Source organism: Capra hircus, chromosome 1, assembly GCF_001704415.2.
Source record: "Capra hircus breed San Clemente chromosome 1, ASM170441v1, whole genome shotgun sequence".
NCBI lineage: Eukaryota > Metazoa > Chordata > Mammalia > Artiodactyla > Bovidae > Capra > Capra hircus.
This window is the reverse complement of record NC_030808.1, coordinates 15,062,444-15,206,622: the sequence shown is the minus strand read 5'-3', so window position 1 is coordinate 15,206,622 and position 144,179 is coordinate 15,062,444.

The window sequence follows — 144,179 nt, the reverse complement described above, 5'->3', positions numbered from 1 at the left end:
TATTATTTTGCATTTCCTTTAGTTATCCAGTGAGTGAAGTCTTTGCAAGTCTTATCAACAACCATTTTGAAATACCACTGGTAAATTTTACTTTTAGTGAGTGATCACAATGCAGCTGAATTTTCATAAGATTGTTACTAGGTAGCCATCCAGGGATGGGATTTCTCATCATCTATCTTCATATTCTTTCTCTTTACAAACCACATGTTACTCTGAGCCAAAGCTGTTCTAGAAAATTGAATTTGTTTACTAACACCAAAAGAGAGTTTTGTTTTGTTTTTTTTCCTGGTTCTTGACACTAAATACATGGTGTTTTTTCTAGCACCACTTATTTAATTTTCTAAACCCAGTGTGTTCAATAATTCAGATCAATTCTGACACTCTCTACATGGAGTTAGCATCAGACCTCACAAGATAAGGAGCTCAGCCCAAGACTGCCTCAGTTCCAGATACCAATCAGGAGTCGTGGGCCATTCATACTTCTGACCCAGCGACTGTATATGAGGTTCAACCTCCTCAGGTTCACAAAACTCAGGAAAACATTTTACTTGCATTTTACAGTGTTATTAAGGATAGACCTCAGAAGTAGCCAAAACGAAAGTGATTCAAAGGGAAAGTTAGGGAAAGAGGGGTCATGAGGCTTCTGTGCCCTCTCCAAGGACATCATCCTTTTGGTCCCTCAGTGTGTTCATGAACCTGGAGGCTTTCAAACCCTATCATTTAGATATTTTTATGAAGGTATCATTGGCTGTTGGTGATTATCTCAGTCTCTAGCTTCTTCTCCTTTCCACCAGTTTGGAGGTGGTGTTGAAAACCTCAAGCTTCCAATCAAGACATGATCTTTCTGGCAACCAGCCCCCTACCTGAAGCTACCTAGAGGCCCAGTTACCAAGGGTTGCCTTGTTAGAATAAAAGGGCAGGTTGTCCAGTGGATAATACTTGGGCTCCCAATGCAGGCGGTATGGGTTTGATCCCTGATCAAGAGTTTAGATACCACATGTCTTGGAGTCAAAAAACTGAAACATAACAAAGAAAAATATATATATTGTAGTAAATTCAATAAAGACTTAAAAAAGCCTCTATCATAGTTAGCACTCAGGAAATTCAGTTTTTTAGGAGCTCTGCTTTTAGGAGACAGGAAGGGAGAGACACAGATCAAATACCTTTTTATGATATCACAACTACATACCAAGCCATCAAATTAGTTTATCACAAACAAAGTGCAATACTCAGGCACAAATAAATGTACTTACACAAACACACACACACACACACACACACACACACACACACACACACACATAGCATACTGTTATAACTCCTGACCAAGTATTCACAATTGCCTATTTCTTCTCCTCTGCTTCGTCTTGACTAAACTTTATTCTGGCTTCTCTTTCACCACAGGTCCCTGAACTTTGACTTATCCTCCTCCCTGGGGAAAAGTCTAAGATGCAGAATATGCACCCCCCCTCATCAACTTATCCCTAGATCAGCAGGCCCAGCAGACACATTCCTGTCAAATCTCTCTATACAAAAAGGTTGTACAACCTCACTGTACATAGTTAAGGTGCATGTGCCCGGAATGATTTCAGTGAGCCTAGACTCTTACATGTTCCTGTACAAGAAAGGCACTAACTTCATTAAGTTGAGAGGTCAGGTTTCTTTAACTAACAGTAGTCATTTGATGTTCCAATCATCTGTTTGTTATGTTGTTGGGTTTTTTTTTTTTTTTTGGTTGTTGTTATTTATGCAAAAACTCCTGTGTATCCTGGCTCTTCACTTACATCTTTGGAACAGTCTCTCAGAACTGTCTGAGAGACTGTCTACTAGATTTAAAGCCTCAATCAGTTCAGTTCAGTCACTCAGTTGTGTCCGACTCTTTGCGACGCCATGAATTCCAGCATGCTAGGCCTCCCTGTCCATCACCAACTGCTGGAGTTCACTCAAACTCAAGTCCATCGAGTCGGTGATGCCATCCACCCATCTCATCCTCTGTCGTCCCCTCTTCCTCCTGCCCCAGTCCCTGCCAGCATCAGAGACTTTTCCAATGAGTCAGCTCTTCACATGAGGTGGCCAAAGTATTGGAGTTTCAGCTTTAGCATCAATTCCTTCCAAAGAACACCCAGGGCTAATCTCTTTTAGAATGGATTGATTGGATCTCCTTGCAGTCCAAGGGATTCTCAAGAGTCTTATCCAACACCACAGTTCAAAAGCATCAGTTCTTCAGCACTCAGCTTTCTTCAAAGTCCAACTCTCACATCCATACATGACTACTGGAAAAACCACAGCCTTGACTAGATGGACCTTTGTTGGCAAAGTAATGTCTCTGCTTTTGAATATGCCATCTAGGTTGGTCACAACTTTCCTTCCAAGGAGTAAGCATCTTTTAATTACACAGCTGTAATCACCATCTACAGTGATTTTGGAGCCCCCCAAAAATAAATCTGACACTGTTTCCACTCTTTCCCCATCCATTTGCCATGAAGTGATGGGACCAGATGCCATGATCTTAGTTTTCTGAATGTTGAGCTTTAAGCCAACTTTTCCACTCTCTTCTTTCACTTTCATCAAGAGAGGTTTTATTTATTTTTTAATTAATTAATTTATTTATTTTTAAAATATAAATTTATTTATTTTAATTGGAGGTTAATTACTTTACAATATTGTATTGGTTTTGCCATACATCAAGAGCTTTTTAGTTCCTCTTCGCTTTCTGCTGTAAGGGTTAACTCCTCAATATATCTGTGTAATAAATTATAATTCTCACCACCTTTTAGATTTTGCATTTTTTTAGGTTACCAAATCACATCTATTATAATGTTACCCACTCTTTGTCCAACTTCTTCTTAAAAGTTTATACTAAGCTCTGCTTACTTCTCTGAAAGAAAAAAATTTTTGTGTTTGATTTTGAGACACTTGCACATTTCTGAGCTCCTAGCTTTCTCCTATCTCATTAGTCTGTTTGAATAAGATCTCTCCTTATCTAATCCTGGATTTGTTTTTATTTGAAGTAGAGAATTTATAACACTACTATTATATCAGATGTCAGTATCCGAATGAAGCCTTCCCAGATAGAATGAAAAGAATTAAACAATTCTGTCATGAACTTGAGCAATGTAAAGTACATCATCTGGATAATTTAATGAATTATAAAAGTGAAAAAAAGTGCTTTTTTTTTAAAGGTGATTTTTATAAACTCAATTCTAATGTGAAGGAAAGGTAAAAACACATAATTTTAAAAGTAACACTTAACTACATACCAAGAAAAACATGTCTTAAATTTGTTTTACTTTATTTTTGTAAAACTACATTATTTTTATATAAGTTGTGTCTCATTTATTTAAGGGCTTCCCCTGTGGCTGAACTGGTAAAGAATCTGCCTGCAATAAAGAAGACCTGGCTTCAATCCCTGGGTTGGGAAGATCCCCTGGAGAAGGGAAAGGCTACCCACTCCAGTATTCTGGCCTGGGTAGCTCCTTTTCTGGCATTTGTTTAAACCTAACTAGGCACTATGCAGCTCAATCTTTAAGAAAAAATACTCAGCTACTTTTTTTGTCATTAGAATAAAAATATTAACACTTCACAAATTAGTCTGTCATCTTTGTTGAAGATCCTTTTAGTTTTATCTTTTTATTCCACTTTTACTCTTGCTAGTCTTCTCTAGTCTTCTCATTCTAATTTTACTCTATGCACTCCCAAAGCAAGCACCTTTTTTTCTTTCTTTCTTTTTTTTTTTAATATGAGCTATCTGAAATCAATATACCCTTTATTTAAAGGGCTATAGACCAAGGGAAGCTAGTGATTCTCCACTTAAAAATAATAGTTCTAAGCAATTTTCCCATACAGCCATAAGATTACAGAGATAACATTGCTTCTTTCATAAAAGATGTGATTTGACCCCTGAAGGTGTGTGTAATAAAGCAATATAGTAGAAAAGAATATTGACTTTTTAGATGAATTTAGTTGTGTAAAGAAATTTAACTATTTCATATGAAATAATATCCCTCTGCTTACTAAATTAGTATTAGTAAATTGATTGCTTAAACATTAAGTATGCCAGCTAAAGCAATATATTTTCTGATAATAAGTGTTTGTTGAAGGATAGTGAGAAACTTTAAATGAATCTTAAAAATGCAAAATCAGTAGAAAAAACTTACTTTTTTATTGTTTTGCTTTTGTCAGTTTTTTTCTTTAATTTCTGGCCAAACAAAAATGTTCCACTAGATTAGAAATCTATATTGTCACTTTTTGACTTTGTTAGGTCGTTATGGATTATTTGTATCAAACCAATTATTTCATAATACTAGAAAAACCTGAATGTTCATTGTCAATGAGCAAATAATTATAAAAACAGTATATTCATTCATGTGTCTTTAATCCCATTGATCTCATTGCCTAGATAAATAAGAAATATAAACAATGAACAGAAATTAAATGTTATAAAAGTTAAACGTTATCAGTTAATAAATTCGAGCATAAAACAAGTATGCCAAAAATCAACCTATGAGAAGGCCAATAATTTCCTCACTATTTCTAAAGTCTACTTTTTGTCATGTGGAACTTTTCCAGCTGATTTGCATTCATGATTTCAAGACTACTAATAATTCACATATTATTACTAAATCAAGTATTTATTTTATTTTAAAATTATGACCAGACATAAATTTAAGGTATAATAGCTGTCTTGTGTCTCTTTTCTTGTTTTTCAAAACAATACTAGATATGTGAAAAAGCAACTGAAGCTTTTTAGTTATGGTTTAGTCATGAAGTTATTTCCAACTCTAGTTAAATTGAGTGAAACTCTTCAAAAAATATTAGTGAGTCTGTGAATCATGAATCATTTATAGAAATTAGACACCTTGGTTTGACCTTCATTCTAAATTTATGACTTAGTTTAATAATAAGAGCAATTCTTCTGTGTGTGAAGTTATACTATTATCAACTATCTGCTATAAATAGTAAAATATGTAAAGATATATGCATAATTATTATCATTACAGCCTTATTTAGTAGCTAAGTTATGGAAGCAAACGTTGTGTTTATATGCTTTTATATATTTCTAGTTGTCTGAAATGAACATGTATTGCTTGTGAAATTAGGAAGAATATAGGAAATGTTATTAAAAATGACAAATATATATAAATAAAGAAATTGGGAGCCTGTGAGAAGCCACTAGAGAGACCCCTGGTAAATGAGGTAAAAATCTTCCAACTTCACTGTGCATTCTTGGACTGTGAGAAGGATGCTGTTTTTAAGAACCAGAGAAGTACCTTTAATAAAATGCCAAAGAATGCAAAAACTACCCCACTATTGCATTCATCTCACACGCTAGTACAGTAATGCTCAAAATTCTCCAAGCCAGGCTTCAGCAATATGTGAACCGTGAACTTCCAGATGTTCAAGCTGGTTTTAGAAAAGGCAGAGGAACCAGAGATCAAATTGAAAACATCTGCTGGATCATCGGAAAAACAAGAGAGTTCCAGAAAAACATATATTTCTACTATATTGACTATGCTAAAGCCTTTGACTGTGTGGATCACAATGAACTGTGGAAAATGCTAAAAGAGGTAGGAATACGAGACCACCTGATCTGCCTCCTGAGAAACCTGTATGCAGGTCAGGAAGCAACAGTTAGAACTGGACATGAAAAAACAGACTGTTTCCAAATAGGAAAAGGAGTATGTCAAGGCTGTATATTGTCACCCTGCTTATTTAACTTATATGCAGAGTAGGTTGTGAGAAGCTTTGGGCTGGAGGAAGCACAAGCTGGAATCAGGATTGCCAGGAGAAATATCAATAACCTCAGCTATGCAGATGACACCACCCTTATGGCAAAAAGTGAAGAGGAACTGAAGAGCCTCTTGATGAAAGTGAAAGAGGAGAGTGAAAAAGTTGGCTTAAAGCTCAACATTCAGAAAACTAAGATCATGGCATCTGGTCCCATCACTTCATGGCAAATAGATGGGGAAACAGTAGAAACAGTCAGATTTTACTTTTTAGGCTCCAAAATCACTGCAGATGTTGATTGCATCCATGAAATTAAAAGACACTTACTCCTTAGAAGGAAAGTTATGACCAACCTAGATAGCATATTTGGAGAAGGCAATGGCACCCCACTCCAGTACTCTTGCCTGGAAAATCCCATGGACGGAGGAGCCTGGTAGGCTGCAATCCATGGGGTCGCAAAGAGTCAGACATGACTGAGTGACTTCACTTTGACTTTACACTTTCATATATTGGAGAAGGAAATGGCAACTCACTCCAGTATTCTTGCCTGGAGAATCCCAGGGATGGGGGAGCCTGGTGGGCTGCCGTCTATGGGGTCGCACAGAGTTGGACACGACTGAAGCAACTTAGCAGCAGCAGCAGCAGATAGCATATTAAAAAGCAGAGACATTACTTTGTCAACAAAGGTCCCTCTAGTCAAGGCTATCGTTTTTCCAGTGGTCATGTATGGATGTGAGAGTTGGAATATAAAGAAAGCTGAGCACTGAAGAATTGATGCTTTTGAACTGTGATGTTGAAGAAGACTCTTGTGAGTCCCTTGGACTGCAAGGAGATCCAACCAGTCCATCCTGAAGGAGATCAGTCCTGTGTATTCATTAGAAGGATTGATGTTAGAGCTCAAACTCCAATACTTTGGCCACCTGATGAGAACAGCTGACTCATTTGAAAAGACCCTGATTCTGGGAGGGATTGAGGGCAGGAGGAGAAGGGGATGACAGAGGATGAGATGGTTGGCTGGCATCACCAACTCAATGGACATGGGTTTGGGTGAACTCTGGGAGTTGGTGATGGACAGGGAGGCCTGGTGTTCTGTGGTTCATGGGGTCGCAAAGAGTCGGACACAACTGAGTGACTGAACTGAACTGAAGTACACCCACCAGTACAAATTATAAACACCAGGTTAATATTCCTATTGACTCTGATCCACTAGCTGAACCTACAAAGTAGATAATATGTTTATTAATATTACTGAATGTTAAAGATAAGAAGACTGGAGATAGATTGATCTGTTTACATATCTAACTTTGATTGAAGTAAAAGTACAGATAGCCAAGTAATAATGTAAAAACAAAACTTCCAAATAAACCAACATGGGATCAACTTTGTAGCCTTATGACTTTCAGTATTCATTCCAAAATATTCATATGAGATAAAATGCACATTAAAATATGTTAAGATCACTAAATATTTCTGGATTTGGTTCTATGGCTCAGCCAGTAAAGAATCTACCTGCAATGTGGGAGACCTGGATTCAGTCCCTGGGCTGGGAAACTCCCTGGAGGAGGGCTTGGCAACCCACTCCAATGTTCTTGCCTAGTGAATCCCTGTGGACTGAGGAGTCTTGTGGGCTACAGTCCATGGAGTCTCAAAGAGTCAGACATGATTGAGTGACTAAGCACTCTAAAACTTAGTCTGAAGTAGTATTCACATAAATGAATCTCCAAAATGTAGAGAAACATGAAGGAATTTCCTTGTGGATATAGATATATTACACTCTCACTAATAAACTAAACAAAATGGTGTCTATTTTGTTCAGTTAATTCATTGTTAAGTGATCAATCAGTTATCCCCAGTTAATTCAGAGTCTTACAGAAACATACTATCTATCCTTCACTTTGCAGAGAAAGCTTGAGCTTAAACCAGCTTTCTGATTAGATCATTTAAAGTATAATAAAATATGGAGACAGATTTTTTTTTTTCATTTAACCTAAATTCTGGACTCAACAATGCTCTCTCATGTTGCTATAATGTCAGGATTAGCAATGAACCTGGTTTAACTAGGAATTGTTTTCAAGTAAAAGTTGGACTCTTGGTACTCAAAGATAGTCCATTAGCAAGAATGTCAGCAGCAGCTGGAACATTATTAAAAACTCAAAATTTTACATTGAAACTTATTAGAATTACTGTTCCCTGAAATTATGGACTTGGAATTCACATTTTAACAAGATCTTCATATCCTATGTTCACATATCAAAATTTGAGGAGCACCAGGTTATGTGACTCTCATAAGGGATGCTTTTAAAAGAATCCTGTTGTCAAATATGTAATTGAAAAGAATATGCTTTAAAGTCTTCCCCAATCCTAGACTCAATTGGATTTTCTGAAAAGATAAATGAAACAAATCTTAAAATTCCACCTCTCTTATCTGAGGGAAAATAAATTGTGCAACTTACTTGTTTTTCTTTGTTGGTATTTTGTCTAAAAAAATCAAATTAAAAAGTATAAAAGGAATTTTTCATTTTCTGTCACTTCCAAAGTGTAAATGAAATCTTCAGAAAAGGCAGCTAAAACCACTTGAAAAACATACAATCAGTTTAGGAAGATACACTTTGCCTTTAATATCAAAAATATAAACCAACCGCATTTTCTAACACGCAGTGCCTTTCAAAATTCAATGAATTTTTGTCAGTGTCGGCTCACGGTGAACACTCTCATGCCTCTTCCTGTTGTTCATTCCCCAAGCTATTATCCTTCTTCAAACCACAATCATTTATCATCTGAATTTCCACAGTATGTCCTAACTAGTTTCTGAATTTTTACCTTTGTTCCCTGGGATCCACTGTGGATATTGTAGCCATCATAAAATTTTTGAAGTAGAGAACAGATTGTTACCATTTCACTTAAAACCTTTACAGTGTTCCCAATTTTCAGAAGATGCTCAAACTTTTTGAAGCCTATAGTGACAATTCCTAGTCATTATAATCCAGTTCCACTTTAGCTGCCTTTCTGCATCCATCTCCTTGTGTACCGTATGCCAGGCATATTGATTTCTTGCCACTTTGCCAAGTAGCTTCTCAGCTTTGGCTTGGGGTAGTTAACACTTTCCTTACCTTAATCGATATATAACACACAGTTTCACTTCTTCTTATCCTAAGTGCCACTTCACTTAATTTGATGGGATGGGAAGCCAGCCCATCCAAATATCTCAGAAATACAGCTTCTGTGGATTCCATAGTGCCCTGTGCTTCTCTACCTCTGCACACATTAGAGTAAATCACTCGGTTACTTATAGCAGGTTTTAAAAATATTATTTCAAGTTTCTTACAGCAAATTACCTCTAAGAAATAAACTGATTTTTTTTTTGCTAAAAAGCAGTGTTTAATATAGATGATTATAAGACCAAAAACAAATAGAAATTAAATAAACTACATTGATAAAAAATGAATAGGAATTTGGAGGCTGGGTTAAACACCAAAAGAGGGGAAACTGCTAAAACGAAAATAACCTAAGAATCAAGGTCTGGAGCTAGAATTTATGTGGAAACTTGGTTTTGAAAAATATTTGATTTGCTGGGTGATTGAAATAATTGATACAGGACAATTATTAATAAAGAACAATGTTCCTTTAAGCAATAATAATAATAATAAGATTTAAAGTGTTCACTTATAAAGTGTGTGGTGCAAAAGATTTTTGCTGTTTCCAAACTTCTATTATATTTTATCTACTGATGAGAACTGTGTTTAACAACTGAATTGGCAAGGGACTAAGAAGTGAGATATAACAGTGGAAGCTTGCAAACAGAAATGAGAACAAGAACTTAAGAAAGAGGGAACTCTTACAATACTTGGAAAAATGTATGGAGTCTTTTATAAGACATATCTTAGGAAACATGAACAAATTTCATTAAATCTCAAAAGACAATTTAACCTCAGTTGATAATCTAATTTAGTAATAGTTGTATTCCTCAATAGATTTGTTTTCTATTGTAATTTTAGTTAACATTTAGTACCTTTCTTGGATTCAGAAAACTATACAGTGAAAACTGTAAAATAAATAAGTGATCACAGACACATTTAAAGAAAATTTGATTTTAAGAGAATGCTTTATTCCCAAACCCTATCATTACTAACATTGGTGACATCAAAACTTTCAGCTTTTAAAAAAATGTACCTAAATATTTTGCCCATGAAAAATGAAAATGCTTATTATATTTAGAAAAAATGTATCTAAGTTATTAATGGATTTTTGTTCTCATAGTTCTGATACTGTATGTTTCAGTGTTACCTGAAAGGTAGTAATGACAACCAGAAGTTAAGCTCCTACAGGAAAAGAATTTTATAACTTCTTCACTGCTATATTCTCTGTACCCAGAAGAATGCTAGGTAAAGTACAGTGAGTTATTTAAAATTATTAAATGAATGTATGAAAGAATTGAACTTCCTAGCTCAACAAGTTGTAGATTTCTTCACTAAATCACTAGGAGGAATGTGAAGAAATTTTAGAAAATCTAAAAGAACTGGGATGTTTTCAGATAGAAGAAAATAAAAATATAAAAATACAATGGAGAGTGTCTCTCACTTTCCCGTTTTTTATTATGGATTATATCACAGTAGTTGACATTGAGGTTTTTGAGAAAGCAAAAACACAGAGGAAATACTCAGAGTGTAAGTCCTGGCACTGCAAAGGGTAAAATTTTCAGTCAAAAACCAAACACAACATGAAATCTACATTACTGGAGAGGATATCTTGACTTGGGGGCTCCAAGTAGTTTAAAAAAAAAAATCCAATGAATGTATGTAATGTTAATGAGTGGACTTCTCTGGTGGCTCAGCAGTGAAAAAAAATCTGCCTGCCAATACAGCAGTCGCAGGTGTCAGATTTCATTCCTGGATTGGGAGGATCCCCTGGACAGGAAAATGGCAACTCACTCAAGTATACTTGCCTGGGAAATATCATGGACAGAGGAGCCTAATGGGCTACAGTCTATTGGATCACAAAATGTCGGACATGACTGAGAAGCTAAACAAGAACATTAATATTAATGAACATCTGCAAGGCTGTGATTTTCTAGAATTCTCAATATCTATGTGCAATCAATAGTATTAATTGGATTTTGATGTATTTAATTTTAATTAATGTTGAAAGAGTAAAGAGGAGAGTGCCAGCTGTCTATATTTTGATAGGTGGGAACTAAGCCATCTACATAATAGGTGGTGTCAAGTGCAGGCTTCTTTTCAAAATTGTTAGAAATTTCAGCACATCAACAGGAGTACATTAAACCAAGTATGGAGCTCTTGGACACACAAGCCTGTGACAATGGTCCTGGTTGGGAGTAATGCTAAGTGCAGTGGGATATGCTAAAATGGTGATTTGTGCTTTAGTATCTTTGGCACAGAAGCGATTTACATGAGAATCTAGACGAGTAATAGTCAGTGTTATATTTTGTCTTCACGTTAACTTCCTTCAATACTGAATTCAACTGCATCTTTTTCCTTTTGGAAATGGGAAAATTAGAGACAGTGGTAGACACTATTTCATAACTGATTCTCTGATTGAAATTACCTTGAACACCAAAATAATGAGGCAAAGATAATTAACATTTACTTACTAATGCTACAGCTACATAGACAAATTAATCATAAAGTAAAATCTTCATATATCATAAATTCATGTGTAATTAATGAAATAGTTAATAAAATGAAGTAACTTGTCAAAGGATCACATAATCAGTAGGTGACTAAGAATCAACACACATAATTTGTTTAATATGAGGAAGGAGATGCTTCTCTGGTTCTTTCTATATCAGATTAGTCTAGCCTCCTCTCTCTTGTTTTCCTATCAGCCCCCAAGAGAACAGAAGTTGTTAATATGATTGATTATAGCCTTGGGAATTAACTTTATATTAAAAAACTCAAAGCTCTATGATTCTCTCTCCCCATCTCTTTCTCTGTCTCAGTATTATATAAATTCAGACTCTGTGATATAGATTCATGTTGGGAGACCCCATTTACACTTTAAACATAAATCTCCTTGTACTGAGCTCTGCATTGGTATACTGACTTCTTGTGAAGTATTATTTGCTATTGTTATCTCAGCTGAGAGAATGGAATGATTGGCAGGGTAGTGTTTATGTCCTTGGGAATCTTTAGTCACAGCATCCAGTCTCAGCCTTTACTTCCAATATCTTAGAGGTACAGTAGCCAAATAACTTCTGAAGTTGGCATGATTTGTACTCAAATCAGGGTCTGAAACTTACTGGTGATGTCTGGCAAGTCGTCACTTAACCCCTCTATGTCTGTTATCATATTTATAAAGTGCCATCAATTCCATAGTTTTATATTCTGGATTAAATGAGGTAATGAATGTACAGTGCCTGAGTGTAAAGTTCACTCTGCTTGACACAGACAGTGACAACAGTAATATTTGGGAGATGTTCTGTATTAATCAGAGTTCTCCAGAGAAACAAAACCAAGAGGGTACATATATGTGTGTGTGTGTGTGTGTGTGTGTGTGTATATATATGTATATACACTTATATATTATAGGATATATATGTATTATAGGATATATATTTAATACTATATAGTATATGTTATATATAATTTTATGTGTTTATATAAATATATACAATGTGTATATATGTGTAAATATATGTATACAAAATAAATTTTTTTTGTCAAAGAATTGTTCGATATAAATCTACCACAATAGTAATTGAGAAGACACATGCATTATTTAGCTAATGATATTTTATTTTATAAAGAAATGAGATTTAAGAAAAATCTCCCATTAAGTACTTAGTATAAAGAAGATCAAAAAATATTCAAAAATGAAACCCTAATTTTATATTTGTCAAATGTTAGTAGATGCTCTTAAGTAGCCTCACCTAACTGACAAACTTATTTAGACAGTTAGGAGTACATTTACAGATAATTTATTTTGAAATACCCATCATGACTGACTTCTACTTGAAAGCAGATTTTCCCTACTATCTTGCTCCTATATAGACATAATGGCCAATTTATAACACCTGTTCTTATATAATTTTAGTTCCAGAGAGTCTGTCTAGGGTTTGTAGGGCTGAACTTTGAATCTCAAACTGCAAATGTCTAACTACTTAGCTAATTTCAAATTTATTTTTAGAGGCAAAAAATAATATATGTTGTATAACCTCATGTACTTCTGTGTTCTATGTACCTTTAAAAGGAACCAGCCATCTGTCTAAAGGAGAATTCAAGTCAAGGTCTTAAAATTTCAGGACTCCTTGTCAATAATACCACCTATATATGTCATCTAGAAAACACATCAGTTACCTTCATTTACCAAGGCAGAATAATGACATATGAAGCTTTTGTAAATAATTTAGCCATGAGTTAGTTGTGGCTTTGTATTTTCTAATGCTTGCTTGACACATTTAATATCGTAAAGAACTGTATTTCTTTCAGCCTTCATAGTTGTAGCCCTTAACAAAATTAGATTATTAAAAATCAGTGTACACTTATTATTTACTTTACTCTCCATAGAAACAAATTCATTGAGTGATGATTAATGTCACATTTTGAGCTTTTATAGAGAAAAAAGAAATTAGAATATTTGACATATTTTGTCATATCTGACAATAATAGCTTTTATGAATGCCGGGTTGATAAAATTCTTCCAGAAATGGTTTTTAATTGAAAAGGTTTAGCTTTTCTAATTTAACCGACTATGCTAATCAGGCAAGTCAAACTCTGAATTGGAGAACTTGTAGTATATACCCTTTTTAACAGGATTCTCAAAGCTAACTTTAATTATCATGCTATACAATTTTCAAATAATTTTTTCTAATTAGCTTTTTCTCCCCAAATATATATTTTTAATTAACTTCCCCTCACCTCCAAAAGAGGGTTTCCTGGTGGCTCAGTGTTAAAGAATCCACCTGCCATGCAGGAGACAGGGGTTTGATCCCTGAATCATGAAGATCCCCTGGAGAAGGAAATGACAACCCATTCCAATATTCTCTTCTGGGAAATACCACGGACAGAGGAGCCTGGTCAGGACTGACTAAACAACAACTTCTTCAAATATGTTTAAGCCTGAAATGGTTAATTTTATTGTCAATGTTGCTGGACGAAGAGATGTCCAGATATAGCTGGTAAACTATTTCTGGATGATTTCTGGCTATGTCTCTGAGGGTGTTTCTGGAAGAGATTAGCCTGCATTTCACTGTGTGAGTGAGTGTGTGCACATGCACTCAGTCACGTCCGACTCTTTGCCACCCCCTGAACTGCAGTCCACGAGGCTCAGAGTCCAGGGAATTTTCCAAACGAGAATACAGGAGTAGGTTGCCATTCCCTTCTCCAGGGCATCTTTCCAACCCAAGGATCGAAACCATGTCTTCTGCATAGCAGGCTGCATCTTTACCACGGAGCCACCTGAGAAGTCTTTTGATTAGTAGACTTGAGTAAAGGAATTCCCCCTCCCTTTTGTAAGCAGTATGATCCAAGCCTTTGAGGGTCAGAATAGAACAAAAGCTGATAAAAATGAGAATTCTCTCTCTTCCTACTTGAACTGGGAGGTCCATGTCTTCCTGCCCTCAGATGCCAGCTACCCTACTTCATAAGCCTTCAGACTCCCCCGGCTTTGGCCAGTGGCCCCTCGCTTTCCAGACCTTAGGACTTTGCGTGAGTTGCGCGTTAGCTTTGCTAGCTCTCAGCCTCCGGAGAGCAGACTTCTGGACCTTAATAACTGCATGAAATGATTCCTATAATAAAAAGAAAAAGTTTCCTTTCTTTGGTAAATTTATTTTCATGTATGGAGGGGTCTTTGGTTGGCAGAGTTGTTTTGTTTTTCTCACAATATTTTTCTCTATACTATATGTAAAAAGTCATTCTACAGTAAATGGAATTGCTGGTTGTATCCAGTGAATGTAGAGTAGAGGGAATTCCTGGAGTGTTTTGTTTTTCCCTTCTGGATATAATTGTGTCAACCCTACTAAATTTCTGTTCTTCCCAAGTTTAATCATAAGAATCACTAAATTTTCTAAGTTAACATTGAGGGTTTGCTACTTAGAATCAAAGACCTCAGACTAATTTACCATTAATTATGTTATTGTGTACCTACTGTGTGGAAAAAATAATACTAGGAAAGGAAAATAAAATACAAGGAAGGAAATTAATACAAGGAAAATGAAAACTTAATCCTACCCATGAAGAGTTTGATCAGGTATAGGAAGGAGAAAACAAATTCCCAATTAAAAGTAAATTTAGAAATACTTACAATTAAGGAATACACAAATTGCTATGGAATCACAGAGATTTCTGTGAAGATGGGTTTCCTGAGCTAATAAATTGTGTGCCATTCTTTTCAACTTCTTCAACTTTTAAAATCCAATATATTACCCTATTTTGTCCATTTCTTTCTATGTCCTGAGTCCTTCGAACTGTGTTTCATGGTCTTACCTTTCTTGAGGGTGTGGATTTTATAGTATTTAAGAGCATGAGCTCAGGAGTCAGATTGCTAGACTTCAAATCACATCTCTATCAACAGATGGTTTATTTGGGGACAGTAGTTTAAATTATCTGATTTAGCTTTCCTCATTACAAAAATATGATTAAAAAGAACAACTACTTCAAAAGTTAAGTCTAAGGAAAGAGCATCATGTAAACATCTACCAAAATAACCGGTATATAATAGGGGCATATAATAGAGGTTCAATTAGTATTAATTCTTTTCTATTATTGCTGCAGCGTTTTATTTCTTGTTTCATAGTCTTTGATTCCAATCCTATTTATCCTTTATTCATCAACCAGACTTGTTTTGATAAGTATAAATATGATCATTCTGTTTATCCACCTACAGCTCTTCTGGGACTCCCATTTGCTTTCAAGATGAAATCCTAATGTTTTTTAAGAGCCTGATAAGCATTTCATCATGAGGACTGAGTTGATATCTCTATTTTCATAACTTACTGCTAATGTACCAGCTCCCAATCATTGTCTTTGCTCTCTACCTTTCAAAGCCACTTCTGGTACTCAGATTCTGGGCAGAATGAGCAGACGTGCATTCAGTTCTTTACGTTAACAATGCTGTCTCTCATCTGACCCTTGTACTTGGTGAATTCACATTACTCCCTCCATTCTTTCTCACTCAACACCCTCCCTTCTCCTGGGAGCTGTAGGTGGATAAACGCAGTGTTATCTCCCCCAGTCACCTGTCCCAACTCAATTGCACACTTTCCTTCTCTCTGTTCTGTGTGAAACCTGAACTCCTCCCAAGTCATAACATAAAACTGAGGTATCTTAGGATTTCCAGTTTCCTGTCAGATGCTTCAGTTCACTTTGTGTTATTTAAAGTCAGAGTCCTTTTATTATTACATGTTAGACTTAATATGTGTATTAAGTCCTTAAAATTGTTTTAGTTTTTACTTAATGTGACCAGCTGGTGCTTTGAGCCCTGAGACAAAGTACTCCTGGTAAAAACAGAAAACAAAACTCAGGAGATCCAAGCAGCCAGACGTTTAATAAGCCTATGAAAATATAATACATGGGTCACCCCTTTCTTCTCCAAAATAGTGTTTCATATTCAAAAACCTCAGTAGATAGGCACACATTACTCTCGTTTTTTCATTTTGAAAAATCAAACCCTACAATTGAATTTTGGTAAGATATGTATTAACATTATTTGATTGTATAGAGGTGGGACATGGCATATTAAAATTAAGTCTGCAATCTAAGTGTGGTATATTTGATTGAGAATCTTGACATATTAATACAATGGACTGCCTATGTAACCTTGATATACTTGGTTTATCTGGTTACTGGTTTCCTCAATAGGGAAATGGCATTTTAAATTCTCAGCTCTCATAATCCCCAAATGACTTTCTTTTATGGGCTGAATTGTCTCTTCCCAAAATTCATATGTTGAATCCATAATCTTCGATATTTCAGAATGTGACTATATTTGAAGATAGGTCTTTAAAGATGTGATTGAGTTAGAATAAGGACTTTAGGGAGGATCCTAATCCAACTGGATCAGAGTTGTTCCAAGAAAAGGGAATTTGGTCACACACAGAGATACCAAAGATAAATGTACGCAGAGCAAAGATCACGCAGAGACACAGCAAGAAGGTATCCATCTGCAACCCAGGGAGAGAGGCCTTCGAGGAAACCAAGCCTGCTGACACCTCCATATTGGACTGGTAGTCTATAGAACTATGAGAAAAATACACTCTGATTGTTTAAGGCCCCTGGTCTTTGGTATTTAATGTCAGCCTTAGCAACAAATACACTGGATAAAATAATCAATGTCAGGAGTCTTGATAAACAGCACAACCTCTGCTTCCCTCGCAGTAGATGTCCGTACTCTACCTTGTAACCTATGAATAAGTTGCCTTATGTGGCAAAAGAGACTTTGTCGGTATGATTAGGGATGGGAGTGTCCTGGTTGACCCAGTCTATTAAATAATTTCAGGAATCTTTAAAATTAGAGAGCCTTTTCTGGCTTTGTCAGAGATGTCAGGAAAGAAGGGGAAATTTGATTTACAGGAGGGAACTGTGAAAATGGAAGAAGGCAGCTTCTGGAAGCTGTGAACAGACAGCTGACAGATAGCAAGGAAAAACTGATGTCCAGGAGCAAAAAAACTTTTCTGTGTACCCTTCTTCGATCCTCTGACTGGTCTAAAAATTATATTGTCCTGAGACAAATGAATAGGAGAAAATCAAATTTAGTTTCATACTACGGGAATCCCATATACATGAGAGTCGAAGACAGAAAGTAACATGAGAGATAGATGTCATCCAGTGATAAGGAATGGAATAGGAACGTAGGGCTCCCTAGAATAGGAAAGCCATTCACAAGGCAGTAAGAGGAAGAGCACCTGTTTAGTAATTAGACATTTGCCCTGCCATGCATAAGAGCATTAAATTTGAACTTAAGTTGCTAAGTTATGTCTCTCTGCAACCTCATGGAATGTAGTCCACCAGCCTCCTCTGTCCATGGGATTTCCCAGGCAAGAATACTGGAGTGGGTTGCCATTTCCTTTTCCAGTGGATATTACTGACCCAGGGATCAAACTCTGGTCTCCTGCATTAAAGGCAGATTCCTTTCTGACTGAGCCACCAGGGAAGGCCCATATAAGAGTATGGCTCCTAGATAAAAAGCATCTCTGGGAATAATTCTTTTTTCCTGGGAAAAAGTCATAATTTAACTTCTTCTAGTTAATTAAAAGAGTAGGAGTTTCACTTAAGCCTGCATGATCTTTATTGCCTTTAGCTCAAAAACAAAACAAAACAAAATAAAAACAAACCCACATGCCAAAGTGGACCCTCCTGGGGGAAGACTGTTCAGAACCTCTCTTACTGATCTCAGACCTACAATTGCAAGAAACTGAATCCGCATAAGGAGAAAGCTCCAGGAAGGAAAATCAGCCCTGACCACATCTTGATTTTAGTCCACTGAGACCTATGTCTGATCTACAGAACCATAGGATAATAAGTGCATCTTTTATTAAGCTACTATTTATGGTAAATTTGTTACAGAGGCAGTAGAAAACCTATGAATTGTTCTATTTCATCTGAAATCTTTGAAACAGAACTTCAGTGCATTTATTGCATGGACATGTCCTGAATGTCATGTGCATCCCTTAGGATTTTTTTTACTTTTTCAAATATCAGCCTTAACAGGCATCTTTTACAAACTACTCCATGTGCTTTTCACACAGCCTTTCATCCACAAATAGGCTATAATTCACCAGTATCTTGTTGACAAGGCTATGATTCGTTTCACACATCACTGTTCATTAAAATAATATGTACCTGTGCCTGGATTCCATCCCACTTCAGAATCCAACTGCTAACAAGTTTATGGTCAATTAATTTTAGTGGGTGAAGAGTCACTGAAAACTATACAGGCTTTTCATTTTTATAATTCTTTTATTTCATGAAATTTAGCAGCTATAAGCCAACTACAATATACTATTTTAAAGCTTTATTTTCTAATATTTACTTACATCAGTATTTAGACTTGTGTGCAAACAGAAAAGCATTTAATTATTTTTAAAGATGAGAATTGTATGTCTTTTAATTTACATACTTCAAATCTATACTTTGTTCTTTACTTTAATAGCTCATTTTAAGTACAAAGCACTTATATTACATGTTGACCTAATTGTCCCAGTTTTCAGTAATTTTCCAAATATGTTTTCTGAGTTTAAAGGGAAATTTTCCTACAAGTTATATAAAAATATTTGGTGTTATATATCAAATTACTGCACTGCTTATCTACTGTTGTTCAGAAATATTACTCACAGTTTTATTTGATAAAAAAGAGATTATATTTTGATGATATCAATCGTAGTTTGCTTTCATTCTTTAACTTAAAGCAGAATGAAAGCAATATTGATCCATGTTAAGAGGTGAAGGCACGATACTCACAGCACAGATTTCAATGCTATAAAATTTTAAACTTGAAATTCAACACTCAATAACACTGTTTAACAGTGTTCTAGTGGGGAATTTTAACTACCTCGACAGCTGGTGGGTGACAAATATAGCTAAAAATAGACCAAAAAGACTTCCTGGTTTCTGAGAGGTCAATTACATTGTCTAAACTAGAGAATTCAACAAGAAGAAATTATTCTAAATGTATGTTTCACAACCATGCAGGAATTGCTTGAAAGTGGAAAAGAATCAAAGAAATGAGATCATAGGTAAAAAAGATTTTAAATTTCATGGGTTTATGAAGTACAAAGCCATGTATTACATTTCAAGGAAATCCCCTTGGGGGGAAAAAAAAAGATAGGCAAAGGAGACTAGGGAGGAAGTATTCACTATAGTTTGAATAAAAGGCAAGATATCATAGGATATCAGCATATCAAAAGAATTAGAAGGATTTTTATTTAAAAGTAAAAACACAGCCTTTAAAACCATACTTGAACAGTAGAAATTTGCAACTAAAAAGAAAAGTCCTCAGAATGAACTTAAATCCTAGCAGGTGTCCATCTGTCCTCAGGAAGTTTCACTTTATGAACTAGTCAAAAGTTTCTGAAGAAAAGATTTTTTTACTTGAAATTCCCCTTAAAACACAAAATGTCTAATAAAAAGAGTTTTTTACTTTGTAGCCTACAATCTTGGTTTATCTTCTTTTCTCTTTTTAGAGACAAACACGGTAATCTTCTTTAGAGATCTTAGTAGCTTTTTAGATATAAAATATCCCCTAAAAATCTGTTAATGTGAAAAATAAAATGTATTTAGGTGGTACTAGTGATAAAGAATCCATCTGCCAATGAAGGAGACACCAGAGACACAGGTTTGATCCCTGGATCAGAAAGATCCCTTAGAGTAGGAAATGGCAACCCACTCCTGTGTTCATGCCTGGGAAACTCCATGGACAGAGAACCCTAGTGGGCTACAGTCTATCAGGTCTCAAAGAGTCTGACAGGATTGAGTATGCACGGGAAGGATTTGGGGGAATGGATATGTATCTTGTCACAGTAAATCAATATCAAAAGTTCAGAAATTACAGAAGTAAAACCAATGAATCACTGTGGTATTAATTCTTAAAAAGTTTATCATGAACACTCCAAAAAGACAATTTGCAAGCTAAGTGTACACAAACCAAAATGCAAATGGAGCTCGGGGATATACTGTTATATAGCAATCTAGCTTTTGGGAAGGTAATGACTTAATTTTTTTTCCTTACAGTAAATTTGATATAATATTATACTTTTCTTAAATGATAAAGAATTGGTTAGTCGGTGCCTCTCATATCAGTTTTGGAAAAAGTTTGAATTTTGCTTATAATTTCCAGAAGCGAGTCAAATTAGTTTTGCAAATTAAGTTATATTAAATTTGTATGCCAAACCTGATTTTGTCTGCTCAGAGAATTTTCAAGGCTGGTCTCTTTGTGTGTGTGTGTGTGTGTGTGTGTGTGTGTGTGTATCTATTTTTAAATTTTAATACCAATAATAGAATAGTAGACATGTATGTACATTTATATATATGTATGCATGTTATTGCATAATGAAGGGTGTTGCTAAACTACCAGTTCTACAAGAATTAAGTCATTGGTCACTGCAGTTGCTGACCAACAATGTACCCTGAGGGGAATTCAGTATGGAAAAAAAGCATGAAGCACAAGTGATTTGGAAAAACAGTTCCCTCAATTAGATGTATATTTCAGGAAGAATTTTAATGAACCTAGATTCTTATATCTTCCAATATACCTAAAAAAGCAGTAAAATCCATTAAATGAGATATCTGTTTCTAGTTACCAGCAGTAACCATTTGCCAGCAGGTATGTGGGTGCCTAGTCTATGCTTGTTACCAAATGCAAGTTTGAGTGCCTGATGTACAGTGAGGCCAAACAAACTGAAACAGAGTTTGGAACAGAGAAAAGTTTATTGCAGGGTTATGCAAAGAGAACAGCTGGATCATGCTCAAAAAAATCCAAACTCTTGAATTGTTTGGGGAAGTTTTTATAGGCAAAATTTGGGGTGAGGGCTTCAGGATGTGGGGTTTTCTTCTGATTATTGGTGGTGCAGTAACAGGGTGGTACTCCAGGGATATTGTGCTCAGCCTGAAGTTACCATCCTCCACCTGGGTGAGTGCCTTAGTTCCTGCAGAAGAACTCAAAGGTAGTGCTGTGTATATTACTTGAGGAGGAACCAGGACCTTACCCCCAAGATCGCACTGTTGTTTCTTGATTGTTCCTACCTCTTTTCTGCATTCTCTTTCTTCCCTGAATAGCAACTGTTTGAATCTGCCCTTTGGAACTCAAGGAAGATCTAAGAGTTGGAATAAAACCCTTTTCCTGCAAACAAGAAATGGTGAACTTGGAAAAGATTTATACCAAGGAGGGTTCTACAGGGTCCTGCTTCATTTTATGCTTGTTTGGGTGTATTCTCTTTGTTGTGTTGTTCAGTTGCTAAGTTGCATCCAACTCTGCAACTGTGTGAGGCACACCAGGCTCCCTTGTCCTTTACTATCTACTGGAGTTTGCTTAAATTTGTATGCATTGTGTCAATGAAGCCATCCAACAATCTTATCCTCTGTCACTGCCTTCTCCTTTTACCTTTGGTCTTTCCTGGCATCTTTTCCAGTGAGTGGGCTCTTCACATCAGGTGGCCAAAGTATTGAAGCTTCAGCTTCAGCAACAATCCTTCCAATGAGTATTCAGGATTGATTTCCTTTAGGATTGACTAGTATGGCCTCCTTATAGTTCAAGGGACTCTCGAGGATCTTTCACAGCATCACAGTTTGAAAGCAATAATTCAGAGTTCAGCCTTCTTTATAATCTACTATATTCTTCCAGTATAGTAAGTAAAAGTATAGTACACTTGCTGGACTGGACACTAGTCCAGTAAGACTACTTCTTTTCCAGTAGTCTCACATCCATACATGACTGTTGGAAAAACCATAGCTTTAACCATATGGACATTTATTGGCAAAGAAACTGCTCTACTTTTTAATGCACTGTCTAGGTTTGTCATATCTTTTCTTCCAAGGGGTAAGGTCTTTTTAATTTCATGACTGCAGTCACCATCCACATGTTCTCCCTAGGCAAAATTGTATGTATATTGGCTTCTCACCTATATTCTCTGAGCAGTTCTCTCAGAGCTACTCAGAGACTATTTCCAGTGCTACAGCCTTCAATAAGATCTTGAGTAAAACTTAGACTCCCAGCTCTTACATTGTGTGTTTTTCTTTATGTTGACATTATGGTATGAGAACAAATTCTGCAGTGACCAGGCATGGCACTTGATGTAATTACTGTTAAATATGCAATGTCTCCTACCTAACTAAGCCATGCCCGTGGGGCAAAACAAGATGGGCGGGTCATGGTGGAGAGGTCTGACAGAATGTGGTCCACTGGAGAAGGGAATGGCTAACCATTTCAGTATTCTTGCCTTGAGAACCCCATGAACAGTATGAAAAGGCAAAATGATAGGATACTGAAAGAGGAACTCCCCAGGTCTGTAGGTGCCCAACATGCTACTGGAGATCAGTGGAGAAACAACTCCAGAAAGAATGAAGGCATGGAGCCAAAGCAAAAACAATACCCAGCCATGGATGTGACTTGTGATAGAAGCAAGGTCTGATGCTGTAAAGAGCAATATTGCATAGGAACCTGGAATGTCACGTCCATGAATCAAGGCAAATTGGAAATGGACAAACAAATGATGGCAAGAGTGAACGTCGACATTTTAGGAATCAGCGACCTAAAATGGACTGGAATGGGTGAATTTAACGTAGATGACCATTATATCTACTACTGTGGGCAGGAATCCCTCAGAAGAAATGGAGTAGCCATCATGGTCAACAAAAGAGTCTGTAATGCAGTACTTGGAGGCAATCTCAAAAATGACAGAATGATCTCTGTTCATCTCCAAGGCAAACCATTCAATATCACAGTAATCCAAGTCTATGCCCCAACCAGTAATGCAGAAGAAGCTGAAGTTGAACGGTTTTATGAAGACCTACAAGATATTTTAGAACTAACACCCAAAAAAGATGTCCTTTTCATTATAGAGGACTGGAATGCAAAAGTAGGAAGTCAAGAAACACCTGGAGTAACAGGCAAATTTGGCCTTGGAATACGGAATGAAGCAGGGCAAAGGTAATAGAGTTTTGCCAAGAAAATGCACTGGTCATAGCAAACACCCTCTTCCAACAACACAAGAGAAGACTCTACACATGGACATCACCAGATGGTCAACACTGAAATCAGATTGATTATATTCTTTGCAGCCAAAGATAGAGAAGCTCTAAACAGTCAACAAAAACAAGACCAGGAGCTGACTGTGGCTCAGATCATGAACTCCTTATTAGCAAATTCAGACTTAAACTGAAGAAAGTATGGAAACCACTAGACCATTCAGGTATGACCTACATCAAATCCCTTATGATTATACAGTGGGAGTGAGAAATAGATTATCCCTTATGATTATACAGTGGAAGTGAAAAATAGATTTAAGGGCCTAGATCTGACAGATAGAGTGCCTGATGAACTATGGAATGAGATTCATGACATTGTACAGGAGACAGGGATCAAGACTATCCCCATGGAGAAGAAATGCAAAAAAGCAAAATGGCTGCTGGGGAGGCCTTATAAATAGCTGTGAAAAGAAGAGAGGCAAAAAGCAAAGGAGAAAAGGAAAGATATAAGCATCTGAATGCAGAGTTCCAAAGAATAGCAAGAAGGGATAAGAAAGCCTTCGTTCAGCAATCAGTGCAAAGAAATAGAGGAAAACAACAGAATGGGAAAGGCTAGAGATCTCTTCAATAAAATTAGTGATACCAAGGGGACATTTCATGCAAAGATGGGCTCGATAAAGGACAGAAATGGTATGGATCTAACAGAAGCAGAAGATATTAAGAAGAGGTGGCAAGAATACACAGAAGAACTGTACAAAAAAGATCTTCATGACTCAGATTATCACGATGGAGTGATCACTAATCTAGAGCCAGACATCCTGAAATGTGAAGTCAAGTGGGCCTTAGGAAGCATCACTATGAACAAAGCTAGTGGAGGTGATGGAATTCCAGTTGAGCTCTTTCAAATCCTAAAAGATGATGCTGTGAAAGTGCTGCACTTAATATGCCAGCAAATTTGGAAGACTCAGCAGTGGCCACAGGACTGGAAAAGGTCAGTTTTCATTCCAATTCCAAAGAAAGGCAGTACCAAAGAATGCTCAAACTACCACACAATTGCACTCATCTCACATGCTAGTAAAGTAATGCTCAAAATTCTCCAAGCCAGGCTTCAGCAATATGTGAACCGTGAACTTCCTGATGTTCATGCTGGATTTAGAAAAGTCAGAGGAATCAGAGATTAAATTGCCAACATCCGCTGGATCATGGAAAAAGCAAGAGAGTTCCAGAAAAACATCTATTTCTGCTTTATTGATTATGCCAAAGCCTTTGCCTGTGTGGATCACAATAAACTGTGGAAAATTCTGAGAGAGATAAGAATATCAGACCACCTGACCTGCCTCTTGAGAAATCTGTATGCAGGTCAGGAAGCAACAGTTAGAACTGGACATGGAACAACAGACTGGTTCCAAATAGGAAAAGGAGTACGTCAAGGCTGTATATTGTCACCCTGCTTATTTAACTTCTATCCAGAGCACATCATGAAAAACGCTGGACTGGAAGAAACACAAGCTGGAATCAAGATTGCTGGGAGAAATATCAATAACCTCAGATATGCAGATGACACCACCCTTATGGCAGAAAGTGAAGAGGGACTAAAAAGCCTCCTGATGAAAGTGAAAGAGGAGAGTGAAAATGTTGGCTTAAAGCTCAACATTCAGAAAACGAAGATCATGGCACCCGTCCCATCACTTCATGGCAGATAGATGGGGAAACAGTGGAAACAGTGTCAAACTTTATTTTGGGGGGGTCCAAAATCACTACAGATGGTGACTGCAGCCATGAAATTAAAAGACGCTTACTCCTTGGAAGGAAAGTTATGACCAACCTAGATAGCAGAATATCTGCTTTTGAATAAAAGCAGAGATATTACTTTGCTGATTAAGGTCCATCTATTCAAGGCTATGGTGTTTCCAGTAGTCATGTATGGATGTGAGAGTTGGACTGTGAAGAAGGCTGAGCGCCGAAGAATTGATGCGTTTGAACCGTGATGTTGGAGAAGACTCTTGAGAGTCCCTTGGACTGCAAGGAGATCCAACCAGTCTATTCTGAAGGAGATCAGGCCTGGGATTTCTTTGGAAGTAATGATGCTATAGCTGAAAGTCCAATACTTTGGCCACCTCATGGGGAGAGTTGACTCATTGGAAAAGACTCTGATGCTGGGAGGGATTGGGGGCAGGAGGAGAAGGGGACGACAGAGGATGAGATTGCTGGATGGCATCACTGACTCGATGGACATGGGTCTGAGTGAACTCCGTGAGTTGGTGATGGACAGGGAGGCCTGGCATGCTGCGATTCATGGGGTCACAAAGATTTGGACACGACTGAGCGACTGAACTGAAGTGAACTGAACTGAATTGTTAGAATTAGGGCCTATTTTGACTCTGTGAAATATGCATGAAATTACTTCTTCTTACAGTCTTTCTAAAATCCGCAGCTAACTTCAAACTTCTTGACTAAAATTTTAACTTATTTCATAAAAGAATATATCTTATTCTACTTTACTTTTTCATTTAATTCACATCCTTTAGTTTGTAGAAATACTCTACTTTTTTTTTTTTTTCAGAGCCCTGTCCCAGGTGGTAAAGAATCTGCCTGCAATGCAAGAGACTGGGGTTTGATCCAGGGAAGATCCCCTGGAGAAGGAAATGGCTACCCACTCCAGTATTGTTGCCTGGAGAATCCCATGGACAGAGGAACCTTGTGGGCTATGGTCCACAGGTTTGCAAAGAGTTGGACATGACTGAAGTGACTTAGCACTAGCACTCCCTGAAGTAGAGTATCAGTTGCACTACTGAGACAGGAGGGAAGAGGATGGTGTGCAATCTTTCAAGAATGATGCATACTTTGAGAAAAAAACTGGATACATAGAAATCTTGTTACATAAAACCAGTTAGACTCAAGCTGGCAGAAGATTCAACTTCCCTTCGAATAGACCTTGAGCCTCATTACATGCTCATTGTGATGTTAGCATGCTATTATAATGCACTCACAGGTGCCATGACAGTTCTGACAATGACCTTAAAAGGCCAAAAAATAGGCAATACTGCAATTCCTGGATATTTCTACCTTTACCCCCAAATAGTTGGAATAATCCTCCCATTTATTAGCTTATGAAATTACCCAGACCATGAAAGCTAACCACCCAATATTTGGGGCCTCTTGTGAGGAAAAGACATTGTTTTCCTTCTACCTTTTTAGGTTCTTGGCTAAGATACCCTCTTTAGTACACTAACAGGAGAAAAACAAAGAGAAAGTTTAATAACATGTATACCTCTGTATATGTGGGAAAGACCCAGGAAAACTAAAAAAGTCCCTGAAATGGCCAAAAGTACCACCTTAAATAACTTATCTAACAACAAAAACTATATGTTGAGGGGTGGGGCAAGAAGTTACTGGAGGTTAACCAGGAAAAACACAGGTGACAAGGGCAATGTTTGTTGAATTTAGGTCATTACCTTCTCTATTATGAGTTTCTAGAGATTTAGATCCACCCTTCTCTTTCTAGTACAGAGTTGGAGACACCCTTACAAATGGAGAGTTCTCTTGTAAATATTTCTTACAAAATAGGAACATACTTAGTTTTCAGATCTCCCCCCTCAACTGTGTCTCCAGTTTCCTTAAAATAATCACCATAATTTAATATTCATGCCAAAAAGATACATTTGAGGGTGACCTATTTTGTTTTCCTACAGTGTAAATCCTTTTCCATCACCCTCAGAGTTTGGCAACCACTGATCTTCCATTACTATAATTTTTATTTTTAAACATTTTACGGTATATTCTTTCTTGTCAATGGAAAAAGAAGATGAACTTTATTTAAGTTATGTGAATCATGCTAAGTCTTATATTTAATGAAAAATTTATGTACATTCTGCAGATATCACTATACTCACTAGGAACTTGTTTTGAGAAATTTTAAAAAAGTATGAAACTTACATCGTAAAAGGGAAATAGTTGTATTTTCAATGTAATTTGCTACTTAGTATTGTCACTGTCAAAGAATAAAATCATTCTAAAGTGTCACATGTTTCTCATTAAAATAAGACAGAATGAAATCTTAATTAGCTGGAATTTTTGTTACATTCCACTTGAACTACTTAAACAACTTTGTGGACTTGAAAAAAATGCACAGCCTTAGAGCTTAGAGTTGAGTTTGTTCAGTGTCTGGGATATAGCCTCTCAGCTCTGAAGAACTGTTTCAAATTGTTAGAGGAGGAAGCAGTATGTGTGTGATTTTGGGCAAAGGGATAATTTGTGTAATCAAGTATACTTCTCTCTGTAAGGTTACTGCTGATCATGAGGAACAGGTATCTCAGTTAATGATTTTACTGCTTTTCTAATTATGGAAAGATGCAAGAATTCTGGTTCATAAAAATTTTCCCTGAAAAATAACTGTCAGTCTGGTTTCCCAGGGCACAGAGTGCCTCCTCATTCCTGACCTTCACCCTTGAATTCCTTTCAGGGCATCTGCAGGTCAGAAACTGTACTGGTGAATGATTCTTTCTTGTGGAAGTGGATGGAGAGAACATTCTTTACTTTGTATCTCTTATGATACTGAAAGGAGAACATCTGACAAATTCTTAGTTTAATACAAAGGCATTTTACCTCTCAGAATTTTGTGAAAACATACCAGGAAATACTTCTCAGATCTTCCTTGTGACTCTCAGGGAAATGCCTGATAAACTGGCAGTGATAAAAATATTAGTGTGAAAGTATGGAGTCATGAGCAAAGGTCAATTCTTAATATTTTTTTATGGTCAAGTAGGGAACTTCACCCTAGAATCACAAGAGTATATTTTTAAAAAGTCAGATATAAGGTAGGTTTTGAAAATCATAAACAGCATTTCAAAATTGCATCTTAAAAACTAAATTTTTATTCTACATTAGATGAACAATTGTAATGAAAGAGGATTTATGTAAAAATAATGTGCTTAATAGAATGCTCACACTTATATTGGGAATAATCTATCAAAATTAAACATAATAAATACGTGTAATATGTCCTGAGTTTTTACCTTTTTTCAAATAGTTTTTAAAGCACTTTCCAGATATTAACATATTTGAATTTTGCACAAAAAGTACTAAGGGTAATAGCCTCAATTTGCATACGGTGATAATGAGGTACAAATATGGTAAACAAATTACCCATGATCAGGTTAGTAAATTGTATATATAGTGTAGGGCCTTCACTCTTAACTGAGATACAATATAAGAAATCTTCATTGTATCTTATACTATCAAAGATAATAAAGGTTATTTATAACAGAAGTAGAAAACAAGTCCTCAATACAAGTTTTCTGTGTATTATTTATTGTGATGAAGAGGCCAGTAGATTTTTATTAATATTCTCTTACCCTTTTCCATCTCAGATTGAATTACATCTGTAAGATGCATATTCTCTCTGAAAAAGCAGAGGCTTGTGTGAAAAATATTTTGTAATCATTATTTTTTGATAGATATTTGGAAAGTATCTTCAGAAATCTCCTTGTGGGCATAAAGATGAAACTTAGCCCTAGAAAAGGTTAGTAATTCTGACATGCATTGATGATTTAGTAGAGAGAGATGCTTGCTTTATCCAGGAAATAATTTGTTCACCATTAAAATGGCAATTTACATGTTTCTCAAGTTGTCCCACTAAGTAAATCTGAAATGAGAGGGGAGTGAAACTGTCCTTCTGAATGGCTGTGAACATCCTCTAATGCAGTGGTCCCCAAACATTTTGGCATCAGGGACTGATTTTGTTGAAGATAGTTTTTCTACAGACTTAGGTTGGGGAGGATGGTTTTGGGATGATTAAAAGACACTACATGTTTTGTGCACTTTATTTGCCATCCATAGAGTCTGCAAAGAGTCAGACACAACTGAGCAACTAACACACTTTCACTTCAGTTCAGTTCAGTCACTCAGTCATGTCCAAATCTTTGTGACCCAGTGAGGTACAGCACGCCAGACCTCCCTGTCCATCACCAACTCCCTGAGCCCACCCAAACTAATGTCCACTGAGTCGGTGATGCCATCCAAACATCTCATCCTCTTTGTCCCCTTTTCCTCTTGCCCTCAATCTTACCCAGCATCAGGGACTTTTCAAATGAGTCAGCTCTTTGCATCAGGTGGCCAAAGTATTGGAGTTTCAGCTTCAACATCAGTCCTACAAATGAACACCCAGGACTGATCTTTAGGATGGACTGGTTGGATCTCCTTGCAGTCCAACGGATTCTCAAGAGTCTTCTCCAACACCACAGTTCAAAAGCATCAATTCTTCTGTGCTCAGCTTTCTTTATAGTCCAACTCTCACATCCATACATGACCCCTGGAAAAACCATAGACTTGACTAGATGGACCTTTTTCTGCCAAGTAATGGCTCTGATTTTTAATATGCTGTCTAGGTTGGTCATAACTTTTCTTTCAAGGAGTAAGTGTCTTTTAATTTCATGGCTGCAATCAAAATCTGCAGTGATTTTGGAGCCCCCAAAAATAAAGTCTAACACTGTTTCCACTGTTTCCCCTAGTGATGGGACTGAATGCCATGATCTTAGTTTCCTGAATATTGAGCTTTAAGCCAACTTTTTTACTCTCCTCTTTCACTTTCATCAATAGGCTCTTTGCTTCCTCTTCACTTCTGCCATAAGGGGGGTGTCATCTGCATATCTGAGGTTATTGGTATTTCTCCTAGCAATCTTGATTCCAGCTTGTGCTTCCTCCAGCCCAAAGTTTCTCATGATGTACTCTGTATATAAGTTAAATAAACAGAGTGACAATATACAAACTTGGTGTACTCCTTTTCCTGAATGGAACCAGTCTGTAGTTCCATGTCCAGTTCTAACTGTTGCTTCCTGATCTGCATACAAATTTCTCAAGAGGCAGGTCAGGTGGTCTGATATTCCCATCTCTTTCAGAATTTTCCACAGTTTATTGTGACTCACACAGTCAAAGGCTTTGGCATAGTCAATAAAGCAGAAATAGATGTTTTCTGTAACTCTCTTGCTTTTTTGATGATCCAGAGGATGTTGACGATTTGATCTCTGGTTCCTCTGAATTTTCTAAAGCCAGCTTGAACATCTGGAATTTCCTGGTTCACATATTGCTGAAGCCCGGCTTGGAGAATTTTGAGCATTACTTTACTAGTGTGTGAAATGAGTACACTTTCACTTATTTTTATTATTATTATAATGCATCAGCTCCACCTCAGATCATCAGGCATTTGAACTTCGAGGTTGGGGACCTCTGCTCAAATGGGCTTATTACTGTTGTTGTTTAATAGGTGTCATGTCCAGATCTTTGCAGCCCCAATAACTGTAGCCCACTAGCCTTTAGCTATAAAGAATATGCCTGCAATGCAGGAGACCAGGGTTTGATCCATGGGTGGGGAAGATCCCTTAGAAAAAGAAACAGCTATCCACTCCTGTATTCTTGCCTGGGAAATCCTGTGGACAGAGAAGTCTGGTGGACTATAGTCCATGGGATTTTAAAAGTGAGGCATGACTTATTGAGTAGACAACAAGTACTGGAGTGAGTGAAAGTCACTCAGTTATGTGGGACTATTTGTGACTCCCTGAAAGCATCCCACCAGTCTCCTCTGTCCACAGAGGAATTCTCCAGCTGTGAATACTGGAGTCGGTTGACATTCCCTTCTCTAGGGGATTTTCCTGACCCAGGGATTGAGCCCGGGTCTCTGGCATTGCAGGCAAACTCTTTACCACCTGGAATCGGTTGCTATTTTCTCCTCCAGGGTATCTTCCAGACCCAGGGATCACATCCAAGTCCCCTGCATAGTTAGGCAGATTCTTTACCACTGAGCCTGGGAAAACCAGAACTACAATATGGCAATTTCTCACAAATATTTCCCTTTGATAAGAATTCTTAATAACAAATATAGAATATCTATGTTCCTGCAATGTACTTTGAAATAAATTTGAGATATCCAGTTAATTATTTTAAGTTATCATTTGGAAATGTCAATTTTATTAAACTGTGTGCCCTCTACACACTTTACCACACTCCATGCCCCTGCTAGTCTAGAATATGAGTATATCTACAATCAAGAAATGTGGACTTAGAATAATATATTGAAGTCTTTCTTCAATAATATGTTGAAGGCTTTCTGGTTTATTAAATGATTTTAAAAAATTAAGAGATAGCAAATTACTTGCATGCAAAATTTGCCCTCAGATTATTGAATATTTATGCAGGTATTTCAAATCAGCAAGAGTAAATTTGATATATCTCTTTAAAACATTTGTGGTGATACAATCGACCCATCATGAACTGCATCCATTTAAAATGTACAAGATGTAGGAAACAAATTGAAAGTTACAAGGGGGGTGGGGAAGTAGTAGTGACAGGAGGGATAAATAAGGAGATTGGGCTGGCATATATATATATATTATTATATTTAAAATAAATAACTAATAAATCCACTGTATTGCACAGGGAACTCTACTGAATACCCTCTAATGACCTGTATTGGAAAGAAGTCTAAAAAAGTGTGGGTATATGTGTATGTATAACTGATTTACTTTGCTGAACATTAAAAACTAACACAACATTTTAAGCCAACTATACGCTGATAATTATTTTTTAATGTACAAGTAAATGAATTCTAAGCAATGAACACATGTGTGCAATCTCAATTAGATTTAATATGCAAGACTTGTTTTTGTGTTTCCATATTCATGGCCTTTCAGTTCAGGTCAGTTCAGCTGCTCAGTCGTGTCCGACTCTTTGCGACCCCATGAATTGCAGCACGCCAGGCCTCCCTGCCCATCACCATCTCCTGGAGTTCACTCAGACTCACGTTCATCGAGTCAGTGATGCCATCCAGCCGTCTCATCCTCGGTCGTCCCCTTCTCCTCCTGCCCCCAATCCCTCCCAGCATCAGAGTCTTTTCCAATGAGTCAGCTCTTCACATGAGGTGGCCAAAGTACTGGAGTTTCAGCTTCAGCATCATTCCTTCCAAAGAAACCCCAGGGTTGATCTCCTTCAGAATGGACTGGTTGGATCTCCTTGCAGTCCAAGGGACTCTCAAGAGTCTTCTCCAACACCACAGTTCAAACGCATCAATTCTTCGGCGCTCAGCCTCTTCACAGTTCAAATCTCACATCCATAGATGACCACAGGAAAAACCATAGCCTTGAATAGACTGACCTTAGTTGGCAAAGTAATGTCTCTGCTTTTGAATAAACTGTCTAGGTTGGTCATAACTTTTCTTCCAAGGAGTAAGTGTCTTTTAATTTCATGGCTGCAGTCACCATCTGTAGTGATTTTGGAGCCCAAAAAAATAAAGTCTGACACTGTTTCTACTGTTTCCCCATCTATTTCCCATGAAGTGATGGGACCAGATGCCATGATCTTCGTTTTCTGAATGTTGAGCTTTAAGCCAACTTTTTCACTCTCCACTTTCACTTTCATCAAGAGGCTTTTTAGCTCCTCTTCACTTTCTGCCATAAGGGTGGTGTCATCGGCATATCTGAGGTTATTGATATTTCTCCAGGCAATCTTGATTCCAGCTTGTGTTTCTTCCAGTCCAGCATTTCTCATGATATACTCCACATAGAAGTTAAATAAGCAGGGTGACAATATACAGCCTTGACGTTCTCCTCTTCCTATTTGGAACCAGTCTGTTGTTCCATGTCCAGTTCTAACTATTGCTTCCTGACCTGCACACAGATTTCTCAAGAGGTAGGTTAGGTGGTCTGGTATTCCCATCTCTTTCAGAATTTTCCACAGTTTATTGTGATCCACACAGTCAAAGTCTTTGGCCTAGTCAATAAAGCATGGCCTTTAATCCCTTCTTTTACAGTCATTCCAGTGCTTCCTGTTTTGTGTCTGGCTTCTTTTCCTGAAGATAATTTTGAGAGTAGTCCATTGTGTTTCTTTTATCATAAGTTATTCCTTTTTATTGCTGAGCAGTCTGAGAGAGTCAATTCCTAGGCAGGTTGATTAGAAGTCTGGGGGTTCCCAAGGAGACAGGGATCTGGGGTTCTCAAGGAGGAGGAAAGAACAAATGTTTTATTTATTTATATTTCCTCTAGATTCCTAGGATTATATAACAATAACGCATCCTGCTTGAGGACAGCCTCTGGGGGGAAAAAAAAAAAAACTACTGGCTAATCCTGTTATCTTTAAATGTAAATTATGGAAGTGGACCTAGTCAAGTCTTTACAACCTCCAGACGTTCTTCTGATTCACTGTAATAACTAATTAAAATGTATATAACTCCATTGCTAACACTAATGAGGGGGTACTCTTTCTGCCCCCTTCTGATGTCTATGTTAGAAGCTTTCTCTATCTCTTTACACTTTAATAAAACTTTATTACATAAAAGCTCTGAGCAATCAAGCCTCCTCTCTGGTCCTGGATTGAATTCTCCTCCAGAAGCCAAGACTCCGGGCTTCTTTCATGGTTCAGCAACAACCTTTCAAGTCTTCCATTGATTCAATATACCATATAGAGTTACCCTTTCATCTTTTGGTGAACATGTGGGGTATTGCCAAGTATTAACGATTATGAATATAAGTATATGAGATTATATGTGGATATATATTGTCATTTGCCTTCAGTAAATTTCTGGGATTGAATTGGCTTGGTCATATGGTAAGTGTATATTAATTTTTAGGAAATTTCCAAACTATTTTTCAAAATAAATATACCATTTTAGACTCCCACCAGGGAGCATACTAGTTATGTATTTAATATGTTTTTAGATACTAGCCTAGATATTGAAAAACTAGATATTTAGGTTTTTTAAATAAATTGATCATTAGTGTATAGAATAGTATATCCTGGAATGAAATCAAGTGGACCTTAGGAAGCATCACTATAAACTAAGTGGAGGTGATGGAATTCCAGTTGAACTATATCAAATCTTAAAAGACGCTGCTGTGTTTTTCTTTCTGACTTACTTCATTCTGTATAATAGGCTCCAGTTTCATGCACCTCATTAGAGTTGATTCAAATGTATTCATATCATATATGAAACGAATCGCCAGTCCAGGTTTGCTGCATGATATTTGATGCTTGGGGCTGATGCACTTAGACGACCCAGAGGGATGGTATGGGGAGGGAGGAAGGAGGGGGGTTCAGGATGGGGAACAAGTGTATACTGGTGGCAGATTCATGTTTATATATGGCAAAACCAATACAATATTGTAAAGTAATTAACCTCCAATTAAAATAAATAAATTTATATTTTTAAAAACAAAAACAAAACAAAATGATGATGCTGTGAAAGTGATGCACTCAATAAGCCAGCAAATTTGGAAAAATCAGCAGTGGCCACAGGACTATAAAAGATCAGTTTTCATTCCAATCCCTAAGAAAGACAATGCCAAAGAATGCTCAAACTACTGCACAGTTGCACTCATTTCACACACTAGCAAAGCAATGCTCAAAATTCTCCAAGTCAGGCTTCAACAATACATGAACCCTGAAATTCCAGATAGATGTTCAAGCTGATTTTAGAAAAGGCAGAAAACCAGAGATCAAATTGCCAACATCCGCTGGATCATCAAAAAAGCAATAGAGTTCCAGAAAAACATCTATTTCTGCCTTGTTGACTATGCCAAAGCCATTGACTGTGTGGATCACAATAAACTGGAAAATTCTGAAAGAGATGGGAATACCAGACCACCTGACCTGCCTCTTGAGAACTTGTATGCAGGTCAGGAGGCAACAGTTATACCTGGACATGGAACAACACACTGGTTCCAAATACGAAAAAGAGTATGTCAAGGCGGTATATTGTCTCCCTGCTTATTTAACTTATATGCAGAGTACATGGTGAGCAACTTTGGGCTGGAGGAAGCACAAGCTGGAATCAAGATTTCTGGGAGAAATATCAATAACCTCAGCTATGCAGATGACACCACCCTTATGGCAGAAAGTGAAGAGGAACTGAAGAGCCTCTTGATGAAAGTGAAAGAGGAGAGCGAAAAAGTTGGCTTAAAACTCAACATTCAGAAAACAAAGATCATGACATCTGGTCCCATCACTTCATGGAAAATAGATGGGAAACAGTAGAAACAGTGGCAGACTTTATTTTTTGGACTCCAAAATCACTGCAGATTGTGACTGCAACCATGAAATAAAAAGTCACTTACTCATTAGAAGGAAAGTTATGACCAACCTAGATAGCATATTAAAAACTAGAGCCATTACTTTGCAGAAAAATGTCTGTCTATTCAAGGCTATGGTTTTTCCTGTGGTCATGTATGGATGTGAGAGTTGGACTATAAAGAAAGCTGAGCGCAGAAGAATTGATGCTTTTGAACTGTGGTGTTGGAGAAGACTCGAGAGTCCCTTGAACTGCAAGGAGATCCAACCAGTCCATTCTAAAGGATATCAGTCCTAGGTGTTCATTGGTAGGACTGATGTTGAAGCTGAAACTCCAATACTTTGGTCACTTGATATGAAGAGCTGACTCATTTGAAAAGTCCCTGATGCTGGGTAAGATTGAGGGCAAGAGGAGAAGGGGACAAAGAGGATGAAATGGTTGGATGGCATCACCGACTCAGTGGACATTAGTTTGGGTGGGCTCAGGGAGTTGGTGATTGACAGGGAGGCCTGGTGACCTTATGGAGTCGCAAAGAGTTGGCCATGATTGAGTGGCTGAACTGAACTGAACTGAGTGTATAGAGTAATTAGAGTCCGTTTTTAAATAGATACTTAAATGATCTGAATTCTGGACAACATAATTTTTATTTAATAAATGTTATCATATTAAATAAATAAGAACAATGCTCATTAAAATTGAAAATTAAAATTAGTTGTCTAACATACATTTTTATCAAAGTTTATTATATTTTCATATATACAAGTTATATTTCCTGTGTGTGTGTATAGAAACATAATCTGCACATTCCCATGTACACAAATATTATATGTATTACATTTCAATATATAAATATATGAACACTACATAGGGTGTATATATTTGCTGTGAACACTGTATATGACATATATATGAAAAATTCAAATTTTGTGTATGGAAGAACAGTATTAAAGCCCTTATGTTAAAGAAACTGTTTTTAGGTGAAACTCTTGTGTGCAGCTTACAAAACTACAGTGAAACTTTACAAAATATGGCTAAAAAGTTGGATGAATAATTATGTCAAATATGCAAGTTTTTAACTTATATAAATTCAAATAAGTAGATGCCTATACATATCCTGCTCATTCAAAGTAGTTTCAGTGTTAGCATCAGCAATGCAAATGTTCTTACAATTGTTCCTATCAAAAGGAGAGTGTGGTTATTATAATAGATTCTAGTGTCACATTGATCTACTTCTGCCAGTTATTTGCATATAATCTTGGGCACATTTCTTAATTTTTCAATTACTAAGTCTCTTCCATTTTCAAATGAGAATAGCTACCTATATCCCACAGTTCTGGCTGAAGAGGAAATGTGCAAATGTGCATGAAGTCCTTTGAACAGTGCCCTGCACCCAGGGTGAGCTAGCAGGAAATATATATTAACTGTATGTGTTCTCATGAATGTTTCCATAGCCTGCTTCCAACCTTGACACTGTTAGGAATAATAGAAAATACAATAAGGTATATGGGTAATTAAACTATTCCTAAAATTTACCATAAGAAAATCATTGAGCAAAAAAATAATAATAGTAATTTAGGCTAGCTTTTCCCAAGTATCAAATTTTTATCCATTGTTTTCCTTGTTTTTTTGTTCATAAGTTATTTTAGGATTTTAGGATGTTGTCAAGTGCTTGAGCAAAAGTTTATACACAAGATCCCTTTCTGAAGGAAAAAAAAAGTGGTCCCTTAGCATTTATATCAGTAGTTCATTATAGAAATGTGCTGAATGATGAACAGAGGAAGGCCTCATCCACTCCATAAATGCTGCTATCCTTTCATTCTTTCCTTTTCTTCTTTTTGTTGAAGTAAGGATGCTCCCTCTATTGCCGTGAGCATTGTACCAAATATTATGACTAACTAATCACTAATTCTTTGCACGTTTGTGTCCAACTCAAGACCCCATGGACTATACAGTCCATGGAATTCTCCAGGCCAGAATACTGGAGTGGGTAGCTATTCCCTGCTCCAGGGGATCTTCCCAACCCAGGGATCAAACCAAGGTCTCCTGCATTACAGGTGTATTCCTTACCAGCTGAACCACCAGGGAAGCCAAAATAGTATGAGGAGACTGCTAAGAATGATTAAAAGTAGAGGTAAGGGCAACTGCCAGTAAAAAAGCATTAAAGCACGATAATTAACATCATCAGTGAAATGTCATTAAGTCTCGTATGGGTCTTTAGATTAGCTCCTCCCAAAGAATGACTGAATTTGCAATTATAGTGGTATTTTGAAAAATACAGATTCAAACTGTCCAGGTCTACTGAAGATTTTTTTTTTTTCTTAATTAAATAGTCCTTTGAAACTACAGGATCCCTGGTTGATTGAGTCCTCAGCTGTAGAACTGTGTAGATGGAGGGCTGACGGGTAAAGTAATCCGTAGATTTTCAGCAGTGCAGTCAGCACACTCAACCCAGGTGTTTTTCAAGGGTCTACTTTAAATAGTATTTGGAGGTTAAAGGAAAAAAATGTAAAAGCTAATTAACATTTTATTTTTCTGTGTTGTTCTTGTTGTTCAGTTGGTAAGTTGTGTTAATGCTTTGTGACCCCATGGACTGCAGTGTGCCAGGCTTCTGTGTCCTTCACTATGTCCCAGAGTTTACTCAAACTCATGTCCATTGAAAGTTGTTTAATTAGGGGAACAAGTTGGCAGAGTAGGTGGACATGGAGTACATCTCTCTCCATGGATATATCAGGAATACACCTTCAGACATGGAAGTGCATGCATAATACCAGCTAAGAGCAGACAAGGGTACCTGACCAGTGGAAAATAATATATAGAACCATGCAAAACTCAGTAGGACAAAGGAACTAGGGGGAAAAACAGCAGTGTTATTAGGACTGGACTGGCCCTTGGCCAGTGGGGTAACTGAAGCAGGGGTCTGATCACGACAGCAGGGCAATTAGTCTGAGTCAGAAGAGAAACATTTAAGGTTGAGAGTGAAACAGCTGGTCTGTCGCAGCCTAAATGGAAGGAGAAGCATATACTTCTTGCTACAGCCATACATACCCCAACAGGGATGCAAGTCCCTTGGAAGGTGCAGCGGCTGGGAGCTGGGGTTTAGGAATTATGGAGCAATCCCAAGGTGAGGGCTGCTCTTGACTGCACAGAGACAGATTGAGGGGATGTGAGGGAGGAGATTGTGGTGGGAAATGCCTGTGAATGAAAGTTGGCAGCCATGGAAGCAAGGCAATACTGCTAAGTCATGCATAGGGGATGGAGCCATCAGTAAAGCCTCTCTCTCCCTACATGCCAGCACTGGCAGCTGAACAGTAGAGAGTCTGGCCCATCAAATGTCTGACTCACTGGACTACAGAGTAGCACCCGACCCAGGATGCTCCTTTAACTGACTGATGTGGAAAATCCCACGGACGGTGGAGCCTGGAAGGCTGCAGTCCATGGGGTCGCTGAGGGGTGGGACACGACTGAGCGACTTCACTTTCACTTTTCACTTTCATGCATTGGAGAAGGAAATGGCAACCCACTCCAGTGTTCTTGCCTGGAGAATCCCAGGGACGAGGGAGCCTGGTGGGCTGCCATCTATGGGGTTGCACAGAGTCAGACACGACTGAAGTGACTTACCCGCAGCAGCAGTAGCAGTGCCAAACTACAGAGTTAGACGCCACCAAGGGTGCCCCTTTAAGTGCCTGACAAGCTGATCTACAGAGTAGAACTCTAGCCAGGGGGCTTCTCTATTTGCCTGACATGCTGAACAACAGAGAAGGACCCAGGCAAGGGAGCATTCTAAATGCCTGGATGGGCAGAACTACAGAGAAAGACTGGCCAAAGAGGCCTTCTGATTGCCAGCTACAAGAGACTCAAAAAAAGACTCTGATAGGGCCGTAACCAGAGAAGGCCACGGCAACCCACTCCAGTACTCTTGCCTGGAAAATCTCATGGATGGAGAAGCCTGGTAGGCTGCAGTCCATGGGATCCCTAAGAGTCCGACACGACTGAGCGACTTCACTTTCACTTTTCGCTTTCATGCATTGGAGAAGGAAATGGTAACCCACTTCAGTCTTCTTGCCTGAAGAATCCTAGGGAAAGAGGAGCCTAGTGGGCTGCTGTCTATCGGGTCACACATAGTCAGACACGACTGAAACGACTTAGCAGCAGCAGCAGCAGGGCCATAACTCCTGCAGCAGAGACAGTCTGTGTTCCTGCACACTTGGCGCCCCAGAGTCCCCACAAGCCAAGCAGCTGGACCACCTTCATGCTCAACTCTCACTGGGGCAGAGCTGCCACAGGAAAAAAGTCTTGTGTCTATGCATGCAGGGTCATTTCGGTCATGTCTGCCTCTTTGCAACTCTGTAGACTGTGGCCTGCCAGGCTTCTTTGTCAAGGAGGGATGTTCACCAGGCAAGAATACTGGAGTGTATTGGCCAATACTGGTTGCCATACCCTTCTAGAGCACTATATTTCTTGCTGTCCTAGCTGCAACTCCCCTGAGTACCTGGTGCTGCCAGAAGCCCTGTGACCCAAGTACCACCTCTACACCTGGCCCTCCCAGGGGCAAATCTAGGTTGTCCAGAGCAGCCTCAGGAGCAAACCCCAGTGGATGCCCCACATGCAGAAGTGGAAATAAAACCACAGTTGAAATCTAGGGACAGTTCAGTTAAGGAAGAAGACCCAAAACCTTCCCACCAGCTGTACAAGCTGTGGATTAAATTCATACAATCAACGAGGTAGACTCTGTGTCTATGGAATATATAAAAGGTCGTTGAGAGCTCCCACAAAAGAAAATTCACTAGTTCTGATAGCTGTGGACATTTGAGGCAAGAACACACAGGAATAGGACCAGATTAGAATCTGAGCTGCCCCCACAGCTGGTCCAGAGATCAGCACAATGTTGGAGGCCATCCTAGGGAGGTGAGGTGGACTGTGACTCCCAGCATGGGAAAGGACTCTGACAGCAGTGACACATGAAAAACATTTATTATTTTTGTGTTTTGACTTGTTCTGTAGATTTTTTTGGATTTTGGTTTTCCTTTCTTTACCTCTTTCCCCCACTCTATTGTAGTTGTCAATTTTATTGGCACTATGAAATCTAATTAAGCTTTTGAGTGTTTTGTTTTCCTCAGTCACATATTTTACTGATATTATAAACCTCTGCCTCTACACTGGGCTTTTGCAGTGCTGTGGAGATTTCCTCTTTTTTGTTCTTTCTTCTTTTTTTGTTTTAACTTTAATTTTTAAACCTATTATTATTTTTTCTACATTTATTCCTTTGTTTGCTTTTCCTAATATTCTTTTCCCCTTGCAGTTAATCTTTAATGTATATAAATATATATCTACCTCTGTTTAACTTTGCATATCTATTCTTTCTTTCCTTTCCTCTCAACAGTTTTCTTAGTTTTGTTTTCATTGCTCTATTCTGCACTTGGCATCTTTTTAGTTTTGTTTTCCACTTTGTGCTTTAGTTAGTTTTGTTTAAAAACTAACTTTTTAGCATTAACATCTTTCTAAATTCCATATATATGCATTAATATTATGTATTGCTCTTTTTCTTTCTGACTTACTTCACTATGTATAACAGGCTCCAATTTCATCCACCTCAAATGCATTCTTTTTAATAGCTGAGTAATATTCCATTGTGTATATATACCACAGCTTTCTTATCCATTCATCTGCTGATGGACATCTAGGCTGCTTCCATGTCCTGGCTATTATAAATAGTGCTGCGATGAACATTGGGGTACACATGTCTCTTTCAATTCTGGCTTGGTGTGTATGCCCAGCAGTGGGATTGCTGGGTCATAAGACAGTTAAATTTCCAGTTTTTTAAGGAATTTCCACATGGTTCTCCATAGTGGCTGTACTAGTTTGCATTCCTACCAACAGTGTAAGAGGGTTCTTTTTTCTCCACACCCTCTCCAGCACTTATTGTTTGTAGACTTTTGGATAGCAGCCATTATGACCAGCGTGTGATGGTACCTCACTATGGTTTTGATTTGCATTTCTCTGATAATGAGTGATGTTGAGCATCTTTTCATGTGTTTGTTAACCATCTGTATGTCTTCTTTGGAGAAATGTCTGTTTAGTTCTTTGGCCCAATTTTTGATTGAGTCGCTTATTTTTCTGGAATTGGGCTGCAGGAGTTGCTTGTATATTTTTGAGATTAGTTGTTTGTCAGTTGCTTCATTTGCTATTATTCTCTCCCATTCTGACAGCTGTCTTTTCACCTTGATTATAGTTTCCTTGGTTGTGCAAAAGCTTTTAAGTTCAATTAGGTCCTATTTGTTTATTTTTGTTTTTATTTCCATTACCTTGGGAGGTGGGTCATAGAGGATCCTGCCATGATTTACATCAGAGAATTCATCTTTGATGTCTCCTTTTTGGGTATTTATTTTAATCTCACTTAATGCCATAACAAACCCCTTGTGGAATCTCCATTCCTGACCAGAGATTAAGCCCTGAGCCTCTGGAGTGGGAACACTGACTCCAAGACTATAGGCTACCTGAAAACTAACCCCAGGGAGTGTTAAATAGTGAGAACTCATACAAAGGAAACCACTTGAATACAAGACCTGGAACCACCCAACCGGATGCCTCATCTAAACAACAAATAAAACAAAAGTACAAACCAAAGTATCAGCAGACAGGATTACCACCTCATCCTGCCTTGCCAATCAGAAGAAAAACAAACAAAATCTCAGCACAAATCTCACCCTATAGAAAGCTTACACAAACCACTGGACAAACCTTAGTAGGGCAGAAACCAAAAAGAAGAAAGAATTTAACTGTGAATCCAGCAAAAAGGAGACCTCAAACAGAATAAGTTTTTAAAAAATGCAGAGAAGTACCACACAAATGAAGGAACAAACTAGAAACAGAGGAGTCCAAATAAATGAAGAGGAAATAGGCAAACTACCTGAAAAAGAATTCAGAATAATGATAGTAAAGATGATGAAAAACCTTGAAAACAAAATAGAGAAAATGCATGAATCAACTAACAAAGACCTAGAAGAATTAAAGGATAAACATACAGAGACAAGCAATGCAATTACTGAAATTAAAATTATTCTAGAAGGGATCAATAGCAGAATACCTGAAGCAGAACAAATCAGTGAACTGGAAGATAAAATGGTGGAAATAACTTCTGAAGAGCAGAATAAAATAAAAAGAATGAAAAGAACTGAGGATAGTCTCAGAGACCCCTGGGACAACATCAAACACACCAAAATTCAAATTATAGGGTTCCCAGGAGAAGAAGAGAAAAAGAAAGGGTATGAGAACATTTTTGAAGAGATCATTGTTGAAAATTTCACCAACATGGAAAAGGAAGTAGTCAATCAAGTCCAAGAGGCACAAAGACTCCCATACAAGATAAACTCAGGGAGAAATGTGCCAAAACAAATACTAATTAGCAAAGACTAAAGACTATATATATATATATATATATATATATATATATATAAAGCAACAAAGGAGAAGAAACACATAACATACAAGGGAAACCCAATTTTCTTAATAGCTGATCTTTAAGCATAAATGCTACAGGCCATAATGGAATGACAGTATATATTTAAAGTATTGAAGGGGAAAAATCTACAACCAAGATAACAGTACCTGGCAAGGATCTCATGCAAAACAGATGGAGAAATAAGAAGCTTTTCAACAAGCAAACTTAACAGATTTCAGTACCACCAAACCAGCTTTACAACAAATGTTAAAGGGACTTCTATAGGCAAGAAATACAAGAGAAGAAAAAAGATCTAGAAAATCAACCCCAAACAATTAAGATCATGGCAATAAGAGCATATATATCAATAATTACTTCAAATGTAAACAGGTTAAATGCTCCAACTGAAAGATGCAGACTGGCTGAGTAGATACAAAAATAAGACCCATATATATGTTGTCTGAAAGTAACCCACTTCAGACCTAAAGACGGTTATTGACTGAATATGAGAGGATGGAAAAATATATATCCTATATGTGTGATGAGATTTAGGCAGCAGAGGATTAAAATATCACTTGTGAGGATAACAGAAAGAGACTTTTATGCAGGGCAAAATGGACTTCCCATGTGGTGCTAGTGGTAAAGAAGCCACCTGACAACACAGGAGAAGTAAGAGATGCAGGTTTGATCCCTGGATCAGGAAGATCCCTTGGAGTGGGGGCATGGCAGCCCACTCCAGGATTCTTGCCTGGACAATCTCATGGATAGAGGAGCCTGGAGGGCTATGGTCCATGGGGTCAGAGTTGGATTGACTGAAGTAATTGAGCATACACTCAGGCAAAACCATATCACCATTTGGAAACATGGAATGTTATCTCCTATGGTACATTAATATCCATCAAAATGCCCGTGTATTATGTTTCTGATGAAAATATCTTGTATGTATGTTGGTATTCTTTCATCAGTCAAATCTTTATCTCTTTTTTTAAATCACATACTTCTGGAGTGTCCAAATATACATTCATTTTCTAGTCTCTTATACTGTGATATTTTAGAGTTTATCATGTGAGCTATTCTTTGCAATTCCTCTTTGAATTCCTTGCCTTCACTTACTTGTGGCAATTATATTTTTTCTATAAATGGTAATTGCCTTGAAGATACTTAGCTTCACAAAGAAACTTACATTCATCTGAAGGAGGCAGTTTCTTCATGATTCCCTTCAGTAGTTAAGCCAAGAGCACACTCTTCCAGGACAGCCTTCAATCAGTGTCTGAGCATGGTAGGTGTATTACAGCCTGGTCATGTTTGCTCAGTACAGACCACTCTGACTTTGCTCATGCTAAGTTGCTTCAGTCTTGGCTAACTCCTTATTACTCTATGAACTGTAGCCTGGAAGGCTTCTCTATCCATGGGATTCTCCAGGAAAATATACCAGAGTATGTTGCCATGCCCTCCTCTGAGGGATCTTCCATACCTCGGAATTGAACCATGATTTGGCTCTAGAGCTTCTTGTTGTATTGGCTGAAACACTGAAAGGTGTGTGATGTGTTCTGAGGCTATCTGCCTAGATCTGCTTTCAGCTCCATTTATCTTTACAGGCATTGTTACCCATGAAGTCACATCCACTCCTAACTCTATCTCAGTGTTGACTACCTACTGACACATTATATTACAATGGAAAGCAAGGCCTGCGGATGTGTTTTGTTATTCTCTATCATCAACATCATGCATTTCCATCAGTTTTCATTACCATTTCTCCAGTCTTACAGACTGGCTGAATGGATACAAAATAAGACCCATATATATGCTGTCTAAAAGTAACCCACTTCAGACCTAAAGACAGATAGAGACTGAATGTGAGAGGATGGAAAACATATATTGCATGCAAATGGGAAGCAGAAAAAGGAAGTACACTGCATAATGTTCAAGGGACAAATCGAACAGGAAGACATAACAAGTATAAATATCTATGCACCCAACATAGGAGCACCTCAAAACATAAGACAAGCATGAACAGACCTAAAAGGAGAAATTGACAGTAGCGCAATAATAATAGGAGACTTTAACACCACACTCACACCAATGGACAGATTATCAAAACAGAATACTAATAGGGAAGCACGTCTTAAATGATACATTAGATGAGATGGATCTCATTGATATATTTAGGACATTCCATCCAAATGCAGAAGAAAACACCTTCTTCTCAAATGCACATGGATCATTCTCCAGGATAAACCACATCTCGGGTCACAAAACAAGCCACAAAGATTTACCTCAAAAAATGGTAAACTTAAGAAAATTGAAATTATATCAAGCATCTTCTTGGTCCACAATATTATTAGACTAGATATTAATTACAAGAAAAAAAAAACTGTAAGAAATGCCAAAACATGGAGATTAAACAACACATTTCTAAATAACCAACAGGTTACTGAAAAAATCAAATGGGAAATCAAAAAATTTCTAGAAACAAATGACAATGAGAAAACAACAATTCAAAGCCTACAGAATGTAGGGAAAGCAGTCCTAAGAGGGAAGTTTATAGCAATACAATCCTACCTCAGGAAACAAGAAAAACATTGAATAGACCACCTAACTTTACACCTAAAACAACTGGACAAAGAAAAAGAAGAAGAAGAACAACAACAACCCAAAATTAGCAGAAGGAAAGAAATCATAAAGATGTGAGCAGAAATAAATTAAAAAGAAATGAAAGAAACAATATTAAAGATTAATAAAATTAAAAGCTCATTCTTTGAGAAGATAAACAAAATTGACAAGCTACTAGCCTCACTCATCAAAATTAAAAAAAAAAGAATCAAATCAACAGAATTAGAAATTAAAAGGCAGAGGTCACAACACACAATGAAAAAACACAAAGGATTTTTAAGACAGTCTTATGAACAACATTATGGCAATAAAATAGAAAACCTGGAAGAAATGGACATATTCTTAGAAAAGTTCAATCTTCCAAGACTGAACCAGGAAGAAACAGAAATTATGGACAACCCAACTACTAGCACTGAAATTGAAGCTGTGATCATAAATCTCCCTAAAAACAAAAGCCCACGACCAGATGGCTTCACAGGAAAATTTTATCAAACATTTAGAGAAAAGTAATGCCTATCCTTTTAAAACTCTTTCAAAATATTGTAGAGGAAGGAACACTTCCAAACTCATTCTATGACGCCACTGCCACCTTGATACCAAAACCAGAAAAAGACAACACAAAAAATGAAAACTATAGGCCAATATCACATAGATGCAAAAATCCTCAACAAAATTTTAGCAAACAGAATTCAACAACATATCAAGAAGCTCATATACCATGATCAAGTTAGATTTATTCTAGCAATGCAAGGATTCTTTATTATATGTAAATCAATCAATGTGATATACCATATTAAGAAATTGAAAGTTAAAAACTTATGATAATCTCAATAGATACAGAAAGAGCTTTTGAGAAAATTCAGCACCCATTTATGATTAAAACTCTCAAAAAAATGGGCATAGAAGAAACCTACCTCAACATAGTAAAGACCATATGTGATAAGCTTAGAGCAAACATTATTCTCAATGGTGAAAAACTGAAAACATTTCCCCTAAGATCAGGAACAAGACAAGAGTATCCAGTTTCACCACTATTATTTAATATAGTTCTGGAAGTCTTAGCTACAGCAATCAGAGAAGAAAAAGAAATAAAAGGAATTCAGTTCAGAAAAGAGGAACTAAAGCTCTCACTGTCTGCAGATGACCTGATACTGTACATGCGGCTAAGTCACTTCAGTCATGTCCGACTCTCTGTGACCCCATAGACAGCCCACCAGGCTCCCCGTCCCTGGGATTCTCCAGGCAAGAACACTGGAGTGGGTAGGAAACCCTAAAGAAGTATTAGAAAGTTCCTAGGGCTAATCAGTCAATTTAGCAAAGTTGTAGGAAACAAAATCAGTACACAGAAATCACTTTCATTTCCATATACTAGCAATGAAAAATCAGAAAGAGAAATTAAGAAATCAATTCCATCCAGCATTGCAACAGAAAGAATTAAATATCTAAGAATAAACTTACCTGAGGAGAAAAAAGAACTGTACACAGAAAATGAGAAGACACTATTGGAATAAATCAACGATAACAAACAGATGGAGAGATATTCCATGCTCCTGGATAGGAAGAATCAATATTGTGAAAATGATTATACTATCAAATGCAACCTACAGATTCAGTGTGATCCATATGAAATTACCAATTGCTTTCTTCACAGAACTAGAACAAAAAAATTACACAATCCATATGGAAACACAAAAGACCCCGAATAGCCAAAGCAGTCTTGAAAAAGAAGAATGGAGCTGGAGGAATCAACCTTCCTGACTTCAGATTATACCACAAAGATTCAGTCATCAATACAGTCTGGTACTGCACAAAAACAGAAATATAGACCAGTGGAACAAGATAGAAATTACAGAAATAAACCCATGCATCTGTGGGTACCTTATTTTAACAAAGGAGTCAAGAGTATACAGTGGGGCAACGACAGCTGGTGCTGGAAAAACTGGACAGCTACATGTAAATGAATGAAATTAGAACACTTCCTAACACCATACACAAAGATAAACTCAAAATGGATTAAAGACCTAGATGTAATACCAGAAACAATAAAACCCTTAGAGGGAAACCTAGGCAGAACACTCGATGACATAAATCAAAGCAAGATCCTCTAGGACCCACCTCCTAGAATAACAGAAATAAAAACAAACGTAAACCAGTGGGACCTGATGAAGTTTAAAAGTTTTTGCACAAAAAAGGAAACTATAAACAAGGTTAAAAGACAATCCTTAGAATGGGTGAAAATAATAGCAAATTAAACAACTGACAAAATATAATTTCCAAAATATAAAAGCAGCTCATGCAACTCAATGCAAGAGAAAAAGACAACCCAATCAAAAAGTGAAACAAGACCTAAGCAGACATTTCTCCAAAGAAGACATACAGATTTCTAAAAACCATGTTAAAAGGTGCTCAACATTGCTCATTATTACATGAAGGCAAGTCAAATCTGTAATGCGGTTTTAAACTACAATGACCTCACACCAAATGCTGAAGAGGGTGTAGAGAAAAGGGAATGCTCTTGTACTGCTGGTGGGAATGTAAATTGATACAGCCACTATGGAAGACAGTATGGAGATTCCTTAAAAAACTAGGAATAAAACCACCATATGACCCAGCAATCCCACTCCTACATATGTACCCTGAGGAAACCAAAATTGAAAAACACGCATGTATCCTATTGTTCACTGCAGCACTATTTATAATAATTAAAACATGGAAGCAACCTAGATGTCCTTTGACAGATGAATGGATAAAAAGTTGTGGTACATATACACAATAGAATATTACTCAGCCATAAAAAGGAACACATTTGAGCCAGTTCTGATGAGGTGGATAAACCTAGAATCTATTACACAGAGTGAAGTGAGTCAGAAAAAGTAATATTATATTCTAACCCAGATATATAAAGTCTGGAAGTATGGTGGTGAAGAATTTATTTACAGGATAGCAGTGGAGAAACAGACATAGAGAATAGACTCATGGACATGGGGAGAGGGGAAGAGAGAGTGAGATGTACGGAAAAAGTAACATGGAGACTTACATTACCATATGTAAAATAGATAGCCAAGAGGAATTTGCTGTATGGCTCAGGAAACACAAACAGGGGCTCTGTATTAACCTAGAGAGGTTGGATGGGGAGGGAGTTGGGAGGGAGGTTCAAAAGGGAGGGGATATATGTATACCTATGGCTGATTCATGTTGAGGTTTGACAGAAAATAACAAAATTCTGTAAAACAATTATCCTTCAATAAAAAATACATTAAAAATAAAAAAATAATTTGTTCAGTTAAAAAATCACAAATGAATGAATGCAAGGAGGAAATGTTTTATAATGGTTGTTATATAAAACACAGAAAAGAAAGATCTTGTCTCTCTGCTTGGAATATTCACTACCACTTTGAAATTCTGCTAACTTAATTTTAGAAGGATTTGCCAAATAGAAAACAATGTGTTTTAGTTCAGTTTTATGGTGACAGAGGGTTAAGTGGGTGTTTAGTTTTGACTTCACAGTGACAAGGAACAAGGTATCATTTGTTAAGAGAAATTTGCCACAACAAAAGTTCATACTATGTTGGTAGAATTTTTTTTACCTCCAGAAAATGCCCTAGGATATCAACTTTTCTCCATCTTTCTTACCATTGTCTTAAGCATGAAAGAAATCTAAATCTGCCTTTTATAAAAAAAGATTTAACTTGCCTTCTGTTTTCTCTCAAATACTGTTTGTCTCTAAGTATATCTGTTTGTATATATTGTTTCAGAATATTATATTGGCATTTACAAATGCCAAGTATATTCAGATACATTTCAGTCATAGCCGAGTTCCTAGTTGGTAGGGAGATTAGGGAAAGGCTAAATGGGAATTGATCATTTCTTTTCTTCACCCACAGCTCAGAAAAACAGCTGAGACCCTGTTTAAAGGGCAAGTGCTCCACCTGCCTATCTGTAATGAGATAATTGCCTACCTGTCAATTCATCCTTCTGTTTTCCTTCACTCAAAAATGGCTTTTAAAAATGTGAAAATCTTCGTATCTGTCTCTGAGTGCAAGGAGGAGGGCAGAATTTGAAGAGACTACTATTTACAGTTTCACCTTTTAAAAATACAGAATGCCCCCAAAGCAGGGATCACCTAGTTCTGTATGTTGTTTAGAGAGGTGCTTCTTCTGAGATCTCAGAGGTTTAAAAATCAAGACACCTAAGCTGTGGCTTAGATGGCAAACGTCTTTGAGAGAAAGAGGAGGAAGTGATTACAGTGATTGATCTAGCATTGTTCTTTAAGTTGTTCTTGCCAGTTCCTGGAATGACTTAACAGACAAAAGATGTTATAAAATATTACCTAGCTCTGTATTGAGAATGGTACCATGCATGAATTAAAATAAAGAAAAACTGGCAAAAGTGTTGTGTTAAATTTTCACATTCATGGGAAAATTAACTTGTTTGGCATTTTACATATATGGTGAATTCGCAGCAAAGGAACCACAGGAAACCAGATGTGGATGATGAAGAAAGATTATAATTAACCATTCATTGTATTCCCCACAGTATTTAAATATAGGATATATACTCTTAAGCTTAAATGATGTTGAAAGTTTATACTTCAATAGGAAAGCAGTTGTTCTTAAATAATGGATTCATATGCCCATGGAGATGGCAGAGTGCTTTGAATATAAGCAGGAGCTTCAGATAATCCTGCCAGGTTCCACTGGTCTTTATTTCCTAGCATAGGTTTGTGTTCATTCAGTATTGGGTTGCATTGGCACATGCTACCAGGACCATCACTCATAGGAGTTCCTAACTTTAAAAAATTCCAGGACTTTAAAGATCATAAAATCAATGAGAAATCATGAAGGGGTATAGATTTGAGAAAATTTATATAAATTTAAATATAGCAATATCTTAATTAATACTCATCTCTCTCCCTAAAAAGAGAGCTTTGGAAAAAGATTTAGAATGCCTTAGGGCTTCCCACAATGGCACCCCACTTCAATACTCTTGCCTGGAAAATCCAATGGATGGAGGAGCCTGGAAAGCTGCAGTCCATGGGGTCGCTAGGGTTGGACATGACTGAACGACTTCACTTTCACTTTTCACTTTCATGCATTGGGGAAGGACATGGTAACCCACTCCAGTGTTCTTGCCTGGAGAATCCTAGGGACAGAGGAGCCTGGTGGGCCTGTCTATGGGGTCGCACAGACTTGGACATGACTGAAGTGACTTAGCAGCAGCAGCAGCAGCAGGGCTTCCCAGGTGGTGCTAGTAATGAAGAACCTGCCTGCTAGTGCAGGAGACACATGGGATGTTGGGTTGATCCCTGGGTCGGAAAGATCCCTGGAGAAGGAAATGGCAACCCACTCCAGTGTTCTTGCCTGGAGAATCTTGCCATGGACATTCTTGTGCCTGGCAGGCTGCAGTTCATAGAGTCGAAAAGAGCTGGACATAACTGAACAACTTAGCACACAGTACAATGCTTTCTAAATGGGGTGTCAGTGATTCCACAACCACCAAATCTTATTTTTATCCTCCTTGCACTCAATCCACTGTATAATGCTACTTTCAACTTCTTTCTTCTTGAAAATCTTTATTTTTACAGGCAATACACATTTTTATTTTCCATCTCTCTCTCGTTGTTTTTATTATATTTTCACCAGTTTTTCATTATTCACTCATTCCTAAAATGTGGTACCTAAATTGATTTATTTCTCTCATTTCAAGTTAGTTTCTTTGTTAACATCCTCTACTGATGGACTTTCAAAAATTGCTTCCATATTGACAACTCTTAAATTGTCTTTTCTAGTTCAGACACTCCCCTCTTATTGTAGATACTTATTTCCAGATGTTAGTTTGTAGCTCTGTCTTAATACAGTGCCTGCTTTTGCTAGCCTGTCAAACAAAAATTTATCTGTCTTCCTGTCTTTGATAATATAGCCAACTTTTGAGTCTGCCGCTGTCTTAAAAAATATTATTTGTTCGTGCCAGATCTTAGTTGTGGCATGAGTGTTCTTCTGCCTTTGTTGCAGCCTACAGGATCTTTGGCTGCATGTGGGATCTCGTTCCCTGACCAGGGATTGAACCTAGTCCCCTACATTGAGAACATGGAGTCTTAACTACTAGACCACCAGGGAAATCCCTGCCTCTATCTTCTATTAAAAATCTTACCACATTTTTATACTCCTCTTTTATCTCTCTTCAAATATTGCAGCACAAAATCATCTCCTTACTTTAATCATTCTGGCACTGGCCCATGCCTGGAAAGGAAAGTGAAAATTGCTTAGTCGTGCCTGACTCTTTGTGGCCCCACGGACTAGAGAGTACATGGAATTCTCCAGGCCAGAATACTGAAGTCAGTAGCCGTTGCTTCCTCCAGGGGATCTTTCCAACCCAGGGATTGAACCCAGGCTCCCTCATTGCAGGTGGATTCTTTACCAGCTGAGCCATCAGGGAAGCCCATTCCTGAAATGTGAACTCAAATTTTTGTAATAAATTCATGAATGTTTTCTCTGACTCAGATTTTACATGTTCAATCCATTCTTTAACTGACACTACATTTTTTGTTTGTTTGTTTCTTCTAGTTCAAAGATCTACCCATCATATGCTGTGTAAATACCTTTGTATCCAGGTAAGTTTAACTTTTATTTTATGAAATTAGAATATATATAGTATTTGAGTATTATAGTCCACATAATATCTCCCACTTTTCTTTCCAGACAACATCCTTAATCCTAATTAAAACCAAGCAGAACACTTTGATGTTTTTTGACAGTATCATCCATGTTCAACCCATTCCTTGATCATGACCTAGAGACACAATCAAATTGGTCTAAACTTAGAAATACTCTCATAGGTCCTTGGAGAAGGCAATGGCACCCCACTCCAGTAATCTTGCCTGGAAAATCCCATGGATGGAGGAGCCTGGTAGGCTGAAGTCCACGGGGTCGCCAAGAGTCAGACACAACTGAGTGACTTCACTTTCACTTTTCACTTTCATGCACTGGAGAAGGAAATGGCAACCCACTCCAGTGTTCTTGCCTGGAGAATCCCAGGGACGGGGGAGCTTGGTGGGCTGCTGTCTATGGGGTCGCACAGAGTTGGACATGACTGAACTGACTTAGCAGCAGCAGCATAGGTCCTTTGACTAAATTTAATCATTTCCTCTCCAATGTTCCAAATGCAAATATTTAAACTTGTCTAATAGCATTTATCACATTCTGATATACATTAAGGAAAACCATGTTCAGTTCAGTGCAGTTCAGTCACTCAGTCGTGTCGAACTCTTTGCAATGCCATGAAATCGCAGCATGCCAGGCCTCCCTGTCCATCACCAACTGCCACAGTCTACTCAAACTCATGTCCATTGAGTCTGTAATGCCATACAGTCATCTCATCCTCTGTCGTCCCCTTCTCCTCCTGCCCCTAATGCCTCCCACCTTCAGGGTCTATTCCAATGAGTCAACTCTTCACATTACGTGGCCAAAGTATTGGACTTTCAGCTTTAGCATCAGTCTTTCCAATGAACACCCAGGACTGATCTCCTTTAGGATGACTGGTTGGACCTCCTTGCAGTCTAAGGGACTTTCAAGAGTCTTCTCCAACACCACAGTTCAATAGCACCAATTCTTTGGTGCTCAGCTTTCTTCACAGTCCAACTCTCACATCCATACATGACATTGGAAAAACCATAGCCTTGACTTGAAGGACCTTTGTTGACAAAGTAATGTCTCTGCTTTTTAATATTCTGTTTAGGTTGGTCATAACTTTCCTTCCAAGGAGTAAGCATCTTTTAATTTTATGGCTGCCGTCACCATCTGCAGTGATTTTGGAGCCCCCAAAAATAAATTCTGCCACTGTTTCCACTGTTTTCCCATCTATTTCCCATGGAGAGATGGGAACAGTTGCCATGATCTTTGTTTTCTGAATGTTGAGCTTTAAGCCAACTTTTTCACTCTCCACTTTCACTTTCATTAAGAGGCTTTTGAGTTCCTCTTCACTTTCTGCCATAAGGGTGATATCATCTGCATATCTGAGGTTATTGATATTTCTCCAGGCAATCTTGATTCCAGTTTGTGCTCCTTCCAGCCCAGCATTTCTCATGATGTAATCTGCATATAAGTTAAATAAGCAGGGTGACAATATACAGCCTTGATGTACTCCTTTTCCTATTTGGAACCAGTCTGTTGTTCCATGTCCAGTTCTAAATGTAGCTTCTTGGCCTGCATATAGGTATCTAAAGAGGCAGGTCAGGTGGTCTTGTATTCCCACCTCTTTCAGAATTTTCCAGTTTATTGTGATCCACACAGTCACAGGCTTTGGCATAGTCAGTATGACAGAAATAGATATTTTTCTGGAACTCTCTTGCTTTTTCGAAGATCCAGTGGATGTTGGCAATTTGGTCTCTGGTTCTTCTGCCATTCCTAAAACCAGCTTGAACATCTGGAATTTCACGGTTGACGTATTGCTGAAGCCTGGCTTGGAGAATATTGAGCATTACTTTACTAGCGTGTGAGATGGGTGCAATTCTGCGGTAATTTGAGCATTCTTTGGCATTGCCTTTCTTTGGGATTGGAATGAAAACTGATCTTATATTGTCCTGTGGCCACTGCTGAGTTTTCCAAATTTGCTGGCATATTGAGTGCAGCACTTTCACAGCATTATCTTTCATGATTTAAAATAGTTCCACTGGAATTCCATCATCTCCACTAGCTTTGTTCATAGTGATGCTTTCTAAGGCCCGCTTGACTTCACATTCCAGGATGTCTGGCTCTAGGTGAGTGATCATGCCATCATGATTATCTGAGTTGTGAAGATATTTTTTTTGTACAGTTCTTCTGTGTATTCTAGCCACCTCTTTTTAGTATCTTTTGCTTCTGTTAGGTCCCTACCATTTCTGTCCTTTATCGAGCCTATCTTTGTATGAAATATTCCCTTGGTATCTCTAATTTTTTGAAGAGATCTCTAGTCTTTCCCATTCTGTTGTTTTCCTCTATTTCTTTGCATTGATCACTGAGGAAGGCTTTCTTATCTCTCCTTGTTATTCTTTGAAACTCTGCATTCAAATGGGAATACCTTTCCTTTTCTCCTTTGCTTTTTGCTTCTCTTCTTTTCACAGCTATCTGTAAGGCCTCCCCAGACAGCCCTTTTGTTTTTTTGCATTTCTTTTTCTTGGGGATGGTCTTGATCCCTGTCTCATGTACAGTGTCAAGAACCTCCATCCATAGTTCATCAGGCACTCTATCTATCAGATCTAGTCCCTTAAATCTATTTCTCACTTCCACTGTAGAATCATAAAGGATATGATTTAGGTCATACTTGAATGGTCTCATGGTTTTCCCTACTTTCTTCAATTTAAGTCTGAATTTGGCAATAAGGGTTTCATGATCTGAGCCACAGTCAGCTCCCAGTGTTGTTTTTGCTGACTGTATAGAGCTTCTCCATCTTTGGCTGCAAAGAATATAACCAGTCTGATTTTGGTATTGACCATCTGGTGATATCCATGTGTAGAGACTTCTCTTATGTTGGTGGAAGAGGGTATTTACTATAACCAGTGTGTTCTTTTCACAAAACTCTATTAGCCTTTGCCCAGCTTCATTCTGTACACCAAGGTCAAATTTGCCTGTTACTCCAGGTGTTTCTTGACTTCATACTTTTGCATTCCATTCCCCTATAATGAAAAGGACATCTTTTTTGGGTGTTGTTCTAAAAGGTCTTGTAGGTCTTCATAGAACCATTCAACTTCAGCTTCTTCAGCATTACTAGTTGGGGCATAGGCTTGGATTACCGTGATACTGAGTGGTTTGCCTTGAAAACAAACCTAGATCATACTGTTGTTTTTGAGATTGCATCCAAGTACTGCATTTTGGACTCTTTTGTTGACCATGATGGCTACTCCATTTCTTCTAAGGGATCCCTGCCCACAGTAGTAGATATAATGGTCATCTGAGTTAAATTCACCCATTCCAGTCCATTTTAGTTCTCTGATTCCTAGAATGTCGACATTCACTCTTGCCATCTCCTGTTTGTCCACTTCCAATTTGCCTTGATTCATGGACCTAACATTTCAGGTTCCTATGCAATATTGCTCTTTATAGCATCGGACCTTGCTTCTATCACCAGTCACATCCACAACCCCGTATTGTTTTTGCTTTGGCTCCATCCCTTCATTCTTTCTGTAGTTATTTCTCCACTGATCTCCAGTAGCATATTGGGCACCTACTGACCTGGGGAGTTCCTCTTTCAGTATCCTATCATTTTGCCTTTTCATACTGTTCATGGGATTCTCAAGGCAAGAATACTGAAGTGGTTTGCCATTCCCTTCTCCAGTGGACCACGTTCTGTCCAGAGTGACATTTCAGACAAGTATCTCTTGCAAAGTTTGGCATACTATGGAATGATTTTGAGAAAGGTCTAAGGAAAGTAGGGGTTAGTTTTGGATGTCACTTTCCCTGAGGCCAGTTTAAGAGAACTGGAGATTAACTAGGCATTGGAGACTGTCAATAAAGTACATATTGCTTAGTATTTGTGTATCTCTAGCTATAAATGAAGAAGGCAAAGAAGGTGCTTGATAAGAAAGCAGTAGTCACTGAAAGAGGAGATTATTCTGGCATTTTGCTCTGCTCTGTGACATTGGGAGAGTCAATGCTTCCTATTAACTCAGCTGTCCTTTTCTGTGCATAGTCACCCCCTCTTCTCCAAGCCTAATAAATGAGAGAGACTTTTTTGTGTGTGTCTGTTTCAATCTAAACTGATTTTTTTTTCCATTTATAGACAGTGTTTCACATTCTCCCATAGGTATATAATATTGTCTCTGCTACTTAAGGAGAGAGACAGTATTTCTTCATCTTTTTTAGGAGACATTAATATAACTGGTCAGTCAAGAAGCAACTTTGGGATTGCATGGGTTCCATTCCTGTTTCTCATATTTGTAGCATTTTTATAATTGCATATGCTTGGCCTGTTTCCCTGGAAATAAAATGGGAATAATATTATAATATCTCATAATCTTGTACTGAATAATGAAGTCCTAATTCCTTTCAACTCTGTTACATAATGATTGGTCTTTATAATTCTTCAGTAAGCATTACATCATAGTCTGTAGTTTTCATACTGTTCCTTGTACAAATATCTATACATAACATACTCTTATAATCACCAAAAAATAAAATTAAGGGAAAAATATATCCCATTATAAAAACTCAAGGACAGCTCTTTTATTGTAATATAGTTACTTCTTATTTCCAATTTTCTGCTTTGTAAAATCCAGTTTTCAGATTTAGGGTCATTTCTTTTGGAGAGATTTTCTAAAATAGAATGGTTGTTTTGAAATCATGTATCTATAGGTTTAAGTCACATATAAATGTGTTATTAGGGATTATGTTTCTTTTTTATGAGCATAGTCAAAATTTATGAGGGAAGCAAACACACTAAGAGAAATATACAATGGAAAATTTCAGCCCTTTAAAGTAATTCCATAAATAAGCATTACTTTTATTATTTATATAAATAATCATTACCCAAGTAGATATACTAAACAACAACAATGAAGTAGATATAAATGTGTTTCTTACACTTGAACTCTGCCAAGAATATTAATTGGTGCAAGTTGATGCTCAATATTATTGAGATGAGTAATTGAAAAAAATTTACTACCTCATTCTTCCAAAACACAGTGAAAGTTAAAGTGGAATTTAATTTATCTCTATGTTCCAGCCCTCTGTAACAGGGGCTAGAGCACAGAGATAAAAATCATAGACCATATCTTCAAGAAGTTCATAATCTGGTTGATAAACCAAAGTATGAGACATAGTTTTATCACCTCGATTGTTTTAAAACCTTTCAAATTACTGAAATTAAATAATTTTCTTGCTCCCCACAAAATAAAAGGCAGAGAGAGAGAAAGAGAGAGAGAGCCAAGGTGAGAGAGATATCGAAAGGATGAGGAAAGAAAGAGAAAAGGAAACGTGCTTTGACATTTGGCAGCAACTAAGTGAAGGGCCTCATATTCTTGACTGATATTGTTTGCCAAATATATCTTAGCCGTGGACCATGTATTTTGTCTGACTTATTGATTCCCTTGCAGCAGGACATATCATTGGAGACAAGATTTAGTCCTCTCCTGTATTCATGTATCACAAGGAAATGAATGTTACAATGATCAATCTGCCTATCATTATTTGTTTGGCTATTTCAGAAGAGTTGTTTATTTATGCTGGATGATTAAAAGTCATTTACTTATTAAATCAAAATGTTGGGGAACATGGGAAACTAAAAATAATTAGAATTAATCATCTTGGAAAACATACAATACTTGCCTTGTTAGACGCTGTTTTGTGTTATATAGAAATAGTTTTAATTATTTCAGTGAAGTAGTACTTCAGATTAAGAGTTCTGGAGCAGAGCTGCCTGGGTTTGAATGGCTACCACTATGTTTATGTATTTTATCAAAAGTAATACATTTTTAAAATGTGAATCACTATTTTATATTTCATCCTCATAACACACACAGCAAAATTATACAGATAACTTATTGGATACCAATTATTAATATTTCAAGACACATCTTGATTTCAGAAATATTGCAATATGAACAAATGCGTGGTTGGAGCAGATGAAATTTGGCAATAGAGTGAACATGGGCAAATACTTCATCTAAATAAAACTAAACTTTTATTTTAAGAAAGATTATTAATAAAAGCACTGCCTATTGAAACTAGATGATTAAAGCATAGAGTTCACATAAATTTCTTAGATTACATGACATTCAGTTCAATTCAGTTCAGTCACTCAGTCGTGTCCGATTCTTTGCGACCCCATGAATCGCAGAACACACCACGGCTCCCTGTCCATCACCAGCTCTCAGAGTTCACTCAAACTCACGTCCATTGAGTCGGTGATGCCATCCAGCCATCTCATCGTCTGTCATCCCCTTCTCCTCCTGCCCCCAATCCCTCCCAGCATCAGAGTCTTTTCCAATGAGTCAACTCTTCACATTAGGTGGCCAAAGTATTGGACTTTCAGCTTTAGCATCAGTCCTTCCAGTGAACACCCAGGACTGATTTCCTTTAGAATGGACTGGTAGAATCTCCTTGAGGTCCAAGGGACTCTCAATAGTCTTCTCCAACACCACAGTTCAAAATCATCAATTCTTCAGTGCTCAGCTTTCTTCACAGTCCAACTCTCACATCCATACATGACCACTGGGAAAACCACAGCCTTTACTAGACAGACCTTTGTTGGCAAAGTTATGCCTCTGCTTTTGAATATGCTATCTAGGTTGGTCATAACTTTCCTTCCAAGGAGTAAGCGTCTTTTAATTTTATGGCTGCAGTCACCATCTGCAGTGATTTTGGAGCCCCCCAAAATAAACTCTGACACTGTTTCCTCATCTACAGCTAGTAAATGTTAAACTTACTAGCTTACATAAAATAATCAACTTCTTATATTTTTTAAAGTAATGTTATAACATTAAAAAAAAAGAGAGAGAAAACAACAAAGAAGCATACTTCTTTCACACGGCCATTTTCCTAGAAGCCGGGAACAAATAGCCTATGATAATCTGCACAGTGGTTCTTCAAGTCTGGTTCCATCAAGCAGGGCAAGAGGATATGGGGAAGGCCACAGTCCTATAGACCCAGGCCCCAAGTTGGCAGTGCTATTCACAGCATGGGAAATATTGAATCTCATAGATTATCTCTACCTGTAACATGGGGCTGAGAAATGAATTCTCTAGCTAGAAAGGCTCAAGCCTAGGAACAACCCTCTTGCTAGGTAAGGAAAGGAGAATGGATTCAGTGGAGAGCTAAAAATTCTACCATGGTACATGTTCAGTAAATGTTGTTGCTCAGTCACTAAATCATGTTTGCCACTTTGCAACCACGTGGACTGCAGCATGCCGGGATTCCCTGTCCCTCACCACCTCCCAGATTTGACCCAAGTTCATGAGTCCATTGAATTGGTGATGTAATCCAACCTTCTCATCCTATGATGCCCTGTTCTGCTTTTGCCTTCTCACCATCAGGGTCTTTTCCAGTGAGTTGATTATTTACATCAGGTGGCCAAAGTATTGAAGCTTCATCTTCATTATTAGTCCTTCCAGTGAGTATTCAGGGTTGATTTCCCTTAGATCTAAATGGCTAGATCTCTTTGTTGTCCAAGAGACTCTCAATAAATATTGACTATTATTTCATTATTAGCCAAAATCAAAAAAGTTTATGAAAGAGAAAAATAGTGCATTAGCTTAATAAGATCATAAAATGGTAAGAAATGCTTGTTCCTAAAACATGCAAAACTCAAAGTTTTATTTATTTGTGATATTTTCAGTATAACATGTTCTCAGTGTTTTCTCAATACATTTTGATGAAGGCACAACTGCATCTGGATCTTATTTTTCATGACTTGGGGATAAGGTCGAGGTATTTTTTCTCATGTTTATTGGTCATTTTCATAGTTATCTAGAAATGGTAAACTATGTCTGTGAAATTTTCCACAAAATTATTTGAAAATGAATAAGAAAAATTATAATGATGCTTTGTGATTAAAAGCATACTGCATGCATGCTGCAAACATGCCTGACTATTTGCGACTCTATGGACTATATCCTGCCAAGCTCCTCTGTCCGTGGGGATTCACTAGGGAAAAATACAGGAGTGGGTTGTCATGCCCTCCTTCAGGGGATCTTCCTTACCCAGGAATTGAACCCATGTCTCTTATGTCTTCTGCATTAGTAGGCAAGTTCTTTACCACTAGCACCATCTGGGAAGCCCTTAAAAACATACTATTTTGTACAAATATATGGTCCCAGTAATTCAAAAGTAATGGAATCAAGTCATGTCACTGTGAAGTCAAATAATGCTATCTTTGTTAAAAAAAAAAAAAAAAAAGAATCCCACTGCTGCAGGTTGAAGATTGTTGCTTTCTTTCAGACATCCCTGAAAATATGGAGCAGCTGCTTTTCCATGTTTTTGTAAAATAATCTTTGATAAACATAAAGAATTCCTTCCCTAGAATGTGCGACATTATCAAGAAAGTCTTTTTGTAATATTCTGTTTCCCTGCATTTGGTTTACATTTTTATTCATATGAGGTACCTATCACTAACCTATGTGCTAAGCTTTGGTCTCACTGTCATCCTAATTATTTTGCTGAACGTCACCATTTCCAATTCTCAAGCAGGCTCTGCTTGTAAATTCTCTTCAGCCACAATGTTGTTCAGTCACTAAGTCATGTCTAACTCTTTGTGGCCCCATGTACTGCAGCAGGCCACACTTTCCTGTACTCCACTATCCCCCAGATTTTGCTCAGACTCATGTCCACTGAATTGGTGATGCTATCTAACCATCTCATCCTCTACTACCCTCTTCTCCTTCAATGTATTATTTTGAATAAAAACAAATTGTGTAAAAAATACATAAAAAGTAAAATACTACTGGTGATAAAAAGGCACATTAAATATATCATATTAAAACAAAACACTGCTTCCTTGATAATCCCCACTTGTTCAATCACTTTTTCTTAAAATACAAGACTTGTTAGTTAAATGTATTCTGAATTTCTTAATACAGTGTGCTGAACCACAAGTCTTTAATGAAAGAATGAAGCCTACTAAAACATTCTCTATGCTCATCAATGTGTTTAAAACATAAGTTGTTTGTCATAGCTCATTAGCTCACTGAATGAATTTGTCCAAATCATGAAGGCAAAATGGTTTTAAACTCCCAGGGCACATCTTTTCTTCTTCTACTCATGTAATTTATACCTTCATCACTTGCTCTCAGAGCAGTCTTTTCACTAAGGACAGTATTTTGAAGTATTGCTCCAGTAAGATATAATGAGAACATACTGTGAGAGGCAGTTAAAGAGATACAGACAGAGAATAAGAAATTGCATGCTGAGAAAAAGAGTTATACAAACACTTAACCCAGACACTCTCTCTGGGCTTTGTGGTTTTGCTGTCTGATTCATGAAAAAGAATGTGAACAGATAAAGAATCATACCAGGGTTTAAGTTCATCTTTTAGTGAAGGAATATCCACATGTTTCTATGATTTAGAATCACAAAACTATTTTTGTATGGTTTCATTAGACTGCTGTGTATAGAATCAATTTACAGCAGGAACCAAAGATCAGGGAGTTTAAATGATTCTTTAAGAATGATCCCTATAACATGTAGCTGGGGAGGTGGCTATTAATGATGAAAAGAAATAGAGAGCACCAGCAGAATTGATATACAAAGAGAAAGATCTTTCTAAATAGATTTCTTAAAGCTAAAGTTATGTGAACTTTGTCCTTTCCCTATTTTGAAATTTGTATGTAAGATTGAAAGTATTATTACATAGTAATATATTCCATAGTGTATACACATGGAATTAATTCTGTGCAATTTCACATATATTTGCATATAAATCATATAGTTACTTATAGGAGAAATGTGTTATGGATGATAATATGAAAATAGATTTTACTTAAGGCCACATTAAAATTGAATTGAACATACTGGCCAACATGTAATGTGAATAGAGGAGTTATTTAAAATAAAATATTTAGAAGATCAAAAAAAAGGTGGTTTACTGTGAGCTCCAAATTATACTGAAATTAAAAAAATTGAATTCTAAATAAAGAAGAACTATTGACTATGATTATTATAAATGATGATTCTTAATTCTTGAGAATATAACAGGCTTAATCTGGAATAGCCATGTCTAGTGAGATTATATATACAGTTAAACCACAGTTAGAGAATGAACAAATAATGAACCATAAAATTGCCCTAAAATATACGTCAGAAAAGTAGTGTAATTTCTGTTATACAAAACAGCATTTTTCATATAATAAATCTGAAGGAAACAAGACAGATATTATATTTTTTTTTCCAAAAAGAGTTGAAAAACTGCCTTGGTAGAAAGAGTCTACATTCAAATATTTATCACAATATTTATGTTATCTGTGGAAAGATGTGCACTCAACTTATACTCTGCTGATGCTCTTATCTAGTTCATACCATTTGTGTTGCTAGGCAATATTTTTTCATAATAATTTGTTTCATGAGACCTTTCATCATCAATCATTAAATATTCTTTTTGCTTGACTGAATGATCTACAAGGTTAAACTCATACAACTAAATTCAAACACCTACATTTTTAAAAGGATTGTACCTCACCAGGCTCCTCTGTCCATGGGATTTCTCAGGCAAGAATACTGCAGTGTGTTGCCATTTCCTTCCCCAGGGGATCTTCCTGACCCAGGGATCAAACCTGAGTCTCCAGCATTGCAGGCAGATGCTTTACTGACTGAGCCACCAGGGAAGCCCATAAAAGGAACAAAGGTGCATATTAAATGCCAATACTTTTTTGGGTTTTAGAGTAGAATCTGTTCGACTTTACAGTTGCTAGAATACTGTGCTTATTGTGGTAACACTATGTTTCATAATCTTCCATCAAGACATTTTTTTAATAGCTCCAGATTTTTAAACCTAAATGCCATCCATTGCCATAAAATTTACCTGAAAGTAAAAAGTCAGTATTCTGACAAACTATAGAATGATTTTATACTTGAGCTTATTCTGCAACCAGCAATTAAACTCAAAATCTGAGAGTAGATTAAGGTTAGTAGAAATCTTTTAGTTTCCTTGCTACTTAAATTCTTGTTTTTCTTTGTGTTTACACTTTTGTTTCCCTTGATAAAATTAATAATATTTATGTATGATTTAGCAATGTACTCTGTTGCACTGTTTGAATTTTAAACTAAGAATAAATTAACACATTTTAGTATACTCTATGTTCACTAAAAAAATCCACTTGATCTTTAATAATAAAATTCTGACCACAGCGTTTTTGATCAATGCAGCAGAATTAGATTGATAGTCAAGTGGAAGTCAAATGTATTGAAATAAACTCAAATATTTGAAAGAAATTTTGAAACTTTGTTTTTTGCAATTTATAGTCTATATCCTATGGTATACTGTATAGTTTTATTGGCTTACAAGTACAAAAATTTCTCTGTTGCCAATAAAATAGTAAATGGATGCATGAATTATACCTGATATAAACATGATCTGGTTTTGAATATATGATATCTTTTGAAGTAATTGATGGACTGTTGGAAAAGACTCTTGAGAGTCCCTTGAACTGCAAGGAGGTCCATCCAGTCCATTCTAAAGGAGATCAACCCTGGGATTTCTTTGGAGGGAATGAGGCTGAAGCTGAAACTCCAGTACTTTGGCCACCTCATGCGAAGAGTTGACTACTTGGAAAAGACTCTGATGCTGGGAGGGATTGGGGGCAGGAGGAGAAGGGGAAGACAGAGGATGAGATGGCTGGATGGCATCACTGACTCGATGGACGTGAGTCTGAGTGAACTCCTGGAGTTGGTGATGGACAGGGAGGCCTGGCGTGCTGCGATTCATGGGGTCGCAAAGAGTCAGGCATGACTGAGCCACTGAACTGAACTGAATGGTCCCAGGGAAACTGTAATTGTTGATCATAAACTCCCCTTAGAGTGCTTGTTTATATTTGTCTTTACTTCAAATTAAATAAATAGCATACAGGGACTTTTGATAGTGAAAAAAGTACTGAAAAAATACATTGAAGATAATTTTATTTTATCAAACATTATTTTGATTTGAATACTTTAACATTGCTTTTTTCATGTCTCAATCCTTGTGTGATATCCATTGCAATTTACTCTATAAATGATTCTAAACAAAAGGATCATTACCACGAGAAGTTTTATATATATATATATATATATATATATATATAAGTTATATATATATTTGAAACAGATGGTCTAAATTTTTTGAACGCTATTTTTTTAAAATTTTTGAACTTTTGTTGGAAATATTTTGATGAAAATATGCAGTAAAATTTGCTCAAGTACAAGAAACTGGCTTTTTAAAACTTTGTTAACATTTATAAACTTTAGTACAAAACGTGTTTTATCATGGAAACTTTAAGTAACCTTTCTTATGATCTTAAGAAACCTCAGAGCCCCATTTCCTAAATCATTTTATATGACTTGAACTTCTTTGTTGTTGTTGTTGTTTAAACATATTTAGAAGAGCTTTTCACAGAAAAACAAGTTGATCTATTCAATTTCATCTTGGCATTCCAATTGTTATATATTTCAAATTGAGGAAATGCTGGAAGGGGAATGTAAAACTTTATCTAAATGTTGTAGCTCTTATTTTATTATTCTCCTTTTGACCAAGGAGAGCTATGCAACATAAGTGAAGTGACAGTAAAGGGCACACAACTGGTCATTTAACTCAAAGGAAACAAAGTTATATTATATCTCACTATTGGGAGCAAGGATTGTTCCAGTCTCCAAGGATAGGCTATAAAGTAGTCATGAATATGACAGTTGATTTTAAAAGATGATAGAATTAACATTCTTTTAACCCTACTCTTTCAATTAAAAAAATGTGTTAGGCTAAGATCATTTCTTGCCATCCTTTGTTTTTATATTGTTTTGTTTTATGTTTTTTGTTTTATGTTGTTTTGTATGGTGCTTTGTTTTTGCTCTTAGTTCTGCTATTGTTTGTGCTTTTTGTTCCTTGAACACTGCTAAGGTTGCAGTGAGACAAAAATTGATGAGGATGCTGGGAGTGTGTGACATTAACACGATAGTGGAATATACTTGCAACTGTTTCTGAAACTTTAACCTCCCATTTTGACTGGATTATAATTTTTAACTGAATCAAAATACAAAGGCAGCCAATATTGTACTTCAGGATTTATGTAATATATTTCATATATAAATGCTCATTTTCACTTTTATCTTTGAGCATTCTATCTACCCCATTCTCAGGATCCAGATAACATGTTATAATGCTGAAAGGATGAATAACATGTGTATGGACAGATAATATAGCAGCAGAGCCACAGGCCACTTCATTATGACTGAGACTGGACAGAATGTGTTCCCGTCTACAGCTCTTTGCTATGTCACAAATATACCAACGGACACACTGAAATACTTGGATATATTACTTGATCTGTAACATAGTTAATAGGCTGCACAGCATATTGTGATATTTTCTTTTCATCATTATATTCATTCATTCATTCTACACACATTAAGTAATTTAACATATGTAGATGTATGTAGAACAAACCATAATAATCATCAGAGAGCTTATAATTTAGGGAGGAGCAAAAATAAGTTCAAAAATGGCAGAAATAAATATGTAACTGAAAACTGGAAAAGGAAAAAATATTCACTGTTTAGAAATCATGGAAGAAGGGTGCTTGACCTACTCTGAGGAAAAAAGAAAGCTCTCTCCAGTGAGATCTGAAGAATGAGTATAATGAATTGATTAACTATGGACAAAGTGGAAGAATATTTGGATAAAGACAACCCCCTATGCTAGAGATAGGGAGGATCATGGCATGCTTGTCGAAATGAAGGCAAGCCAGTGTGCATGGAGCACAGAGAATGGAGAGTGGGTGGAAGGAGGGGATGATGGGAAGGGTAGTTGAGTGCAGATCATCCTAAACCATTCTTAGGGCATGGGGTTTACTACTGTTTATTTACTTGCAGTTTCCATTAAAGGAATTTCTGTTAAGCTTTCTTGATGACACCATGATTTCTTGTCCAGATTGACTGTAGTCTTACTTTTTTCACTCAGCAACTACCTATTGAGTGATTACTAGGGGATCAAATTATTCAGTGAACCTGAATTTTGTTACCCCAGGAAAGCAGATAACTTAGATTAGAAGAACTAGAATCGCTTTTCCTCTGAGGGTATTGAGTGTCCCATAGTATTTATAATGCATCGAAAGGTAATGATTCATAAAATATCAATGCTAATTGAGGAATACAGCAAAGTGAAGATTTATTCCATCTTAATTTCAAGTATTTGAAGGGACTGAATGTCAGATCATTTATAGTGCTTCTCTATGGTGACATTATTTTAATGATGTCATTTAAATCCATTTCCAGTGAAATATACTAATTCATACATGATAAATTGCATTATTAAATATTTCAATTGAGACATTGGTTAGAGGTAGAGGTCTAATTGTTTAATAAAGAGTTTAAAGATTTCCTTGTATCTTAAATTAAAATACTCCATTTAATTCATGATTTTAAACTGACAATTTCTTTCAGCTTGTCAGAAACATCATATATTGATTGTGAAACAGTTTTTATATAGTGTTTTTAAGATCCACTTAACTTGTAATTTTGAACAACCCTACAAAGAACATAATGCATGGAAAAAAAAAAGAAAAATGATGAGTTCACTCTTATAGCTATACACTTAGTCCCAAACCAATAAGTCTCTTGCCCTTTTTCTCATTTATCATATATTTGTAAGAGAGACTTGCCTTAAGGGGGGAAATGTTAAATAGGGAAGTTAATATTTGAAACACTTACCTCATCTTTCCCTTGTCACTTCTCTTTTTACAAGCAAAATGGTACCTAGAAGTAAATCATTTTGAGCAAATAGAACATAAGCACACACTAAATGTCTTGACCTTTTATTTATATTATATATGTTATTGTTCGACTGAGTGCATTGTGATCCAAGGGAAAGATGGACAGTGAACATTCCTGTTCAAGTAGAATATTCTAAAAGACTCCCAGCTGTCATTAGATGGAGTTCTGTTTAAGGAATCAGAATTGGGGACCCAGTGATTTCTGTGTGTATCCAAATTAATGTGTTCTGGGTCTCTTGCACAAAAGGACAAATCATCAGCACAAATATCAGATTTACTGGAACAGTATTTATTGCTAACACCTGCAGAGATGAAAAGTCACTGACAGACAAGCAGTTCCCATTGCCGTGTTGCATTCTGGAACAACTGATTGAGATCTTAAATGAGCTCACAGAACTTGAAGTGAGACTTAGAGAAACAGACTTGTTTCTCCCTTGGACGGTGGGGCTTTCAGAAAGAACCAAAAAGGTCCTCTGGTAGAAGCAGGGGCCAAAAGTAACATGATGGTTCAGAATCTCTAATCCAAGGAGCCCTACTGCCAACTCAGTGTAGGTGGGGGCTGAGGTTTGGATGGGAAATCTCCCTTTCCTGGGAGGATAGGTTTAGGATCTGTAGTATGTGGCAAAGTTTTTGTGGCATTACTGTTCATGGGTGAATTGAGACTGGGGTCCAAGATTTCAGGTCGACCTTAATTTTTCCTGTTAAACAGTGAATTTGGGGAGTCTCTAGGAGATCCTCACTAGGAGTCTCTTTCAGGAATACAGCTTTGGACAAGCTAACCCTTCTTATTTGCATGCATCAGGAATAATTTTACACAATTTGAAGAACCGATATTAAAGACCTATAATTATCACTGGAGTCCATTTTCCTCTTTAGATTCTAGTTGTGTATCTCTGTGGCAACTCATTCACATTCTCTGGAAAGATGCTCACTTCTGTTTCTTTAGAATCATTTGCAATTTGAAACCCTGCCATACAGATTCATTGGGAGTCATGAATTGGGATTAGAATGGTTTTTAAGTAAGATGTATGGCTTTCCTGGTGCTTCAGTGGTTAAGAATTGACTTCCAATGAAGTAAATGTGGGTTCAATCCCTGTATCAGGAAGATCCCCTGGAGAAGAAAATGGTAACCCAATCTAGTTTTCTTGCCTGGGAAATCCCATGGACAGAGGAGCCTAGTGAGCTACAGTCCATGGGGTTTCAAAGAGTGGGACACGGCTTAGCAACCAAACTAAACTTAATTAGCATATATGTGTTGATTTTGTAAGGAAATTAATGTAATGATCTTTTAATCCTTTGTTATAATTAAACACTTTTGTTCCTTCAAAAGCATGTTAAAATTACCTGATTAGTTTCAATTTTTTTCCATTTCATAAGGAAAAATAATTTTGTGAAATAATATATGTGTGCCTATATACACATACATAATTACGTGAGTTAGCATGTACACACAAATATTTTTATAAATGACATTAAGGCACAGTCAATTGCTTTAGCTGTGAGAAGTTTTATAAATATTTCTAGTATACAGGATTTATTTTCCCTTGCATTCACCTGCTGTTTGAACATTGTACAATAACATTAATATAAAAGATGCTCTTTTTGATCCCTTTTTTCACCTTCAGATATTTCTGTCATGTCTAACTGGTTTACTATATTCACATTGTCAACAGAACTTTGTGCTTTTCAACATTTAACACCTGTGAAGAACTATGACTTTAGTGCAAGCCAGGGACATAATTGGCTGCAAAATAAACTTTAACTAACTGGCAAGTATATAAAACTTACAACGAAAGTATTTCAAAGAACTCAGAACTTCTTTTACAGTGTTACTTTGTTCCAAATTTCTGTTTCAATGTGTTTCCTTTCAGATTCCTGGTAATCTCTGATTACTTTTGGATGCTATTTATTAAGCTGTCCACAGTATCCTCTGTAATTTTATTTCTCTGTATATTAGCAGTTTCTGTGAGTTTCTTTCCTCCGTAAAGATATTGTATTGCATGCTTATGTGATCGTCAAGTCTTTTTTTCAAAACCAGGGTCTCTTTCACACTTCTTGTGTAAGTGTGTGTATCTTTCAGTTCAGTTCAGTCACTCAGTCATGTCCGACTCTTTGCGACCCCATGAACCACAGCATGCCAAGCCTCCCTGTCCATCACCAACTCCTGGAGTCCACCCAAACCCATATCCATTGAGTCGGTGATGCCATCCAACCAGCTCATCCTCCGTCATCCCTTTTTCTTCCTGCCCTCAATCTTTCCAGAATCAGGGTCTTTTCAAATGAGTCAGCTCTTTGCATCAGGTGGCCATAGTATTGGAGTTTCAGTTTCAGCATCAGTCCTTCCAATGTGTAATTAGAACTGAGCTCCTTTAGGATTGACTGGTTGGGTATCTTTATTGGTCCATAAATTATCCCTTACCCAAGTTACTGTGTAAAAAGTCTATTTGTGGGCAGTCATATCCAACCACAGTCTTTACCACTGCCTTCATTTCACCACGTTTCTTTATTTTTCCTCCTCTCATCTACACATATATTTCCTGCTTTCTTTGCCCTTGCAGAAGTGGTCCTCATTAAAGCCTGGAGGTGGAGCTTACAGAAGAATATTCATTGATGAATAAAATTTTGACTCACCTAATTCAGAATAGACAGTTAGGAAGGTGTGAGAGCTTTCTTCTTTAAAAAAAAAATTCTTTTCTTCCTTTCTTGCTTCCTTCCTTCTTCCCTTTCTTTTCTTTCTTTCTCACCACTTAATGACTTCTCAAAAGCCAGATGTCATACAGTTTCTGTGTCCAAGTGTATATGTTTATATGTGTCTGTATGTCCTGTATGTGTGATGAGATTTAGGTAGCAGAGGATTAAAAAATCACTTGTGAGGATAACAGAAAGAGATTTTTAGGCAGGGCAAAATGGACTTCCCAGGTGGTGCTAGTGGTGAAAAAACTGCCTGCCAACACAGGAGATGTAAAATGTGCAGGTTTGAACCCTTCATGGGGAAGATCCCCTGGAGGGGGGGCATGGCAGCCCGCTCCAGTATTCTCACCTGGAGAATCTCATGGATAGAGGAGCCTGGTGGGCTACAGTTCATGGGGTCACAAAAAGTTGTATGTGACTGAAGTAGTTGAGCATACACTCAGGGAAAACCTTATCACCATCTGGAAACATAGAGTGTTATCTCCTATGGTACATTAATATCCCTCAAAATGCCCATGTATTATATTTCTGATGAAAATATCTTGTATGTATGTTGATATTCTTTCATCAGTCATATCTTTATCTCTTCATTAAACTACATACTTCTGGAGCGTCCAAATATTCACTTGTTTTCTTGTCTTTTATACTGTAATATTTTAGAGTTTATCATGTGAGCCATTCTTTGCAATTTCTCTTTGAATTCCTTGCCTTGACTTACTTGTGGCAATTTTCCTTTTCTACAAATGGTAGTAGCCTTGAAGACACTTTGCTCCCAAAAAGGACTTTCATTCTCTGAAGGAGGCAGTGTCTTCATAATTTCTTTCACTAGTCACGCCAAGAGCACACTCTCCCAGGGCGGCCTTCAATCCGTGTCTGAGCATGGTAGGTGTATTACAGCCTGGTCATGTTTGCTCAGTACAGACCACTCTGACTTTGCTCATGGTAAGTTGCTTCACTCGTGGCCAACTCTTTGGGACCCCATGAACTGCAGCCTGACAGGCTCCTCTCTCCATGGGATTCTCCAGGCAAAAATACCAGAGTGGGTTGCCATGCCCTCCTCTAGGGGATCTTTCTGACCCAGGGATTGAACCCATGACTTGGCTCTAGAGCTTACTTTTGTGTTGGCTGAAACACTGAAAGGTGTGTGATGTGTTCAGAGGCTCTGTCTGGTCCTGCTTTCTCCCCCATTTGTCTTTTACAGGTACTGTCACCCACAAAGTCACATCCACTCCTCACTCTGTTTCAGTGTTGGCTTCCTACTGACACATTAAATCACAAAGGAAAGCAAGGCCTGCAGATGTGTTTTGCTCTTCTCTATCATCAACATCATGCATTTCCATCAGTTTTCATCACCATTCCTCCAGTGTTGGATGTCGAGTTGGTTCTTTCACTAGAACAAAGAAAAAAAAGTGTCTACATTGACGTTGACTTCATCTCATTTCTTCTCCTCATGATCTTCTCTTTCTCCCACTTTTACATCTCCTTTTCCTTCTCTAGTGTGTCTCCCAATGCACACTTAGGAATCACAAGAACAGGCTTTGCTCTGTGAGTGTGGAGTGTGTCAGTGGTTTAAATTGCGAGTTCTGGAGATATACATTCATGTTCTAACTCCTGGAACTTATGAATATGATGCTATTTGAAGAAAAAAAAAAGGCTCTTTGCACATGTAATTAAGGATCTGAAGACAAGATCATCCTTGATTAGTGTGGACCCTAAATCCAAGTATACATCTTTATAAGAGAAGAACAGGAAATAAGACAGACTAACAATGAAAAAAGTCACGTAAAGATGGGGAAGAGATTTCTATGTGGCCACAAACCAAGGAATGCCTAGAGTTACAAGAAGCTGGAAGAGATAAGAAACAATTCTTCCCCAAATCATTCAAGGACATAGAGTACATAGAACTCCTTAATTACAGATTTATCCTCACCAAGATTGAGAGAATGCATTTCTGTTGTTCTAACCCACTGAGTTTGTAGTAATTTGTTACAACATCAGTTCAGTTCAGTTCAGTTCAGTCACTCAGTCATGTCCGACTCTTTGCGACCCCATGAATCGCAGCACGCCAGGCCTCCCTGTCCATCACCGTCTCCCGGAGTTCACTCAGACTCACGTCCATTGAGTCCATGATGCCATCCAGCCATCTCATCCTCGGTCTTCCCCTTCTCTTCCTGCCCCCAATCCCTCCCAGCATCAGAGTCTTTTCCAATGAGTCAACTCTCCCCATGAGGTGTCGGAAGTACTGGAGCTTCAGCTTTAGCATATTCCTTCCAAAGAAATCCCAGGGTTGATCTCCTTCAGAATGGACTGGTTGGATCTCCTTGCAGTCCAAGGGACTCTCAAGAGTCTTCTCCAACACCACAGTTCAAATGCATCAATTCTTTGACGTTCAGACTTCTTCACAGTCCAACTCTCACATCCATACATGACCACAGGAAAAACCATAGCCTTGACTAGAGACAGACCTTAGTCCCCAGGGAATTAATACAGGTTGGGAAGGAGAATGGGCAGGGTGGACTCTGGCTGATTCATTTACTCCTGAGTCAGTAAACAATGAATAGACTTTTCTGATGGGCACATATCTCCTCAGTTGTTTATTGGCTTTTCCAGAAAATGTTTCCTAACTCCAGTGGTGGGGCAGGTTTTATATACATGTGAGAGAGCATTCTAGAAACAGCTAGGAATGTTTATGGAAGGACATGGTCAGGGGTGGATAACAACATCCAGAGTGAAGATTTTTACTTAAGACGCTCCTGTTTTCTATCCATTTTCCCACCTTAACTGACCCTGTGCCAGATATCCTGGGATCTGGGATATTCGGGTTCAATATTTTTAGAGAATAAACTTCTGATTCCTTTAGGGTCCTAGAGGAGGTAAAGATATAGCTATTCATCTAGTCCTTCTAATTTCATCCCCTAGTCTTCCATCTACCCCTTATAGTTCCTTCAAACCCTGAATACTCAAAATATTCAAGCAAACTGGACCAGTTTTATTCCTGTTAGTATCCCTCTTCTCACTTAGGTTCCATCTTTCTGTGCTTGGCTAAAATATCTATCCTTTCCCCTTTAAAAATATTTGATGACATTGTTTCTGCAATTCTTTTTTTTTTTTTCTTCTCCTCTCCATTGTTCAGTTCTTGGGGACCTATATGACTCTTGTCATTTTAGCGGTGTTTTGAAATGCAACAAAGAAAAACTTGTTTAGTCTGAATGTTATACAGTGATTCCCCCCTTCCTTTTTATTTGATCTTATTTGCTGACAACACGTTCATAAAGTTACCACGGCTACAAAGCAGAAAGTAAATTCCAATTTGTTTCCTTTCCCTTGTCACCTCTAGAGCTCTGCCACAAAGGCAGGCATATTTGCTTCATAATCTTTTTAGTGGTAAGTATACTCACTAATCACTATCCTTAATATTGCCACTTTAATTAGACTTCTCATAATCTCTCAATTAAGTCCTGTGACCTGATCTTGGTCCTTTTAATAAAGCATCCTCAAACCCATCATCCACAGACCTGTCTCACATGCATAGCTGGCTGTGTCATTTTCTTTTGAAACCCTTCAACAACTGCTCTTATGGTGCTGGATCAAAGTGCATCTCCTTAGCACAAAACAAAACAGGACCTTCCTGGTACAATCTCTTGACATTATCTCATCCATAAATTTTCACTGCACCCAGGCTACTCTCCTAAAATAGGAGATATAATCTCTGTAGCTTTATCATTTTTTTCTAAGTAAAATGACTTTCTCAGTTTGTTTTTTTCTTTTCTGTCTCCTACTCATCTTTTAAAATAAATCAGATACTTTGTGTCATCTCTACTATGAAGCCTTCCTCGCCCACTGCCCCCCATCCAGTTCTACCAGGCTGGTTTAGTTGCTTATTATTTTCTTTTTGCTTGGACACTGCCTCTATTATTATCTTTCTTATATCATTAGCATGTAAAGATAATTATATCTTATATCACATTTATAATAATTATCTTTACATGCTCTCTTTTCTGCCTCTAAGAGGTGGGTGTTTTGAAATATCTGTCTTTCTGCCTGGAAAGTTTTTTTTTTTTCCCTACATTCTCCTGACTGAATACCCCAGCCTAGATCAGGCACCATGATTTTATTTTAAGCTCCCCATATAAGAAAGCCTTATTTGGATATGAATCTTCGGACATAATGGCATTCAGAACTTATTACTCCACTGTGCTGTACAGGTCAATTTCCCTGCATCATGATACCATCCATCACTCTAAACAGTAAAGAAGGATACCTCTAAGAATGTAAGAATGGAATTATGGTAAAATTGACTTGCAATAGTTGACCTAGCCTTGGGTAAAGTATACTATTTCCAAGCAATAATGCACAAATGGGTGATTGAACAATTTCCTCCAATAAAGAGGTCAGAATCTTGCTCCAGAAAAAGACTAACTATTTTGGTAGGTTCAAGTCTGTCACAGGGTCAATATCTAAGATGAAGAATGTTTCAATCAGGGGCAAATTTAGAGTAAAATACATGAGATTAAGACTAGGTGAATCTGTTAGTTTTCCACATTGAGTTTTCAGAGAATAAATTGACTGAGAATTATATTTTTCCCATCAAAATATGTAATATTCTCTCTCTCAGCTTCGGTCTATCTCTCTCTGATATATATTGGCACCACTGAGGAATTTGGGTTCTGTTTTCAGAACTTCTTTTCTCACTAGCCTGAGAGATAGACTCAATCTTTCCATCTAGATAGTCAAACATGCATTATTTGCTCAAGAATTTTATTAAGTGAGTGGGTGCATATACAATATTTTTAACACAAAAATATAATTGGTAGATTGATTATAAATCTATAAATTACACAACTTTATTCACTAAAATATAAGATCAGTTCAATTTTAACATTGTGATTTTATAAGACTTATGAGAAAATCTGTTGACAGTGAGATTGTTGACATTTTCTTTTACATTTTGCTCCACTTTCATTTTAACTGTTATTGTGCAGTCCAAAGTAACCGTTAGGTAGAAGCTGAGGCTGGAATAATGACATTATCAGTCCTCTATTTCCAAGTTGAAGCACATTGAACCAGTCCCTCATATTTAATACACCAAGAAATAAGTTTTCTGGAACTTTGAGAGCACCTTGTTATTCTTACCTCCTTTGTTTTGTTTGTTTGTTTGTTTTTTGGTGTGTAATAATCCTTGAAATATTATATTTCATAACATGTTGCATCAAACATGTCATGTCCCAGAAGGTCATGATTTAATGTTAAGCAGAGAAATAGTCTCAGATAATGAAATGAAAATCAAATCTAGCAGTTGCTAGGGAATTGTAGATGTCTACATAATTACCCAGTATAACAAGAATAAACTGTGTAATATATCTTTCCTACTTTTTTCTCTTCACTGGGTGGAGGGGAGTTTCATTTTCTCTTTGGAGGTCATCATTTTCATAAGTATATTATGTTCCAAGTGTGAATACATCTAGTAGCTGCAGTAAAAGATGGTGACATTATGAATACATTCCCTGCTCAGCCTTAGAATTCAATCCTATAGCACTCTATTCCATTATATTTGCACTGTTGTAAATAGAGAACAAATAAAATAGCCAGGATAAAAAATATAAATTGTTGAAGCCATCCCCCAAAAGTAAGTGCTCAAATATGATAAGGATATTTCCTTTGGGTTTCAGTGATGTGTTGGATGGTATTTCATATAGTTTATTTCAGTAAAAGAATAAAAGAAACACAAATAATGATATTCAGTTATTTTAAATAGGAGATGTATATACATATATCATTCTTTAAGAATTGTAAACAACTCTTTTTAGCTTATGGATCAGCACTGAGAAATAGCCATTTTGCATCACTCAGTTCAGTCGCTCAGTCGTGTCCGACTCTCTGCGACCCCATGAATCGCAGTAAGCCAGGGCTCCTTGTCCATCACCATCTCCCGGAGTTCACTCAAACTCATGTCCATTGAGTCAGTGATGCCATCCAGCCATCTCATCCTCTGTCATCCCCTTTTCCTCTTGCTCCTAATCCTTCTCAGCATCAGAATCTTTTCCAATGAGTCAACGCTTCCCATGAGGTGGCCAAAGAAATGGAGTTTCAGCTTTAGCATCAGTCCTTCCAAAGAACACCCAGGGCTGATCTCCTTTATAATGGACTGGTTGGATCTCGGTGCAGTCCAAGGGACTCTCAAGACTCTTCTCCAACACCACAGTTCAAAAGCATCAATTCTTTGGTGCTCAGGTTTCTTCACAGTGCAACCCTCACATATCTACATGACCACTGGAAAAGCGATAGTCTTGACTAGAAGGACCTTTGTTGGCAAGTAATGTCTCTGCTTTTCAATATGCTACAAGGGTGGTCATAACTTTTCTTCCAAGGAGTAAGCATCTTTTAATTTCATGGCTGCAATCACCATCTGCAGTGATTTTGGAGCCCCCTCAAAATAAAGTCTGACACTCTTTCCACTGTTTCCCCATCTATTTCCCATGAAGTGATGGGACCAGATGCCATTATCTTTGTTTTTTGAATGTTGAGTTTTAAGCCAACTTTTTCACTCTCCTCTTTCACTTTCATCTAGAGGCTTTTTAGTTCCTTTTCACTTTCTGCCATAAGGGTGGTGTCATCTGCATATCTAAGGTTATTGATATTTCTCCCGGCAATCTTGATTCCAGCTTGTGCTTCTTCCAGTCCAGTGTTTCTCATGATGTACTCTGCATAGAAGTTAAAAAAGCAGGGTGACAATATACAGCCTTGATGTACCCCTTTTCCTATTTGGAACCAGTCTGTTGTTCCATGTCCAGTTCTAACTGTTGCTTCCAAACCTGCATATAGCTTTCTCAAGAGGCAGGTCAGATGGTCTGGTATTCCCATCTCTTTCAGAATGTTCTAAAGTTTATTGTGATTGACACAGTCAAAGGCTTTGGCATAGTCAATAAAGCAGAAATAGATATTTTTCTGGAACTCTCTTGATTTTTCCATGATCCAGCGGATGTTGGCAATTTGATCTCTGGTTCCTCTGCCTTTTCTAAAACCAGCTTGAACATCTGGAAATTCACGGTTCACTTCAGGTACTGCTGAAGCCTGGCTTGGAGAATTTTGAGCATTACTTTACTAGCATGTGAGATGAGTGCAATTGTGTGCTGTTTTGTGCATTCTTTGGCATTGCTTTTCCTTAGGAGTTGAATGAAAATTGAACTTTTCCAGTCCTGTGTCCACTGCTGTTTTCCAAATTTGCTGGTATATGAGTGCAGCTCTTTCGCAGCATCATCTTTCAGGATTTGAAAACTCAACTGGAATTCAATCACCTCCACTAGCTTTATTCATAGTGATGCTTTCTATGGCCACTTGACTCCACATTCCAGGATGTCTGGCTCTAGGTGAGTGATCATACCATCATGATTATCTGAGTCATGAAGATCTTTTTTTGTACAGTTCTGTGTATTCTTGCCACCTCTTCTTAATATCTTCTGCTTCTGTTAGGTCCATACCATTTCTGTCCTTTATCAAGCCCATCTTTGCATGAAATGTTCCCTTGGTATCTCTAATTTTTTGAAGAGATCTCTAGTCTTTCCCATTCTGTTCTTTTCCTCTATTTATTTGCATTGATCACTGAGGAAGGCCTTCTTTTCTCTCCTTGCTTTTCTTTGGGACTCTGCATTCAAATGGGAATATCTTTCCTTTTCTCCTTTGCTTTTTGCCTCTCTTCTTTTCACAGATATTTGTAAGGCCTCCCAGACAGCCATTTTGCTTTTTTGCATTTATTTTCTATGGGGATGGTCTTGATCCCTGTCTCCTGTACAATGTCATGAATCTCATTCCATAGTTCATCAGGCACTCTATCTATCAGATCTAGTCCCTTAAATCTATTTCTCATTTCCACTGTAGAATGATAAGGGATTTGATTTAGGTCATACCTGAATGGTCTAGTGGTTTTCCCTACTTTCTTCAATTTAAGTCTGAATTTGACAATAAGGACTTCATGATCTGAGCCACAGTCAGCTCCCAGTCTTGTTTTGCTGACTGTATAGAGCTTCTCTATCTTTGGCTGCAAAGAATGTAATCAATCTGATTTTGGTGTTGACTATCTGGTGATGTCCATGTGTAGAGTCTTCTCTTGTGTTGTTGCAAGAGGGTGTTTGCTATTACCAGTACGTTCTCTTGGAAAAACTCTATTAGCCTTTGCCCTGCTTCTTTCCGTATTCCAAGGCCAAATTTGCCTGATACTCCAGGTGTTTCTTGACTTCCTACTTTTGTATTCCAGTCCCCTATAATGAAAAGGACATCTTTTTTTGGTGTTAGTTCTAAAAGGTCTTGTAGTTCTTCATAGAACCGTTCAACTTCAGCTTTTTCAGCATTACTGGTTGGGGCATAGACTTGGTTTACTCTAATATTGAATGGTTTGCCTTGGAAACGAAAGAAGATCAATCTGTCATTTTTGAGATTGCATCCAAGTACTGCATTCCAGACTTTTTTGTTGACCATGATGGCTACTCCATTTCTTCTAAGGGATTCCTGCCCACAGTAGTAGATATAATAGTCATCTGAGTTAAATCCACCCATTCCAGTCCATTTTAGTTTGCTGATTTCTAGAATGTCAATGTTCACTCTTGCTATCTCCTGTTTGTTCACTTCCAATTTGCCTTGATTCATGTACCTAACATTCCAGCTTCCTATGCAATATTGCTTGTTACAGCATTGGACCTTGCTTCTATCACCAGTCACACATGCAACTGGGTATTGTTTTAGTTTTGGCTCCATCTCTTCATTATTTCTGGAGTCATTCCTCCACTGATCTCCTGTAGCATATTGGGCACCTACTGACCTGGGGAGTTCCTCTTTCAGTATCCTATCATTTTGCCTTTTCATAGTGTTCATGGGGTTCTCAAGGCAAGAATACTGAAGTGATTTGCCGTTCCCTTCCCCACTGGACCACATTCTGTCAGACCTCTCCACCATGACCCGCCCATCTTGGGTACCCCCACAGGCATGGCTTAGTTTCACTGAGTTAGACAAGGCCGTGGTCCTAGTGTGACTAGATTGACTAGTTTTCTGTGATTATGGTTTCACATCACTAGAGAAGTGTAATTCAAGGAGGACAAAAGAACAAACCCTATAATAGTGATCATAACTAAAGTCAAAGTAAACAAATAAAATAAAATCTTACATTGCTACTTAAACTTTTATTTATGAAAACTCCATTGCTTACCTTCAATTTGTCCTGACCTCCTGTTTTCCCATTCTTTTTTCTTCTTGTATATGTTTCAAGTTCATTATTGTCTGTTTTTTGCTACACACTTTTTATTTCTATTTATGAGTTGCAAGGGATAGGATTACTGACATTATAAAGATATGAAGAGACAGAGAAACTCAGGAAAAGATGAAGGAATAGGTTTGCATATCAGGAGATTTTTACTATTACATAAAAATAATTTTTTTAAAAAAAGAAACTTTATTCAATTCCAGATCTCACTCCAGTCATCTTTCTCGTCTCATTCATAGTTAGATCTCTTAGAAATTTTGTCTGAAGTTCATGATTCTGAAGCTTAGCTAACACATGCTTTTTAAGCCATTGCAACCTGGCTTCTGCCACTACCAATAAATTTTGTTCTTGTCCAGGGCATCTGTGCTAACTTTTTTGTGAAAGGTACATTTTTACACCTTAGTTGTCTTGACTTTTCAGTACTGCTTGTATTCATCGAGACTCCTTTTATTTATTTATTTTTATTTAAAAAAAAATTTAGGGGGGCGGTCCTAAGATGGCGAAGGAATAGGACGGGAAGACCACTTTCTCCCTCACAAATTCCTCAAAAGAACATTTCAACACCGAGCAAACTCCACAAAACAGCTTCTGAAGGCTGGCAGAGGACATCAGGCAACCAGAAAAGCAGACCATTGTCTTCAAAAACAGGTAGGAAAAAATATAAAAGACGAAAAAGGAGACAAAGGAGGTGGGGAGGGAGCTCTGTCCCGGGAAGGGAAGCCCATCCCGGGAAGGGAATTTTAAGAAGAGAGGTTTCCAAACACCAGGAAACACTCTCCCTGCCGAGTCTGTGGCGAGCCTTGGAAACACAGAGGGCAACATAACAGGAAGGAAAAATAGATAAATAATTAAAACCAACAGATTACAAGCCCAATAGTAACTCCCCCAGCGGAAAAGCAGCACAGACGCCTGCATCCGCCACTGGGAAGTGGGGGCAGGGCAGGGAGGCACGGGAGGCGCGGGCTGCAGAGCTTTGTAAGAATTGGGCAGGAACGCCCCACGCGCAACCAGAACGGTCTAACTTGGGCTAGCAAATCAGACTGTGGGATAGCTACCACGCGAAAAGCTCAAACATAAGACACCGCCAGGACCGAGCACAGAACAAAGGACGGAACGGGAAAAGTCGGCTGCAGACCATCCCCCGCTGGGGACAGGCAGCCAGAGCCGTAAGGGCTGGAAAGGGGCAATTGCAGACCCAGAGAGACTTTACCTACCAAACTGCAAGCAGGCTTCTTTGCTAAGACTTCTGGGGGTGCTGGACAGTCACCATCTGCCTCACAAGAGGCACCAGCGGTACACCCAGAAAACTGAGGAGCAGAAGCAGAAAAGGCGACAAGTCGCAGTGACCGCGCTCGCCAAACTCCTGAGCTACTCGGACCTGGGAAGGGCACAAAATGCAGTCGCAACCAAATCTGTGCTTCTGAGGGCTACCTGAGCACCGAACCTGATCGGCTTAAACCGGGGAAGTGCGTGCAGCCTAGGGCCAGCCTCAGACGGTTCCTGGCGCCGGAGCGGTTTGTGCGCTGCGAGAAGGGACGGGTCCAGTTGGCCTGAGACACTGTGTGCATACGACAGTGCTATTTGTTTGCAGCATCCCCCCTCCCCACAGCGCGACTGAACTAGTGAGCCTAAAAAACCAGCAAACAGAAGAAGTTAAACAGAGGGAACCACCTTGGAAGTGACCCCACGCTGCCCACAACATCAGAGAAGGGCAAGATATATTTTTACTATTTTTACAATCATTCCTTTTTTTTTTCTTTTTTCTTCTAACTTTTTTTTTTTAAATTGTTAAGTCTTCTATTCCTCCTCTAATTTTTATTTCTATAACCTACTATTACTATTCAAAAAAAAAGACTATTTTTTTTTTTTTTAAGGCAAACACCATATATAGTCTTTGGGTGGTTGTTGTTCGTGTTTTTTAATAATTCTTGTGGCTTTTTTTTTCTTTTTTCCTTTTTCCTTCTGCTTCTTTTCTTTAATATTGTGTTCTTGAAAATCCAACCTCTACTCTAGATTTTTAATCTTTCCTTTTTTGTTTTTGTTGTCAATTTTGTACATTTAAAAACCCAAACTTCACTACCCAATTTTACCCGAGAGCGAGATTACTGGCTTGACCACTCTCTCCTCCTCTGGACTCTCCTTTTTCTCCATCAGGTGGCCTCTGTCTCTTTTCTCCCCCATCTCTCCTCTATCCAACTCTGTGAATCTCTGTGTGTTCCAGACGGTGGAGAACACCTAAGGAACTGGTTACTGCCAGGATTTGTCTCCCTCCTTCTCATTCCTCTCTTATCCTCCTGGTCACCTCTGTCTACTTCCTCCCTCTCCTCTTCCCTGTATAACTCCGTAAATACCTCTGAGCGGTCCAGACTATGGAGCGCACATAAGGAAGTGACTACTGGCTAGCCTGCTCTCTCCTCTTTTGATCTCACCGCATCTCATTCCAGTCACCTCTAACTACCCCCTCCCTCTTCTCTTCTCCTTTTAACTCGGTGAACCTCTCTGAGTGTCCCTCAATGTGGAGAAACTTTTCATCTTTAACCTAGATGTTTTATCATCAGTGCTGTATAGATGGAGAAGTCTAGAGGCTACTGTAAAAATAAAACTGAAAACCTGAAGCAGGAGGCTTAAGTCCAAAGCCTGAAAACATCAGAGAACTCCTGAATTCAGGGAACATTAAGCAATAGGAGCTCATCAAGTGCCTCCATACCTACACTGAAACCAAGCTCCACCCAAGGCCCAACAGGTTCCAGAACAAGACATACCACTCAAATTCTCCAGCAACACAGGAACACACCCCTGGGTTTCAATATACAGGCAGCTCAAAGTTACCCCAAAACCTTTGACGTCTCATAACCCATTACTGGTCACTCCACTGCACTCCAGAGAGAAGAAACCCAACTGCACCCACCAGAACTCCAACACAAGCCTCCCTAACCAGGAAACCTTGACAAGCCACTGATACAACCCCACCCACAGTGAGGAAGCTCCATAATAAAGAGAACTCCACAAATTACCAGAATATAAAAAGGCCACCCCAAACGCAGCAATATAACTGAGATGAAGAGACAGAGGAATACTCAACAGGTAAAGGAACAGGAGAGTTGCCCACCAAACCAAACAAAAGAGGAAGAGGTAGGGAATCTACCTGAGAAATAATTCTGAATATTGATAGTGAAAATGATTCAAAATCTTGAAATCAAAATGGAATCACAGACAAATAGCCTAGAGACAAGGATTGAGAAGATGCAAGAAAAGTTTAACAAGGACCTAGAAGAAATAAAAAAGAGTCAATATATAATGAATAACACAATAAATGAGATCAGAAACACTCTGGAGGCAACAAATAGTAGAATAACAGAGGCAGAAGATGGGATTAGTGAAGTAGAAGATAGAATGGTAGAAATAAATGAATCAGAGAGGAAAAAAGAAAAACGAATTAAAAGAAATGAGGACAATCTCAGAGACCTCCAGGACAATATGCAACGCTCCAACATTCGAATTATAGGAGTCCCAGAAGAAGAAGACAAAAAGAAAGACGATGAGAAAATCCTTGAGGAGATAATAGTTGAAAATTTCCCTAAAATGGGGAAGGAAATAATCACCCAAGTCCAAGAAACACAGAGAGTTCCAAATAGGATAAACCCAAGGCGAAACACCCCAAGACACATATTGATCAAATTAACAAAGATCAAACACAAAGAACAAATGTTAAAAGCAACAAGGGAAAAACAACAAATAACACACAAGGGGATTACCATAAGGATAACAGCTTTCAATAGAAACTCTTCAGGCCAGGAGGGAATGGCAAGACATACTTAAAGTGATGAAAGAAAATAACTTACAGCCCAGATTACTGTACCCATCAAGGATCTCATTCAAATATGAAAGAGAAATCAAAAGCTTTACAGACAAGGAAAAGCTGAGAGAATTCAGCACCACCAAACCAGCTCTCCAACAAATTCTAAAGGATATTCTCTAGACAGGAAACACGAAAACGGTGTATAAACCCAAGCCCAAAACAATAAAGTCAATGGTAACAGGATCATACTTATCGATAATTACCTTAAACGTAAATGGGTTGAATGCCCCAACCAAAAGGCAAAGATTGGCCGAATGGATACAAAAACAAGACCCCTCTATATGCTGCTTACAAGAGACCCCCCCTCAAAACAAGGGACGCATACAGACTGAAAGTGAAGGGCTGGAAAAAGATATTCCACGCAAATAGAGACCAAAAGAAAGCAGGAGTGACAATACTCATATCCGATAAAATAGACTTTAAAACAAAGGCTATGAAAAGAGACAAAGAAGACCACTACATAATGATCAAAGGATCAATCCAAGAAGAAGATATAAAAATTATAAATATATATGCACCCAATATACGAGCACCGCAATATGTAAGGCAAAATGCTAACAAGTATGAAAGGGGAAATTAACAATAACACAATAATAATGGGAGACTTAAATACCCCACTCACACCTATGGACAGATCAACTAAACAGAAAATTAACAAAGAAACGCAAACTTTAAATGATACATTAGACCAGTTAGACCTAATTGATATCTATAGGACATTTCACCCCAAAACAATGAATTTCACCTTTTTCTCAAGTGCTCATGGAAACTTCTCCAGGATAGAGCACATCCTGGGCCATAAATCTAAGCTTGATAAATTAAAAAAAAAAAAATCGAAATCATCCCAATCATCTTTTCTGACCATAATGCAGTAAGATTAGATCTCAATTACAGGAGAAAAACTATTAAAAATTCCAACATATGGAGGTTGAACAACACACTTCTGAATAACCAACAAATCACAGAAGAAATCAAAAAAGAAATCAAAATATGCATAGAAACTAATGAAAATGAAAACACAACAACCCAAAACCTGTGGGACACTATAAAAGCAGTGCTAAGAGGAAAGTTCATAGCAATACAGGCATACCTCAAGAAACAAGAAAAAAGTCAAATAAATAACCTAACTCTACACCTAAAGCAACTAGAAAAGGAAGAATTGGAGAACCCCAGAGTTAATAGAAGGAAAGAAATCTTAAAAATTAGGGCAGAAATAAATGCAAAAGAAACAAAAGAGACCATAGCAAAAATCAACAAAGCCAAAAGCTGGTTCTTTGAAAGGATAAATAAAATTGACAAACCATTAGCCAGACTCATCAAGAAGCAAAGAGAGAAAAATCAAATCACTAAAATTAGAAATGAAAATGGAGAGATCACAACAGACAACACAGAAATACAAAGGATCATAAGAGACTACTATCAGCAGTTATATGCCAATAAAATGGACAACGTGGAAGAAATGGACAAATTCTTAAAAAAGTACAATTTTCCAAAACTGAACCAGGAAGAAATAGAAAATCTTAACAGACCCATCACAAGCACAGAAATTGAAACTGTAATCAGAAATCTTCCATCAAACAAAGGCCCAGGTCCAGATGGCTTCACAGCTGAATTCTACCAAAAATTTTGAGAAGAGCTAACACCTATCCTACTCAAACTCTTCCAGAAAATTGCAGAGGAAGGTAAACTTCCAAACTCATTCTATGAGGCCACCATCACCCTAATACCAAAACCTGACAAAGATGTCACAAAAAAAGAAAACTACAGGCCAATATCACTGATGAACATAGATGCAAAAATCCTCAACAAAATTCTAGCAATCAGAATCCAACAACACATTAAAAAGATCATACACCATGACCAAGTGGGCTTTATCCCAGGGATGCAAGGATTCTTCAATATCTGCAAATCAATCAAAGTAATTCACCACATTAACAAATTGAAAAATAAAAGCCATATGATTATCTCAATAGATGCAGAGAAGGCCTTTGACAAAATTCAGCATCCATTTATGATAAAAACTCTCCAGAAAGCAGGAATAGAAGGAACATACCTCAACATAATAAAAGCTATCTATGACAAACCCACAGCAAACATTTTCCTCAATGGTGAAAAATTGAAAGCATTTCCCCTAAAGTCAGGAACAAAACAAGGGTGTCCACTTTCACCGCTACTATTCAACATAGTTCTGGAAGTTTTGGCCACAGCAATCAGAGCAGAAAAAGAAGTAAAAGGAATCCAAATTGGAAAAGAAGAAGTAAAACTCTCACTGTTTGCAGATGACATGATCCTCTACATAGAAAACCCAAAGGACTCCACCAGAAAATTACTAGAGCTACTCAATGAATATAGTAAAGTTGCAGGATATAAAATCAACACACAGAAATCCCTTGCATTCCTATACACTAATAATGAGAAAGTAGAAAAAGAAATTAAGGAAACAATTCCATTCACCATTGCAATGAAAAGAATAAAATACTTAGGAATATATTTACCTAGAGAAACTAAAGACCTATATATAGAAAACTATAAAACATTGATGAAAGAAATCAAAGAGGACACTAATAGATGGAGAAATATACCATGTTCATGGATTGGAAGAATCAATATAGTGAAAATGAGTACACTACCCAAAGCAATTTGCAAATTCAATGCAATCCCTATCAAGCTACCAGCGATATTTTTCACAGAACTAGAACAAATAATTTCAAGATTTGTATGGAAATACAAAAAACCTCGAATAACCAAAGCAGTCTTGAGAAAGAAGAATGGAACTGGAGGAATCAACTTGCCTGACTTCAGGCTCTACTACAAAGCCACAGTCATTAGGACAGTATGGTACTGGCACAAAGACAGAAATATGGATCAATGGAACAAAATAGAAAGCCCAGAGATAAATCCACACACATATGGATACCTTATCTTTGACAAAGGAGGCAAGAATATACAATGGAGTAAAGACAATCTCTTTAACAAGTGGTGCTGGGAAAACTGGTCAACCACTTGTAAAAGAATGAAACTAGATCACTTTCTAACACCACACACAAAAATAAACTCAAAATGGATTAAAGATCTAAATGTAAGACCAGAAACTATAAAACTCCTAGAGGAGAACATAGGCAAAACACCCTCCGACATAAATCACAGCAGGATCCTCTATGATCCACCTCCCAGAATTCTGGAAATAAAAGCAAAAATAAACAAATGGGATCTTTCAATTAAAATTAAAAGCTTCTGCACAACAAAGGAAAATATAAGCAAGGTGAAAAGACAGCCTTCTGAATGGGAGAAATAATAGCAAATGAAGCAACTGGCAAACAACTAATCTCAAAAATATACAAGCAACTTATGCAGCTCAATTCCAGAAAGATAAATGACCCAATCAAAAAATGGGCCAAAGAACTAAATAGACATTTCTCCAAAGAAGACATACGGATGGCTAACAAACACATGGAAAGATGCTCAACATCACTCATTATTAGAGACATGCAAATCAAAACCACAATGAGGTACCACTTCACACCAGTCAGAATGTCTGCAATCCAAAAATCTGCAAGCAATAAATGCTGGAGAGGGTGTGGAGAAAAGGGAACCCTCCTACACTGTTGGTGGGAATGCAAACTAGTACAGCCACTATGGAGAACAGTGTGGAGATTACTTAAGAAATTGCAAGTAGAACTGCCTTATGACCCAGCAATCCCACTGCTGGGCATACACACCGAGGAAACCAGAATTGAAAGAGACACATGTACCCCAATGTTCATCGCACACTGTTTATAATAGCCAGGACATGGAAACAACCTAGATGTCCATCAGCAGATGAATGGATAAGAAAGCTGTGGTACATATACACAATGGAGTATTACTCAGCTGTTAAAAAGAATACATTTGAATCAGTTCTGATGAGATGGATGAAACTGGAGCCGATTATACAGAGTGAAGTAAGCCAGAAAGAAAAACACCAATACAGTATACTAACACATATATATGGAATTTAGAAAGATGGCAATGACGACCCTGTATGCAAGACAACAAAAAAGACACAGATGTGTATAGCGGACTTTTGGACTCAGGGGGAGAGGGAGAGGGTGGGATGATTTGGGAGAATGGCATTGACACATGTATATTATCATGTAAGAAACGAATCGCCAGTCTATGTCCAATGCAGGATACAGCATGCTTGGGGCTGGTGCACAGGGATGACCCAGAGAGATGTTATGGGAAGGGAGGTGGGAGGGGGGTTCATGTTTGGGAACGCATGTACACCCGTGGTGGATTCATGTCAATGTATGGCAAAACCAATACAGTATTGTAAAGTAAAATGAAGTAAAAATAAAAATTAAAAAAATATAAAATAAAAGAGAAAATATAAAATAAAATTAGATTAAAAGGAAAAAAAATTTTGTTGGAGTGTAGTTGATTTACAAACGTCGTTTTAGTTTCAGGTATGTGTGCATATATATATATATTTACACACACACACACACACACACACACACACACACATAGTGATGTAGTTAAGGAGATACTGAATAGTGAAAGTAAATCAGTCATATCTGACTGTTTGTGACCCCATGGACTGTAGCCTGTCAGGCTCCTCTGTCCATGGAATTCTCTAGGCCAGAATATTGAAGTGTGTAGTTGTTCCCTTCTCTAGGAGATCTTCCCAACCCAGAGATCAAACTCAGGTTTACAACTTTGCAGATGGATTCTTTACCACCTGAGCCACCAGGGAAACCCATGTATGTACATATACTCAGACACACATACACACATACATATATTCACTCATATATTCACAGAATCCCAAAAGGATTCTGTTCCCATACAGGCTGTTACAGAGTATTGAATTTAACATTCCCTGAGCTATATTGTAGGTTCTTATCTTTTTTATATACAGTAGTGTCAATAGTATATGTCAGTATCTTCTTCTTGAATGGATTTCTTCCTTTCTCAGTGTCCAATTATGCTTCTTTGGAATCTAACCCTGTGCCCACTCACTGAATTTGCTATTTAATCGGGATTATTTCCTAGATTTTCTTCCCTTTTTATTTGAACACTTGTAATAAGTGATCTTTATTCTTCAAACTTCTGTTACCAGCTCTAGTGTCAGCATCTCCCAAATATATAACCAGACCAGATAATCTTAATTAACTCCGAGTCCATATGTCTACCAGACTTCTGGAGATTTCAAAGCACCATAAAAGTAGCTAAATTCTTGAGGTGTGTGTGCTCAGTTGCTTCAGTCATGTCCAACTCTTTTGCCGCCCCATGGACTGTAGCCTGCCAGCCTCCTCTGTCCAAGGGATTCTCCAGGCAAAAATTCTGGAGTACATTTCCATGCCCTCCTCCAGGGGATCTTCCCGACCGAGGGATCAAACCCTAGTCTCTTACATCTACTTGCATTGGCAGGTGGGTTTTTAACACTGGTGCACCTCAGTTCAGTTCAGTTCAGTTGCTCAATTGTGTCCGATTCTTTGCGACCCCATGAACTGCAGCACACCAGGCCTGTCCATCACCAACTCCTGGATTTACACAAACCGATGTCCATCGAATCAATGCTGCCATCCAACCATTTCATCCTGTCATCCCCTTCTTCTCCTACCTTCAACCCCTTCCAGTATCAGGGTCTTTTCCAATGAGTCAGTTCTTTGCATCAGGTGGCCAAACTATTGGTGTTTCAGCTTCAGCATCAGTCCTTCAAATGAACATCCAGGACTGATCTCCTTTAGGATGGACTGGTTGGATCTCCTTGCAGTTCAAGGGACTCTCAAGAGTCTTCTCCAACACCACAGTTCAAAAGCACCAATTCTTCGGCATTCAGCTTTCTTCACAGTCCAACTCTCACATCCATACATGACCACTGGAAAAACCATAGCCTTGACTAGATGGACCTTTGTTGACAAAGTAAGGTCTCTGCTTTTTAATATTCTGTCTAGGTTGGTCATAACTTTTCTTCCAAGGAGTAAGTGTCTTTCAATTTCATGGCTGTAGTCACCATCTGCAGTGATTTTGGAGCCGCCAAAAATTAAGTCTGACACTGTTTCCACTGTTTTCCCATCTATTTCCCATGAAGTGATGGGACAATTTACCATGATCTTTGTTTTCTGACTGTTGAGCTTTAAGCCAACTTTTTCAGTCTCCTCTTTCAATTTCATCAAGAGGCTTTTGAGTTCCTCTTCATTTTTTGCCATAAGGGTGGTGTCATCTGCATATCTGAAGTTATTGATATTTCTCCTGGCAATCTTGATTCCAGCTTGTGCTTCCTCCAGACCAGCATTTCTCATGATGTACTCTGCATATAAGTGAAATAAGCAGGGTGTCAATATACAGCCTTGACTTGCTCCTTTTTACTATTTGGAACCAGTCTGTTGTTCCATGTCCAGTTCTAACTGTTGCTTCCTGACCTTCATATAGGTTTCTCAAGAGGCAGGTCAGGTGGTCTGGTATTCCCATCTCTTGAAGAATTTTCCAGTTTATTGTGATCCACACAGTCAAAGGCTTTGGCATAGTCAATAAAGCAGAAATAGATGTTTTTCTGGAACTCTCTTGCTTTTTCAATGATCCACCAGATTTTGGCAACGTGATCTCTGGTTCCTCTGACTTTTCTAAAATCAACTTGAACATCTGGAAGTTCACAGTTCACGTATTGCTGAAGCCCGGCTTGGAGAATTTTGAGCATTAGTTTACTAGCATGTGAGATGAGTGCAATTGTGCAGTAGTTTGTGCATTCTTTGGCATTGACTTTCTTTAGGATTGGTATGAAAACTGACCTTTTCCAGTCCTGTGGCCACTGCTGAGTTTTCCAAATTTGCTGGCATGTTGAGTGCAGCACTTTCACAGCATCATCTTTCAGGATTTGAGATATCTGAACTGGAATTCCATCACCTGCACTAGCTTTGTTCATAGTGATTCTTTCTAAGGCCCACTTGACTTCACATTCCAGGATGCCTGTCTTTAGGTGAGTGATCACACCATGGTGATTATCTAGGAAGCTCTAATTATGGGCTTCCCTGATGTCTCAGAAGCTCTAAATTCTTCATATATTTCTTCTAATTTACTGATGATTTCTATCTTATACAAGGTTCCCTGAAAACAGACTGGCATGAAAAGCTGCCTGTAAGTAATATCAAAGGAAGTATATGGAGATATCTCTGTAGAAGAGAAAGGAAATGGGCTGGGCAGAGAGGAGTTGAACTGTAGCATAGTTACAGGTTTTTGCCAGTAACACAGTGAATTCTGGATTAGAACACCGTTCATGGTTGTCCCAAATTGAGACAAAGGTATTGTGCTTTTGTACTGTGGCATTTTCCTGTCACTTGATGTTTGCTCACACTTGAAGAAGAGCTAGTAACTTCAGGATCTGCATCTCCTTCCCTTAAGAGCAATTCCTTAGGGAAACCTCAACTGTAGCTGACAACATTTCCAATAGTTGGATGAATGATAGCCTCATTTCTGAAAGGTGATCTGGGCAGATCAAGAGAAATCTGTTGGAACTTCTCTGGTGTTCCAGTGGCTAAGACTTCATGCATTCAATTGTGGGCCCTGTTTCACTCCCTGGCCAGGGATCTATGTTCCATACACTACAACTAAGAGTTCACATGCCACAGTTAAATATCCCAGGAACTAAAACTCGGCACAGCCAAATAAATAAATAGATATGAAAAACAAAAAAGAAAGAGAGAGAGAGATCTTGTTATTGACTGTAAACTTGAAACAAATGATTCAACCCAGCTAGGATTAGATTCCCTGAGATTCTAATTGACTTTTTTTGGGGGGGGCGGGTTTAAAAGGAAACATTTGAAGCTCCTGCTGGTGCTATAATTTTTGTGGCATCACTTAGCATTTCTATATCCTGATACCCAGTCTAGATTCCCCACACTGTTTTAGTATCTCTGTTAGCCGAAGTGGATTGTAGAGTGGCATGATTCAGAAACCCACCCCAGAATTATCTGGCTTGTCTGTTTACAGCATATCCTCCTCAGGCCATGGCTGCTGCATTTGTCAATTTGCAGTCAAAATTTGACAGAAAAGTAGGAAAAGAGACCCCCAAATGATTTCCAAGTGAATTTTTCACTGTCCCCACTATATAATATCAATTTTACCTCCTCTCATGTTAGCATGATGGCACAAGTCTCTGTGATAAAGAGATGCCATCACCAGGTGGAAGTGATAAACTTCACTGGTACTTTTACTCTTTTTCCTGATGAAAGTGTTCTTCTCAAGCAACCAGGAACTTTATTCCCATAGAGCCTAATGCTGTGAAGACAAGGAGCATGAATTCCCCATTTGGGGAATAACAGTAAATGGAACATTTCCTTTGTTTCCATTCCTTTATTCCTGTATCAACATTTTCTACCTACTGGGATCTCAGTAACATAAAATGATCATTGCTTTAGGACATTTGCTGAATGCTGGACTATGGAAGCATGAAACCCCATCATTTCAGAGAGTCATTTTCAAACAGTATATTAACATATCTATATAGAATTTAGAAAGATGGTAATGATAACCCTGTATGCGAGACAGCAAAAGAGACACATATGTAAAGAACAGACTTTTGGACTCTGTCGGAGAGGGAGAGGGTGGGAGGATTTGGGAGAATGACATTGAAACATGCATACTACCATGTAAGAAACGAATCGCTAGTCTAGGTTCGATACAGGATACAGGGTGTTTTGGGCTGGTACACTGGGATGACCCAGAGAGATGATATGGGGAGGGTGGTGGGAGGGGGATTCAGGGTTGGGAACTCATGTACACCCGTGGTGGATTCATGTTAATGTAGGGCAAAACCAATACAGTATTGTAAAGTAAAAAAAAACTAAAATTAAATTAAAAAATTTAAATTAAAAAAAAAAATGTCATCTCACCTGCAGCTTCAAAACCTGTTTCTTTGCTCATCAAGATGGCAGCTTCTGGGTGGTATGGTGTGCCATGTAATAATCAGTAGATCCCATGGTCATGAGCTCCTTGGCATATTTCCTTGCCTGAAAGTGAGCTTTCTGGGCTCCATCACTTGAAACAATCTCATGTGAGAATACAGGTCTATAAGTCTCTAAAGTATTGGCTGCCCTGTAGGCAAACTCTTAGCTGAAATATGAAATGCACATCACTATCCCTTCAGGTTGTGGATGTCCAGCACTGTTTTAATGGATATTTGCAAATTACGCTTGGGGAAAGGAAAACCATGCTGATGTGTTGTGCATAACCATGACATCTGCCACCCTGGCCACTCTTATGAATCATTGTGCCAATAACCAATGATAGAAGTTTTCTGATGTCAAGTAACTATATTCTTCAGTCTATTCAATAGTTTAAAGTCTCTTCCATAGAGTATTCTCTCCAGTGACTAACTTATATTTCAAAGATCTCTATACTTTGTGCCCACTGCCACAGCTTCATCCACATGCTATTTCTTTAAATTTATGGATCCTTGATCTCCTCCCCCATTCTTTTTTTTTTAATTTTAATTTTTACTTTATTTTACTTTACAATACTGTATTGGTTTTGCCATACATTGACATGAATCCACCACGGGTGTACATGCGTTCCCAAACATGAACCCCCCTCCCACATCCCTCCCCATAACCTCTCTCTGGGTCATCCCCATGCACCAGTCCCAAGCATGCGGTATCCTCCCCCATTCTTTTTGAAAATTTATCTCCAAGGCCCTGAATAGAAAAGAAAAAGTGTCATTTACTGTCACTTGTGATGTCAGAGAACTAGAGAATGAAATATTTGTATCACATAAATAATAAAATACAGAGTCACTTCTCAGTATGTGCTAAAGGTTTTCAAATAATTTCCCTAGTATCTCTCTTTTTTTTAATTTTTATTTTTACTTTATTTTACTTTACAATACTGTATTGGTTTTGCCATACATTGACATGAATCCAACACGGGTGTACATGAGTTCCCAAACATGAACCCCTCTCCCACCTCCCAACCTGTATCATCTCTCTGGATCATCCCCGTGCACCAGCCCCAAGCATGCTGTATCCTGCATGGACATAGACTGGTGATTCATCTCTTGCATGATAGTATACATGTGTCAATGCCATTCTCCCAAATCACCCCACCCTCTCCCTCTCCCTCTGAGTCCAAAAGCCTGCTCTACACATCTGTGTCTCTTTTGCTGTCTCACATACAGGGTCATCATTACCATCTTTCTAAATTCCATATATACGTGTTAGTATACTGTATTGGTGTTTTTCTTTTCGGCTTACTTCACTCTGTATAATCGGCTCCAGTTTCATCCATCTCATTAGAACTGATTCAAATGTATTCTTTTTAATGGCTGAGTAATACTTCATTGTGTATATGTACCACAGCTTTCTTATGCATTCCTCTGCTGATGGACATCTAGGTTGTTTCCATGTCCTGGCTATTATAAACAGTGTGCGATGAACATTGGGGTACATGTGTCTCTTTCAATTCTGGTTTCCTTGGTGTGTATGCCCAGCAGTGGGATTGCTGGGTCATAAGGCAGATCAACTAAACAGAAAATTAACAAATAAATTAAAACTTTAAATGATACAATAGACCAGTTAGACCTAATTGATATCTATAGGACATTTCACCCCTAGTATCTCTTTTGTTCATGTTACAATAATAAAGACATATATTCATAAATGTTTACAAAAATTTTTTTAAATAAAATTGTATTAGATATTAAAAAATAAAAGATGATTCTGATCCTTCTGTCAGGGATAGAAACGAATATATTGACAGAAAAAACAATGCTAATCTGCTAGAATAATACAACTGGAATTTTAGTGTGTTAGCTGGTCAGTCTTGTCTGACTCTTCACAACCCCACGCTTTATAGCCCACCAGGCTCCTCTGTCCATAAAATTCTCAAGACAAGAATACTGAAGTGGGTTGTCATTCCCTTATCCAGGGGATCTTCCTGACCCAGGAATTGAACCCAGATCTACAGCATTGCTGGTAGATTCTTTACTGTCTGAGCCACAAGGGCTCATACCATAACTGGCATAGCAGGTGCAATTGAAGCAGCAGCTTCTTGAAATGGGCTTCTCTGATAGCTCAGATGGTAAAGAATCGACATGCAATTCAAGAGACCCAGGTTTGAGCCCTGGGTGATGAAGATTCCCTGGAGAAGAGAATGGCAACCCACTCCAGTATTCTTGCCTGGAGAATCCCATGGACAGAGGAGCTTTGCAGACTACAGTCCATGGGGTCGCAAAGAGTCAGACACGAATGAGCATTAAACACTTTCTTCTTGAACTATTCCTTTCATAGGTCACACCTGCCCTTGTTTAGGTCAAACTTGTTTAACAGGGTGATGTCAGCAACCACGACCTCTGCATATTTTAAGTCTTCAATAATCCCTGATATTCTCCTACCTCCCCAGATACAATATTGCTTTTGATTTATGTTTTGACTGGTCATGCAGTTTTAGAGGGTTCCACGTGACTCTCCCAATGAGATATCTCTTATCTCAAGAAACTACTATGGTAGTTCTGCTAATCATCAAGTGTGCTTATTCCATCTGAAAATTTGCTAAAATGAACTCAAGATGAATCAGATTTGGAAACAGGTTTCATTTTTAAAAAACTATTCAGCCCATCACAATGCTTGGTGGCTCATTTATCAACATCAACTTCAATAATTTTTTTAATGTCTGAGTATTTTAATTCCCTGTGATGATTACCATCAGATTGGTATTGGATACATTTAGGGAAGAATTACTCAGTACACCTGCCAAAGTGGTACAGCATACTTCTCCAAGGGGTGCTAAGTTGCTTGAGTCATGTCCTACTCTTTGCAACCCCATGGACTGTAGCCTGTAGCCTGCCAGGCTCCTCTGTCTGTGGGATTCTCCAGGCAAGAATACTGGAGTGGGTTTCCATGCCCTCCTCCAAGGGGTCTTCCTAACCCATGGATCAAATCCTCATTTCATGCATTGGCAGGCAGGTTCTTTACCACTAGCGGCACCTGGAAAGCCCATTATTTTAGTCAGTGGGTTTCTAGGCTGAGTCCAGAAATTTTTTCAGTTTCAGGTCTGGAAAGTGAACAAATGATCTTAAGTTTTATCAGATCTTCTCCTTCAGACTCCTAATCATCCATCCTTGCTATAGAGTTTTTTTTTTTTTTTTTCAATTATATACACTGAGAAATACTCTCATTGGTTACTCATCTTTTCCCCTAGGAATGATGTGCTACTCACTGTTTCTACAGTCCTCAATGGTTCAGGATGCTGTTAATCTGATGTTATTCATTGCTTATTTGTGCTCTTGCTTTCTACTTGTGTTTAGACATGGCCATCTGACCTCCACTATTTTGAGATTCTAACATCCCTATTGTTCCTTCTTGCTACTATGGAGATTCATCCTGGATCAGTATCCCATATTTTCACTCAGGTTCTAAAGAAGACAACCACCATTGAGCTCCTCAAGAAGATTGTTGTTATCTTCACTAATAAAACTTACCTTGCAGACTCTCATGTAAGGCAAAGTCAGTTGCTAATTTTTCTGTCTTAATGTATTATGTTCAGTCTACAATGGTTCTTTTCTGAAAGCATATCTCTTCCTAGACATGCCCTTCTCAGTATCCAGTCCCTATGTAATCTATTGGCTGCCTTCAGTATATGTTGACTTCATCCCTTTTTTTAACTAGAAGAGACAACACCAATTCTGTTTGGTCTTTGTTATAATCTAGTGGTCAGGATGAGAAGATTGGAAGGGTCCTGAGGAAGGGGTGGGCTGCATTATCAAGGAGATTCCTGCATCATTGTATAAGCCAGGCTAATGGTCAGAGCTATGTGAAAGGATGGGACCAATTCTCCAGGCCTAGGGAGTTCTGGAAGATAATAGGTATTAGTTTTCTCAAACACATTGATTCAGAGGCCCCTACTCCTGCTCTTATAGAGGCCCTTGCTTTTCCAATCTGACCCCAGAACAGCAGAATTGCCAACCTCCCCTGAAATTACTCTACATTTAAAACCAAGTCTTAGACCTGAATATTAAGTTTCTCTCCTTTAACTACAGAAAATAAATGTCTTTTTAAAAGTGTCTGCTGAATTTCAGAGCCACTTAAGTTGGTGATTAACAATCTCGGCCTTTCCTTATTTTTCTTTGACCTATTAGTAGCACTTAGTTATAGTCCATTGATCCCACAGTCCTTATGATAGTCAATTCCCACTACAGCTTACAAATCTCTGAGCTGTTATACTATTCAGTGCATTTTGTTTCATCAGTAGTCAAACGGTACCATGCTGAATCCAGGGCTATCACTGTTATTGCACATACCACTACTATCCTGCTCCTCATTGTCAATTGGTCTTCCCTCGTAGCTCAGCAGTAAAGAATCCACCTGCAATGTAGGAGACTGGGTTTGATCCCTGGGTGGGGAAGATCCCCTAGAGAAGGGAACAGATCACCATTCCAGTATTCTAGGCTGGAGAACTCCATGGACTGTGTAGTCCATGGGGTCGCAAAGAATCGGACATGACTGAGCAACTTTTACTTTCACTGCCAGTTAGCCTTTAAGTGAAATATCCAGATCTAAAAAGTTTATTTTAAAACCTGCTTCCTAGGATGACTTGTGATTCAACTATATTAAGTCAATTGGAAATACAGAACAGAGGAAAATGTACAGGCAAGAGGTTTATTAAACTGAGTCTAAGTCACAAAACCTGTAAAAAACTGAAGGAATTGGGTAATGGGAGAAGTTGAATATAAGAATGATGTGGTTGGCATATATGCCATAGTGGATGCCCTGGGATCTCTGAAGCCTCCCTATCAATTCAGCATTTCCTTGTTTGAGGGGAAGTGGCCTGACTTTTGTACTACTGCAGTAGCCAGTCATTGGATATGGGCTACTCCCTAGATAAAAGGGTACACATGAGGAGGGATGTGCCTACAGCGGAAGACAGTTCCTGGAAGCAACTCAGATGAGATATCAGCTATCAGTCCTGCCAGGATCTAAGGAAATGAGTGCCTCCATCCGGAAAGGGGAGGTTAGCTGCCCATGCCAGTATCTTATCTCATTCACTCAGTGAATGGCATCTTCATCTAATCAGTGTTCTGCTTCTTAGCAGTGAGAGGCAAACTTGGCTCTTTCCATAATACTCACATGCAGTCAGTGAAATCCTCTCAATTCCACCTTTCAACTAATTCCTTGAGTAGTTCGCTTCCTTTGCCATCCTCACTGTATGTATTCTAGTTGAGACAGCCATCACTTCTTACCTGGACACCTGCACACCATCCTCCCTTGTATTATTCCAAATTCAGTCATGCCACATGCCAAGGATTACAGGTGGGGTGACATTTTCGAATCATTACTCCACTGATGAAAGCGATGCAAAGCATTTACAAATACTTCACCACAAAGGCCACATTTGTAAAATAGCTTTAAAACTTTCTATGGTATGCCTGACATATTTTTAACCTTGTTGCAATATGCTAGAGCTGAAGTAAAAAGGGCCACAGACTGTGTGTTTAATTTCCTTAAATAACAGAAATTTATTTTTTTCACAGTTCTGGAGTCTGGAAATCCAACATCAAGATATTGGAGCAGTTGACTTCTTCTAGGGCTTCTCCTATTGGTTTGTAACTGGCCTTCTTCCTCTAGTATTTAAAAGTTTTTTTTTTTTTTTTTTCCTCTTTTACTGTCTATGTCCTGATCTCCTTTTCTTTTAAGGACACTGGCTAAGCAAGAATGTGACCCACCCCAGTGAACTCATTAAATCTTAATTACTCCTATAAAGACTCTGTCTTTCCATCAATCACATTCTGAGTTACTGGGGACAGGACTTCAGGATACTGATTTGGCAGGTCCACACTTCTGTCCATAACATGCCACCTTTAAAATCTGGAAAAACATATTATTACCCCAAATGGGCCCTACTTTTACTTAATTCAAGCTTGACTTCTTATTAGTTTATGATTTGAGCTCTTTTCTCCTTCTTTCTCTATTCCTTCAGGTTTAGGATTGAATGTCATTTTCACTTAGGACCATTTCCTTGTATCTATATAGTTGAATTAGTGGCTTTTCTCTGAATTCCCATTATACTCTTTTCATTCACAGCATAACACTTATCAGATGTTATTTTAATTGTGGACTTTCTCATTTATTTCCTCCTTTAGACTATAAACCCCCAAAAGGAAAGAAATACTGTCTTATTCACTATCATGTCCCCAGGACCTATCACAACACCTAACATGGATTGTTGTTTTACAATCCCTAAGTTGTATCCAACTCTTTGTGACCCCATGAACTGCAGCACTTCAGGCTCCTCTGTCATCTACCATCCCCCCGAGTTTGCTCAGATTCATATCCTTTCAGTCAGTGATACCATCTAACCATCTTGTCCTCTGTTGTCCCCTTCTCCTTATGCCTTCAATCTTTCCCAGCATTAGGGTCTTTTCTAATGAGTCAGCTGTTTTCATCAGGTGGCCAAATTATTGCAGCTTTAGCTCCAGTCTTTCCAATGAATATTTATGGTTCATTCCTTTAGGATTGACTGGTTTGATCTCTTTGTTGCCCAAAGGACTCTCAAGAGCCTTCTCCAGCACAATTTGAAAGCTTTAATTCTTTGGTGTTTAGCCTTCTTCATGGTCCAAATCTTACATCCGTATGTGACTGCTGGAAAATTGTAGCTTTGACTCTATGGATCTTTGTCGGCAAAGTGATGTCTCTGCTTTTTAATATGCTGTCTAGGATTGTCATAGCTCTCTTTCCAAGGGGCAAGTGTCTTTTAATTTCATGACTGCTGTCATTGAAGTGGTTTTTGAGTCCAAGAAAATAATATCTGTCATTGGATTAGAATTGTAATGAATAATTTTGCTATTACCTCCTTTCATTATTAATTATTTAAAAGTTGAGTGTGTCTTCTTCAATATTGTTCTACCACAACATCCAGAAAATTAGCTTACCTAATGATAAATGTATAGTAATTGCTGATTTAAATATAGTTAAACATTTTAAAAATACTTTGGCAATTTTTGAAGTGCCTGTAGAAATGTAATTGCTTCAGAAATTGCATAAAGTGTAGACATTAACTTATATTCCTATATACTTATGATTATGGCTAAAATCTCAATAATATTTTTACAGAAATAGATCCTAAATGAAGGTCAATGAAAATTTGGATTTCGTGTAAAGTTTTTTAGTGTCAGTCCTTTAATAACAATTATTTTCTTCAATCTTTGCAATGAATACCTACAGTGTAGACTGATTCTTTATTTTTTATTAGATTTCAATAACATTAAAAGGTATATGTCAGGATTTTATGGAAAAAGTGGCATAGTGTAACTATAGAGTTATTTATAATGAGATAAAATGGTATATCTAGGAAACCTGCAAGAAAAGAAGTAACTAGAAATATGGAAGCAAATATTTGGGGGCATTATTCTAAAAAATGTAGAAATTAAGATAGTGAAAGGAATTCTGAGGAGCATTTAAACTAAAGTGTTAATTTCAGAGATGAAGATTTGACATAGAAATCCTCAAACTACAGTTGAGCAACAGCAGCAAAATAAGACCCTCATCCATTTTATATATCACTGTGTTTTCAAACAAAATAAATCTTGCACTAAGTACACAGCCTCCACATATGCACTTATGAGATGTTGCAAATCCATATTAATATTTAAAATATGATTTGTTTGCTACTTTGTATGGAACACTTTTTCTTTTGGGTATGTATGGATTTTATAAAAATAAGATTTAAACGTACATTCAATAGAGATTTACCAGAAACACATAAATTGCATGATTCAAAAAGAAAGGTTTAGTAAAGAGTTTCCAATACTTATTACCTCCAAGAAATTATATCTTTATATTTTAAGGCATAGAGTAAAAGCATCTAAATAAAAAAAAGAAGTAAAATCCAAAGCAAAAACCTGTCAGATAGTTGAGTTCATTAACAAAGAGGAGGGATACATAGAATGTCAGTTATTAATGACAAAAGGTATACTGGTTTGCAATTACACAGTCTTCACCAATTTGGGGCTTTCCAGGTGATTCAGTGGTGAGGAATCTGCCTGCCAGCGCAGGAGACGTGGATTTGACTCCTGGGTTTGGAAGATCCCCTGGAGATGGGAATGGCTACCCACTTCAGTATTCTTGCCTGGAGAATTCCACGAAGAGAGGATCCTGACAGGCTGCAGTCCATGGGGTTGCAAAGGAGTTGGACACAACTGAGCGACTAATACTTTCTTTACCAATCTTAAGACATTTCTGGCATATTTTCTTCTATTTGAGTCATAGTCAAATAAAGTCTGTAGGTCACTTAATTCTACCATTTATACACCCAGACACACAAGTTCAGAGCTTTTGTGATTTGTCCAAGTTTACCTAAATAGACAAACTCTGGTCAAAATCACCAAGACCTTCACACTGTTAAAGCCATTGTTCAATTCTCAGTCTTCATTTCACTTGACCCAGCGGGCATATTAACCATACCTCATGCCTTACTCCCACATCTTTGAAACACTGCCTTTATTTGGCTTCCAGGACACCACGTGCTTTTGGCCAGGTAAAGAAGAAAAAAATGGCCAAACACAAGTGGTGTCCTGGAAGCCAGATAAAGGCAGTTAGACATGGTGGAAAATGAATTCCTGGCTCCCTTTCCTCAACCAGCTTTTGTATCCATAGGTTTTCCCTCTACTGTGTATGGATAATCCACTTTTCACCAGGGGGCACAACCTGTGAAATGGAAAATGTGATTTAAGCATTGGCTGTCACAATGTTCAGATCATTGCTAAATTGGACAAGAAGCAGTGTATTTAAAAAGCAGTGTATTTATGTAAATACATGTAAATTACAAGACCACTGAGTTTCTGTAAAAGGATGTATACAGATATTTTAAAGTGCTGCTAAAGTTCACTACCTCTACTCCTCACATACCAGTCAAAGCCACAGTCATCTCATCTGGATTATTGCAATAAACTTTTTTTTTTTTAATTTAATATCATTGCTTCCACTTTATCCCTCCTCCACCCAGAGTACTTGTAACCTAGCAGCTCTTGCATTCTTGCATCAGATAACCTTGATCTTTTTGGAAAAATCCTTCAGGGTCTGATCTTACTCAGACTAAAGAGAAAAATCTTTACTGTGGTCCAGAAGATGCTCCAGGACCCCATGTCAGCTTGGAAATCTGTGTTGTGATCTCCTGCAGATATTCCTTGCTCACTGTCTTGCAGTCATACTGACCTCTTTGCTATCCAAGAAACACATCAGGATATTTACACTGACTATTCTCTCTCCAGAAAACTTTTCTCTAGCTATCATTTCGCAATAACTCTCTCACTCTTTGATTTAGATATTACCATCATCATTGAGCTCTGCTTTGAAATTCTCATCTACACATCCTCTTTGATTTTTATACTTATGCACGTCCTCTAACAAACTGGACAATTTGTTTATCAGGACAATATATCCAGACACTTATGGGGGCCTTGGCAGGGCATTTAGCCTGCCTCTATCAAGATCAATAAAATGGTTTAAAGAAAGCAATATTCCAACTACAATAGTGTGAAGAAGAGGAATTTGGAACTTAGGTGCCTGTTTTTCCTCATATCCAGATATATTCATTTATCTCCCCATTTTAAGTCTATAGTACAAAAAGTATGTGTGTGTGCTTAGTTTCTCAGTCGTGTCCAACTCTTTTGTGACACCTGGATTGTAGCCCTCAAGGCTCTTCTATCCATGGGATTTCATAGGCAAGAATACTGGAATGGATTGCCATTCCTTTCTCCAGGGGATCTTCCTCATCCTGGAATCAAACCCTCTTCTCCTGCATATCCTGCACTGGTGGGCAGATTCTTTGCCATTGAACCACCTGGGAAGCCCATGGAAAGTTATGTACTACATTTCAAATTTAAAAATGGGCTAGGAAAAAATGGATATCTCTGTTGTTTATCTTTTTCAGAAGCCATACTAGAGTATTTCCCTAACCTTAAAATTAATATTATTAGAGTAGAGGGTTGAATAATGTACCTCAAAAATTCTTATCTTCCAGAAATCTCAGAATGTAATATTATTTGGAAATGGAAATGTTGCAGGTATAATTTGTAAAGATTAGATTCTGAATTGAAACAGATCCTAAATCCATTGACTGGTGTCTGTTTAAGAAGAGATGAGAACACGCACACACAGGGAAGAAGGCCATATGAAGGCAGCAGAGATGAAATTATGCTGTTGCAACCAAAGAACAAGGAATAGCAAGAGCCATCAGAAGCTGGAAGAGACAAGAAAGGATTCTCCCTTAGAGCTTCAGAAGATACATAGCCTTGCCAAACCTTGATTTCAGATATCAGACCCCTACAGTTGTGAAATAATTTCTGTTGTTTAAAGCCAACCAGTTTGTGGGAATGTGTTGTAGCTGCCTTAGGAAACTAGTACACACATTATAAATACAATGAAGATATACAGTAAGTATAATCGACCATCTGTAACAATTATTTCACCAAAGGAATAGTTTGTAAATAGATGGTTGAAGAAATTATGGAAGGCCATCCTCTAATTCACATAGTCTAGAAGCATAATGAAATAAATAATTTTATATGTAAGCAATTATATTTTCCTCTATCTGAAGGAAAAATAATATTTTAAAGGGGAGATATACAATAGAATTTAGCAAGGCAAGTTCCAGAGAACAAATTTGTTGTTAGGAAATTTTCTGTAGCTTCAATGATAGAAGATATACTGACTAGCTAATTTGAACATATATTTACCTGTAATTGAGTAACTCTCAGAAATATTATGCCATACTAGAGAGTTGTATTTTCATTGTAAACCAATTAAAATATACTTAAACATGAATGCATTGTGCATATGATTAATGTAAAATAGTGATAATTTTTGCATACATTTAACAGCTTCAAACTAAAACGTGAGAGTGGAACAAGGAGAGTGGTGACTATGTCATAATGTCTCATTTACTTAATTATTCAGGTGTTTAAGTATTTATGAAACAGCTTCCTCACTAGGCAATAACATAATATTTTTAACAATATTCCTCTGGTTTCCCTAATCACTTTCCCATAAATTATCTCTATTTTATTATTCTGTCAAATTGCACCAACACATAGTAATGATAATTGCATCCAATTTTCCCTTTCCTCCACCTTTATTTTATTCTCTTGTATCAGTTCATATCCAATCAGGAGATAGAAACTATAATATAATTTGAACAGGATAAGTGAAAGTGAAGTCTCTCAGTCATGTCTGACTCTTTTTGACCCCATGGACTGTAGCCTACCAGGCTCCTCTGTCCATGGGATTTTCCAGGCAATAGTACTGGAGTGGATTGCCATTTCCTTCTCCAACGGATCTTCCTGAACCCAGGGATGGAAGCCAGGTCTCCCGCATTGTAGACAGACGCTTTACCATCTGAGCCACCAGGGATTTAATATAAATAATTATTAACAATAAGCCAAAACATGATCAACATGGAAATAGAATTTAAATACATGAGGAAGAAAAGACAAATTTGAATGAGCATGTCCCTGTCCCAATGCCAGGGTCTAAGTCTCCTTTGCAGAAGTTGTCATCCCAGTCCATTGGATGGGGGGAAATTTACTGGGCTGCCACAGCCACAAAGACTAGAGACACTACATCTACTCTGCAGGTAGGTCAACTCAGGAAAGGTATGAAGAGTTTCTTAGGAGTGTCAAGAGCCTAGGATTCTCTGGGAAAGTTTGCATAAAATACCTTCTTATCCTAGAGGGTGCAGGCTGACAGGGGCTAGAATTAACTGAAAAAATAAATCTGCAACTTAAAAGTTGAGTTGTTGTTCTTAAGTCAGTAAGTCGTGTCCAACTCTTTGCCACCCAATGAACTGCATCATGCTAGGCTTCCCTGTCCTTCACTATCTCCTGGAGCTTGCTCAAACTCATGTCCATTGAGTCAGTGATGCCATCCAACCATTTCATCCTCTGTCACCTACTTCTTCTTCTGCCTTCAATCTTTCCTATCACTAGGGTCTTTTCCAGTGAGTTGACTCTTCTCATCAAGTGGCCAAAGTATTAGAGCTTCAACTTCAGCATCAGTCCTTCCAATGAATATTCAGGGTTGATTTCCGTTAAGATTGACTAGTTTGAACTCCTTGCTGTACAAGGGAATCTCAAAAGTCTTCTCCAGTGCCACACTTCAAAAGTATCAATTCGATGGCACTTTGCCTTCTTTATGGTCCACATCTCACATCCATACATGACCACAGAAAACACAGTAGCTTTCACTCTACAGACCTTTGTTAGCACAGTCATGTCTCTGCTTTTTGATACACTGTCTAGGTTTGTCATAGCTTTCCTTCCAAGGAGCAAGCATCTTTTAATTTTGTGGCTGCAGTCATCATCTATAGTGATTTCGGAGCTCCCCCCAAAATAAAATGTGCCAATTTTTTCACTTTTTCCCCATCTGTTTGGCACGAATGATGGGACTGAATGCAATGATGTTAGTTTCTTGAATGTTAATTTTTTGTTGGTTTTTAGTTGCTCAGTCATGCCCAACTTTTTGTGACCCCATAGACTGAAGTATACCAGTCTTCCCTGTACTTCATCATCTTCCAGAGCTTGCTCAAAGTCATGTTCATTGACACAGTGATGCCGTGCAACCATCTCATCCTCTGTCATCCCCTTATCCTGCTGCCCTCAACCTTTCCCAGCATCAGGGTCTTTTCTAATGAGGCAGCTCTTCACATCAGGTAGCCAAAGTATCAGAGCTTCAGCTTAAGTATCAATCCTTCCAATAAATATTCAGGATTAGATTTTCTTTAGGATTAACTGGTTTGATCTCTTTGCAGTCCAAAGAACTCAAGAGTCTTCTCCAAAGTCACAATTCAAAGCATCAATTCTTCGGTGTTCAGTCTTTGTTCAAATTTAAGCCAGCTTTTTCACTTTCCCCTTTCACCTTCATCAAGAGGCTCATTAATTCCTCTTTGCTTTCTTCCATTAGAGTATTATCATCTGCATATATGAGATGTCAGATATTTCTTTGAGATTGTTGATATTTCTTCCAGAAATCTTGATTCCAGCTTGTGACTCATCCAGCCCAGCATTTCACATAATGTGCTCTGCATATAAGTTAAATAAGCAGGGTGGCAATATACAGCCTAGACATACTCCTTTCCCAATTTTGAACCAGTCCATTGTTCCATGTCTAGTTATAACTGTTGCTTCTTGAGCTTAATGCAGGTTTCTCAGGAGGCAGGTAGATAATCTGGTATTCCCACCTCTGAAATTTTTCTACAGTTTTTTTGTGATCCACACAGTCGAAGCTTTTAATGTAGTCAATGAAGCAGAAGTAGATTTTTTTTTTTAATTTCCTTGCTTTTTCTATGATCCAATGTGAAGTGTTATTTGCTCAGTCTCGTCCAACTCTGTGACCCCATGGACTGTAGCCTGCCAGTTTCCTCTGTCCATGGAATTCTCCAGGCAAGAATACTGGAGTGATTTTCCATTCCCTTCTCCAGGGGATCTTTTCAACCTGGAGATGGAACCTAGGTCTCCTGCATAGCAGGAAGATTCTTTACTGTCTGAGCCACAAGGGAAGCCCTGTGATCCAGCAGATGTTGGCCATTTGATCTCTCGTTCCTCTGGTTTTTTTCAAGCCTACTTGAGTTGAGAGTTATGTTTTATTTGGCAGACAAAAGCCTGGGACACAGCATCTCATATAACACTTGCAAGACTGCTCCAAACAGGTGGTGGCTGCAGGAGCTGACTCCTAGGTGGGGGATGAGGATCTTGCCTCCTTTATGAGTTCTGTTAGCTCTCACCATAACTTAATGGCTTGATGGTTGCAACATCTTTTGTTTACTGATATGACAGTCAGTATTTTTCATTCACACTAGCAAGCAAGAGTGGAGAGGGACTCAGAGCTTTGGGGACCTGTCCTGCCAGGGCAGCTTGAAGTCCTGAGTGTCTGTTTCAGAATGGTAACAGAAAAGTGGTCACCAGACCTGGTTGCAAAATTGTTGGAGAAACTACATGCTCTGAACTTAAGAAGAATCCTTATACAGATGCAGGGGAGCAGCATGAAGAAAGAAAATGTAGCAACAAAATAGACCTGGAGACAGAAGCTCCTTATTATTCCAATGTCCCTCTAGTGTTCTCTGCTGACAAAATATACTATTGTGCTTGCTACAAAGCTCCTTTATTGTAGAGCAAAGTACATTTGGAACCAAGAGCAATCCATTGAAAACTAGAGCATTCTTCTTTGGTTGTCCAATTCAAATATTTCTAAAACCACTATCTCACATACCCAGGGGGCTGAATATTAAATCTCATTTTCCATTGACACTGATCTTTTGATGTACCCCTTATTCCGCAAACAGAATTATCTTTGAAGCTACCATTTTGTGTAACTCTAAGGAATATCATTTATATTGGAACCTATGTGAATGACACACACCATTGGGTTGTGCAATGAATGTGCCCGGAGGTCTTAAATATCCATTTATATTGTGTTTTAGGTCACATGATTTAAGTCCTTGAGAATAAAGCTTAAACTCCTTTATATCTTAGGTTGTTCCCTCTCTGATCAATATTCCAGTGATATTTCAAGCTTCTACTTTCACTGCCTACTTTATGAGGCAGATATTCTAAATGCAGCTTGTGATATTTGGCCTTTGGGCTTTCATATATTCTCCCCAATCTCAGTCGTTCTCATTATCTGGTGTTTCTATTTATGGATATTCCTCTATATATCCTCATGTTTTGGCTTCAGTGGCATCTCTTTCATTGATCTTCTGAAATAGAAACATTTACTCTTGATGAGAACCACAGTCATGCCTATTTACAGTATTTTCTTTTTAACACATTCTTGATTAACTACATTGTATTATCATTAAGACATCTGTGCCCACCTTTATTCTTCAACATCAGTTACTGTGTGCCTCAGTTATTTTGGATAAAGAGGATGCCCATTTAATTATTTTGATAGTAAAGCAATTTCTAATAAACATTAGAAACAAATTTTTAAAAAATCACAGTTTTTTACTTCTCTTTTAATTAAAATGAGAAAATATATTAAGCATTTAAGCAAAACTCATCTAATTTCAAATAGATAGAAAGATCTTATGGGACTATTTATTGACATAATCCACCCATATAATGTTTGGTTGGCAGAATGCCATTTCCCCACCCCCCAAAAAATAATAAAATTCTCAGCCACTTTTACTGTAAACATAACTTCTTTTTTTAACTTAAATTAATTTATTTTAATTGGAGGCTAAGTACTTTGCAATATTGTATTGGTTCTGCCACACATCAACAATCCGCCACGGGCGCACACATGTTCCCCATCCTGAACGCCCCCTTCCACTTCCCTTCCTGTACCCTCCCTCTGGGTCATCCAGTGAACCAAGAGAAGACATATCTTTTAAAAATGAGGGTAAAGAATCAGTCTACAAGCACTTCAATTCTGACTGTAGATCTTTCTACTATGTGGCCTTGAAAAATTAATGTCATACTGGGCTTTCCTTGTTTTCTTTATCCAGTGGACATGGATGATAAGATTGTATCCATCTGAATATGTGTACAATGCACATATGCAGTTACAAATTCACATATGCAAAAATCATTCTTCCTTTGTCTGTAACCAGAATTTAATTAAATTTCTCATTCCAGTGGCTCACAAAGTCTCACTTAAGTAATGTTCCTTGCTTCGTTTCTTGAGCCAACACTTAAATTCTAAATCAGAGTAGTTGGAAAAGTCAGACACTCTCATGGCAACTGTGTGTGTATTTGTGTGTAAGGAGATGGAGGTATATTACATCAGGTCCAGTTGTCAGCCACACACACTGCCATCTGCTGAGTGAGCTTGTTACATAAGATGAACCTCTCATTTTGGGGCCAAGCAGTTCACTGCTATGACATCCTCTTCAGGCTTCCTGTTCCTCTGTCCAAGCTTCGTGTCGCTCTCAACACAGGAGAGGATACTGAAAACCCCTGAGCCCTCATTGGCCGGTAGATTGAAGCACCTCAGTTAATTTTGAGACTCTTGAGGCCTGATAGACCAAGGACAACTCTGGGATCTGAACACTTGGATACCCGGGTAGAGGTTTCTTCAGCTCTTTGGACCTCATTTCTATCACGATTCTTTCCCTTGCTGATGGCCACCCCGGTGAGTGTAGGCTGCAGCATAGGGTACTTTTTCAAAGATCCCTCCGTGTCCAGATTCTCTTTGTTTTTCTCCCTCATCATTGTCCTCAAATCAAATGATTAAAGTGTGTGTGTGTGTTTGTGTGTGTGTGTGTGCGTATGTGCACGCCTGTGTGTATATGTGTGGAGTATGGGGAGATGTGAGGAAATTGCGGGATGGAGTGATAGAAAAACCTTTCTCTGATAAAGAGCATCTTCCAAAGTTAGTGATTATACCCTAACTGGTAAGCTTTTAACACAAAAGGTAAGACTGATTCTTTGCTTAGTCTTTTGCTGAGTCAATGAATGAAGAAAGCCTAACTCCTCAAAATAAGTGTAAGAGAGGGATAAGAATAGTTGAAGGATATACAAATAGAGAGTAATGATTAATTTATGAACATGTTTCCAGCACAATAAGATAATTGACTATTTTCCATTGATAAAACTTGAAAATAATTTGTTTGCTAATGTCATCTATTAAACCTCAGGTTTTATACAATTGATCTATTTAATTGATTAAAAGTAGTCCTAACAAGATTTAATTACTTATTCTGCATTTTGTTTGTTAGGACTACCTTTAATCAGTTAAATAGATCAATTGTATAAAAACTGACGTTTAGTAGATGACATTAGCCAAACAAATTATTTTCTGCACTTGAAATAGTGCAGAATGTATCTTGTAGCTTAATGCAAATATTAAATAACATAAAATATTAGATAACAGTGAAATAAATCAATGCTATAAAATTTGAGGCTTAATAGATGATGTTAGCAAACCAATTATTTTCAGGTTTTACCAATGGAAAATAGTAGTTGATTAATAGCTCAGTTGGTAAAGAATCTGCTTGCAATGCAGGAGACCCAAGCTCATTCTTGGGTTGGGAAGATCCCCTGGGGAAGGAAATGGCAACCCACTCCAGTATTCTTGCCTGGAGAATCCTTTATCTTTGCCCCACCTTTTTTTTTTTTTTCTGTTTCCCTCTTTCTTTCTTCTTCTTCTTTTAATAGATTTTATTTTTTACAGCAATTTTTGGTTCACAGCAATATTGAGTGGGATGTCCAAGGACCTCTCATGTGCCTCTGCCTCCATGTGCATAGTTTCCAGCATTACCAACATCTCCCACCAGAGGTACATTTGTTACAGTTGGTGAACCTGCATTGACACATAATGATCTAACTACTATTTTCCTTTGGTTATATATTTTTCTGTGCAGTTGGAACCATGGTGATCATGATATCGTGTAGAATTTTAATTTTTTTCTATTTTGTTTATCAATATAGTGATAATTTTCTCATATTATTGTCTGCTTTACCAAATAATAGGGTCTCTGTTTTGTCCTCTTGGCCTCTGCATGTATTATTATGGTTGTGTTTCAGGATTTAAAATTTTTCCATATTTAAAGTGAGCCTTAATATATGGTTTGACAGGATCAAATTCTTCATCTTCCTATTAATTTAGGTGGTCTCATGGGCTTCCTTGGTGGCTCAGATGGTAAAGCATCTGCCTGGAATGTGGGAGACCAGGGTTCGATCCCTAGGTTGGGAAGATCCCCTGGAGAAGGAAATGGCAACCCACTCCAGTACTCTTGCCTGGAAAATTTCATGGACTGAGGAGCCTGGTAAACTACAGTCCATGGGGTCACAAAGAGTTGGACACGACTGAGCGACTTCACTAAATTACTTAAGTATAAAACTTTATAATATTTTATATTGAGTTCTTATACATCCTGTTTAGATTTATTTGAAGATTACTATGTTTTGTTGCTATTATAAATGTTACCCACTATGATTTTTCAGTATTTGTTACAAAAAAAGAATTCAGTTGATTTTGAAAATTCTACTTACAACAGCATGACTACTCTCATTAATTCTAAAATTTTTCTATAGTTTCTATCTGTGCATAACTATGTTCTTTGCTTAACCCTTTCTAATCTTTATGGATCTTTTTTAAGAATTTACTCCTTTTACCTGTCTTTATTTGGAAGGGGAGGGCCTTATTTAATTAATTTATTTAAGTTTATTTTTTAATTGAAGGATAATTACTTTACAGTATTGTGTTGGTTTTTACCAAGCATCAACATAAGTCAGCCATAATTTACTAAAAAGCCTGGCTTTTTAGTTGCATTTTGAATGTAGACATCATTCACTGAGAGTTTCTTTAGTCTATTAATGTTGTTCGCATTAACATTAATTTTGTTTGATATATATTATCTCTTTAATTTCATTCACCAATTTTTTTCTTTCATCTACAGATTCACTTTTTTCTATTTTGTGTGTGCTTTATAAATATCATTATATTTTTATTTAATCTGATAACATGTATTTTAACAAAAATGTTAACCCAGTTATAGTTATTGTGATTACTAAAACATTTGTACATATGTGGATGTATACACATACACATATATATATACACATTGCTGTTGCTGTTGTTGTTCAGTTTCTCAGTTATGCTGGACTCTTTGCGACCCCATGGACTGCAGCACGCCAGGCTTCCCTATCCTTCACCATCTCCTGGAGCTTACTCATACTCAGGTCCATTGAGTTGGTGATGCCATTCAACCATCTCATCCTCTGGTGTCCCCTTCTCCTCCTGCCTTCAGTCTTTCCCAGCATCAGGGTCTTTTCTAATGAGTCAGCAATTTGCATCAGGTGGACAAAGTATTAGAGCTTCAGCATCAGTCCTTCCCATGAATATTCAGGACCGATTTCCTTTAGGACTGACTGGTTTGATCTCCTTGCAGTCCAAGGAACTCTGAAGAGTCTTCTCTAACACCACTGTTCAAAACCATCAGTTCTTCATGGCTCAGCCTTCTTTATGGTTCAACTTTCACATCCATACATGAGTACTGAAAAAACCATTGCTTTGACTATACAGACCTTTGCTGGCAAAGTAATGTCTCTGCTTTTAAATATGCTGTCTATGTTTGTCATAGCTTTTCTCCAAAAGAGCAGTATCTTTTAATTTCATGGCTGCAGTCACCATCTGCAGTGATTTTGAAGCCCAAGAAAGTCACTGTTTCTATTATTTCTCCACCTATTTGCCATGAAGTGATGGGGCTGGATGCCATAATCTTCATTTTTGGAATGTTGAGTTTTAAGCCAGCTTTTTCATTCTCCTCTTACCTTCATTGAGAAACATAAATTTAATCAATTTAATACATTTTTCATATCTAGATATCTAGAGATATCTCCATTCTCTTATTATGTGTTCTATTTTTTCTGTCTTTTCTTTATCCTTCTTTTTATTTATTCATCTTTTCTTTTTGTATTGATTGCTTCCATTAATCATGTATTTTCTTTCTACTATTAATACTTGGAAAGATAGAAACTGAATTCCAATATTTTAAGTGTAACATTGAAAATTTAGTTTTCATACTTATTAATAAAGTCTTATTTTTAGTTGCATATGTCTTTATTTCCTAATTTAGGTCTGATTCTCATATTTTTGACTGCTCCTTAATCCCCCTCCTGACAATGGTCTTAATCTAATGACCAGAGGGATTTGATAGATAGATACACTATTTTCCATAGGTTTTAAACATCTTTATGATTTCTACCAATAATTCTGTTCATATTTTATATGTTTATAGTATTAGTATTCTGAATTTTATCATATTCTACATAGTCTTCAATTAATGGGTTCCATTGCAACTTTCTCTTGACCAAAGTCAATGTATTTTCATTTCTGATATACCAAAATACCATTGCTATTTTATGAGCCCAATCCTGTAGTCTCTTAGCATTTCATAGGTTTTTTGCATTTCTTGCCCACATTGAATGTTGGAGAGATACCACTTATGCTTCTTGTTTGCTCTAACATGTCTTTTAAGCTCCTCTAAACAATATGTGCATGCGTGCTCAGCTGCTCAGTCACATCTGACTCTTTGTGACCCCTTGGACTGCAGGCCACCAGGCTCCTCTGTCAATAGAATTCTCCAGGCAAGAATACTGGAGTGAGTTGCCTTGCCCTCCTCTAGGTTATCTTCCCAATCCAAGGGTTGAACCCAGGGCTCCTGCATTACAGCTAGATTCTTTTTCATCTGAACCACCATGGAAGCCTCTTAAAAAATATGATTTTTTATGTTATCTAGGTTGTTCATAGTATTCAACCCAATGGAAGCTTCTCTAGCTGTGACTTGTTTGGCAACAATGGACACATTTTCTTATTTCCTAAGTAATTTTTTCCTTTCCCGTGTATGTTTCCTCCTTTCCTAAGCATGTTTCCCTTTTGGTGCCCATGATATAAAATTTTGATAATTTACTTTCCTCTCCTGTAAGATGCTACCATTTCTGAGGGCCACTTGTCATGGGAATCTTGATCCGTTCCCTCCAGCCAATTCTACAGAGTTGGTTTTCCAGTGAAATCATGGGATTTATGCCTTCTTGCTCACTTGGTACATTTGGAGGAAACACCATAACACAAACAGGGGGATATAGGATCCTAGAATGGATGCCCAGTCCCTAGGTACTGCATTTCAGAATGGATGTGATGTATTTTCCTGTGGGTTAAACTTTTGCCAATAAGAAATAATAGAGAAGAAAGAAATTAGCACATAATTCCTATCTTACTTTCCTGTGACTGACAAATCTGAGGCATGCATTCACCTTGCAGCCTGTCCAGAGATGTTTTTCCTGGGGGCCAAGCAGCACAGTACTGATGCTGTATAGTCTATCTGCTACTATAACTGTAGACCCACCAGCCAAAGGTATGCATCAATGCACATTTGTTTGCATCTTTCTTTACCTTATTTTGTATTGTTTCTCACCATGATTCCCTAGATCCTCACCTCCTGCATTTATCAGCAGCATCTTGATTTGCTTCAGGCTGTTTTCTAAAGGATCAGGCATAAGATCCTGTCATTTTTTAGACCATAATATGTCAAGTATCTGGCTTCCCTGATAGTTCAGTTGGTAAAGAATCCTTCTGCAATGCAGGAGACCTGGGTTCAATCCTTAGGTTGAGACTATCCCCTGGAGAAGGAAAGAGCTACCTACTCCAGTATTCTGGCTTGGAGAATTCCATGGACTGTATAATCCATAGGGTTGTAAACAGTCGGATACAACTGAGCGACTTTCACATCAAGTATCTAGATATGGTGTCTGACACATAGAAAACACCATATTAACTTTTGTTCAGTGACTGTGTTTAGGGGTTAAAGGAGTAGTTTGAAAAGTAAAAAAAAAAAAAAAAATGCATCTGGCATGCCCAGGGAATGTTTCTGTGTGCCAGACCCTGACACGTTAAAGTATCATTTTACTTAATCTTCATAGCATCACTATGGAAGTGATATTTTAATCTCCATTTTACAGATGAAAGTTTGGTAGCTTAGAGAGGTTAACATGACCTATATAAGGTTACACAACTGATGATTGATAGAGTTGGGAATTGTGCACAAGAAATTTCATGTTCTTCTGCAATTCAGTGCTATTTTAGAGGCTTATCTTTATTCCTTATGACTCTGGGTTGGAAATACATGGCTGAAAATTTTTCATAGGGAGTGACACAAAATACTCCCATGGCTTAGAAAAAGTAATTTCTGCCCCTCTGCTGTTCTATACTAGTTAATGTGATGTATGAAAAGAAGAATCTTTGGAGAAATGGAAATATTTTTTGCCATTTACTTATTGTGTGACCTTGGGCAAGTAGTGGAGACACCCTGGACTACTGTTTCCTTTAATCTAACAAGGAGAGTGTAAAAACTACCTCAGGAATTGGTTGCCAAAATTTTAATAACTATTATAAATCTTCAATAAATGTTTTTACCCTGCTCCTTGATAATGCATTTCTTGGCTCTTCTGAAAAAAAATAAAATATGCTTTTTTTCCTCTCAATGTGAAATAATGTTAGAGCAAGTTAGATGATGACTTAGAGCAATGCCTGTTTCAAAAGTTGTCTTTATCAATTTTGGTTTTCTCAGGGTATATGCCTAAGAGTGGGGTTACCGGGTCATATGGTGGTTTTATTCATAGTTTTTAAAGGAATCTCCATATCATCTTCCATAGTGGCTGTATCAATTTACATCCCCACCAACAGTACAGGAGTGTTCCATTTTCTCCACATTCTTTCAGCATTTATTGTTTGTAATCCTATTGTTCATTGCAGCACTATTACAAGAAGTAGAACATGAAAGCAACCTGGATGTCCATCAACAGATGAATAGATTAAAAAGTTGTAGCATATTTAAACAGTAGAATATTACTCAGCCATAAAAATGAATGCCTTTGAGCCAGTTCTGTTGATGTGGATGAATGTAGAACCTATTATACAGAGAAAAGTAAGTCAGAAAGAGAAAGGTAAAAATCTTATTCTAACATATATATATGGAATCTAGAAAAATTTTGCTGAATAAATTTACTTATAAGGCAGCATTGGAGAAAAAGACATAGAGATTAGTCTTGTGCATGTGGGGAAAGGGGAGGAGAAGGTGAGATGTATGGAAAGAGTAGCATGGAAACTTACATTACCATATGTAAAATAGATAGCCAATGGGAATTTCCTGTATGGTTCAGGAAACTCAAAGGGCTCTGTATCAACCAAGAGAGGTGGGATGGGGGAGGGAAATGAGAGGGAAGCTCAAAAGGGAGCAGGTATATGTATACCTATGGCTGATTCGTGTTGAGGTTTGACAGAAAACAACAAAATTCTATAAAGCAGTTAAAAAAAATTTAAAAAGCTGTCTTTACATGGCTTTGGGATTCACTGCAAGATATTTTAGCCCCCAAATATATCTTCCTAGTGAGGTTTTAATTATTTAAAATGTCTTTGAGTTCCCTAAGTGAATGCATTCATTAGACTCAAATTAGGAATTTTCAAAACCACAGTGCTAAGAACTGATGATTCTAAGTTGAATAATTCAATCTTTTTTGAAAAGTTCAGAGACATGTGCTAACTACAGCTCTGCTATAAAGTGAAGTGTATCAGATCAGATAGAAGTGGGAAGAGCTGTAAGAGCATGACTTGAATTTTAACTGGTGAGGGATTTCCCTAGTGGTCCAGTGGATAAGACTCCCAGTGCAGGGGCTCTGGATTCAATCCATGGTTGGGGAGCATGCTGCACAGTACTGCAAAAAGAAAAAACTAAAAGTCTTAAGTAGTGAATTGAACCCTCTCAGGAACAGCTTCTTACATTTCTGTACCTTACTTCTTTCTGTCTTTTTGTACTGGCTTAAAATCTGTTGACTATGAAATATACCTGCCACTTGGGGCACAAAATGTCTTTGTTACTCCTATAGATTTTCTGTAATTATGTATTATTTCTCCCTTTGGCTGGTCTTATTTTGGTTCTGTTTTTTTAAGGTGCTGCTTTGCTCCTTCATTGTTAAGAATTGATGTCTGTTGTGATGTGTGCACCAAAATTGATTGCAATTTAATTGTGCTTAAAAAGTGTATATCCTGTTCTTTATATCATTCATATTCTTGGTCCTCTTACATATCTTCAAAAATGTATCTGATAAAGATATAATTGAAAGCACAACTTTCTAGTTGCATTATATATACCTGCTAAGATGCTTTAGTAGTGTCGGACCCTTTGTGACCCCTTGGACTATATAGCCTACGAGCCTCCTCTGTCCATGGGATTTCCAGGCAAGAATACTGGAGTGGGTTGCCATTTCACACTCCAGGGGATCTACCTGACCCAAGGATGGATCTTGTGTCTTTTATGTCTCCTGCATGAGCAGGAGGGTTCTTTCAGCTCAGTTCAGTTCAATCACTCAGTTTTGTATTACTATTTGTGACCCCATGGACTACAGCACACCAGTCTTCCCTGTCCCATCACCAACTCCTGGGACTTGGTAGAAACTCATGTCCATCAAGTCATTGATGTCATCCAACCATTTCATCCTCTGTCATCCCCTTCTCCTCTCAGCTTTAATCTTTCCCAGCATCAGGGTCTTTTCCAAGGAGTCAGTTCTTCACACCAGGTGGCCAAAATATTGGAGTTTCAGTTTCATCATCAGTCCTTCCAATGAGTATTCAGGACTGATTTCCTTTAGGATTGACTGGTTGGATCTCTTTGCAGTTGGATCTCAAAAGTCTTCTCCAACAATACAGTTCAAAAGCATCCGTTCTTTGGAGCTCAGATTTCTTTATAGTCCAGCTCTCACATCCAAACATGGCTACTGGAAAAACCATAGTTTTGACTACATGGACCTTTGTTGACAAAGTAAATATCTCTGCTTTTTAGAATGCTGTCTAGGTAGGTCATAGCTTTTATAGTAAGGAGCAAGAGTCTTTGAATTTCATGGCTGCAGTTACCATCTGCAGTGATTTTGGAGCCCCCCAAAATAAAGTCTGTCACTGTTTCCATTGTTCCCCCATCTATTTGCCAAGAACTGATGGGACTGGATGCCATGATCTTAGCTTTCTGAATGTTGAGTTTTCAGCCAGTGTTTTCACTCTGTTTTTGACCTTCATCAAGAGGCTCTATTGTTCTTCTTCACTTCCCGCCATAAGTGTGGTGTCATCTACATATCTGAGGTTACTACTTTCTTCCAGCAACCTCGATATCACCTTGTGCTTCATCCAGCCTGGCATTTTGTATTATGTATTATGCATATAAGTTAAATAAGCAGGATGACAATACACAGCCTTGATGTATTCCTTTCCCAATTTGGAATCAGTCTGTTGTTCCATGTCCAGTTCTAACTATTGTTTCTTGACCTGAATACAGATTTCTCAAGAGGCAGGTCAGGTGGTCTGGTATTCCCAATTCTTTAAGAATTATCCTGTTTGTAATGATCCACACAAAAGCTTTGGCATAGTCAATAACGCAGATGTAGATTTTTCTCTGGAACTCTCTTGCTTTTTCCAATGATCTAACAGATGTTGGAAGTTTGTTCTCTGGTTCCTCTGCCTTTTCTAAATCCAGCTTGAACATCTGGAAGTTCATGGTTCATGTACTGTTGAAGCCTAGCTTGGAGAATTTTGAGCATTACTTTGCTAGTATGTGAAATGAGTGCAATTCTGCAGTAGTTTGAGCATTCTTTGGCATTGCCTTTCTTGAGGTTGGAATGAAAACTGACCTTTTCCAGTCCTGTGGCCACTGCTGAGTTTTACAAATTTTCTGGCTTGTTGAGTGCAGCACTTTCACAGCATCATCTTTTATGATTTGAAATAGCTCAACTGGAATTCCATCACTTCCACTAGCTTTGCTTTATAGTGATGGTTCCTAAGGCCCACTTGACTTCACATTCCAGGATGACTGGCTCTAGGTGAGTGATCACACCATCTTGATTATCTGGGTCATGAAGACCTTTTTTGTACAGTTCTATGTATTTCTTCCACCTCTTCTAGATATCTTCTGCTTCTGTTAGGTCCCTACCATTTCTGTCCTTTATTGTGCCCATCTTTGCATGAAATAGTCCCTTGGTATCTCTAATTTTCTTGAGGAGATCGCTAGTCTTTTCCATTCTCTTGTTCTCCTCTATTTCTTTGCACTGATCGCTGAAGATGGCTTTTTTTAATCTCTCCTTTCCATTCTTTGGAACTCAGCATTCAAATGGGTATATCTTTCCTTTTCTCCCTTACCTCTCCCTTCTCTTCTTTTCTCAGCTATTTCTAAGAACTCCTGAAACAACCATTTTGCCCGTTTTAATTCCCTTTTCTTGAGGATGACCTTGAACACTGCCTCCTGTGCAATATCATGCACCTCCATCCATAGTTCTTTAGGCATTCTGTATATCAGATTGAATCCCTTGAATCTTTTTGTCACTTCCACTGTATAATCATAAGGGATTTTATTTAGGTCATACCTGCATGATCTAGTGGTTTTCCCTACTTTCTTCAATTTAAGTCATTATTTTGCAATAAGAAGTTCACGATCTGAGCCACTGTCAGCTCCCAGTCTTGTTTTTGCTGACTGCATAGAGCTTCTCCATCTTTGGCTAAAAAGAATATATTCAATCTGATTTCAGCATTGACCATCTGGTGATATCCATGTATATGGACATCATATGATGTCCATGGATATTGTTCGAAGAGGATGTTTGCTATGACCACTGCATTCTCTTGGGAAAACTCTGTTAGTCTTTGACTCGTTTCATTTTGTACTCCAAGACCAATTTTCCTGTTACTCCAGGTATCTCTTGACTTCCTACTTTTTCATTCCAGTCCCCTATAATGAAAAGAACATCCTTCCTGGGTTTTAGGTCTAGAAGGTCTTGTAGGTCTTCATAGAACCATTCATCTTCAGTTTCTTCAGCATTACTGGTCAGGGCATAGACTTGGATTACTGTGATATTGAGTGATTTGCCTTGGAAACAAACAGAAATCATTCTGTCTTTTTTGAAATTGCATCCAAGTATTGCACTTCAGATTCATTTGTTCGGTATGAGGGCCACTCCATTTTTTTTTAAGGGAGTCTTGCCCACAGTACTAGATATAATGGTAATCTAAGTTAAATTAACCCATCCCAGTCCATTTTAGTTCACTGAAGCCTAAAATGTTGATGTTCACTCTTGTCTTTTCCTGTTTGACCACTTCCAATTTATCTTGATTCATGGACCTAACATTCAAGGTTCCTATGCAATAGTGTTCTTTACAGCTTGGACTTTATTTCCACCACCAATCACATCCACAAGTGGGTGGTGTTTTCGCTTTGGCTGTGTCTCTTCATTCTTTCCGAAGTTATTTCTCCACTGTTCTCCAGTAGCATATTTGGCACCTAAAGACCTGAGGAGTTCATCTCTCAGTGTGTTATGTGTTTGCCTTTTCATACTGTTCATGGGGTTCTCAAGGCAGGAATACTGAAGTCATTTGCCATTTCCTTCTCCAGTGGATGACATTTTGTCAGAAATTTTTACCATGACCTGTCAGTCTTGGGTGGCCCTACAGGCATGGCCCATCGTTTCATTGAGTTAGACAAGGCTGTGGCCCATGTGATTAGTTTGATTAGTTTTCTGTGATTGTGGTTTTCATTCTGTCTGCCCTCTGAGGGATAAGTATAAGAGGCTTATGGAAGTTTCCTGATGGGAAAGTCTGACTAAGGGTTATTTACCACTAGTTCCACCTGGGAACCATGAAATATATATATATGACAATGTATTTGTCTCCTACATTGAAATAAAAGAATACTGAAAAATTATTTGGTGATGAGAAAAACACATAGTAGATGGTGGATGAATACTTCTCCATAAAACTTGAGCACTGATTATCCAAAGATCTTGTTGATTTTGTGTGTAAATTTTATGGGAGACTTCACAATGCATTGCTATTAGGAATTAGGGTCTCCTTTTAACCCAGAGCATATACAAGGCTCTTATCATGACATTGTTGAATTGTGCCCTTTGTAGATGATAGGGGTTGATTTTCTGATGCTTTATATCTGTACTCACATGCCACTTAATCCAAATTTCTTTCAGGTCCATATGACCCAGTATTTATCAGTTTGCCATTAATTGTAGTATTACCACCAAGTGTGATCTTTTTTTGTCCTCTTCTGCTTCATTCCAAATCTTACAAATCACTTAAAGACCAGTCCTAATTCATCCCTTTCTGTGAACAGTCTTAAGTGTGTAACAATTACCCTGTCTCAAAAAAACCTCTCTGTTTCTCCTGTATTCACACTCTGTCACCACGCTCACAACACTTCTGACACTGAGCATGTAGGCTTTTTTCCCCCTACTATGCAATTCTCTGCTTCCCTGGTAGCTCAGTTAGTAAAGAATCCTCTTGAAATGCAGGAGACCCCTGTTCAACTCCTGGGTTGGGAAGATCCCCTGGAGAAGGGATAGGGTACCCACTCCTATATTCTTGGGCTTCCCTGGTGGCTCAGATGGTAAAGAATACACCTGCAATATGTGAGACCTGGCTTTGATACCTGGGTTGGGACTATCCCCTGGAGAAGGGAACAGCTACCCACTCCAATATTCTTCCCTGAAGAATTCCATGTACAGAGGAGCCTGGCAGGCCACAGTACATAGAGTCTCAAGCAGTTGGACCTGACTGAGCTGCTTTCACTTTCACAAGCAATTCTCTGCTATACCAGTTGGGTCTTCTCTTGTAATTCAGTTTAGTTCTAACACTAACTGGAGTTAGCAGAGACTGCAAAGTTTAAGAGTTAGCCCCACAAAACTGGCCCCACACCTCAGAAGCCACTTGCAAGTCTAGGTTGTCATCTTTAAGTTAGAATTTCCTACGCATCACCTGCTTGGGTTCAATAATTTTCAAGTTCAGTTCACACTCAGGGAAACATTTAACTTATGTTTACTACTTTATTATATAATGAAGAGATTATACAAGATGAAGAGATACACAAGATATACTGTGAAAGGGTCTCAAGCATAAGACCTTCTGACCTCATTGAGTTAAAATCCATCACCTTCCTGGAAGACCCTTGAGAGTCCCTTGGACTGCAAGGAGTTAAAAACCATCAATCCTAAAGGAAATCAGTCCTGAATATTCGTTGGAAGGACTGATGCTGAAGCTGAAACTCCAATACTTTGGCCACCTGATGCAAAGAACTGACTCATTTGAAAAGACCATGATGCTGGGATGCTTGTTCTGGCAGACATATGTTTTTGAAAGTTATCCATAAGCACATGACTTGGAAATGCAACCCTCTTTTGAGGGAGGTGGGAAAGTTGGTGATTTTTATTTTTAATTAATAGAATTTATTTCTTAGAGTACATTTAGGTTTATCAAAATATTGGACACACATATAAAAAGTTCCCAAAATACTGGCTCCTTCCCTGTCTTCAGTTTCCCTGTTGTTAACATATTTCATTCTTGAGGTGCATTTGTTACAATTGATGAACCAGTACTGATATATTATTAACTAATCCCATGGTGTACATTGGGGTTCACTCTTCCTGCTTCTATGCGTGATGTCATGTGTCCACCATCATAATATCACGTAGAATAGATTCCCTGCCCTAATAATTACCTGTGCAGCACCTATTTGTCAGTTGCCCCTTATGCCCAATCCCTGGGAACTGCTTTCTCTATAGTTGGGTCTTTTCCAAATGTCAAATAGTTACAATCAACAGTTTTTCAGGCACTTTTGTTTCACTTGGTAGTGTGCATTTGCAATTTCCTTCTTGTCTTTTTAAGGGCTTCCCCAGTGACTCAGTGATAAAGAATCCACCTGCAATGCAGAAAAGGCAGGTTTGATCCCTATGTCAGGATGATCCCCTGGAGGAGGGCACAGCAAACTATTCCAGTATTCTTGCCTGAAGAATCCTATGGACAGAGGAGCCTGGTGGGCTATAGTCCATAGGGTTCCAAAGCGTAGGACAGAGATGACTTAGCAAAAATGCACATGTCTTTCTGTTGTTGGAGAGCTCACTTTGTTTTATCACTGAATAATAGTCTATCGCATGGATGCAAGTTTGCTTATCCATTCTCCTAATGGAAAGCATCTCAGATCAGTTCAGTCACTCAGTCGTGTCCGACTCTTTGCGACCACATGAATTGCAGCACACAAGGCCTCCCTGTCCATTACCAACTCCTGGAGCTTACCCAAACTCATGTGCATCGAGTTGGTGATGCCATCCAGCCATCTCATCCTCTGTCCTCCCCTTCTCCTCCTGCCCGCAATCCCTCCCAGCATCAGAGACTTTTCCAATGGAGTCAACTCGCATGAGGTGGCCAAAGAATCGGAATTTCAGCGTTAGCATCAGTCCTTCCAAAGAACACCCAAGACTGATCTCCTTCAGAATGGACTGCTTGGATCTCCTTGCAGTCCAAGGGACTCTCAAGAGTCTTCTCCAACACCACAGTTCAAAAGCATCAATTCTTCAGTGCTCAGCTTTCTTTATAGTCCAACTCTCACATCCATACATGACCACTGGAAAAACCATAGCCTTAACTAGACGGACCTTTGTTGGCAAAGTAACATCTTTGCTTTTGAATATGCTATCTAGGTTGGTCATAACTTTCCTTCAAAGAGTAAGCATCTTTTAATTTCATGGCTGCAATCACCATCTGCAGTGATTTTGGAGCCCCCCAAAAATAAAGTCTGACACTTTCTACGGTTTCCCCATCTATTTCCGATGAAGTGATCTAATTTTAGGCAATTATGATAAAAACTGATTGTAAACATTTGTTTGCATATTTTTGTGTGGACTTTAGTTTTCAACTCATCGGAGCAAATACCTAGGAGTGGATTATACACTGAAACTATATTTTGTTTTATAGGAAACTATCTTCCAAAGAGGCTGTATGATTTTGTATTCCTCTCAGCACAGAATGTGAATTGCTATTGGTCAGCACCTAGCATTTGTTATCGTCACTGTGTTTGAATTTAGAAATACTAGATTGATAAGTGAGTTTGGCACCTTGTTTTAATTTGTGATTCCGTAATGACATCTTATATAATATTGGAATCTTTGTGTATGCTTGTTTGCCAGGGATTTACCTTCCCTGGCTAGGTGTTTGCTCAGATTGTTGCCCAATTTTCAATTAGGTTGTTTATTTTCTATCAGGTTTTAGAAATTAAAAAAAAATGTGTTTTGTGTACAAATCCTTTATTATATTTAAGTTTTTCAAATAGTCTCCCTACCTATATCTTCTCTTGTCATTCTCTTAAATTTTGTATACAGCAGAAATGTTTCATTTTGATGAAGACTAACATCAGTTAATTTTCTCATGGGTCATTCTTTTGGTCTTTTGGTGTTTTATCTACAAACTCATTGCTAAATTCAAGGTCACCTAGATTTCCTCCTATGCTATCTTCTGGAAGTTTTATAATTTTATGTATAGGTCTATGAGCTAATTTTTAGTTAATTTTTGTAAGACATGTTAGTCTTTTTTTTTTTTTTCTCTCTCTTTTGTATTTAGATATTTTCTTACTCTAGTTCTATTTGTTAGAATTTCTCCAGTCAATGGCCTTTGATCATTTGTCAATGATCAGTTAACTGTATTTGGGTGGGTCTATTTCTGGGCTCTCTATTCTTTTTTACTGACCTGTTTTACTTCTTTTTCACTAATATTACATTGCCTAACTGGTTGCTTTCTAGTGAAAGTTGACATTGGGTCATGTCAATTATCCTTCCAGCTCTATTTTTAATGTTATTTTGACTATTCTGAAAATGTTTCTCCCTTAGAAACTTTAGAATCATTTTGTTCATATCACAGAGTAACTTGTTGGACTTTAGTTTGGAATTACTTTGAATTTTTAGATAAAATTGAAAAAAAATCTAATATGTTAACAGTATCAATTCTTCCTACCCATGAACAAGCAATAGGTTTCCATTTATTTAGGTATTGCTTGATTTGTTTCACAGTTTTATATTTTTCTTCATATACATCTCACACATAATTTGTTATATTTATACCTAGATATCTTACACATTTTTGAATCTAATATGAAGAACATTGTGTTTTTAACTTCAAGTTCTAATTGTCTTTTGCTGAAGCAATTGACTTTTGAATATTACCCTCATATTCTGCATCCTTGCTATATTCACTCATTAGTTCTAGGAGTTTTTTGATTCTTTGTATTTTTTACATTTCAAATCATGTCACCTTTCAATGCAGATATATTTATTTCTTCCTGTCAACGCGCATGGCTTTTGATTTCCGTTTCATCCCTATTGCATTAACTAGAAGTTCCAGTATGATCATTGAATAGGATTGATGGGAAGGAAAATCTTTGCCTGTTCCTGGTATTAGCAGGAAGCTTCTAATTTCTCATCACTAAATATGATGTTGGCTGTAGGATTTTTTTGTAGATCTTATCATGTTGAGGAAGCTTCTCTCTGTTTTTAGTTTTATAACAGTTTTTATCCCATATGAGAGTTTGATTGTGTTAAATGCTCTTTCTGCATCTGTCTTTGTGATTTTTGTCATACAATTTTTCTTTAGCCTTGATATTGTAGTTTATATTAATTGCTGCTTGAATGTAGACACAATCATGCATTCTTGGAAAAATTTCAAGTTGGTCATAGTAATAATAGTTTCATATACATTTTGTTTTGGTTTGTCAATATTTTGCTAAGAATTTTTCAGTCATATTCATCAGAGATATTGGTCTGTAGTTTTCTTTTCTTGTAATATCTTTGTCCATTTTTGGTACTGTGTATCACTGGCCTTATAAAATGAGTTTAGGAAGTGTTCACTCTGCTTCTGTTTTCTCAAAGAGATTATAAAGAAATGAAATCTCATTTCATCTGTTCTTCAGATGTTTGGTAAAATTCACCAGAGAAGCCATCTGGGCCTATTGCTTTCTTTTTTTTTCTTTTTTTCTTTTTTTTTTGCTTTCTATTTTTGAGAGTTATTTCATGTGTGTGTGTGTATGTGCGTGTGTGTATGTGTGTGTATGTGTATATTTATTATTAATTGTTTCTCCTTATTTAACTATTTTAGTAGCTTGTGGCTTTCAAGATACTGGCCAATTTCATCTGAATTATCAAGTTTGAGGGCATAGAATTGTTTATGATATTTCTTTATTTCCCTTATAACATCAATAGAATGATAATTAATGCATTCTTTCATTTCTTTTTAAAATTTTTATTGCAGTAGAGTTATTTACAACATTGTCTTAGTTTCAGGTGTACAATAGAGTGAATTAATTATACATATATCTACTCTTTTTAGATTATTTTCCATATAGGATGTTACAGAGTATTGAATAGAATTCCCTGTGCTATACAACCTCCATCATTTCATATAGTAATTTGTATATTTTTACATTTTATTAGTTAGGCTGTCTAAGAGTTTATCAATTTTGTTGATCTTTTCAAAATACCAGTCTTTGGTTTCTTTTATTTTTTCTATTGTTTCCCTTTTGTAGTTTCTTTGATAATTGCCCTGATTTTTATTATTTCTTTTCTCCTGCTTACTTTGGATTTTTTCTAATTTCTTAAGGTGAATGCTGCAATTATTAGTTTTAAACTTTCTTCTTTTCTAATACATATTTTCTATGTTATTGTTTTCTTCTAATCACTGCTTTTGCTGCATCCCATTAATATTTGTAGCTTACATCTTTATTTCCATTTACTTCAAAATATTGTTAATTATCTCTTGAGATTTCTTTTTTGATACATCTCCCATTTAGAAGGACATTGTTTAATCTCCAAATAATTGGGGATTTTCCAGCTATCTTTCTGTCATTGATTCAAAGTTTAACTCCATAGTAGTCTGAGAACACACTTTGTATGATGCCTATTCTTTTAAATTTGTTATGGTGAATTTTATGGCTCAAATATGACTGATCTTCATGACTTTTCCAATGTAAATGTAATTATTTTTTAATACTATGAAGCATATACAGTGTTTAAGAACATCTTAAAATCCATCATTGTAAGTGGCACAGCACTGAGTTACTATTAATGCCAGTAAACCCTGTTGAATTCAACTAATGGTTTTGTCTCTGATGATTGGTGGTACTGTGTTCCCTTCCTGTGGTTTGGTCTGAGGCAGCCCTGTCCTAGAATCTGCAGTCTCTATGGTAGGATATGGACTCTATGGTAGGGGTAATGGGAGCCTCTTCCAAGAGGACTTATGCTTTTGAACTGTGGTGCTAGAAGACTCTTGAGAATTCTTTGGACAAGGAAGGAGGTCAAACCAGTCAATCCTAAAGGAAATCAACCCTGAATATTCATTGGGAGGACTGATGCTGAAGTTGAAGCTCCAATAGTTTGGCCACCTGATGCAAAGAGCCACTTCACTGGACGTGAGCTTGAGCAAACTCCAGGAGATAGTGAAGGGCAGGGAACATGGTGTGCTGCAGTTCATGGGGTCACAGAGTGAGACACATGAGTGACTGAACAACAACAACAGTGGATTTGGTAACAGTGGATTTGAGTTATTCTAAATAAAATAATTAACATAGTATATACAGAAATATATATATTATGTTAATTATGCAGTGTTGGAGAAGACTCTTGAGAGTCCCTTGGACTGCCAGGAGATCCAACCAGTCCATTCTGAAGGAGATCAACCCTGGGATTTCTTTGGAAGGAATGATGCTGAAGCTGAAGCTCCAGTACTTTGGTCACCTCATGAGAAGAGTTGACTCATTGGGAAAGACTCTGATGCTGGGAGGGATTGGGGACGACCGAGGATGAGATGGCTGGATGGCATCACTGACTCGATGGACATGAGTCTGAGTGAACTCCGGGAGATGGTGATGGACAGGGAGGCCTGGCGTGCTGCAATTCATGGGGCCGCAAAGAGTCAGACACGACTGAATGACTGAACTGAACTGAACTGATATAGAGAAATATGGGGTTTCACTTGTAGCTCAGTTGGTAAAGAATCTGCCTGCAACATGGGGGACCTGGGTTTGATTCCTGGGTCGGGAAGATTCCTTGGAGAAGGAAATGGCAACCTGCTTCAGTATTTTTGCCTGGAGAATCCATAGGCAGAGGAGTCTGGTAGGTTCCCAGTCCATGGGGTCACAGGAGTAGGACACAACTAGGAGACTAAACCATCACCATGGAGAAATAACTTACTGTATTCATGTGTTTATTGTGGCTACTCACTCTAGCTAAGGTCCTCAATACCACAGGAAAGTGAAATGTTATAAAAGAACACACCTGAAATTTATCTTATTTGTCCTGATAACTAGAGTACATGTGTATGAAAAGTCATTGTTCAGGGCTGCTCATATCATTCATTCCTTGGTACTTAAGGCTGGCAGTTCATCTTTCAGCAGTTCCAGAAACAAAAGCCTTTAGGCATTTGGAAGTTGCACACTGAGATATCTATGAGTTACAAATGGGACAAGGGTAGCATCTGCCATCTGCCACAAGAGTGACTCATCAACATTGTTGTTTGTGCTAAAGGGAAACAACCACCCGAACTCTAGTTAACTAACATACCAAATAGGAATTGGGATGATGAGATGGTTTACGATGAGCTTGTGTTTACTTTATATATATATATATATATATATATATATATATATATAATTTGACTAAAGTATACATAGACCTGCCCATAGCCTACATATCCATGTACTTTCTTTCATAATGTTCATTTTCTTTCAGGGTCTATGATTTTACATTTTCTTCTTTATATTCCCTTCTGCACTTCAAATTCTTTTTTAGCAATGTTGATTTAATACTGGAGAATTAAAACAAGTAAGAATGGAAAGTCCTTCAAAAATATATTAATTTGCTTACCACATTTAGTTTTAATTAATTTTATTACATCTAATCTTTGAGTAATACTTCATAGCTATATTTTTTCAGTATGAAAAAGGAAAACTAATAAATGTTTTAATTTTTTTATATTTGGAATCAATATTACATGTGGTTTTTAAACAGAAATATTTGGTTAAAGATGAATTTAATATGTTATCTGATAAGAAAATATTTTCAACTGCTGCTTAAATAACAAAATATATTATAATTATTCCCCCTTGTCTTCACAACTTTAAAAACTTGATTATTCTATAGATGAAATATAGCATGACATATTAAACATGACAATTTTCATTTCAGAGTTTGCATTGCTTACTCTTAAACAATGATATTTATGATTTAAGATGAATTATTAATTAGTTCTATAGAATTCTTTGCTTCAAGCATGTAAAATTTTAGTTAGCAAGTATCAAGCAATTGATAGAAAACTCCTTTAGATGTATTATATTATTTTATCTGATATAGTTTAAGCTTTTGTAATATTTTTACACAATAAAAGTGTATATCTTTAACCTTTTATTTATCAATTAAAAATTCAGCATTAGAAATACTTTGGAATAAGCTGTTATGCTGATTCAATTCCTTTTTATTTGCAAATTCTTAGAAATTACATTGAGACATTGTATTAAAATATGTATTACATATATGTTTTCTTTGCTGTTAAAATGAACTTTGGCCAATTATTTTTTTTTGGCTAAATAATAATACATTCTTTATCATTACAATGTTCTTTCTAAAAGCTCTTCAACACCTTAGGCCAAGCATCTTTATGAAGGTTAGCTTTTACGCTAAATCAGTATTGTTTTATTTAACTACAACTTTTCAATTATCAACACTGTCTGGGCACCCAGTTTTATGAAAATAAATTTACTTTGATCTTTCACATGGCTTATAGTACCCAATTTGATCCGTATCTTCCTTTGGTCATAAACATTCTCATTAATATACAGACAGCTAAAGGATACACAAAAAGTACTGTGGAAAATAGAAAACCAGTTCTTAGATAAGAAAGATCCCTCAATTTAAATATTCTACACACTTGTAATATGAAGTCTGTTTCTGTGAGTCACTGTGAAAATTCAGCTATAAAATTTTCCTTTTTGCTTAAGACATGTTTACATAAAGTATTCTTTCAGTGGGTAAAAGAAAAGAATATCCTTTTATCTTTATTGATATACTCCCAAAACATCATAAAATGCAAAAGAAAAAGCTAAGACTTTTAATCAAACTGTAAAATGAAAAATGCTTTAAAAAAGCAAAGTGAATTATTATTTACCAATGAATTTTGTCAGGTAAATTCATCAACCTCTCCACCCACATTTGACAGAAAAACTGCTTTTTAAAACCTGACAAAACTATTTTGAATAGTCTGACAGCGTTTGAGTTAGTTCAACAAAGAAAGATTTAATAATGTATTACCAGAGCTCCTATTGAGGATGATTATTATTTTCATTAAAAAAAATAAAAGTAACAAAAGAAGTGAAAGCTTTCTTTTTCTATTATATTCCTATAGGAAAATAAAAGTTTATTTCAGCTGGTGATTTTGCTCATAAATATGTGTATGCAGTAGTGTCCACAACTATGAAAAAATGCAATGCAGGATTTTCTAGCGATATTTTAGAGCAAATATCCAAAGAATCCTCCCTTTCCCAAATAGATAGTTTCACCATCAATCTATAATTGAAAATAATAAAAAAATAATTTTTTTTCATCAATTTCTTTTCTCAGAAAAGGAGACTAGTGACTAGTGTTTCGTGTTTTTCCTCCTAGCAAAACTAGACAGGATGTTGATAATCTAAAATATTCTCCTTCAAAGTATAGTAGACTCATTGCTATTATTGCAAGGCAGGTGCTATTCCCTAAATTTCAACATAATTAAGTAACATTTAGATTGTTATTATTTTTCAGGAATTTTAACATTAAATCCAACTTGTACACTGTTTCAAGTTGTGCACTTCACAAAGACACTCTTTGAATGGAATGTAGGAGCTGAAATTTACTTTGCCGTCCTCACCAAATTAGGATAATGAGGATATATTCACACAGAAGATACATATTTTTAAATTTACACTTTTCCATATGAGCCAGTCATATCCCTTTTCAATACTATGTATGTTTTTAAAACTGAAAATGCAAGTCATATTAAATATATATTTTTTGTGTTGAAATTTAAGGAATAGTATTAATTGAAATATTTGTATGTTCATTTTGAATTTTGATTATAAGTTTCAATATCCGTGCTTGCATACCAGCTTTAAAAGTTTGAAATACTCTGTATGCTTTGGGAAAGAAGAACTGCCCTGGACTTCCCACTATCTTCCCTACTGATCTGGGCACCCAGGCCTCCATCTATGATATCATGGACTTTGTAAATAATCTGAATAGTAAAGGGTTAATTTGTGACTCCCTCCATGAGGAGTCTGGAGGATCCTACTCTAGAGCTATTCTGATTATGTTATTCTAAATGACATCCTGATTCAGAGATTGAGAAAATACAGAGGAACATTGATCAATCAATGAATGTTTTTAGAAATTCCTTTGCCTTTATTTATGGTGCATCATCCATACCAGCATTCTGCTTTGATCATGTTCAGTTTTCCCAGGCCACATTGTCTAAGTTCTAACTTTTCCTCCTTCTTAGAGTTAAACCAGCCTTCTAATTCATTATCCAACTCTGTCCAAAGGTTAACTTTCTGTAAAAAAAGACTCTGTTTTTGGATGTTAGATTTGAATTCTGCCAAGCTTTAAATCTCATTCTTTCTCTTTCCTCTTTTGCTCCAAATCTGTACAAGCTGATAAGAAAGCCCAAGAAAAATCTTTGACAACTATAGGAGTTTCAGGTGACCACAAGCCTGGTTTTGTGCTCTGGAACTTGGAATTCTTCTCATGGCCCCACTCATTACACAAAGCAAGTCTCCTTTCCTGGTTTTCTCGAGTCCCTTTATATATATATACTTAAGAGGGCTGTTTTGCTCTCATGGAGCTTCACTGTGGAATCAGCAAAATATTTCATACCCTTCTGGTGTGTGTGGCTTCATCAGTCTTGACATCTGAAACCAAATTTTGAAAAGGAGGCCAAAGAGTAGATACAGCACCTCTCATTTCTCTAGTTTTAGCCAAAACACCCTCTCTTCTGACAAGTATTTTGTGAAAAACCTATGGAATTTCTTCTACTCTCAAGCTGAATTGTTCTAAAATTTATTGACTCCCAGGGTCAAGAAGATCCCCTGAAGAATGAAATGCCAATCCACTCTAGTATTTTTGCCTGGGGAATCCCGTAGACACAGGAGCCTGTTGGTCTACAGTTCCCAGGGTTGCAAAAGAATCAGACATGGCTTAGTGACTAAAAAGAACAAAAATAATCAAATTTAAAAAGATAAATTAGTAACTTATTCTCTATAAAATATTCTCTTATTTTTCTTCAAAACTCTTATACAAACTTGTAATTACTGTATTTTTCTATTTATGTGCTTCAGTTCAGTCGCTCAGTCCAGTGCGACTCTTTGTGACCCCATGAATTGCAGCACGCCAGGTATCCCTGTCCATCGCCAACTCCCTGAGTTCACTCAGACTCGTGTCCATCGAGTCAGTGATGCCATCCAGCCATCTCATCCTCTGTCGTCCCCTTCTTCTCCTGCCCCCAATCCCTCCCAGCATCAAAGTCTTTTCCAATGAGTCAACTCTTCACATGAGGTGGCCAAAGTACTGGAGTTTCAGCTTAGAGCCTGTAAAAAAACCTGAAGTAAGATATGGACGACTATAGTTTTATTATTTACCACTGTGTTCAGTTCAGTTGCTCAATCATGTCCGACTCTTTGCGACCCCATGAATTGCAGCACACCAGGCCTCCCTGTCTATCACCAACTCCCGGATTTCACTCAGACTCATGTCCATCGAGTCAGTGATGCCATCCAGCCATCTCATCCTCTGTCGCTCCCTTCTCCTCCTGCACCCAAATCCCTCCAATCATCAGAGTCTTTTTCAATGAGTCAACACTTAGCATGAGGTGGCCAAAGTACTGGAGTTTCATCTTCAACATCAGTCCTTACAATGAACACCTGGGACTGATCTCCTTCAGAATGGACTGGTTGGATCTCCTTGAAGTCCAAGGGACTCTCAAGAGTCTTCTCCAACACCACAGTTCAAAAGCATCAAATCTTCAGCACTCAGCTTTCTTGATAGTCCAAATCTCACATCCATACATGACTACTGGAAAATCGTAGCCTTGACTAGACAGACCTTTGTTGACAAAGTAATGTCTCTGCTTTTTATTATGCTGCCTAAGTTTGTCATAACTTTCCTTCCAAGGAGTAAGCATCTTTTAATTTCATGGCTGCAATCACAATCTGCAATGATTTTGGAGTTCCCCCCAAATAAAGTCTCTCACTGTTTCCATTGTTTCCCCATCTATTTGACATGAAGTGATGGGACCAGATGCCACGATCTTAGTTTTATGATTCTTGAGTTTTTTTTTTTTTTTTCTTCCTGAAAATTGCTTTTTTTTTTTTTAACTTTATTTTACTTTACAATACTGTATTGGTTTTGCCATACATTGACATGAATCCAACAAGGATGTACATGAGTTCCCAATCCTGAACCCCCCTCCCATCTCCCACCCCATATCATCTCTCTGGATCATCCCTGTGCCCCAGCCCCAAACATCCTGTATCCTGTATCGAACATAGGCTGGCAATTTGTTTCTTTTTTTTTTTTTTCAGTTAGTAAACTGTATTTTTATTCACTGTTTGCATGTATATATATTACAAAATGATCACAAAAATTAGTCTAGTTAATTTCCATCACCATACATAATTACAAAAATATTTTTTTCTTATGAAGAGACTTTTAATAATTTTTCGTAGAAACTTTTAAATATGCAATTTCAGACATCAACTATGGTCACCATACTGTACACTACACCCCCCCATGAATGTACTTATTTTATAACTAGAGGTTTGTACCTGCAGATTCCCTTCACCCATTTTGCTGACTCCCTTGCTCTATTTCATTTATTTTTTTTTTAATTTTTTATTTTTTTTAATTTTAAAATCTTTAATTCTTACATGTGTTCCCAAACATGAACCCCCCTCCCACCTCCCTCCCCACAACATCTCTCTGGGTCATCCCCATGCACCAGCCCCAAGCAAGCTGCACCCTATGTCAGATTGGCAATTTGTTTCTTACATGAGTATACATGAGTATACATGTTTCAGTGCCATTCTCCCAAATCATCCCACCCTCTCCCTCTCTCTCAGAGTCCAAAATCTGTTCTATACATCTGTGTCTCTTTTGCTGTCTCGCATACAGGGTTATCATTAGCATCTTTCTAAATTCCATATATATGTGTTAGTATACTGTATTGGTGTTTTTCTTTCTGGCTTACTTCACTCTGTATAATTGGCTCCAGTTTCATCCATCTCATTAGAACTGATTCAAATAAACAACCCAATCGAAAAATGGGCCAAAGAACTAAATAGACATTTCTCCAAAGAAGACATACGGATGGCTAACAAACACATAAAAAGATGCTCAACATCACTCATTATCAGAGAAATGCAAATCAATACCACAGTGATTTACCATTTCACACCAGTCAGAATGGCTGCAATCCAAAAGTCTGCAAGCAATAAATGCTGGAGAGGGTGTGGAGAAAAGGGAACCCTCTTACACTGTTGGTGGGAATGCAAACTAGTACAGCCAGTATGGAGAACAGTGTGGAGATTCCTTAAAAAATTGCAAATAGAACTGCCTTATGACCCAGCAATCCCACTTCTGGGCATACACACTGAGGAAACAAGAATTGAAAGAGACACATGTACCCCAATGTTCATTGCAGCACTGTTTATAATAGCCAGGACATGGAAAAAACCTAGATGTCCATCAGCAGACGAATGAATAAGAAAGCTGTGGTACATATACACAATGGAGTATTACTCAGCCATTAAAAAGATTGTTGAGTTTTAAGCCAGTTTTTTCACTCTCCTCTTTTGCTTTCATCAAGAGGCTCTTTAGTTCTTCTTCACTTTCTGCCATAAGGGTGCTGTCATCTGCGCATCGGAGGTTACTGGTATTTCTCCAGGAAATCTTGATTCAAGCTTGTGTTTCATCCAGCCCAGAGTTTCTCATGATGCACTCTGCATATAAGTTAAATAAGCAGGATGATAATATACAGCCTTTGGCATACTCCTTTTACTATTTGGAACCAGTCTGTTGTTCCATGTTAAGTTCTAACTGTTGCTTCCTGACCCTCATACAGGTGTCTCAAGAGGCAGGTCAAGTGGTCTGGTATTTCCATCTCTTTCAGAATTTTCCACAGTTTACTATGATCCACACAGTCAAAGGCTTTGGCATATTCAATAAAGCAGAAATAGATGTTTTTCTGACTCTCTTGCTTTTTTAATGATCCAGTGGGATTTGATTTAGGTCATAGCTGAATGGTCTAGTAGTTTTCTCCACTTTCTTCAATTTAAGTCTCAATTTGGCAATAAGGATTTCATGATCTGAGCCACAATCAGCTCCCGGTCTTGTTTTTGCTGATGATATAGAGCTTCTCCATCTTTGGCTGAAAAGAACATAATCAATCTTATTTCGCTGTTGGCCATCTGGTGGTGTCCATGTGTAGAGTCTTCTCTTGTGTTGATGGAAGAAGGTGTTTGCTCTGACCAGTGCGTTCTCTTGCAAAACTCTATTAGCCTTTGCCCTGCTTCATTCCATACTCCATAGCCAAATCCGTTATAATTATACAGTGTCAGTGAGCAATAGATTTAAAGGACTAGATCTGATAGACAGAGTGCCTGATGAACTATGGACTGAGGTTCTTGACATTGTATAGGAGACAGGAATCAAGACTATCCTCAAGAAAAAGAAATGCAAAAAAGGTAAATGGCTGTCTGAAGAGGCCTTAGAAATAGCTATGAAAAGATGAGAGGTGAAAAGCAAAGGAGAAAAGGAAAGATATACCCATTTGAATTCAGATTTCCAAGGAATAGAAAGGACAGATAAGAAAGCCTTCCTCAGTGATCAATGCAAAGAAATAGAGGAAAACAACAGAATAGGAAAGACTAGAGTTCTTTTCAAGAAAATTGGAGATACCAAGGGAACATTTCATGCAAAGATGGGCTCAATAATGGACAGAAACAGTATGGACCAAACAGAAGCAGAAGATATTAAGAAGAGGTGGCAAGAATACACAGAAGAACTGTACAAAAAAGATCTTCATAACCCAAATAATCACATGTGATCACTCACCTAGAGCCAGACATTCTGGAATGTGAAGTCAAGTGGGCCTTAGGAAATATCACTATGAACAAAGCCAGTGGAGGCGATGGAATTCCTGTTGAGCTATTTCAAATCCTAAAAGATGATGCTGTGAAAGTGTTGCACTCAATATGTCAGCAAATTTGGAAAACTCAGCAGTGGCCACAGGACTGGAAAAGTTCAATTTTCATTCCAATCCCAAAGAAAGGCAATGCTAAAGAATGCTCAAACTGACACACAATTGTATTCATCTCACAGGCTAGTAAAATAATGCTCAAAATTCTCCAAGCCAGGCTTCAGCAATATGTGAACCATTAACTCCCAGATGTTCAAGCTGGTTTTAGAAAAGGTAGAGGAACCAGAGATCAAATTGCCAACATCTGCTGGATCATTGAAAAAGCAAGAGATTTCCAGAAAAACATATATTTCTGCTTTATTGATTATGCCAATGCCTTTGACTGTATGGATCACAGCAAACTGTCGAAAATCCTGAAAAAGATGGAAATACCAGACCTCCTAACCTGCTTCTTGAGAAACCTGTATTCAGGTCAGAAAGCAAGAGGTAAAAGTGGATAGTGATAAAACAACTTGTTTCAAATAGGAAAAGGAGTATGCCAAGGCTGTATATTGTCACCCTGCTTATTTAACTTATATGCTGAGTACATAATGAGAAACCCTAGGCTGGATGAAGCACAAGCTAGAATCAAGATTGCCAGGAGAAATTTCAATAATCTCAGATATACAGATGACCTTATGGCAGAAAGTGAAGAAGAACTAAAGAGCTTCTGATTAAGGTGAAAGAGAAGAGTGAAAAAGTTGCCTTAAAGCTCAACATTTGGAAAACTAATTCATGGCATCCAGTCCCATCACTTCATGGCAAATAGATTGGGAAAGAGTGGCTGATTTTATTTTGGCTCCAAAATCACTGCAGATGGTGATTGCAGCCATGAAATTAAAAAAATACTTACTCCTTGGAAAGAAAGTTATGACTAACCTAGACAGTATATTAAAAAGCAGAGACTTTCTTTGTCAACAAAGGTCTGTCTATTCAAGGCTATGGTTTTTCCAGTAGTCATGTATGCATATGAGAGTTGGACTATAAAGAAAGCTGAGTGCAGAATGATGCTTTTGAAATGTAGTGTTGGAGAAGACTCTTGAGAATCCCTTGGACTTCAAGGAGATCCAACCAATCCATGATCCTAAAGGAGATCAGTCCTAGGTGTTAATTGCAAGGACTGATGTTGAAGCTTAAACTCCAATACTTTGACCACCTGATGCACAGAGCTGACTCATTTGAAAATACACTGATGCTGGGAAAGAGTGAGGGCAGGAGGAGAAGGGGACGACAGAGGATGAAATGGTTGGATTGCATAACCGACTCAATGGACATGAGTTTGGGTAAACTCCAGTATTTGGTGATGGACACCGAGTCCCAACATGCTGCTGTTCATGGCTCGCAAACAGTTGGACAAGACTGAGTGATGAACTGAACTGAATCATCTATGGTCTATGCCCCACAAGGGACTGACCCAGACTTGCCTGTTAGTTTCCCAGAGTTTCTGGTGGAAGCATGTGTTGGCGGTGCCTATTGCTGTGTTGGGGGCACTAAATGTAGCAGACCACCAAGGAGGTGGCCATTTTCTTTAAAATCTCCACCACAGTTTGAAAGTGAAAGAAAGTGAAGTCACTCAGTCATGTCTGACTCTTTGCGACCCCGTGGACTGTAGCCCACAAGGCTCCTCTGTCCATAGGATTCTCCAGGCAAGAATACTGGAGTGGGTTGCCATTTTCTTCTCCAGGGGATCTTCCAGGGATTGAACCCAGGTTTCCCACATTGCAGGCAGAGGCTTTAACATCTGAGCCACTAGGGAAGCCCAAGTTTGGTCAACATACTTTGGCCCCAGGTAAATAATAGCCAGTGAAGACAGCCCCACCCATCAAAAGAAAATTGGATTAAAGTTTTACTAATCATGGCCCCACCCATCAGAACAAGACTCAGAACATAAGGCTATAGCTATGAACATTTACCATCCGTGGGGCAGATGTCTGATGGCATGATTAGCTCCCTGAATGAGACCACACTTTGTGGAGTTATTCATGCTTCATGGAGTAAGTCTCTCTTTCTGTCTCCTTCTTTCTCTCTGTCTTTCTCTCTTCCTTCTTATGTATAATGAGGAACTCAATATAAAGAAAGAAGTCGCTCAGTAATGTCTGACGCTTTATGACCCTATGGACTGCGGCCCACCAGGCTCCTCTGTCCATGGGATTCTCCAGGCAAGAATACTGTAGTCAGTTGCCATTTCCTTTTCCAGGAGACCTTCTGGACCCAGGGATTGAACCCAAATCTCCCACTTTGTAGGCAGATGTTTTACCATCTGAGCCACCAGGGAAGGCCTGGTAAGGGTTCAATATTTTGAGGAACTCAGTATTTTACTTCAATTCTGCTTTATAAATGTTCTTCAAATGAGGATGTCCTTTAATCCCTCTTAAAGTAAGGTCTGGATTACTTGTCTTCTGGATTGCTTAAATGGTTACCTAACTGATCTAACTACAGTCAGAGCCCTCTGATACACTGTTCATAGTTCTGCTAAACTTCCTATTGTAAATTATATTATGTCTTCTATCTATCTAAAATTCTTTAATGATTCAGCATATTTACTTTTCTTTTTCTTCACTTGTTCCATTTTTTACTTTATCTGACTTTTATGACTGGTCAAATGAAGTTGCTTGTACCTCTAATAATAAAACACAAAATCATTGAAAATTCCATTTAATGTTATTTCTTTTTAACAGGATACCATTTTTCCCAGGCTAATTTCAATGGCTTCCTATTATATCCCCAATAATTAACTCTATCAAACCCCAAATCTTATCTAATGAAAATGCTGTTTTGCTATCCTGTCTTATTCTTAACTTTTATACAGCACAGTATTTTATTTTATGTATTTTTATCAATAATACATGTAACAACATATAGCAATGATAACTTTAAATTTATTATAATAAATTTAATAAATATATATTATTGTGAAATACAGGAGAAGATGGAATAATGTAGTGAGAAAAGTTATGTGTTAGATAAGTAATGTACAAGGACCAGATATTTAAAATATAGTACTATTAGGTCAAAAACACTAACTCCAAAAAGTTTCAAGTATTCTGATTATGATTGAAAATACAACATCTGTCTAAAGTAGCCTGATATCTTCTGCAGATTATTTGGTCTGAATCGATTGCTCTCTCCTGATGAGATATTTAAAATAGCTGAACAAGTTTATCTTATTGCTTAAAGGTAAAGTTTTCATCACTTCATGGAAAATAGGTGGGGAAACAATGGAAACAGTGACAGACTTTATTTTGGGGAGGTTCCAAAATCACTGCAGATGGTGACCACAGCCATGAAAATAAAAGACACTTGCTCCTTGGAAGAAAAGCTATGCCCAAACTGGAAAGCATATTTAAAAGCAGGGACCTTACTATGCCAACAGAGATCCATACAGTCAAAGCTATGGTTTTTCCAATAGTCATGTATGCATGTGAGAGATGGACTGTAAAAAAGACTGAGTGCCAAAGAATTTATGCTTTCAAGCTGTGGTGTTGGGGAAGACTGTTGAAAGTCCCCTGGACTGCAAGGAAATCAAACCAATCAATCCTAAAGTAAATCTACCCTGAATATTCATTGGAAGAACTGATGGTGAGGCTCCAACATTTTGGTTACCTGATGCAAAGAGCCAATTCATTGGAAAACATCCTGATGCTTGGAAAGATAGAAAGCAGTAGGAGAAAGGGAAAACAGAGGCCCGGATTTTTGGATGGCATCACTGACTCAATGGAAATGAGTTTGAGTAAGCTCTGGGAAATGATGAAGGACAGGGAAGTTGGGCATGCTGCAGTCCATGGGGTCACAAAAAGTTGGACACGACTGAGTGACTGAACAACAACATTTTCATTATATGAAAAGACAGAAGTAAGGAATTGATGTTTGCTATTTATAACATTAAGTAGAGGGCTTTCCAGATGGTTCCAGTGGTAAAGAATCCACCTGCCAACGCAGGAAATGCAAGAGACGTAGGTTGGGTTTGATCCCAGGGTCAGGCATATCCTCTAGAGCAGAAAATGGCAACCCACTCATATGAGTTTTCAATAAGGGCCAAGTTGGGTCTTCCTAAATTTACTTTGATTCTGAGATTTCTTAATCAATATTTACTTCAGAAAGATGTGAGAAATTAAAATGTGTGATCTAAAAGCTTATTAATAAAATAAAATATTTTCTTCTGGTAAAGTTTAGGTCAGTTGTTGAGAAAAAAAAAAGAGTTAAGAAAATGTATATAAAATGTCAAAAAGAAAAACAAGATTTGCATCAAATGGAGAACCAATATTATGGCAGTGGGAAAAAATAATAACAAAATGTATAACAGTAAATAGAGTATGAATTCTACAAAATATGTCTAAAAATATGTGTATAACTTGATCACAGACACATGAAACAACTACAAATACTCCTAGCACTACCTCTTATTACAATCATTGCTATGTCTACCAGTTCTGGCAGATTTGACAATCTGAGATAACTTTGCTTCTTGTTCATTCAATGTGCATTTCATTTCCTCTTCTTGGGATTCTTTGATGATTTGGGATGATATGAGCACTGGAAAGGAGCTAACAATTTTTCTAATGCTAGAGAGAGTTGAAGCATGTTCAATGTGGCTGAGTTGTTAGAGGTAACACAGAAAAAAATGAAAACTAAGTTATGGAAGACATGGACATGGCTGTTAAAATATTAATTAAACCTTCTTTTAAGGACATTAGGAAGTCTCTGGGGAGTATAAGAAATTGTGGTATGCTGAACTTTGCATTTATGCAAATCACTACAGCTGCAGGATGATGTACTAAAGACAAGATAGTTATTATGAAGCTATTAGCATAGCACAAATGGGTCAAGAAAGTGAAGTAGAGAATGGTGATAGCATTAGAGATGAAATTATGTAGACAAAGTTGAAAGATATGTAGGAAAAGTAAAGAATAGTGACCAGAGAAAGATGGAGCATCAGAATAAAGCAAAATGACTTTCTAAAATTGGGGCTAAAATGACTATGTGAGCCTTCTCAGTATCCCTTAAAGATTCCCTAATGATTTGGGCAGGAAAAATGGGGTAAACTCGTGGTTGCAGTAATCAGGTGGGACAAAAGATTTGACAATGGTTATTCAAGTATTTTATTCAAATATTTACAAATTAACTTTAAGAATTAGACTTTGCAGGACATCTTTGATATATTTCCTCAAACATGAACACATAAACTGTTTATTTTTACCAAAAGAAACAAATGAAACTGAATAGCTTTTCAGTATGCATTCTCAAGGTGTGTTTTTTTTTTTTTCTTTTTACACTTATCAGCATGGCACAAACTACATTTTAAATGAATAAGTGTGTATTTTTGGTCCTATTAATGACCAGGTGGTGTTCCATTGGACAATTAGATCATTGCCCATGCTAAGTGTCTAGTCTTTCCTAAGGATAAATGTCTAGAAATAACATTTTTATGTAAAAATCTTCATTGAAAATTTTAATATATATTTTAAAATTCATGTTGGTATTATATTCAATTCAGAATAAATAAACTTATTTTGGCTAGCAGAGCATTGTTTACTGTTTATTAAGAAGCATTAAGAAATTAAAAGAAAAATGAAGACCTGGGTGAGAATTTAACCTCTCACTTATTATTCTACCTCTCACTTTGCTTCGGAATTTTTAAGAAAAACTTTTAGAACTTTGTAATTTTCATCTGATTGCTGTAAAGATTAAATGAGACAGGCATGAACTGTGTAAATCAGACACCATAATGCTCCTAATGAATTTTCTGCAAACATTAACATTATTGTGGACAGTGTAAGACAGTATAAGTTTCCTATCTCCCTGACCCAAAGTAAATAAATGCATAAAATAATAATTATTATTTAAAATCTGGTCATGAAATCAGCAACTCTTACTGGATAAGATTAAAAGCAATTTTCAAATTTAAAAATATAGGAAGGTCTTTTTTTCTCCTTGTTTTTACCACTGCATTTCAATTTAATTATATATTAACATTAACTGATAAATATAGAACAGTAAATTATTTAGGGTACCATTTTGGCTTAAAACAATCTCACTAAAAATTGTCTTAAATAGTTTGGGGTTTGTTTTCTCTATGAGCATTCCAAACATTAATAAATAAGGTCTAGAATAATACCTGTATGACATTAAAGCTCCAGGGTTTTTTCATTTACTTTTTGCTTATCTTCAGTATCTATCCATCGATTTTTATCTTTTTTTCCCATCATCCAAAAAGGCACATTACCATATGTGTATTTCTGCTGGCAGGAATGGGATAAGAAGAAAAACATTGATTCTTTTTTCTTTTAAGGTTATGTGCATGCTAGGTTGCTTCTATTGTGTCCTACTCTTTGTGACCCCATGGGCTGTAGCCTGGCAGGGTCCTGTGCCCATGGGATTCTGGAATACTGGTGTGGGTTGCCATGCCCTCCTCTAGGGAATCTTCCTGAGCCAGGCATCAGCCCCACATCTCTAATGTCTCCTGTATTGGCAGGAGGAATCTTTACCACTATCACCACCTGGAAACCTAGGAAGCCCCTTTTAAGGGTAGAACAATATAATTGCCTACACCATCTCCAGTTCATCCTAATGGCCAGATCGTAGCCACATGACTTACTAGTAAGACAGTCTTTACTTGGATATTCATGTGTTCAGCCTCAGCTAACAATTCTATTGCCACACAAGAATGAGAAAATAAATATCATAGAATAATTCACCATCTCAGCTAAGGTTGTGAACATAATCTAAAAATCTAGAGTTGCTATGACTGTATCACTATTAGTGTTGACAATTTTATTAGTCTCAATAAAAATGGAAAGTATATATGTGTTTTTCTAAATCCAAAATTGTTTTCATGCTTATAAGTTGAAGCAAAGATGAATTTTACAGTAGATTCCCATTATTTAAGATGTTTTAATCAAATATATATATGTATATGCATTTACATATGGCATGTGATACGTATTATACACACAGATGTACATGAAAGATGCATTTATGGCTTGAGTAATGAGTGGATTAATTTAAACAAATTCAGCATGATATCATGTAGTATCACAGAAAATGATACAAAATAAGCAAAATTTTGGAAAAACAGAATTGCACACTTGATATTCTGTATCATCAAATATTGTATCATGTTAAGTGATGGTGTGATCACTCACCAAGAGCCAGATATCCTGGAATGTGAAATTAAGTGGGCCTTAGAAAGCATCACTGTGAACAAAGCTAGTGGAGGTGATGGAATTCAAGTTGAGCTATTTCATCCCCTAAAAGATGATGCTGTGAAAGTATTGCACTCCATATGACAGCAAATTTGGAAAACTCAGCAGTGGCCACAGGACTGGAAAAGGCCAGTTTTCATTCCAATCCCAAAGAAAGGCAATGCCAAGGAATGCTCCAACTGCCACGCAATTGCACTCATCTCACACGCTAGTAAAGTAATACTCAACATTCTCCAAGCCTGGCTTCAGTAATACATGAAACTTGAACTTCCAGATGTTCAATCTGGTTTTAGAAAAAGCAGAGGAACCAGAGATCAAATTTCCAACATCTGCTGTATCATGGAAAAAGGAAGAGAGTTCCAGAAAAAACATCTATTTTTACTTTATTGACTATGCCAAAGACATTGACTGTGTGGATCATGATAAACTCTGGAAAATTCTGAAAGAGATGGGAATACCAGACCACCTGATCTGCCTCTTGAGAAACCTGTATGCAGGTCAGGAAGCAACAGTTAGAACTGGACATGGAACAACAGAATGGTTCCAAATAAGAAAAGGAGTACGTCAAGGCTGTATATTGTCACCCTGCTTATTTAACTTCTATGCAGAGTACATCATGAGAAATGCTGGGCTGGAGGAAGCACAAGCTGAAATCAAGATAGCTAGGAGATATATCAATAAACTCAGATATGCAGATGACATCACGCTTCTAGCAGAAAGTGAAGAGGAATTAAAAAGCCTCTTGATGAAAGTGAAAGAGGAGAGTGAAAAAGTTCTCTTAAAGCTCAGCATTAAAAAAAGTAAGATCACAGCATCTGGTCCCATCACTTCATGGCAAATAGATGGGGAAACAGTAGGAGCAGTGTCAGGCTTTATTTCTTGGCTTCCAAAATCACTGCAGATGGTGATTTCAGCCATGAAATTAAAAGACTGTTACTCCTTGGAAGGAAAGTTATGACCAACCTAAACAGCATATTAAAAAGCAGAGACATTACTTTGTCAACAAAGGTCTGTCTAGTCAAAGCTATGTGTTTTTGTTTTTGTTTTTGTTTTGTTTTAAAAAGCACAGTCCAAAAGAAGCATTTCTACAGCACTTCACTTTCTTTATAGTCCAGTTCTCACATCCATACATGACTACTGGAAAAACCATAGCTTTGATTAGACCAACATTTGTTGGCAAAGTAATGTCTCTGCCTTTTAATATGCTGTCTAGGTTGGTCATCGTTTTTCTTCCAAGGAGCAATTGTCTTAATTTCATGGCTGCACTCACCATTTACAGTGATTTCGGAGCCCAAGAAAATAAAGTCTGTCCCTGTCTCCATTGTTTTTCCATCTATTTGCCATGGAGTGATGGGACCAGATGCCATGATCTTAGTTTTCTGAATGTTGAGTTTAAAGCCAACTTTTTCACTCTCCTGTTTCACTTTCATCAAGAAGCTCTTTAGTTCTTCTTCACTTTCTGCCACAAGTGTGGTGTAATCCATATATCTGAGGCTATTGATATTTCTCCAGGCAATCTTGATTTCAGCTTGTGCTTCATCCAGCATGGCATTTTGCTTAATATATTCTGCATATAATTTAAATAAGCAGGAGGACAATATACAGCCCTTACATATTCGTTTTCCAATTTGGAAACAGTCCCTTATTCCATGTCTGGTTCTAACTATTTCTTCTTGACCTGCATACAGATTTCTCAGGAGGCAGGACAGGTGGTTTGGTATTCCTAACTCTTGAAGAGTTTTTAACAGTTTGTTGTGATCTACACAGTCAGTGCTTTGGCATAATCAATAAAGAAGAAGTAGATGTTTTTCTGGTTTTCTCTTGCTTTTTCTATGATCCAACAAATGTTTGAAATTTCATCCCTGGTTCCTCTGCCTTTTCAAAATCCAGCTTGAACGTCTGGAATTTCATGGTCCACATACTGTTGAATACTGGCTTGGAGAATTTTGAGCATTACTTTGCTAGCATGTGAGATTAGTACAATTGTTTGGTAGTGTGAACATTCTTTGACATTGCCCTTCTTTGGGATTTGAATGTAAACTGACTTTTCCCAGTCCTGTGGCCGCTGATGAGTTTTCCAGATTTGCTGGCATATAGACATTATATTAAAAAGCAGAGACATAACTTTGCTGACAAAAGTCCATCTAGTCAAAGCTATGGTTTTTCCTGTAGTCATGTATGGATGTGAGTGTTGGACCATAAAGAAAGTGAGCACAAAGAGCTGATGCTTTTGAACTGTGGTGCTGGAGAAGACTCTTAAGAGTTCTTTGGACAGCAAAGAGATCAAACCAGTCAATCCTAAAGGAAATAAGTCCTGAAATCTCATTGGAAGTTCTGATGCTGTAGGTGAATCTCCAATACTTTGATCATCTGATGTGAAGATATTACTCATTGGAAAAGACCCTGATGCTGGGAAAGATTGAAGGCAGAAGGAGAAGGGGACAACAGAGGATGAGATGGTTGGATGGCATCACCGACTCGATGGAAGTGAGTTTGAGCAAGCTCTCAGACTTTGTGATGGACCGGGAAGCCTGGTATGCTGCAGTCTGTGGGGTCTCAAAGAGTCAGACACAACTGAGCGACTGAACTGAACTGAACTAATCATTGGCTACTCAGCAAATGGAACATGAGACAGCTGTTCTCTTTTTGTCTTTACTCTGAGGCCTCATGGCCTTGGTTCTTTTTGCTCTTTTTTCAGTCTTATCTCCATGCACCACTTTC